The sequence below is a fragment of the Eriocheir sinensis genome, unplaced genomic scaffold (assembly GCF_024679095.1).
Source record: "Eriocheir sinensis breed Jianghai 21 unplaced genomic scaffold, ASM2467909v1 Scaffold72, whole genome shotgun sequence".
Classification (NCBI taxonomy): Eukaryota; Metazoa; Arthropoda; class Malacostraca; order Decapoda; family Varunidae; genus Eriocheir; species Eriocheir sinensis.
This window is the reverse complement of record NW_026112076.1, coordinates 340,893-485,071: the sequence shown is the minus strand read 5'-3', so window position 1 is coordinate 485,071 and position 144,179 is coordinate 340,893. Positions and strand designations below refer to the sequence as shown.

Here is a 144,179-nt window from a genome sequence, read left to right as displayed (position 1 = left end):
ATCCTGTTCTTTCCTCACCTCAAGGCCAACAAAGAAGAGGAAGCAAAGTGATCCAGCTGATGAGATACTGAAAATTGATATGCAGAAACTATATTATCCTCCCAGCCCTAGTGAGAGTAACGCATGTCTGGATTTTGGGAGGGTTGTTGGAAATCAATTGAAGGGCATGAAAGAAATGCAAAGGAACTTGACCAAAAAAATGATAAATGATGCTATCCATTTAGGTAACATGGAAATGCTTACTGTGGACCATCAAGTATTGAGAGTAGTGGGTTCAACTTCTTTATAAATATAATAATGGAAAAGGTTTCTGTGGACCAGCAAGCATTGGAAGTAATGGGTCCAAATTCTCTTGAAATTTAATGTTGGGAAACATTCCAGTATATTTCTTATATGCTTATTTATGTTTACATATTGTACTATACAAACAGCAGAAGTATTAGGAATAAGATAGATTTATTGAGGGGAAAGGCGTGCGTAGAGAAATTTGATATGATAGCTATCACAGAGTCATGGATAAACACTGCAGACAGACACTTTCTCCCAGAATTAGAGATTGAAGGGTAAAAATTATTCCACCAAGATAGAATAGGCAGGAAGGGGGGGGGTCGCACTCTTCGTCAGGGACAATCTTAAGTGTGTCATTAACAACTCAATCAAGGAAGATAGCAATACAGAATCCTTCTGGGTAGAAACAATAGGTAGGAAGGAGAAGCTTGTCATCGGAGTACTTTACAGACCGCCCAACCTTACCAGGGACAGTAGCCAACCCCTTTTACAAGAAATTAGTAGGGCGTCAAGATACAGGAATGTGTGTGTAATTGGGGATTTCAGTTATAGGAACATAGAGTGGGATACTTTATCCGGAGACCAAGAGGCACAGGATTTGTTAGATGTGATACAGGATAGTTTCCTTAAGCAGTTAATTAGAACACCAACGAGGGAAGAAAATATTTTGGATTTGTTGTTAACTAATAGAGAGGACAAAATAACCAACATTGAGGTTGGGGATTCATTAGGTAACAGTGATTATAAGGAAATTAGATTTAATATTAAATGGGAGGATAGAGTAAGCAGTAACAACACATTAATACCTGACTTCAGGAAGGCAGACTATGAGGGGTTAAGAAATCAGCTGCAGAAGCTTAGGGGAGTGAGATCAGAAGCAGGTCAGGACCCAGAGCAGGGAGGGGCGGTGATCTCTGGTGAGGTCACTAGGCAGGTCAGTAGTTTGGAGGATGAGTACAATAGTCTGGTCAATGAGATTAAATTAGGACAGAAACAGTTTATACCTCACAGGGAAGTCAGGTCAACAGGTAATTACCCGAGATGGATGACAGACAGGCTAAAAACTGAAATAGGAAGGAAAAGAGGATTATATGTTAGAATTAAAAGGGGGGAAACTCACCTAAGGGATAGTTACAACGATTTAGCTAGAGCAGTAAAGAAAAACATACGTATGGCAAAACGTAATTATGAGATTAGAATTGCCAGGGAAGCAAAGACCAATCCAAAGGGCTTCTTTCAGCTTTATAAGACCAAGGTTAGGGATAAGATAGGGCCGCTTAAGTCAGGAGAATCGCTGATTGACAGTGATGAGGAAATGAGCGAGGCGTTAAATAGATATTTCTCAACTGTATTTACCAAGGAAAGATTAGATGATATACCTCAGGGAGAACAGATCTACAGAGGAGAAGAGGTAGAAGAATTAACCGACATCAACATAAGTAGGGAGCTCGTGATTAGACAGATAGATAGACTTAAAGTCACTAAGGCGCCAGGGCCAGATGAACTTTTCCCCAGGGTATTAAAGGAATGCGAAACTGAAATAAGTGGGCAGTTAACAGAAGTATTTAGGAAGTCACTAGACACAGGGGTGCTGCCTGTTTCATGGAGGCAGGCACACGTTATTCCAATATTTAAGAAGGGAGACAAATCTTCTATGGAGAACTATAGGCCGATTAGTTTGACGTCAGTTATAGGTAAAATGATTGAGTCAATAATAGCTGATAGTATTAGGGACCATATAGACAGACATAGTTTAATTCACGACTCACAGCATGGGTTTACTAAAGGAAAGTCGTGCCTCACTATTCTTATATCCTTTTACAATAGAGTATACGAGGCAGCTGGCAATGATGAGAGCTATGATGTGGTTTATCTTGATTTTAGTAAGGCCTTCGATAAGGTACCTCACCAGAGACTGTTAAATAAAGTCAGGGCTCATGGGATAAGAGGGAAGGTATTTGATTGGATTAAGGCGTGGATTAGCGACAGGAAACAGAGGGTTACCATTAACGGTAAAAAATCCGAATGGGGTAATGTTACCAGTGAGGTTCCTCAAGGTTCAGTTTTAGGCCCTTCTATTCATTATCTACATCAATGACATAGGACATAGGAAAAGTTGCAGATGACACCAAAATAGGACGCACTATTAGGGCAGGGGAGGATGCTAGAGTACTGCAGGAGGATCTCAACAAACTGTCAGCTTGGTGAGAGAAATGGCAGATGAATTTTAACATCACCAAGTGTAGCGTACTTAGTGTAGGAACACGCAACCCATTACACGGGTATAGTTTAGACTCCACAGCGATAGGCAGGTCTGAGTGTGAAAGGGATTTGGGAGTGTTAGTGAACTCTGATCTAAAACTAAGGAAGCAATGTATTAGTGCGAGGAATAGGGCTAACAGGGTATTAGGCTTTATTAACAGGACGGCAACCAACAGGAGTGCAGAGGTCATCCTCATACTCTATTTAGCGTTAGTTAGGCCACACTTAGATTATGCTGTCCAGTTTTGGTGCCCACACTACAGAATGGACATCAACTTGCTAGAATCAGTTCAGAGGAGGATGACCAAGATGATTCAGGAGCTGAGGAACCTCCCATATCAAAATAGGCTGAAACATCTAAACTTACATTCACTAGAGAGACGAAGAGTGCGGGGAGATCTGATAGAAGTATTCAAATGGGTCAAGGGTTACAACAAAGGCGATACAAGTAAAGTACTGAGAATTAGTCAGCAGGATATAGCTCAAAGTAATGGATTTAAATTAGAAAAGTATAGATTTAGGAGAGATATAGGCAAGCATTAGTTTAGTAATAGGGTGGTGGGGGAATGGAATAGACTCAGCAATCACATAGTTAGTGCAGGGACGATAGCTTGTTTTAAGAGTAGACTGGATAGCTACATGGACGAGGACGACAGGTGGCAGTGAGGTGTGGGTGCAGTAAGGTGACGGGGTGCTGGATGCGTGCCTGGGTACCGCCGGTATAACGAGGATCAAGCCTCTACCTTTAACCCCTGTAACTACACCTCACCCACCGTGAGTAGTGGGGGGGATTCTGGAGCTGCCCTGTGTAGGCCACCCGGCCTCTTGCAGTTTCCCTATGTTCTTATGTTCTTATGTTCTTAAATGGAAGGAACAGCCCGGTGGCAACATTGACCCCGGGTCGTCGCGCGGGGCGGTTGCTATGGCCCAGAACAAGGAGCGACGGGTGGAGTATTCCACAGAATAAAAGGTCACAGCAGGCCAAGTGGGTGACCCCACCGTGTCGGTAAAAGAATAAAAAAATGAAGGTCGGGAGAAGCCCGGCCGTAACAGTGTGTGTGTGTGTGTGTGTGTGTGTGTGTGTGTGTGTGTGTGTGTTTGCACGCGTCAGTGTGTGTGTGTGTGCGTGTGTGTGTGTGTGTGTGTGCACGCGTCAGTGTGTGTGTGTGTGTGTGTGTGTGTGTGCGTGCACGCGTCAGTGTGTGTGTGTGTGTGTGTGTGTGTGTGTGTGTGAGAGAGAGAGAGAGAGAGAGAGAGAGAGAGAATAAATATTTTTTAGTTAAACCGTATAGCTATGTTTTATTAACACAAACTTATTATGTTGCTGAGTTGATAACAAGAACCTCAGAATGAAATCATAGGCTAATAAATCTTGCAATATATTCCTGTGTAGCACCTAAAACTTCTGGCGCTCAAGACGGTTACGCTAACTGTAATTTTTTCAGTCACTGTATACAGATGAGAGAGGGCTTTTTAGGACAAGGAATGGAAAATGTGCGTTGAATGTTTAACTCGATTCCAGAGACAGAGACTGCCTCGAAAAGTCAAAACATTCATCACAATGTGTATTTTAGTCGATGCACGCATGCTGGTGATTACCTAAAGAAAAGTTTGGTGTTTTTTCAAAGACTTGTCGCAAAACAATGATGTCTCTTACCAGCTATTTCCAGCGAGTGCGTCTTTCTGGCCCCGGAGCCTGAAGCAGTTCTTATTTAGGGCACCCCTAAATACAGCCACTATTTCAATTGCTAAAGGCCATGTTTTCAATCCTCGCCATGTCGAGAAGTGGCCATGTCAGCCCCTCACCCCTTCCCTAGAGCGTGACGCCGCAAGAGTCTCGCCTCGCCCTGGGATACACGCCTGGTGCTCAGATGCCACGCACTTATAGCCTTTTCCATTTAGACACAAAACCCGGAATCATGTTCGGGTTAAACCTAGACCTGGGTCTGGGTTCTTGCGCGGTAAATGGAACACAAGTAGCCGGATTCTGAAAAACGGAACCACGAATCCGGCTATGTAAACAAACATTCTTCTTCTTTTGACCTGTAAAGCTGGCATCACACTGGACCCAAATCTGGCGAGCACGAGCTCTTGCTGGCAGCTTTTGCTCGCGAGCAAGTCACTGTTGTCGTCACACTGACGAGCGACGAGGGGCGAGCGGCGAGCAACATTGTAAACAAAGCCTCAACCATGGCGCCTGCTACACCTACTAGTCCGGGAGCTAGCAGGGATTTATATAACATCTCAAGTACAAAAGGTTTGGGTGTTGCAATCATTAGTTTGTAGGAGACCACCGTTTGGTGATTCTTAAGTTCTGATTTTGGTGCGTTTAATAGGGGGCGCTCTTGAAACCCCCCCAAAAAATGAATTTAAATTACACTTTTGAGTACATTGATAAAATTAGTGTCAAAAGTTTCGGTTTTACAGCCTGATTGCAGATAAGGCATTCTTAAATACCTAATTTGGTGCAAAGTCCATTTAAGAACGACCTAAAGATGGCGGTACTGTGACATTTAAATCACATGTTGAGTACATTGCTGAAACTTGGTAGGATTGTTTATCAGGACCTACAGATCAAGAATTAATCATTCTTAAGTGACAAATTTGGTGCAAAGCTCATTTAAGAACGACCTAAAGGTGGCGCTTCATATGACGCGTTGAAGTCACTTCTCAAGTACATGTATGAAACTTGGTTAAATAATATTTTGGACCTTACTTATCAAGGATAGATAGTTCTTATATGATGACTTTGGTGCAAACCTCACTTAAGACTGGATTGAAGGTAAAATCAAGCAGGGTATGCAGGTGGTTAAATTAGTCGTGTAAGAATAAGAAATTTTTTATATCATTCGATATAACCATGGAGGTAGGAGAAAACCCTATTTCAAAATTCCCCTTTATTCCCATTAACATGATTTGGAAAGTGACATAATGATAACTTATGTGTGGACCTAGTTCTTAGGATTACCCCCTTTTATTTCAGACTGGAAATGGAGCCTACACCTTCTATTACTGATGTCGCCCAGGTCAGAGTGTGTATCCTCCACAGATCCAAAGATAAGAAACTCTCCAAGAAACCTCGAACTGACGTTCTGTCGTTTAATGAGAAAACCTGGTCTGTTGTTAAGTCCGCTGCAACAAGCAGGCGTGAGAAACCTCAATTTCGCACATCATTGTACTATGATGTAGTTGTCAGTTTACCAGAGAATCCTGCAGAGACTGATGGATACCATGTGTCATGTTATCAAAGTTTCACTGCAATACAGTCCAAAACACCTTCTGCCGAGAGATGTTCACCACACCTTCGGTCATCCACTCCGACCACAACAGTGAAGGATAATGTATCTGCTCATCTACTACCTCCCCTATGTATATTCTGCAATTCAGAAAGAAAAAAGAAAAAGGACGGGACTTTTGAATACCTCGGTGACAATATGGTATTAACAGTGACAGAAAGGATTCTAGAAGCTGCTAAACTTCTGCAGGATCAGCAGGTTCTATCGAAAGTCATTGGCGGTGACCTCGTATCAAAGGACACAAAGTACCACCATTCTTGCAAGAGCGCTTACCTTCTTAAAGCTGGAAGAATTTCTTCAAAGACTAGTGACAATGAACATAAATCAGCAGTTTCCATTACAAACATCCATTATTATGTTGAGAAAGTTGTTATTGGTGAGAAACGAGCAGAATTAATTACTTCTTTATACGACCGTTATGTAGATTTCTGTGTCAGTGCCGATGAGACACCGATGCAAAAGTCTAGTCTCTCAAGAAACCTAACAGGAAAGTTTGGGTCAAAAATCAAAGTGCAATGTCCAGCAGGTAGGAAGCTGGGTAGTATTCTTTACAATTCTGAGATTGCTGATGATTCTGTTCGAGTAGCCTTTGACTACTCAGAGTCTGAGGAAAGAATCCTGACCAAAGCTGCCCTTCAACTCCGCAAAGACCTGTTGAATGCACCTAGGAAAGATCTTCCTGAGAATCCAACTCTACATGATGTAAAAGATGGCGATACCACAACACCAGAAGCTGTTAAGTTATTTTTCCGTGTGCTATACACTGGAAAAATTGCAGAGGATTGTGGGAAGCGAGTACAGAGGCGGATTGATTCCTCCAGCCAAGATGCCCTTTACATCGTGCAAAGAGGGAGAGCAAAACCACCAAAGCATATTACCCTTGGAATGGCTCTCAAATCTATCACAGGCAGCAAGAAGTTGGTGCAGGTTATGAACAGGTTTGGACACTGTGTTAACTATAGTTGCCTAGAAGAACTGGAAACTGCCACAGCCGAGGCACTGAAGGGCAGAGAAAAAGCTTGTCCTGAGGATACAATACCTGGGCTTCCTATGGGACTGGCTTTCGACAATTTTGATGAGCTGACACAGACACTATCTGGGAGTGACACTCTTCATGACACCATGGGTATACTGTACCAGAATATACCAGTTGAAAATCTTGTTTCTTCTGGTCCTGACCAGAGCATAGTAGCTGCAAGTGATGATGGAATTGGAAAAAGCACAGCAGGTGTGAAGAAGACCAAGAAGAAGCGGTCTCTCACTGTGTCTGATGGATCCATAGAACCATATTTTGGTGTCCCCAAGATGACAAGATTCCATTACGCGAATAGTGATGTATTCGCCTTTCCAGAAGATAAAAGTACAAGACGAGCAAAAGATCTGGATTATGTTTGGATGATGAGCCATGCGCTTGATGCAGATGCTGTTCCTATGTGGGTTGGCTTCAACTCCCTGTTTTACAAGGATAAACTTCCTAAACAAGAGGTCCGCTACATGCCAAACCTGAAAGAACCAATCACCAGTTTGTCAGTTGTTCGTCACACCCTGGTTACAACACAGAAGTGTGCTGAAGAATGCCATCAGGATTATGGAGTTGTGACATATGACCTTAATGCTGCAAAACCAGCTATGCAGATACAGGCCACTGAATCTCCAAGATTTGATACTATCTTCATCATGATGGGTGCCTTCCACATTGAGATGGCATTTTTCAAGGCAATAGGAAAATTGGTGGCAGAATCAGGAGGGATGTCTATATTGACAGAAACTGAGGTGATAGCTCATGGTTCTTTGAATGGCCTGATATCTGGAAAGCACTTCAACAGATGCAAAAGAATCCACCCTCTCCTTGCACTTGGATTTGAAGTATTGCATTTCCAGGCATTTCTCCAGAAAAATTATATTGGGGAAGGAATCCAGACCTTGATGTCAAAGGTGCCAACCAATGAAATCCCTGGAGCAGAGGAAGACCTCAGTCAAGTCATCGGAACATACCTCTTCAGGAATTGTGCCAAGCAATATGATGAGTTCACACAAGCAACCCTCTCTGGTGTTCATGGAGTCACAGCACAGTTCTGGATGATGTACGTCGGCTACATCAACATTTTTCACCGGCTAGAAAGAGCAATACGGACCAATGATCTGGGGTTATTCATCTCCACCCTGACACCAATCATTGATCTGTTCTTCGCCACTGGCCACATCAACTATTCACGGTGGCTGACCAAGTACCAACTGGATTTGCTAAATGTTGATGACACCCATCCTGGGCTGAGGGCCATTCTAAATAGTGGGTGTTTCAGTGTTAGGAGAACAGATAATGATTTCAGTAGGATTCCAGTTGACCTGACTCTGGAACAGACAATCAATGCAGATGCTGCTTCTCGGATGACTGGAATCACAAGCTTTACGAACGATTATTCGGCAAGATTGCGATGGATGGTCACGAAAGCCACAAGAGCCTCATTCATCACAAGTCTACTAGAAATGACTGGACTGATTACAAAAGAAGACATTGCAACTGAACTACACCCAAGAAGAATTGAGAGGGATAATGCGGACCTTCAGAAGATTATCACACAGATTTGCAACACCAATAATCCTTTCCAAGAAAACCTTGCTCCAGAAACTTTGTACAACATCAGCACTGGAAAGGTTGCCAGGGAAGACATCAAGAACAGCCTGCTGGGAGTACCTACCAAAGGGAAACAAAGACACCAGGAATTCATTCAGTCATGTAAAGAGGACCCCAAAAACTTCGAGCGGCCCATCAAGAAGGAGAAATTTATGACTTTTGAAGATGGATGTGGAAAAAATCGCAGAGCGAGGAACAATAAAGTGGCGGCTCTCATAGGTACACGCAATCTGTTTGGTCGGCTCCTTGTTCTTGCTACCAAGAAGCAGCTTGATATGCAGCATGTTCTGCAATATCCACTTACTCCAGTACCACTGACTATGGCCAGTCCAGATGAAGTAATGGCAAAAACAGATAAAAGTGCATTGTTTGGAATCTTGGAAGCCCGAGTAAAGATCATGGCAAACCAACAGCCATCGATGCTTACATAATAGATGGACAGTTTCTTCTGCACAGCATGCCTGGAAACCTGCCGCCAACCTATGGGGACTCGCCAGGAGAATTCTTCTACAATCCCTTCGAACCCCAGCCAAGTCAGTCCACATCCTCTTCGATGACTACCCACAACCATCCATAAAAGACACTGAAAGGAACAGAAGAGGAGCTGACTGCAGAACTTTCGTCATCACTGGGCCTGAGCAGCGACGAGTTCCAAGAGATTTAAATGATGCTCTCAACTCAAGATCATTCAAAAGCAGCTGCCTCAGTTTCTCGCCAAAGAATGGCAAGATCCCTGCTATGTAGACATTCTCGGTCACCATGAAGTCATTCTAGATGTCCCGGGTGAATGCTACCGTTTTAAAGTCCAGGAGGGAGTGATAGAACGCACAGCTGTTCAGAGTTTAATCAATGACCATGAAGAATCCGACACAAAATCTGTCTTCATTCATTATTTTGTGACAATGCCAGCAGCGAAATTGTAGTCAGAGCATCCGACACAGACATAGCTGTGATACTCCTGTACCACTGCAACAAGTTCAAGGGCAAACTTTGGATGGATGTTGGAACAGCAGCAAAGAATAGCCGCCGGTACTTAAGTTTAACTGCTATCCATTCTGAGCTTGGATCAGAGCTTTGTGCAGCTTTACCTGCTTTTCATGCCTTTACTGGATCAGATTACACTTCATCCTTTGTAAAAAAAGGCAAAGTACGACCATTCAAGCTGCTTGAGAAAACACCTGACTACCAGCATGCTTTCACAAATATGACAAGGGAAGCACTTGTTTCTGATGCAGCCAAAGCCACCCTCTTTAGTTTCACTGCAGATATCTATGGTGCAAAAGAACAAAAGCCTTGGCGAGGTCAGGTTTCAGAAGTTCATGAAGGTCTATGGACCAAAGCGAGGAAAATGTCTGTTTTCCAACTTGATCGGCATTGATGCCAGTGGATTCGCACCATGTGAAGATGAAATCAGTGCCCACATAAAGCGTGCATCATTCGTTGCAAAGATGTGGGCGGCTGCAGATCAACAACATCTTGAACAGCATCCAACAGAAGAAGCTGGTTGGGAATTACTTGGCGGCAGTATAAACTGATTTGGTTTTATGGAGAGCAGCTCCCAGACAGTCTGATCCAAAAGAATCAGAACTACAAGAAATCGAGGAAGAGGCAGAAGCTGATATGCAGGTTGCATCATCTGATGAAGAAATTGGTTCTGATGAGGATGACTAGACGTTGACACATTTGGAAGATTCTGAGTATGATAATTTCATTGTTTGTATTAATCGGCAGATTTGATCTTGTTTACATACAGACTCATCAGCATTTTGGAATTCTATAATACCGGTAATTATCTACTATGACAGTCACATGCCTACAATACATAACTAGAGTAAATGTACAATTTTTTTGAGAGGGTAAACAAGCCATCAAATTATAATTTCATAATCACCTGCTGGGAAATGTAGCTTTGCTTTGTCTAGGTGAGTCAGACTTTATATAAGCTAACATCCTGAGTTCCAATGGCAGGGTAGTGCTACTTGTCCAACTGGAAATTGCAATATGGAAAGATGTGTCAAAACCTGGAACTTGTATCCTAATTTCAGATAATCCTACCCTCACACAGTCCAAGGGTAGGCAACAGAATCTTCAAATAAGAAAGTGACTTGGGGTCATATTGTAATTAGTCAAAATTAGTAATTTGAGCAATTCTCAAGTTGAGACAGATTTTTGCCGAAGGCCAGCACATTAGCATGACATACTTTGGTTTAAAATATTCATTATAAATCCTAATTTCATGTAGACATGCTTGTTATTTTTATAGGCCTTTGCCTATGATTAGGAGATATGTAATCCTGTATATTTTGGACTAAACAGGCATGAAGTGCTCATCCTCTTTATTTTACTAAAAATGTTAAATGTTCACATGCTTATCTCATGGTCTGTAATTCTGTGCCCCATCAATTAAATTTACCAAAATCCTCTTTTAGCATCAGAATCATGCAATTGAATGTTTGATATGAAAATAACATTCATTATTTTAATTTCCTTAGAACTTGCAGAATATTTGTCCCATAACTCCAGAGGAAAATATGTTTCATTAAAATGATAACCAGTATCAACGTTCTGTATGTTATGTATTTGCAGTTTTGATTATAATACACTTTATGAAGAAAATCTTTTTTTCTTTTTCTTAGGACTACCCAAAATGGTCAATATTCAATGACATCAGGAGTGCCACCATCAGACCGCTCATAAGCGAGGTTTTCACCAAAGTCATCATATAAGAACTATCTATCCTTGATAAGTAAGGTCCAAAATATTATTTAACCAAGTTTCATACATGTACTTGAGAAGTGACTTCAACGCGTCATATGAAGCGCCACCTTTAGGTCGTTCTTAAATGAGCTTTGCACCAAATTTGTCACTTAAGAATGATTAATTCTTGATCTGTAGGTCCTGATAAACAATTCTACCAAGTTTCAGCAATGTACTCAACATGTGATTTAAATGTCACAGTACCGCCATCTTTAGGTCGTTCTTAAATGGACTTTGCACCAAATTAGGTATTTAAGAATGCCTTATCTGCAATCAGGCTGTAAAACCGAAACTTTTGACACTAATTTTATCAATGTACTCAAAAGTGTAATTTAAATTCATTTTTTGGGGGGGTTTCAAGAGCGCCCCCTATTAAACGCACCAAAATCAGAACTTAAGAATCACCAAACGGTGGTCTCCTAGGGGTATACTAATGATTGCAACACCCAAACCTTTTGTACTTGAGATGTTATATAAATCCCTGCTAGCTCCTGCAATATACGCTTCGCATTACGGCTAAGTGTGCAGCTGTGACGGCATTACTTGCCGTTATTCAACGAGCTCAGAAGAAGAAAAGACGAGTCTGGGTTCGGTCATGGCTGAAGAGAAGGGAGGGAGACCCATGTTGTGTACAACATCATAACTTTCTTCAGCGTAGACTTACAGAAATCTGAATGGCTGTGGTCCCATAACACGGGATGGTCCCTGACTCTTGCTATCAAAGAGTGTACAATGAAGGAGGACAAGTGAACTTTTGAACGAGGATAGGTGGCTATGGCGAGTGTTTATATCAGCTGGCCTGGGCGGTCTTGGTCTTGGAAATCAAAATAAAATCCAACACTGCTTTTCTCAACATTATAAAATATTACAAACACCGTCAAACATAAAAGGAGTATGTCAATAAGTTTTCTAATATCATGGGTATACAGATTCAATACACTAGGTAATATATATTATTCACATATCGGTGCACCAAAGAGCTCATTTGACTGCCTGCTTGCGGCTCGCCGAGCTGCTCCCTGTCCAAGCGGCGAGCTAAACGCAGGAGCAAAAGCTCGAGAGCAAGCCATTCCTCCAGCAAAAGCTGCCAGCAAAAGCTCGTGCTCGCCAGATTTGGTCCAGTGTGACGCCACCTTAACGCGGTATCGCTTCAGGTCCTCCTCCTCTCGGTCCTCTCTTCTGTTTATTCACACTTGGCTTTTCAATGGTACTGTGCAGCTTAATTTTCCTCCTTGCAATACACCATCCCACTTTACTTTTCAGTTTGTTGCCTGAATCACTTATTGAAATTACTTATCCGTGCACTTATTCAAGCAGCTGTGCCCTTTTTTCCTAGCACTGCATCATGAACACTTTTGTTAGCTTCATAATTTTCCTTTATGTTTCCTGTATGCCTCCATACAGTCCTAACACCATGCAGATCGCCCCGTTGTCCTCCTCAAGCCTCTTAGCCCACTCCTCTCTGATACTGATAACTCCCTTCTCAACCTCTCGTAGTTGCTACATTCTGCAATTAGGTGTTCCACCGTTTCTCTCTCCCCAGCCCTGCAGCTACAGTTCTGGTTTCCCCCGTCCCTGTTCCTGCCATTTACCTCCAGGGTTCCTATTCTTGCTTTAACAACAGCTTACTCCCCCAATCTCCTACATGTCAGTCTACTTCCTAGTCTGGCTTCTGTTTCCTACTGTACCATCTTAATGTCGAGTTGCCATTCATTCCCTCTTGCCATTTGATTTGACCATTCCTTTCAACTTTCTTCTTCACATCCCTGATCCCTATATCATTCCAGTCCTCTCTCAGGTGTTCTCGCATTTTCCACCTCTCTAACTCTTTCCCCCAGGTGGACTTGTTTCCATTTTCTTGCATTATTTTATTTGTCCATCTTTCCTCGGTACTCTTTTCAAATTTATTTAAGAAACCCAACTTACCCTTTATAATTCTTCCCTTAAACGGGCTCCATCCCATATTCCCCCTGATGGCCTTTACCGATGCCCTCCTAGGAGCTCCTAATCCCCACCTGCCTACCGTGTTCTGAACTTTTTCCAGCTGTGTAATGTCCCCTTCTCTGTAGTGCGTTATTTATGGTACATAGAGGCAATATGGTAGACCTACTTCTTTCCACAGACTTCGCCCTACGTCATATTTATTTACTACTCTATTGCCTCCTTTATTATCATCCCTGACATCCTCCTTGCCCTCCCTTCATTCATTCATTTTCCTCAGTTTCTCACCTCCTATGCCTTCCTTGCTAACCTCGACCAGGCACGAACCTGTAGGAAACTCGCCTGTTTATAGTGTAGCTCTACTCGCTATAGACACTATGATGAGAAGGCCGAAGCATTGATTCTGGTAAAAAATTATGATATACATAACTGGTAGAAGGACTGAGACAAGACAGGCAGGACAGTAGGCAGGAAGACACCAACCGAAACGAGCGTAAGCCACTCCCATTGAGGTATATATGGGAAGCGAGGAGGGTGCTGAAGCCCTCCAAAGACCCTTCCCATGTCCTCACTTTCCGTTTCCCTATAGTCTCATCAACACCAGAGAGTAGTTCAGCATGCTCTCTAAAGACAGATCCTCTCTCTTTCCACACCACACTACGTTCACACAACATACACACCTTTTCCCAAAATTTAAAATTCAAATTGGCACAATTACGCTCTGCCTAGGAGTCTCCGCCTGGGGGGGGGAGGGACCACAAATACCCCCAGGAAGGACCCCCGTTCTTGCTGCCGACTTGAAAGGTGTCTTGATAACTCCTCGAACCTCTTTCTTCTCAATTTCTGCAACATTCGCGGTCTTCGCTCTAATTTTCATTCTGTGGAACACCATCACTCCTCTTAACTTCAACTTTTCTTCCTCACCGAAACACAGGTTTCTGAGGTTACTAACAGCAATCTCTACTCTGTTCCCTCCTACTATCTCTTTTCTAAATTTCAATCTAAAGGTGGATGTTACGCCAACGTGCGCAATGACATCACTTGCTCTCGTGCCCACGACCTTGACTCTTCAAAATTTTCCACCATCTGGCTAAGACTTCATTATCACTATGACTAAATACATCTGTCTGTTTATCTCTCACTTAACTCTACTAACTATGTAAGATTCTTTGACTACTTGAACTCTAAAGTGGAGCACATCTGGACCCACTCTCCCTTCGATCAAATCTCCATCCTAGGAGATTACAATGTTCACCACCAGCTTTGGCTTTTATCCTCTTTCACTGACCAGCCTGGTGAACAAGCCTACAACTTTGCTTTCTTCAACAATCTAGAGCAGTTGGTTCAGCACCCTACACGTATTTCCGACCATCTTGGAGACATACCCAACATACTAGACCTCTTCCTTACCTCTAACCCTTCTACTCACTCCGTCAGACTGTTATCTCCGTCGGGCTCCTCCGATCACAGCCTTATTTCTGTATCCTGTCCTATCGCTCCTGTGCACCCTATGGACCCACCGAAGAGGCGATGCTTCTGGCATTTTGCTTCATTCGTTGGGACGACCTGTGGATGTACTTTTCCGATTTTCCGTGGAATAATTACTGCTTCCAGGAGAGAGACCCCCCTGTGTGTGCCCAGCGCATCACAGAGGTGATGGTCTCTGGAATGGAGGCATACATTCCACGTACTTTCTGTACTCCTCATGCTAAAAAAGCCTTGGTTTAATCACGCTTGTTCTCGTGCTATCAAAGATAGAGGCAGCTCACAAACGGTACCAGAGCCTTCGCACTCCTGCTAACCATGATCTTTATAGTTCTGCCCGGAATCGTGCCACATCTATTCTTCGAGTTACCAAAACCTCTTTCATGAATACAAAATGTCAAAACCTTGCTCTTTCTAATTCATCCCGTGACTTCTGGCACCTAGCCAAAAACATCTCCAATTTCACTTCTTCATCTTTCCCTCCTCTCCATAATAACCCTGACGGCAGCACCGCCGTCTCATCTATCTCAAAGGCTGAATTATTCTCTTAAACTCTCTGTAAAAACTCCACTCATGACGATTCTGAACATATTCCTCCTATACATTCCCCCTCTGACTCCTTTATGCCTGTTATTAAGATTCTTAAGAACGATGTTTTCTATGCCCTCAACTCTCTGAAGGCTTATGGACCTGGTGGAGTGCCTCCTGTTGTTATTAAAAACTGTGCTTCCGTGCTGACACCCTGCCTGGCCAAACTCTTTCGTCTCTGCCAATCAACATCTACCTTTCCTTCCTGCTGGAAGAACGCCTTTATACAACGTGTGCCTAAGAAGGGTAACCGTTCCAATCTCTCAGATTACCGCCGTATATCTTTACTTTCCTGTTTATCTAAAGCTGGAGTAGGTAGGAAGACACCTACCGAACGGGCGCAAGCCACTCCCGGTGAGGTATATATGGGAGGTGAGAAGGGAGCTGAAGCCCTCCAAAGACCCTTCCCATGTCCTCACTAACCGTTTCCCTATTGTCTCACCAACACCGGAGAGTAGTTCAGCATGCTCTCTAAAGACAGATCCTCTCTTTATCCACACCACACTACATTCTCACAACATATACACCTTTTCCCAAAATTAAAATTTCAAAATGGCGCACATACACCAAGCCTCGGAGTCCCCGCCTGGGGGGGGGGACCACAAATTCCCCCAGGGAGGACTCCCCTTCTGGCTGCCGACCCGAGAGGTGTCTTGATAACTCCTCGAACCTCTTTCTTCTCAATGTCTGCAACATTCGCGGTCTTCGCTCTAATTTTCATTCTGTGGAACATCATCACTCCTCCTCTAAACCTCACCTTCTCTTCCTTACCGAAACACAGGTTTCTGAGGCTACTGACAGCAATCTCTACTCTGTTCCCTCCTACTATCTCTATCCTAAATTTCAATCCAAAGCTGGATGTTGCGCCTACGTGCGCAACGACATCACTTGCTCTCGTGCCCACGACCTTGACTCTTCTGAATTTTCCACCATCTGGTTAAGACTTCACTGTCATTCTATTACTAAATACATCTGTGCTGTTTATCTCTCACCTAACTCTACCAACTATGTAAAATTCTTTGACTATTTGAATTCTAAAGTGGAGCACATCTTGACCCACTCTCCCTTCGCTGAAATCTCCATCCTAGGAGATTTCAATGTTCACCACCAGCTTTGGCTTTCATCCTCTTTCACTGACCATCCTGGTGAACAAGCCTACAACTTTGCTATCCTCAACGACCTAGAGCAGTTGGTCCAGCACCCTACACGTATTCCTGACCGTCTTGGAGATCGGCCCAACATTCTAGACCTCTTCCTTACCTCAAACCCTTCTGCTTATTCTGTCAAACTGTTCTCTCCGTTGGGCTCCTCCGATCACAATCTTATTTCTGCATCCTGTCCTATCGCTCCTGTACACCCTCTGGACCCACCGAAGAGGCGATGCTTCTGGCATTTTGCTTCAGCTCGGTGGGACGACCTGAGGATGTACTTTTCCGATTTCCCGTGGAATGATTATTGCTTCCAGGATAGAGACCCTCTGTGTGTGCTCAGCGCATCACAGAGGTGATTGTCTCTGGAATGGAGGCATACATTCCTCGTTCTTTCTCTACTCACGCTAAAAGCCTTGGTTTTATCAAGCTTGTTCTCTTGATCTCAATGATAGAGAGGTAGCTCAAAATTGATACCAGAGCCTTCAAACTAATGCTAATTATGAACTTTACATTTCTGCCCGAAATCGTGCCAAATCTATTCTCCGACTAACCAAAAATTCTTTCATTAATAGAAAATGTCAAAACTTTGCTTTCTCTAACTCTTCCCGTGACTTCTGGCATCTACCCAAAAACATCTCCTCCAACTTCACTTCTTCATCTTTCCCTCCACTCCTCAGTCCTGACGGCAACACTGCCGTCTCATCTATCTCTAAGGTTGAACTCTTCTCTCAAACTTTTTCTAAAAACTCCACTCTGGACGATTCTGGGCATATTCCTCCTACTCATCCCCCCTCTGACTCCTTTATGCCTGTTATAAAGATTCTTCAAAATGATGTTTTCTATGCTCTCTCTGGCCTCAATCCTCAGAAGGCTTATGGACCTGATGGAGTGCCTCCTATTGTCCTTAAAAACTGTGCCTCCGTGCTGTCACCCTGCCTGGTCAAACTCTTTCGCCTCTGCCTGTCAACATCTACCTTTCCTTCTTGCTGGAAGTATGCCTTCATACAGCCTGTACCTAAGAAGGGTGACCGCTCCAATCCCTCAAACTACCGTCCTATTGCTTTACTTTCTTGTCTATCTAAAGCTTTTGAATCAATCCTTAACCGGAAGATTCAAAAGCACCTTTCCACTTCTAACCTTCTATCTGATCGCCAGTATGGGTTCCGCAAGGGGCGTTCTACTGGTGATCTCCTAGCCTTCTTAACTGACTCTTGGTCATCCTCTCTTAGCCGTTTCGGTGAAACTTTTGCTATTGCGCTGGACATATCAAAAGCTTTTGATAGGGTCTGGCACAAATCTTTGCTTTCTAAACTACCCTCCTACGGTTTCTATCCTTCTCTCTGTACCTTTATCTCCAGTTTCCTTTCTGACCGTTCTATTTCTGCCGTGGTAGACGGTCACTGTTCTTCCCCTAAATCTATTAACAGTGGTGTCCCACAGGGTTCTGTCCTATCCCACTCTTTTCTATTTTTCATTGATGATCTTCTTTCCAAAACGAACTGTCCTATCCATTCCTACGCCGATGATTCCACTCTGCATTATTCAACTTCTTTTAATAGAAGACCCACCCTCAGGAACTTAACGACTCAAGGCTGGAGGCTGCAGAACGCTTAGCCTCAGACCTTACTATTATTTCCGATTGGGGCAAGAAGAACCTGGTGTCCTTCAACGCCTCAAAAACACAGTTTCTCCACCTATCCACTCGATACAATCTTCCAAACAACTATCCCCTATTCTTTGACAACACCCAGCTATCACCTTCCTCGACACTAAACATCCTCGGTCTATCCTTAACTCAAAATCTCAACTGGAAACTTCATATCTCATCTCTTACTAAATCAGCTTCCTCGAGGCTGGGCGTTCTGTACCGTCTCCGCCAGTTCTTCTCCCCTGCACAGTTGCTGTCCATATACAGGGCCTTGTCCGCCCTCGTATGGAGTATGCATCTCATGTGTGGGGGCTCCACTCACACAGCTCTTCTGGACAGAGTGGAGGCAAAGGCTCTTCGTCTCATCAGCTCTCCTCCTCATACTGATAGTCTTCTACCTCTTAAATTCCGCCGCAATGTTGCCTCTCTATCTTCTATCGATATTTCCACGCTGACTGCTCTTCTGAACTTGCTAACTGCATGCCTCCCCCTCCCGGCCCCTGCACTCGACTTTCTACTCATGCTCATCCCTATACTGTCCAAACCCCTTATGCAAGAGTTAACCAGCATCTTCACTCTTTCATCCCTCACGCTGGTAAACTCTGGAACAATCTTCCTTCATCTGTATTTCCTCCTGCCTACGACTTGAACTCTTTCAAGAGGAGGGTATCAGGACACCTCTCTTCCCGAAACTGACCTATCTTTCGGCCACCTCTTTGGATTCTTTTTAGGAGCAGCGAGTAGCGGGCTTTTTTTTATTAATGTTTACTTTTTTGTGCCCTTGAGCTGTCTCCTTTGCTGTAAAAAAAAAAAAAAAAATCCTTAATTAAGATTCAAAATCATTTTTCCACAACTGACCTTCTATCTGATTGCCAGTATAGGTTCCGCAAGGGGCGTTCTACTGGCGATCTTCTTGTTCTCTTAACTGACTTAGCCGTTTCGGTGAAACTTTCTCAGTTGTGCTGAACATATCGAAAGCTTTCGATAAAGTTTGTCACAAGCGATTGCTTTCTAAACTGCCCTCTTTCTGATTCTATTCTTCTCTCTGTTCCTTTCTCTCCGGTTTCCTTTCCGGCCGTTCTATCTCTGCTGTGGTAGACGGTCACTGTTCTTCCCCTAAACCTATCAACAGTGGTGTTCCACAGGGCTCTGTCCTATCACCCACTCTCTTTCTGTTATTCATCAATCATCTTCTTTCCATAACAAACTGTCCTATCCACTCCTACGCCGACGACTCCACTCTGCATTATTCAACTTTTCAATAAAAGACCATCACAGCAGGTAGTACATGACTCCAGACTGGAGGCTGCAGAAAGTTTAACCTCAAACCTTACTATCATTTCCGATTGGGGTAGAAGGAACCTTGTATCCTTCAGTACCTCAAAAACTCACTTTCTCCACCAATCAACTCGACACAATCTTCCAAACACCTATCTACAATTCTTCGACAACACTCAGCTATCACCTTCTTCTACACTAAATATCTATCATTAATTAACTCAAAATCTGAGCTGGAAACTTCACATCTCCTCTCTCACTAAAACAGCTTCCTTGAGGTTGGGCGTTCTGTATCGTCCCCGTCAGTTCTTTTCCCCCGCACAGTTGCTATCCATATACAGGGGCCTTGTCCACTCTCGTATGGAGTATGCATCTCACGTGTGGGTGGGATCCACTCACACAGCTCTTCTGGACAGAGTGGAGTCTAAGGGTCGCTTTCACAGTCACGTTTGTTTGTGTTGATCGTTACCAATGAGCGGCGATCGGCGCTACCAACAAGAAATCCGCTTTCACAGTCGTCTTTCGCGGCGCTGTTTGTTTGCATCAGTAGCAGAGATTGGAACCTCTGGTAACGGAGCTCTGGTAGCCGCGGGGGCTCCCCAATGGAGCTTACCAATGACATTAATTAGTAAATAATACAAATTCTTGCTCTCAAATGGTTATATTATTTCCTTAAATAGATGTGAAAAAAATATTAAACAATACAGCAACACGTTGCACGGCTTCAATGGTAATATAAGAAAAAAAATTAGAAGAATTTGAATGACATGAACTCACTTCACGTGTTGACCAGTAAACGTCCTGCTGATAATTTCAATTTCATTGATTGATGGTTTATTGTTGCAAAATACACAATAAAAGAGAAGGGAGGATAATACTTGTCACCATTATTCACCTGTTATGCCTTCTTTGTCAAACTCGTATTATTCTAGTTACCTAATATATATATATATATATATATATATATATATAGATATATATATATATATATATATATATATATATATATATATATATATATATATATAACGAAATCAGCCCTATAAAGTAAAGAATAAGTGCGGTCTGATAAATAAGTGTGAATAATTAATAAATGTAATTGATATAGGTGAAGAGTGTCTTGCTGACATCTGCTAAAATAAGAAAACTTTAATTAATACTTCTCACCGTTATTTCATCTTTTCCGCCTAGGAAATATAAGGCTATCAGCAGATTTGACCACTCTTTCATCATTCTTTCATCATATCTATTCTTCACAATTACTATTTATATTTATTCTTCACGTTTACTTTTTGTACGTTTATTTTTTCATATTACTCCTTCATAATCCTCCGCTCAGCTGATGTAATGTTGACATTTCCCGCCGCCCCGGCATACCAACACTGCCGAATCAAGCGCCTTCGTCTTGTCATGATTGTCACCACGCTGGTGGTCGCCGATACCACGAAAACAGCGACTGTGAAAGCGGATCGAGGCGATGGTAATGGTTGTTACCAGGATGGTAGGGCCTTTGGTTAGGGTGCGTACCAGACGACTGTGAAAACGGCCCTTAGGCTCTTCGTCCCATCAGCTTTCCTCTTCTTACGGATAGTCTTCTACCTCTTAAATTCCGTTGCGATGTTGCCTCTCTTTCTATCTTTTATCGATATTCTCACGCTGACTGCTCTTCTGAATTTGCTAACTGCATGCCTTCCCCCCTCCTGCGGCCTCGCCTCACACGACTTTCTGATCAAGCTTATCCCTATACTGTCCAAAACCCTTATGCAAGAATTAACCAGCATCTTCACTCTTTCATCCCTCACGCTGGTAAACTCTGGAACGATCTTCCCTCATCTGTATTTCCTCCTGCCTACGACTTCAAGTCTTCCAAGAGGAGGGTTTCAGGACACCGAAACTGATTTATCTTTTTGGCCACTCTATTCAGGAGCAGTGAGTAGCGGACTCTTTTATTTCATTATTGTTCTCTTTTTTTACGCTCATGCACTGTCTCCTCTGCTGTAAAAAAGAAGAAAAAAACTCCAGACGGCACGAGGACGTCAGCAGCGACGCACACGGGACGGGAGCGAGACACGTCCTCCTTCACCCACGGCCGCCAGCAGACTCGATGATGCTTTCGAGGATCCTTCAGAACTGCAGGGTTTACCGGAGTGCTGAGTTATTTGCAACTTACCATGGGCTTGTTGTTGCAACACTCAAGCTTCATGTCAGGACAAGAAGAATCTCGAAATGCAACTCTACTGTGTTCCATCTCGAGAGATTGGAGGACCTGGCATGTGCACAGTAGTATGCAGTGACAGTCTCAAATCGGTTTGAAGTGCTCGGCACCCTGGAGGACCCTGTAGAACGGTGGGATACCTTCAAACGCGAGACTCTGCAAGCTGCCGAGGAGTGCACTGGAGCGCGCGAGATATAGGAGTGGCTTTGCCTCGGTGGAGACGCTAGACTCTAGAGTATATCGAGGGGAATCGCGCTGCCATACTTGCTGGGAACCGGGACCAATACAGGGCTCTGTCACGTAGGACTAGAGCACTCCTGAGGAGTGACAAGGAGAGGTATGCCAGGGGTCTCGCCGAGGAGGTCGAGGGTCATTTAAATGCGAATGACCTCCGACCTGCTTACCGAGCCCTGAAGAAGCTCCGCTCCAAGTCTTCCTCTCAGGTGAGCGCTATCCGAACAGCTGACGGCTGCCTCGTGTCGGACATGGATGGGGAGAGGGCTCGTTGGGCTGAGTACCTTGAGTAGCTGTATATGGCAGACCCTCCACGTGGGCAGTGTCCAGTTGCTGGGTTGCAGGTGGCGGATGTTTACCTACCCATTGACGAAAGCCCACCCTCTTTGGTTGCGGTCAGAGAGGCTGTGGCTAAGTTGAGGGGTGGGAAGGCACCTGGCGCCTGTAACATCAGCGCAGAGCTGCCCAAAGCTGGAGGTGAGGCCATGATCCACGGGTTGCATGCGGTCTTGACTGCCTTATGGCAGTCCGGTACCATTCCTCCTGACTGGAAGAGGGGGTTGGTAGTCCCTATCTGGAAAGGGAAAGGGGGCCGCCAGGACTGCAGCATCCACCCTGGTATTACACTGCTCAGTGTGCCAGGCAAGGTGCTTGCCCACCTATTGCTGATGAAGCTGCAGAGACCTGAACAGTCTGGGTTCACGCCTGGTAAGTCAACAACTGATCGTAACCTAGCGCTTCGCGTACTGGTGGAGCGCCGAGGTGAGTTTCGACAGGGGACGCATGCAGCCTATGTCGATCTCATGAAGGCGTTCGATTCAGTGCAAGGTGAAGCACTCTGGGATCTTCTGCGACTCCTTGGGATTCCTGCGAGGACTATTGGTTTGCTGAGTGGCCTGTATTCTAGGACAGAGAGTGCTGTGAAGTGTGTGTGGGGGGGCTTGCCCAGCTTCTTTCCCGTGAATGCGGGAGTGAAGCAGGGCTGTGTCCTTGCCCCATCGCTTTCAAACACTTGTATGGACTGGGTACTGGGCAGATTGAATGATTGATTATTGGATCGTTATGTCTTGGCGCCGCAACTGCAGAGTTGTGGACCAGAGTCATTGCGGAGCATCCATTGGCAATACCAGGGTCACTGACCTTGTTTTTGCTGATGATGCAGTAATCCTAGCGAAGTCGCTGGAGGTTTTGGTGATGGCTCTCGGGGCACTGCACGAGGAGGCAAGTCCTTAGGACTTCAGGTCTCCTGGGCCAAGACCAAGGTACAGATGTTTGGAGGCTTGCTGGATGACACAGTACAGTCTGTTCATGCGTGTGGCGAGGACGTTGAGATCTCAGAAAGTTTCACGTATCTTGGTAACGTAGTTCATAACAACGGTGAGTCTGGCCAAGAAGTCTTACGGCGGATTGGTCTGGCCCACGATGTTATGGACTCGCTCAACACGTGTATATGGCGTTGTCGATACCTGTGCAGAAGGACAAAGATCCGGATCTTCAAGTCCCTTGTGCTCCATGTCTTACTCTATGGTTGTGAAACATGGAGACTTGGAGAGGCGGATTAATGCCTTTGGTAATAAGTGTCTACGCAGAATCATGGGATATCCCTCGAATGACTGTGTCAAACCGGCGACTACACCGTGAGACTGATTCGACATATATTACCTGCATAGTTCGTCTATGCCAACTCCGGCTATACGGGCACGTGGCACGTTTTCCGGAAGCTGATCCTGCTTCTCGGGTTGTCTCTGTAAGAGACAATCCAATGTGGAGGAGCAGAGGCGTTCCTAGAGTATTTGGTATCCGGGGCGGAATATAATTTTGAACCCCCCTACCCTGGTGTGTGTGTGTGTATATATATATATATATATATATATCTATATAGATATATATATATATATATATATATATATATATATATATATATATATATATATATATATATATATATATATATGTATATATATATATATATATATATCAACACCTTGCTTCTTCTAATTCTTCCCGTGACTTCTGGCATCTAGCCAAAAATATATCCTCCAATTTCACTTCTTCCTCTTTTCCTCCTCTCCTTAACCTTGACGGCAGCATTGCCGTCTCATCTGTCTCTAAAGCTGAACTCTTCGCTCAAACTTTCTGTAAGAACTCCACCCTGGACGATTCTGGGCATATTCCTCCTACTCATCCCCCCTCTGACTCCTTTATGCCGGTTATTAAGATTCTTCCAAACGATGTTTTCTATGCCCTCTCTGGCCTCAACTCTCAGAAGGCTTATGGACCTGATGGAATGCCTCCTATTGTCCTTAAAATCTGTGCTTCCGTGCTGACACCCTGCCTGGTCAAACTCTTTCGTCTCTGCCTATCAACATCTATCTTTCCTGCCTGCTGGAAGTATGCCTTTGTACAGCCTGTGCCTAAGAAGGGTGACCGTTTCAATCCCTCAAACTACCGCCCTATAGCTTTACTTTCCTGTCTATCTAAAGCTTTTGAATCAATCCTTAACCGGAAGATTCAAAAGCACCTTTCCACTTATAACCTTCTATCTGATCGCCAGTATGGATTCCGCAAGGGGCGTTCTACTGGCGATCTTCTTGCTCTCTTAACTGACTCTTCGTCATCCTCTCTTAGCTTTCACCAGTCTTTGCTTTCTAAACTGCCCTCTTTCGGATTATATCCCTCTCTCTGTTCCTTTATCTCCAGTTTCCTTTCCGGCCGTTCTATCTCTGCGGTGGTTGACGGTCAATGTTCTTCCCTAAACCTATCAATAGTGGTGTTCCACAGGGCTCTGTCCTATCACCCACTCTCTTCCTGTTATTCGTCAATGATCTTCTTTCCATAACAAACTGTCCTGTCCACTCATACGCCGACGACTCCACTGTGCATTATTCAGCTTCTTTCAATAGCAGACCATCACAACAGGAAGTACACGACTCCAGACTGGAGGCTGCAGAACGCTTAACCTCAGACCTTGCTATCGTTTCCGATTAGCAGAAGGAATCTTGTGTCCTTCAATGCCTCAAAACTCAATTTCTCCACCTATCAACTCGACACAATCTTCCAAACACCTATCCCTATTCTTCGACAACACTCAGCTGTCACCTTCTTCAACACTAAACATCCTCGGTCTATCCTTAACTCAAAATCTCAACTGGAAACTTCATATCTCCCCTCTCGCTAAATCAACTTCCTCGAGGTTGGGTGTTCTGTATCGTCTCCGCCAGTTCTTTTCCCCTGCGCAGTTGCTATCCATATACAGGGGCCTTGTCCGCCCACGTATGGAGTATACATCTCATGTGTGGGTCGGCTCCACTCACACAGCTCTTCTGGACAGAGTGGAGTCTAAGGCTCTTCGTCTCATCAGCTCTCCTCCTCCTACTGATAGTCTTCTACCTCTTAAATTCCGCCGCGATGTTGCCTCTCTTTCTATCTTCTATCGATATTTCCACGCTGACTGCTCTTCTGAACTTGCTAACTGCATGCCTCCCCCCCTCCCGCGGCTCCGCTGCACACGACTTTCTACTCATACTCATCCCTATACTGTCCAAACCCCTTATGCAAGAGCTAACCAGCATCTTCACTCTTTCATCCCTCACGCTGGTAAACTCTGGAACAATCTTCCTTCATCTGTATTTCTTCCTGCCTACGACTTGAACTCTTTCAAGAGGAGGGTATCAGGACACATCTCCTCCCGAAATTGACCTTCCTTTCGGCCACCTCTTTTGACTCTTTTTTTTGGGGAGCAGCGAGTAGCGGGCTTTTTTTTTATTATTGTTTCCTTTTTTGTGCCTTTGAGCTGTTTCCTTTGTTGTAATATATATATATATATATATATATATATATATATATATATATATATATATATATATATATATATATAGATATATATATATATATTCATGGTTTTGATTGTCCTGCCTTAATTTATTGGGCTATGATTATTATTAAATTATTATCCCCATGCATCGTTTACTATTCTAGGTAGACAAATTCAGAGACAACCACTGAAAAACATAAATAACTGGCTGACTAGCATGATTATTATCATCATTCTTATTATTATAATGATAATTCTTCTTCTTCAGTTATTGTTCTTCTCATCATTATTGTTATTATTATTATTATATATGCATGATACTTCAGTCACTTAAAGGCCGATTTCGGTGCTCTGCATGAAATGAGAATAATACTTAAGATAATAATAATCATAATAATAACAATAATAAATATAATAATAATAATAATAATAATAATAATAATAATAATAATAATAGTAATAATAATAATAATAATAATAATAATAATAATAGTAATTATTATTATTGTTATTATTATTATTATTATTATTATACAAAAGCACGCGACGAAGACGTTTCAATGACGAGCTTGTTTTGTTTCCGTCACACGCTTAGACGTCTCCCCTCTCACCTACCTACGATACCGTTCAGCGAGATTCATGCTACAACAAACACTTAGGCGTCTCCCCTCTCACCTACCTACGATACCGTTCAGCGAGATTCATGCTACAACAAACACTTAGGCGTCTCCCCTCTCACCTACCCACGATACCGTTCAGCGAGATTCATGGTACAACAAACACTTAGGCGTCTCCCCTCTCACCTACCTACGATACCGTTCAGCGAGATTCATGGTACAACAAACACTTAGGCGTCTCCCCTCTCACCTACCCACGATACCGTTCAGCGAGATTCATGCTACAACAAACACTTAGGCGTCTCCCCTCTCACCTACCCACGATACCGTTCAGCGAGATTCATGGTACAACAAACACTTAGGCGTCTCCTCTCACCTACCCACGATACCGTTCTGAGATATTCATGCTACAACAAACACATAAGCTTCTCCCCTCTCACCTACCTACGATACCGTTCAGCGAGATTCATGCTACAACAAACACTTAGGCGTCTCCCCTCTCACCTACCTACGATACCGTTCAGCGAGATTCATGCTACAACAAACATTTACATTCAAGATTTTAACATCACATGATAGAGTACATTTCTTTAGCTTCAACATTATGCAAATATATGTTCTTTATAGTAAATAACATCTCTGCTACAAGCAAAGCAATTCATCTGCTACAGTCATATGAAACACAAGGCGCCGTCACTCACGCGTGGCTGGAGCTGGGTAATCAAAACTCCATCATTATCCACAGCGGCATTATATATGCCGGCATGGCTGGAGATCTGTTGGGCGGGGGCCCGGGGTCTTGTCTCCGTGTGGGGTTCCCCGCACACTTCTACAAAGGAGTATGGCAGCAAATGGGGGCTCCCAAATGAACTATTTGGGGGGCGGCGGGCCCCTTTGTTGGGGCCTGGGGGGGACACTCCTTTAACCTCTGTTTTGGAGCAGTGAGTAGCGGGCCTTTTTTTTTTTTTTTTTTTTTTCCTTACGCCCTTGAGCTGTCTCCTTAGCTGTAAAAAAATAAAAATAAAATGGGGTTCCCATTTTGGGGGCGGCGGGCCCCTTTGTTGGGGCCTGGGGGACGTCTTCTTATATGACCCCAACACCCCTTCCCTTAGCTACGTCACTGAATTTAGCCATTAGACTTGAGCCTGTATCATGGCACCCCCTCCAAGGTGTCACCCGGGGCGGACCCCCCCTTACTACGCCACTGTGGAGGAGGCCAAGGGGATGCCCACGGAGTTCGTGGTTTTAGCAAGTCGATAGATCCTGCCGGGAGGTACTCGGGTTTGGAAGGGGGCCTGCATGGAGACTCGCCCCCCGGCGTATGCCCCCACTGATTGATTGATTGAGTCATCAGAGCTGTGGGGATGAGTGCTAGTTCATAGGCGATAACGTTTTTGAAGTTCACATTTCTAGAACTGTCTTGTAGTCCAATAACTCTTGAGAAGAAGAATTATACATCATACATGACTTTCTGGCCAAGTTTTATTCCCTTTCTTATCACGGACATGGTGGCGACTCTTTTTTCAGTATTGTTCCATATCAATTTGGCAAATATTTATGAACTCAGGAAGCAGCTCCTCATCAATGCTTAGTGCCTTCTCAACATTCACTGATGATATAACAACGTATCCAGTGGCTAAGTTGGCAAGTTGATCTGGGTCTGCATCAGGAATGAGATGGTGGATACACATATCAATTATCATTCTGATTCCATCTCTGTCTTTCTTATCACTCTCCATACGAGCAACTGACTCTTCTTTGTGAGTCCTCTGGAATCTTTCATCAGCTGTCTCACCTCTCATGCCAGCCAACTAGCTGCACACATGACGGCTGAGAGCCCATGTTTTCAAGGTTTCTGGATTGAGTGTGACTCCAACAATTTCAGCTCGCCAGTGCCCATACCTCATGAAGGTTGATTCTATGGACATGTCACTCCAGATGCCATTCCATAACCCCTCCATATGCCGCATGACATGTTTGCCATTCAGGAAATGAGCAAGGATATCTGATGGTAGTCTCCCAATCGTTCTCAAGTAGATCAAAAGTGATCTGGCATTGTTGGAGTGCCCTGCAGCAAAGCCATATACTATCACTGCTTTCACACACTACATGCAGGGACCAATCTGCCTCTTTGCTTTGACATATGCCTTCATGATTAAGACAGGCTTTATAGGTAGTCAGTCCATACCCTACATAATCATGATTCCTCTATTTTCCAAATTCTCCATGAGGTCATCACACTTGACTAAAGTGTCTTGAAGGACTGGTTCAAGGATTACTTCTGCCACCATTCGTCAAGCATGTAAACACTGTGGGAACTCCTTGCCTGTGAACATTTTCTTTAAGTTATATAATTAAGATTTTTTTATTTCCCACTTCTGGATAGCGACACAAGCAACAAAAAACAGTCCAGCAAACGAGGGAGCAAAAAAAAAAAAAAAAGATTATAATCAAATAAAGCTAGTCCTGTACTATAAATTGTTCAACGCTGACTGATGTCCATCAGGTTGATTAATAATGTTGGGTGTGTACACATTGTGGGCCTATAAAAAAAATATATATATATATATATATATATATATATATATATATATATATATATATATATATATATATATATATATATATATATATATATATATACCCATATGCAAGGTTAGGCAAAAAAAGACCCTCCGGCTGCCGGACTAGAGGGCAAAACATAAGAAAACAAACAAAAAATAAAGATAGAATAATAAAAAGCCCGCAAAACGCTACAAATGCAAAAACAAATTGAGTTATGTTGAGATGAGGTAAATTTAGGATGGAGAGGTGTCTTGATACTACCCTAATTGATTGTACATCCAGTTCTCATTATTTTATGCTACCAATTACCCCACCTTTACCTGTACACATATACCTGACTGCCTCACTGCCACCCTCCCGTCCCTTGGTAACAGGTATGGGAAACATGATGGAGACTGCTGCTATTGATGATGTTGTATGTATCGTGGAAAGTGATAGGCTATCCTGTTTGTTGATATTGTTGACATAGTTATTTGCCTGAGGTATCAGTTATTTGTTTCATGAAACAGTGATAGTCTACTGTTTGTTGATAGTGTTATTTGCTCAGTATACTTATTATTTGTTAAATGATACATGTGTTTGTTGCATACTTAGGCCCGTCGTCTCAGATGCTGACGGCTCTCACATTCACTATTTCAAAAGGGCGAAAAAAGAGATGAATCGGGTTCTCATTTTTTTTTCACGTCCATAGTACATATTACATAAGACGAGAATAGTGGACATCACTTTATTGAAGAGGAATAATCTTTGGAATACTTGTCAACAACGAACAGAACAACATGCCAGTGATTCAGTGAACAGAACTTAACCCCTTCGTTACCGACTCCGTGACCCCCGTGCGGCCCAACCCCCAACCCCGAACCGAGTTTTTTCACGCGCTTCTCCAAATTTGGTAGGGGGTGGTTTATACTTTTCTTTACACCCGCATTTAGTCATTTATGTTTTTTTTACACGTGTTCTGATAGATTTTGTTCAGGAGCTGTACACTATTTAAATCAAAAGTTGTTCTATGTTATTTCCTATGCACAGAAGCAGACACAAGATGGTAAGTGTTTCAATAGAATTATGGAAATAAATATATCGAACATGAAAAGAAAGTTTTATTTACCTTCTAATCTGGCAGAAATCCATTGGTGTCCTGTTGGTACTTTGTAGATCCAAGTTTGATGAGAGGGTGAAAGGCAGGGATGGTGCACTCCGAGGCAGGTGCACCTTGACCAGCGTATGTTCTACTGGGAATGCCATGCCCGAAAGTGTTCCTCAGAACACAGTCCAGGCTTGCCAGGGCACACAGGGCAGTATTTGCGTGACATCTTGGTCTTCTTATTCTTGTAGCACACTCTGCACCGTTTCTGTGGTCGGGCTTTCTTTTCAGTGGGAGGTATAGGAATCATTCCATGGCACGTATCACTCCCTTGGTTCTTCAACCATAGCAGACTTCTTCTTTCTCAGGCTCAGGTCTTTCTTCCTTTCCGAACACAACTGCCGGTATCCAGGTGAGCACCGAGTGAGTTGTTGATGGACCACCAGCTTGATAAACTCTCCATACTCCATCCAGTGTCTTTGCTGATGAAGATTACAGTAGATGGTCCGAGCATTGAGCAACATTCTTGAGATCATATGGAGTCCTAGCTTCTTGAACCATGTATATGATTTTCGTGTTGGATCAGGTGGCTCCAACAGCTGATCAACCAAATCCACTGCCCCCATCTGCTCATTATATCTCTGAATTGGTGATGGTTTCTTGATGAACTCCTGCTTTCCTCCCTTCAGGACACGAGTCCTCTCTACAAACCCTGCTTCATACTTTGTTGTGATGACGTGCACACACTTGGTATCTCTGAATTTTACTTGGAGAATTTCATCTTTCCTGGAAAACAGTGCTTGACCTCTGCTTAGAGACTCATTTTTCATAATAGGTGGGACTCCTCTGTTTGGGCGTATAGTTCCTGTGGTTAGTGTGCCCCTCTCCAGCAAAAACTCAGCAAGGTGAAGTGAAGAGTACCAGTTGTCGAGTACTACATGACGTCCTTTATTCAGAAGGTCCAGCATCAAATATACTGGCACTCTTTCAGACTTAGACAAGGCTGATAACTCCGGATTATCCAGCATCTCATCATAGAGACGATGGCTGTACAAACAAAAGTTCCAGGTATAACCTCTGGCCTTGGGGGAGCTGGGGCAGAGGGAGAAAAGCTTGAGGCCAAACCGCTTCCTTTTCGTTTTTATATACTGGCGAAAGCGAAGCCGCCCTTTGTAGAGAATAAGACTCTCATCAACAGCAAAATTCTCCCCAGCGGAGAAGTACTTGGTGGTTTTCTCCCTCAGCATGTTGAAAAATGATGAAAGTCTGGTCATTGGGTCTTCTTTCTTGCTGTCATCAGGATGTGAGTAACGAATGAACCGTTGGATCTGAGAAAACCTATTCCTACTCATTACAGCAGCTGTGAACACAGGGGGGCCCTGGCAGAGCACAGAGAGACTCCAATAGTCTGCTATCTTTGGCAACTTGTTGACTCCCATCAGTAGCTGCAGACATAAGAAGACATTCATCTCATCCTTTGTGACATCAAGCCACTTTTTTCCCATAAACTTGTTGGGATTTATTGTTGGGTTGTCCCTGAAGAACTTGGTTGCACGGACATTCGTCCACAAACACAGCGACTGTATCACCTCGTCTGACATGAATAGCTCGAAGCAGTCCAAAGCACTCATGTCATTCCTTGGTACATCAGGATGAACGCCAGAAAAGTCCTCAGTTAGGACAGGAACAGTGCCAGGACGCTGATCAGCAAAGGGATCAGCCATGAGAGTGAAGGCGTGCAGGGGAGCCGGCAGTGCTGGGCTGCGTGGCCTGTCTGCATCGTCAACACTTCCATCACTCTCTTCCTCGTAACTACTAGCCTCACTGTCATTCTCTGGCAAATATTCCTCATCTGAGTCACTTATGAAGCCTTCTGATTGAGTTTCATTATCGTCTGATCCTTGTAACTCCTCTAAATGAGCCAGGTCACCCTCCGAATCACTCTCAGACGATAATGAGGACGCCATCACGGGTCGCTGGTCAGTCACACACTGGCCGCCACTCCCCCCCAGGCCCCACATTCCACAATCCCCTCCAGTGTACCCAACGTCCTTGAAAACACGAGGTGCCAATTAGTCATTTTGTCACTGGGTCATAAAAAAAACATACAAACCGAATAGATAAAGTCCTTTTGGAGCGATGGCATACGCATGTACCTCAACGGTACAGTAGCCCAACTTTTATGTGAAGTACTATGGTACGCCATCGGTAACGAAGGGGTTAACTTCATGAAAGTCAATTTTCTAAGCTATAACTCTTTAAATGACGTTCATATAGTGCAATACACTTTTTTCGTGTGTGTATTAGTACAATTATTAATGAAATGATTTCGTGAAACAATCCTTAATATTCTTCAACACATACAACATTATTAAGAAAACGTTCATTATGCATCCATATTCACTTAAAAATATACGGTAAACAAGTAGGCTAATCCTTATAGATTCATATTTCGGTGGTGGTGAGGAAAGTGGTGGTGGTGCTGGAAGTAAGGTGGTGGGTAAGATTGCTCCCTTCCTATAAGAGGGAGCACGGGCCTTTGCCAGAGGCAGTGGACTGAGTGGAACGCCAGCACTCTTCGAGCGAGCAACTAACTCTCCTGGGGCCATACTTATAAAGATATTGTGTGTTTGACGTAAGTATCGCCATAACTAGGTGAAAAAGTTGTGGCTCTCACCATTAGATTCAGATTTCATCGCTACCAACCACGGCGAGGCACCTTATCAGCTCAGTTCTTTTATATCAATATTTAGGCTAAATAACACCGAAAAATTATGAAAACTATTTACTAAAAATACACTACATCCGTTATAAAATTGTTTTAGAAGGTAATGATGAAATTTGTAAATATGATGGCATTGCTTATGTCGTCCCCGCCGCGTCTGCTGCTGCTGCTTCACCTTCCCCTCTCTCCGCTGAGTGCGGCGAGCGGAGGAGGAAAGATAACTGGGCTCAGGAGGAAATGCTCCTCCTGGCCCAGTTATTTCAAGAGCGCAAGGCGCTCATCAAAGGAGACTTCACCGTCTGCAATACCGGGGGGAAGGCGGCTGCCTGGAGGGCGATTGTAGATCGCCTTACAGAGGCCTTTCCCCGGGGCAGAACCATCAAGGACTGCCAGAAGAAGTGGCAGTCCCTGTAGTCCACGGCGAAAAAGAACATCTCCGCCCACAAACAAGCGGTCACTGCCACAGGTAAGAAATGTTTCCATGTTTCACGACATAAAATTATTAGTCAAACACTACACTACGGTATAATTCCACTTTAGAGAAAGCAGTGGCAGGTAAAAGGTAAGACGTATTCAACTTTATGTAGCAGACTAACATAATATTAGGCAGGCCCAACAAAACTTACCAGTAACATGATAATCTATATATTAGTAGGTATTTTACAGTTTCCTTACTCATCCTTAGTCATTTTCCTGTCTCAAGTTTACCTTGCAGTATTTCTGAATCAATAGTTTTAGAATACATGATAATTATTTTTATGAGACTCATGGACACTAATGAAAACCAAAAGTGATGGTCAGTATAACACCCATAGGACTCATAAAAACTGAACCTCCACAGTCAGATTACTCTAATAGCATAGACCTTTACAGTACTACTACCTGTAAATCATTATACTTGAAGAGGTTGCATAAGGTTCTTAAGGTAAGGGAAATAAAATTCATATGAATTGTTTTCAAGTAGTATTGTCTGGCACGTGTAGTATTTAAGGTTGTGGCTGCCTGCCTGCTTCTGGTGGAACATGTGGTTGAAGGGAGTAGATAACTTTCACCCACATTTTACTAGAAAATGCTCTTAAATTTGTTCCTGTACAAAATTCTATATTTTTTTTTATAAGAAAATGGATGTTGTTAAGGCATGTAACTTACATATTGCCTCTGAAAAAAGATCCTTAACCTTAAAGAAAAAAAATGAAATCCATTATTAGAAAACAAAAGAAGGAAATTGTACTGTTGTAATCACTTCAGTCCTTGATCATCTACCTTTTTCATCTACCATGCTCAACACTAGTGCAACAAGTATTTGGTATTGTTATGCTGTATTTAATGTGCATCTGTAAAAGTTTCAATGGCAGCATGAACATGCATGTTGATAGACTTGAATTCAAAATGAATGCCAGAGTACAAGTTGTTCTTCTAAAAGTGTACTACAAACTTTTACAGCCATTGTAAAATAATTCATATGCTTGCATTTTCATTGTTGACATTATTACAATGACTTATGTCATATTTTTAATTTAGGTGGTGGTCCAGCTCCTCCTCTCTCGCAGCTGGACGGCCTCGTTGCTGACATCTTGGGGAGCGGCAATCTGGTGTTTGGTGGCTGCCACGATCTGCCAACAGACATCCATGTCGGTGAGCCACCTGCTTCTCCCTCATAACCGTCAGCTTCGAGGATCAAAGGTATGGGCTACTTCACCACTGAGGATGTGATTGTGGATGCTCTGTATCGGGTTACCTGCTTAGTTTATTAGAATAATGAGAAATAAATTAACCACGAGCTTTTACGGAACTCAACAAACTTTTCTGGTACAGTCCGGTGTCTGCGGAATTCACTGATACATTTTGACAGGTGAGGGTTTGGGTCCTTAGTGGCCCGGCAGAAATTATACGCCCTATTGTAAACACTTTCATTCTTGTCCTTTGGTGAATCCCCTTTCATCTGCAGTCATGAATATATATTTTTAGTTACAATAATGAACACCAAAAGATAACTTTAAGCTCGTATACCAAAGTTTGGATATATATGAAAAGTTTGAACCACTCAGACTACTGGATGTTAAGATGCGTCACCTCCTTTCCCCCTTTTAGTTTGTTATAGCGAGGGTTTATCAAATTGCAAAATTGCATGATTACTTAGCATAAGGAAACATATGTCAAACTGGACTGTAATAGATTTGCACACGTCCATGATTGTCCGGGACCCACAGAAGGTATATGTAAGGTGCCATGGAAATAACTTCAAAAATGAGTTTTTTTTATAATTTTTTTACCATGCGTGACTGCACATGCTCTCAGTTCTCTCAGTCACACAGCAAAGTTGTTATAATAAAAGGTTTCAGTAGGAATTCCTGAAGTTAAATTTGCTGCTGTGCATTAGCATATATTTGGACTATTTTAGTTTTATTTAAGTTTCATACTATATCTGGAGATCAATTTGAAATTATTTTCTTCCTCATTTGGAGTTTCCTAATTCAATTTTCAGTGTGCTTACCACAAACTAATTGCATTTATTTGTTGCATAAAAGTATGAATAAAAATTTAGTAAATCAACACTTACCGTGTATTATTTTAAAATTAATTTAATAATTCAGTGGATGTAGTGCCAGCATTAACTAAAAATGGTATACGTTAATATTTATTATGATTCTGAACATATTAATACTTTTTCAACATACATCCTTTTCACTTAACCAGCAGGGTACTTGAGGAGGAGGAGGAGGACGACGACCTCGTGCCTGTGCTGTCTGGCCCCAGAGTTCTCCCCTGTACAAGCCACCACCTTCACTGCTGCTGCTGCTGCATCTTCCTCCACCCCTCAGGCAGTTCCACAGCCAGCTCAAAGCTTCCTTCTTGTTGATAAAGAAGAAGCCCTTCACCTTACTAAGAAGAGGAAGCTTGAACTGGCTATCTTAGAGGAGGAGCTTGCTATCAGAGCAGCAGTTCGGCGGGCAGAAGAGGCCAAGGTAGCCACCGAAGAGGCCAAGGCAGCCACCGAAGAGGCCAAGGCTGCCTATTATGAGGCCCTCACCAAAAAACTTGGCTAATGGGAACAAGTTTGGCTTGGCAGCTTCTGCATCAATTATGATGAGATCAGGTACGCGACGGTTTCTTATTCTAAAATCAGTTAACATTTATTTCATCAATTACCGTGTCATCAGCATTTTTAATTATTGTGTAATTAGTAAAACCACTTCAACAATCGTCTGTTTATAAGCTAACAGCTTCCTTTTCTTTGTATAAGCTAAAAGCTTATACACAAACGATTGTAGAAGTGGTTTTAGTAATTGCACAATAATAAAATATGCCGAAGACACGGTAATTGTTGGTAGAATATTAAATGATGAATGTAATGAGTACTTAGGCCCAGGTTCACCTTTTCACTGACTGGTGCAAATCAAATTTTCTGGAACTTAACGTAAATAACCCAAAGAAATGTTAATTGATTGTAGAATAAGAAACCGTCACGTACCCGATCTCATCATAATTGATGCAGAAGCTGTAGAGAGGGTGAAAGTATAAATATGGAGCTGCCCTGTGTAGGCCACTCGGCCTCTTGCAGTTTCCTTATGTTCTTATGTTCTTATTTGGGTTTAATGATTAACAGTGATTTAAAAGGTAGCAGAAATACAAACATGGGAGTGAATAAATGTGATAGCTTCATTTTGAAAAATTTACACATATGTTAAAAGATAATAAGTAGGTTGAATGCAGAAGCAAATTAAATCAACAAAATTAATCATGGACGAACATTGAATCAGGTGGACATAACCATGGAAGAGGTAACCCATCACCTCCACTCCTGCTGCTACCCCAGCAAACACATGACGTCAAGGTGACGTCACCTCTTGGTCATCTTTAGGTCACGTCTCAGAATGACCATGAACCGACGTCAAGACGACGTCGCAGGAATGACGTTGCCATGACGCGACCATGAACTGACGTCAAACCGACGTCGCAAGAATGACATTGCCATGACGTGACCCTAAACATATTAATAACAGCAGTAATGGGGTAGGAGGGGAAGCAGAAAGACTTCTTATGCGTATATAAAGAAAGACGATTTAATACCATTGAAAAAAATCCCTGAAAATAGGTAATATACAATAAAATAAGCATTATAAAAGTGTTCGAACGCCTTCCAGACTGTAGCCAGTCACAACATATTACAACAACATGAATATCCACGCCAACACCCCATACAGACACTCCAAAAATAGCTGAATAAATCAAATAGACCGATGACAATCCTATTAAAGCTTTGGATACCCTGTTAATTTTAAACTGTGGCGGATATTTGAAGTGAAGCCGGACGAAGGGATTCGGACCCTTCCCGCCACCCTTCGTTTACGTGTACTGTACCGTTTAATGTTTACGTGTGGGTGTCTGGGTGAGCCTGCAGCCACGGACGTCTCCGTTTCTAAGGTAAGTTTTTGCCTCTACCATGTCTTCTACTGACCCCTTCTTCACAGGAATAACACGTAGAGCCATCACACTGATTGTGAACACCCCACAACACCCCCCAAACAGTGCGGGGAGCGGAGAAATAATGCCAGATCTTGGATGATGTTCTGTGTTAGTGTTAGCTGGCAAAGGAGTAATAGTTTTCATGTGTTTTATTAGAATGGCTTCATCCTGGGTGTACTTACGGGACATGGAATGGGTGCCAAGGAGACTCAGGGGGATAATATTCAGGAGGTATGGGCTCTCTACCGCCGTTAATACTCACGTTTTCTGCATTATTTCTGTATCAGTATATAGTGTAGACCCTGTTCACTTCCGGAAACCATAAAAAAAAAAAAAATACATAAAAAAAAAATTATTCCTGGACCCCGAGAGACATACACCCTCCCTTTATCACATACCGCGCATGACTGATTGTCGCAGAAGCAGTGCCACGGCCTCGGGCTGGTTTGCCGTTAAGCAGTACGTAAGTAGTGTTCAACGTACACCAGTCGGGACAATTTTGAAACGACACGAAAACAATAGAAACGATGAGCGACCAATATTTGTATCCTCCAATGATGCGTGACATTTCTATTCTCAGTGTCACGGACCAATGACAGGGCTTTTTTCTCAAGACCGCAAGGAGCGGGATGGATTTGAAATCACAGATCAACAGTTGAGCGTGAGCCATGGATTGTGCTGGTTGTCCTGCTACAGAGTACGAAGTGATTCAGAACTACCTTAACAAAGACAAGGAGGCTTTGAAAGTGTTTGAAAGCCACGTTATCATACCAACGAAGAGGAGGTGTGAGAGGTGCAATACCGAACTAGAAGTGAATAGTGAGGAGCGACATTTTCGGTGCTATAAGCGTTTTAAGCGTGACCCCAAGAGCAAGAAAAGGACGCGGTGTAATTATTTTGCAGCACAGAACGCAGACACTTGGCTCGATAAGGCGAAACTGCAACCTAGCAAAAACCTCCTCTTCATAAACGCCTTTCTACGCAAATCTTTTACGCAAGCTTTGTGTGAAAAAAACATAGGCCTAAGACCAGCAACGATCGTTGACTGGAAAAGCTTTTGCTCTGAGGTGTGCGTTAACTGGCTTGAAAATCAGGAGCCGATTGGTGGCCCGGGGAAAGTGGTGGAAATAGACGAAAGCAAGTTTGGCAAACGCAAGTATAACGTTGGGCGGCTCGTGGACGGAGTGTGGGTGTTTGGCGGCGTCGAAAGAGGCACAAAGCGGCGCTTTGTTCTACCTGTCGAGCAACGCAACGCCGCCACCCTCATCCCACTGTGCAAAAAGTACATTTTGCCAGGCACTACTGTTTATAGTGACTCTTGGAGGGCGTACAGTTCCCTGAAGGACGAGGGATACACGCACTTCGTGGTAAACCACTCGAAGCACTTTGTTGACCCAGTGACAGGCATACATACAAACAACATCGAACGAGTCTGGAAAGACATCAAGAGCTGGGTTCTTCGATCTGGCAACAAAAAGAGTCACTATAAACAGTACTTTGCAAGATACTTGTTTGCCCACGAACATCCGGACCACAAGACCATCTTGCACCACTTTCTCCAGGAGATAGCACGCTTATATCCACCACCACAATAGGTAAGTTGCATTCTACGTAGTTAGGTTAGATTTGAATATTTATGAAACAAAGGTGATGAAGTGTACCGGCACGTGCGCGGCGATGTAGGGAACAGGTTGACTGGCTAGAGCCCCGCAGGGCTAGGTAGCGCCCCGCAGGGCTAGGTAGCGCCCCGCAGGGCTAGGTAGAGCCCCGCAGGGCTAGGTAGAGCCCCGCAGGGCTAGTGGTACTTAAGGTTAGGTTAGGTTAGGTTAGGATAGGTTAGGTTAGGTTAGGTTAGGTTAGGTTAGGTTAGGTTAGGTTAGGTTAGGTTAGGTTAGGTTAGGTTAGGTTAGGTTAGGTTAGGTTAGGTTAGGTTAGGTTAGGTTAGGTTAGGTTAGGTTAGGATAGGTTAGGTTAGGTTAGGTTAGGATAGGTTAGGTTAGGATAGGTTAGGTTAGGTTAGGATAGGTTAGGTTAGGTTAGGATAGGTTAGGTTAGGTTAGGTTAGGCACAAACTATTTTTTTCTGGGTAATTTGTGGTGTTTTTTTCATGTGGATATGGTTTTTTTCCGGAAATATTAGGATTGTGACTTGATGAAGAAAATTGAAATAGCCCCTTTCCTAATAGTTTCCGGAAAAAAAGACTATCTCCACTTGAAAAAGCACCACATTTTACCTAGAAAAAAATAGTTTGTGCCTGGAAATTCGAGAGCCCACATCTCCTGAATTATTACCACTCAGGGTATTAGGGATGAGTAAGGCCATAGCAGAGAGAGAGAGAGAGAGAGAGAGAGAGTGTGTGTGTGTGTGTGTGTGTGTGTGTGTGTGTGTGTGTGTGTTTAACCTTGCCATGATCTGCGTGTAGGCCACAAGTATTTCACATAGAAGGGGTTTCGACCCCGAGTTCACGCTAGTGGCGGTGCATCTTTGCATAGTTAGGGGAAGAGGCTTGTTGATAATATTTATTTTCCTAGGCACCCCAGTGTGAAATACAGGATGCATTGTTGGGCCTACCACGCCCTTACCAGCAGCAGCAGACCGTGTGAGAGGGCGTGGACGTAACAATAGTAATAAACAATAATAATATTATTCTTATTACTTATTATTATAATAATAATTATTATATTATTATTATTATTATAATTATTATTATTATTACCATATTGGCGGTAATATTGATTAAGAATGAAAAATGTACAATTACAAAATCTATTCAAATTTTCTTCAAGACAGTTATGGTCCATCTTAGTTTAGTTTCTAAATAAAAACAAAAACAAAAACACGAAAACTGCTTCAAAGCCATTCCTGAGTGAATAGTCTTTAAAAATAATGGACATAATTAAAACCAAAAAAAAAATAAAAATATTTCTTTGTGGTTAGGTAATTATTACAAAATTGCATCAAGGCTATGCAATGTATTTTGTCTTCCAAATATTATTGATGTTTAACTGTGACACATAACCTAAGGTTACTGCCAAATCCCACATAGGAATTGTTGTAACCCATCATCAGTTGGCAATCTAATAAACTAAAAGGCAGTATATCTCCTACTCTTAAATAGCTACCTATGGAGTCCCAAGCTTCATATATTTACTTGTATTAAATTTCTGTTTTCAGTGGAAATGGATGAGTAAAAAAAAGGGCACGTAAGGAGTATAAGAGGAAATGGATAGCTGCCAAGCGCAAACTTAATAAAGAGGTCAGCAAATCACCACCACAGATCTGAGTAGTAGTAGTGATGATGATTTAATTATCCCCACCTTAAGTCTGAAAATGGACATACCAACCGATAATGACAGCAGTTCTGATATTCCAAAGCAAAACGCTTGTCAAGAATACGCATCGGAGCCATTATGTGGTGCTACAGATGAGCCTGTACTTGTATGGAGCTGGGAGGAGATTGATGCCCATATGATTGAATCATCAGAGTCTGATGATGATAACACTCAATATTTAGCCACCAAGCAATTAAAAGAAGAACTGAGTAAATGGGCATCTTTCCATAATGTCACACACAATGCTGTAGATGACCTCCTTAAACTACTGATTAAAACTGGTCATAAGGATTTGCCCAAAACTGCTAGGTCATTGAAAAATACACCTCGAGATATTATCACACATATGAAATCAGGAATGGATTATGTGTACCTTGGGTTGAAGGAAGAATTACTGAACCATCTAAACAGTTACACAGCAGAAAGCAAAATGCATTTAACTGAACTTAAATAAGAAAAGCAGCACTTGCTTTGTAACCTGTCTGTTACTGCTGACGCGTCTCACGCGTTCAAAGCTAAACCACTCCTATATACCGCTGACGCGTCAGAAAATTATCGTAATAAATCGCAATAGAAAGAATGCTTTCATGCGCATTTCGGCGTTCACTTGAGTGCAGCACTTCTAGGGACGGTGAGTGGAATGAACAACTTTTCGTATTGGTTTTGGCTATATTAAGTAATTTTAGCCCCCCAAAAAGAAAAAAAAATTGGCCAATGGGCGGTATAGAGCGCATCTTTTATTTCCCACAGGGCGGTAGCAGATGGGTTAAATTAGTATACTGTTGACCCATGCTAACTCCAGACTAATAGGGAAAGGTTGGTCTGACAAATGCAAATGTCCGACAGATGAATTTACCCTCCAAAGGAGAAGAAAAAAAAAGAGGTACTTACACTTGGACTTTAGTCCCTGGGTCGGTCAGAGTCCAAGTTAGTGAGGAGTCTGAGTTAGCGAGGTCAACAGTATTTGCATCTTGCCTACGTACCACGCATATCCTGGCTACTGACAAAGCCATCTGGAAGGATCTTCTTAGGACGTTTTCTCTTGATCCTTGATACACCATTACTATCACCATCAGAGTCAGCACTGCTCAGAGTATCCTCAACTGTAGATGTGTGCAGGTAATCTTCACAGTCTTGGTAACTATCTGAAATATGAACAGAAATCAATAAATTATTTTACCATACATGCAGAACTCTACCAAACATGTGGGGTGGCACTTGAAAAGCAGAAATGCATGACACGAACTCCAAATTTACTTAAACTACTTTCACATACATGCTCCATACAAAAGTTGGTAATATGATTCCTTCAAACATTTGAATTTTTGCCACACAGCCAGGTCCTCTTGAATGTTTAAAGGTTGCCAATGAGTGGCAGAGCAAAGGGACAGTGCACAAACAGTGTGAATGCACACTGTAACAACCACTACATATATGGTGGATTGCCCAGGGCCCTCTTCACCCACTGAGACCCAAGCCAGCCTTGGCTATGGCTGCTGACACTGGGAGGCCATATCGGATGACTCAAAACCCCCCACACCTTGCTCACAGGGGGGTAATCTCTAGTTGTCAGCGATATTTTTTATCGGTCTGAGCAGGACTCGATCATACTACACGCTCGTACCAAAATGGCAGGCACATGCTACCACTGAGCTAGCCAGTGGCTAGGAGCCCTGGACATGGGTCACAACCCCCTATTAATACATGGTACTCACTCACTGCTTGTGGACAGGGGCGTGGGGTATCAGAAAAAATGCACAAATTTTTCCTCTACGCCCGGGGAATCGAAACCGGGCTCTCTCGGTTGTAAGCCAAGTGTGCTATGATTACACCAAATGCCCCTCAGTGCTCCCAAAACAATAGCTCCCAGCCTATGACTTATCTCTACCTCCATACGGTTCCCCCAGGTTCAATGTCCACATCCAAGTACCTAAACTTCTCCACCTGCATTGAGATTAATATATAATAACAGAGTCTATGCACTCTCAGCTGTAGCTATACATGAAAAGCAGAAAAATATAAGAAGATTAACACCTACCTGATGATATTTTCACTTTAACTAAACGGAATTTCCTCCAAGATTTTAAGTCCGGGTGTTGTTGAGACCTCAATGCCTTCTCTGCATTTACACCTTGAGGCCAATATAAGACTTGCTCTTCGTCATCGATCCAGCTACATGGTACAGTATGCTCCTCTTCTCGTTTTCCCTCAAGCCAGACTGCTCGTTTCCACATCCTGACAATTTATACCAGAGTTAGTAATTCAGAACCTATTGTAATAAGATGTTTTTTATTTCATTTGAAGACATAACATGTATATATATATATATATATATATATATATATATATATATATATATATATATATATATATATATATATATATATATATATATATATATATATATATATATATATATATATATATATATATATATATATATATATATATATATATATATATATATATATATATATATATATATTACATACCATCACAGAGGTAAAACAACCCTGCAGAATCAAATGGTGGGAGATTAGGTTCAAACAATCTTATGTCAAAAATAGATGTGTAAATAGAAATATGACAATGCTGGCAAACATATTTACCTCAATTCTAAATAAGCTATTATATCTTTAACAAAATCAGTAATTTATAAATGCTACAAAATGAAACTTGTCACACCCTGTCAAAAGTAAATAGTCTCACCATTGATGATTATCTTCTCGTATAAAGACTTCCACTAGGTGTTACAGCCATCTTTAGATGTGAAATGAGAACAGGAGGAATAAAGATGTGAAATGAGAACAGGAGGGAGTAGATGTAGCACACATGAAAAAAAAAAATTGAGGCCAGAATATCCAGAATATAAGACTCAAAAGTTCAGTATGAAAAGGAGACATTAGAGATACTGTATTCATATTATCAAAATATTTTTTAAGCAGATGACAAGACAGCAAAGGCAAAAATAATTTAAATATCTTACATACTTTATTCAGTTTTGTCATGCAAAATGGTATCAATACTACTCCGTCTTTGTAGGGTAATTTCACAACTTTTCTGAACAATTGCTTGGAATGAATAACTTTAATTTTTGTCCTCGAAGTATTTTTCATGAACACAATATTGATGAGTTTTGAATCACAAGGTTCAGTGAAAAAATTTTCAGTAAGGCTTTGGCTTAAAACATCACATGTATAGTATCCATTGTCCTTTACCTCTTTCAGGAAAACAAAGTCCTCACTTTCCAACAGGAAATAATTATCCTTGTACTTTGTGGAAATGCATGTTTCTAGAGAAGTGTCTTTGGTTGCACTGTATCTTTCCTTTTCAGCAAGCCTTTTGAATACTTGTGAGATGGGGTTATTTGTTGACCGCACTAACTTTTTATTTTATATAAATGATTCTCAAAGGGGAATGCACTTAAAGAATTCAGTGAGCACTGATAGCTTTCCACATCATCAGCTAAATGGATGACATTATGTACATTATATACAACAAAATGAGGACCAAATACATCATGACATTGTTGCACAAAATACTCCAGTAGTTCTCGGGCATATGACAAGTAGCCATTCCTTATATAGTTATTTGAATTCAATAAGATACTAAGAGCTACAGTTAGTGACAGGCTTGTTTTGTAGATTTCAGCTGAAACAATATCTTTCATTGCAATGATACTTGTATACAAGATGAATTGCCTGAATTCAGTAGCCTTCCAGCGATCAATAAGGCAAGAGATCTTGGCTGCCTTGCAAACTCACTTGGGAGTCTATTTGACATGCCCTTTAAAGCAGCAGACACCAAGCTTAACTGATGCTGGGAGAGTTTACACACTCTCGGACCTCTCATAAGAAAAAGTAACATTCTTCTTGTTACACCAAGGCAAATTAGATGCATGTAATAAAGAGTGAATACATTAAAACAGGATATTCCATACTGAATGAGAGGACGTATTCCCCGTTGATGATTTCCTTCATAATGACCAAGATTAAATTTTCATCAGTTCTTTCTCTACATTTATCTTTGGAGTCTAGTATGACAACATTAGAGTCCCAGGTTCCTTTAATCTCACACCTTTCACAAGCATAATACCCGGTGTGGCCTTTAATGCATTTCAGAAAGGCTCGTGCAGGAGCGTCACATATGAACGAAATAATCTCCACTCCTAATCTTTTCCCATCCACAAATAAACCATCTTTTGAAAGTTTCATGTATTCTCCTAAAAAATCTTCTAGAAAACTTTCTACCGGTTCTGGCTTTGTCTTCCCACAATACAGAGCTACTAATGCTGGCCTGAAATTGCTAAACTTTATCAGTATTGGCCAGAACTGTTCATTACTTGACTTATACAATGGAATTCCATCTACATTTACACTTAATTTAATGAAATCATTGTTTTCAGAAATCTTTGTTGCGATTCAATATAATTTGTAAACATGAGGCCATTCCAAAATAAGAATAGCGTCCGCCACATTTTTCAACTGTTGTTACGTGCCTTGGCGTTTGCAGTAATGTCCGTGCATCTTTAGGAAGATTAAGCCCTCTTTTGTTAAGTATTTCTAAAAGCTGACCAATTGCTTGATGTTTTATATTATTCTCAGAGGCCCACTTAGCTAATTCCTCCAGAACAGAATCATCATTGATGCTATCTTTAAGTTCAGGTTGACTATCACTGTCGGTGCCAGATTCTTCTTCTGAAGAGCATATTATATTGTCATCAATCAATTGTTGATAAGGTAAAGTGTAAGGCATATCAGTATTCTCCTTAGCATCATGAAGTTTACTGACTTTAGAAGAAGTATAGTTTTCTTCATCTTCACTACTAGAAAAGAGCTCTTGCAGTTGACGCTGTAATTTCCGGTACCTTTTATAGTAAGCCATGACTTTACTACAGAGCTTTTATATTGAATTATGAGGGATAGTTAACTAAGAATGAATACAGTATCATATATAAAGACTGTTTTAAAGTGAAAGAAACTGAAATGGCAGGACAGAATGCTAGAGAGAGAGAGAGAGAGAGAGAGAGAGAGAGAGAGAGAGAGAGAGAGAGAGAGAGAGAGGATTAGAGAATGCAAGGAGAGAATGAGAGAATTAGAGCATGCAAGGATAGGAATAAGCGGAGACTGCTGATGTGGCCATCCCCTAATGAGGGGAGTTCTTAGTGACAGGCATCACATATAGGTAGAAAAGGAACTGAAGCAATGTTATCTGAAATTAAGACAAAACAATATTATTAGGTACCAACATTGAGAACACATAACAAGTATGCACACATACAAACATGTAAGCCATCTGCAGATATACAAGGATAGATAGTGGTGAATGATTGGAACAGACATCACAGCCATGTTGTGAGTGCCAATACCATAGAGACATTCAGGAAGAGGTTGGATAAATTCATGGAAAGCGAGGTTAGGTGGGGTCAGGCTTACAGGAGCTGCTTTGTATAGGCCAACTGGCCACTTGTAGACTCCTTACTTTCATATGCAAACAGACCAAGAAAAATATGCATGAGTAAAGTTAAGAAATACCTAGATAGATTATTTTCAAGTTAGGCTAGGTAGGTTTAGCTTGTTCACTTGCACGGGCTATAAATTCATATATAGGCTATTTACTTCACCTAACACAACAAGAAGCTTGTGGTAGGTACAGACTAGATGATTTTATCGTAAATCTAAAAAACGGGACCACACACGTTTAAATGTACTAGTCCAAAACTATACTGTTAAACGAAATTAGGTACCTACTTCTGCAATGATTGTGAAAAAATACTAGATAATTAATTTACTAACCTTGTAATAAGTTGGGCAGGAAGAAGACAAAACAAAGCCTGTGTTGACACTGTATATAGGCTTCAAGAGTTGCAGCCTTTCAGCCCAGTTATCACAAGCTAGTGACAAGTTAGTGACGCTCAACTTCATGAGACTTCAAGTTTTCTTCAACTGAAAATAATAAGAATACTGTAATTACCACAACAAAATACACGACAGTATTCATAGCTTTGCAGAGTTTGGGTAAAATATTTCATATTACTTGAATACTATTACATCCATAGCCCTAAGCATTAAAGCAAGCTGGCGTTTTCTAAATGTTTACCCCTAAAGAACCGAAATTAGGTTAAGATTCGTATTATGCACCCTTGCCTAGTAACTGACGTGTCTCTATACATGCAAACTTTAAAATAAATAAGTAAATATGAATCTAACTTTAATCTAACCTTATATCGAATCTACAATAACCAACCTAACGTAACCTAACCTACCTTAATCTAGTCTAACCAACCTGTCTGTCTATCCAAACTAACTTAACCAACCCCTTTTCATTTTATATGTAACTTTATGTCTGTGATTATAATGAAAATAGCAGGTTTGCAGGAGCTTGTGAAGTGAGTTAAAGATATAGGCTACACATTAAAGAATTAGTATTTGATGAGACTGGAGACAAGATGTGGAGGGGTGCATAATACGAATCTTAACCCTAAATTAACTTACCCTAACCTAAATCAAGGGGTAGGCAAAAACAATTTTCGAGGCAAAAATGTCCCCACATCCCCTAACCTAACTAAAACTAACCAAACCTAAACAAACCTAGCCTAACGCATCTAACCTAACCTAAAGTATGAGGTGGTGGGGAAAAAATAAAAAAAATAATTAATTAATAAATATTTTGATGAAAAAAACTGCCAGGTTTACAATCAGCACATCGAAATCTATCGGGAAAAAAAGTAGTTTCAACCCCAAAATCCATTCTGACCTCTGCAATAATAATACCGAGTTGGACCTGTTTCTGCCGGAGATCACTGACGAGCCTGTTCACTCCCCATGCAACTCTTATAGGAGCAAAATCGAGGCTGACTCCATCAAGCGCCCATGAGTACTGTGTAACAGTCAGGGCGCCTTGGGAGTCCAGGCGCCCTGCTGTGAGCCCTGATGTGACTAAGCTTGTATGTACGTTATGGAGTTATTTCCTCGATTTTGCCCCTTATAAGAGTTGCATGGGAGTGTAGGACAGGGCCTGTGCATCAGCGGCCTGGGTCCGCCCTGGCTGGCACGCTTCTACCTCTCATTGTACAGATCTTATCATCGTCAACGATTCCTCAAGTGTCCAGCACATCCACAAGCCCTTCCTAACACATACAGCACATGCCCTCATCATGAAGAAAACAATATATCAACTCTAAAAGGCCTGGTCTACATACCTTGTTTACGCTGTACTGGAGTTTTGGCGCGCTCTCTGGGGCCCACCCTCAGCTGCAGCGTCTGACAGCACAGCAACACGTAGAAATCCACACTCGAGCCGATATGTATATATAATGAAGACTAAAATTTCTCATCTAGACCTTCTCACCGCAAATATTCATTCTGATAAAATAACACTTTCCAACCTGCAAGTTCAGCTAACATATACGTGCTGCAGCCGTAATTTTACAACTATCGACCGGACATTTCAGATTCAAATTTTCGTCACCATTAATAACCATATTTCGCCAGGCGGTATTTATTTTTAATATTCAGTATCACTGTTGACTAGATAATTAATGCCAGAGAAGAGACATATAGGGCATGTGTACGTACGTTATATGTACCTGATAAAAAAATAAAAATAATGACGTAGATCTGGCAAAAATTGAAAATTACAAAATTTACCAAATTTCACCTTGTCATTTCTTTTCATCAACATATATGTCTGCGGAGGAAGGAGAATTTTTTTTCTGAAAAAAAAAAAAAATATATATATATATATATAGAGAGAGAGAGAGAGAGAGAGAGAGAGAGAGAGAGAGAGAGAGAGAGAGAGAGAGAGAGAGAGAGAGAGATCTTGCACGACTTTTTTTTTTTGCAATATCTATTCTTATACATCAAACTACATTAGAATAGGTACCTTTTTATGAAGGGACGCGTCGTAGTTCTCAAGTTAATTGAATTGAAATATAATGTGTGGTGTACTAGTATAGCTTTTCATAATTAACTCGTGAATTCCACGAGAATTTCTTACCCCAGTTTTATGCACGGCTGTAGACACGTCATTTCTTAAGAATTACACGTGCATTCATTCACGTGAATTTGTCGGCTAAATACTCACGTGGTAAAGACGTGGATTTCTGGTGAATTCACGTGTTCACGAGTTTTCACCAGATATCCACATCTAAAAGATGTGAAATTCTGCACGTGTGCTGCCTGGGAGACACCTCATTCCGCAACCAGCAAAATCCTGAACATCATAATGGGATAACACCATTTTGTGACACACCTCTCGACATGGTCACAGGATTTCCAGCTGATTACATGCACCAGGTGTGCTTAGGGGTACAGAAGCGTATGTTGCTGGCTTGGATGAGGGGAAGAAAAGAAACTAGGTTATCAGCGCGCCACATGAAAGAAATTAGTGATCGACTTAGAAGCATGCAGCGATTTATCCCCAAGATATTTGCTCGAAAGCCACGAGGACTAGATGAAATTGATCGGTGGAAGGCTACAGAATACCGCCAGTTCCTCCTGTATACAGGAAAAATTGTTTTGCAGGGCATCATTCCAGAAAATTTGTACAATCATTTTCTTGTTCTAAGCGTAGCCATGTGCATTCTTGTGTCTGAAGACTTGACCAGCCAACACAGTGACTATGCCAGGGCACTGCTTAAATACTTTGTACAAAAGAGCCAGGATCTATATGGCAGAGAATTTCAGGTGTACAATGTGCACAGTCTTCTCCACCTGACTGATGATGCAGTTGAATATGGATGCCTTGACACATGTTCAGCATTTCCCTTTGAAAACTATATGCAGAAAATTTTAAAAATGGTGCGATCCCCAAAGAAACCGCTGGTCCAGATTTTTAAGAGGTATAGAGAGTCCCATCCAGTCATCAATGACCTTACCAGCAAAGTGATTTCTTGCAAAAGGCCAAATAATTATTTTGTCATTAATGACCAGTCATGTTGCGAAGTCAGAAGTGTCAGCCACCAGACAAACAACACTGGGGACCAGATGTATATATGCCGTGTCTATGGTCATGCACAATCCTTGTTCCAACATCCTTGTGACTCTATGCTGATAGGAGCTATGACTGTCCGGCAACAAGACTACCAAATACAAGAATTACCAGAGAGCCAATTGAACTCTCAGGCTATAATGATAGAAAGGAGCGATGGGAAACTGGTATTCCTGGCAGTTCTCCATGGTTTCTAAGTTTGGTTTTTGAGGGGTGGTGGATGGGGTTTTACTTCACTTTACTTCTGACTTATCGGAGACAGGCCTGCTTGTGACAGATTGAGTGCTTTGTTCACTAGAATCAAGCTCAAACAAATGCGAATAGCCCTAAACAATCACTTGATGTAGGGATCAGCCAAGGGGATCCCAACAAAACTGTGCATAATTGGTTATTAAGGTGAGAGGCAGCTATTTCCATCCATCCATCCATATCCCGACGCCCACTCCCACATGGAAGCTCCTCATGGCTGAGAATAGCAGACGACCACCCCCCGAACTATGAGGGCGACTCCACAATCCTGGACCAAGACACAAGAAGGAGGTGGCCGTGGCATATACTCGCATACTTGTGGCACATGCCCATGACAATGACAATGCTGGACATATATGCCGTGGCAAGAATTTCTGCTCTGGTAAATGTATTTTGCTGTGTCATGGATGCTATACATGGGTGATATGTAATTAATAACTTATAATGTAGACCCATTTTTGTTTAAAACCGTAAATTATAATATACATTATTTCTTTGCCTTTCTTGTGAAGCACATAGCGTCATTCCAATTAATGAAATTTGACTATCTATGCAAATACATATAAGAAACTCAACCTCTATCAGAGTATGACCCTAGGACAAGGGTTCCCAAAGGGGTCAGTATTGACATCTGGGGGTTTATTGTGATAGCCAAGGGGTCGACAAGGATTTATTTATTTATTCATTTCTGTATTATACATCATTTCAGATGAGTGCTTGTGCGTATGCAGTGGTGTTGTTTGAAGGAGAAGGCTGTGTGGGAATTGCCTACAAGACCTGGATTGAAAGCCGGGAGGATGTAAGTATTATCAAGAATGTACTGGCTTCAGTAGTACACTGAACAATTGATTTTTTTGTTTATCAGTACTGTAATTACTTTTTTGTGGTTTTACCAGCAACTTTGTTGAACAGTATCCTTTAACAATATCCTAAAAGTGTCATTCATTAATTTTTAACATTTTATACCATTTGATTAATTATGCATATATATATGTTTATGGAATACATTTACTTTTTGTATCATGTATGGATTTTTATGTATGTTTCTAGGCTCTCTTTTGCTACTGGCCAAAAGATAGTGTAAGTGCTCTCAAGAGAGCAAAGAGAAAGGAAATGCCAGATAAGGATATGTGGACAAGACACAAAGTCATGGTTGTTTCATATACTGGTGAGAATGATTTTATCATGTAAAATGTTTACATTTTGAGCTATATGATCCTGACAGCTATTGAATGTTTTGATTTTTGTAGTCATACAGAATATGACAGCAAAAGTAAAAACCACACAAAAAACATCCATATGACCTCTTATGATAATTAATTGATTCTATTCAGTTTATTTTCATGAATAAAAGTTAAATTTCTAATGTATCTTAAATTTCTAGATGTGCTATGTATTTTTTTTCCCACAGATGATTTTGATAAAGCACAGCGTCACGCACGAAAGGCCGAGGACACTGACAATGTGGCCACTGAGGACGAAATGGAGAGGAGGAGGAAAGTGCCCAAGCGATATGAAGCAACAACAGACACTGGTACGTAAAAATATTGGCTGTTATCCTGTTGGCTGATACAAGAAATATGCACTGCAGCATTCATGCCCATTAGGCTAGATGCCCTCATTAATTCTTTTTAATGCCTCTTTAAAATATTTTATTTATATGTTACTCTCTGTAGGATGATTTTGCTTGTGTTGTAGATAATACAGTAGAATGTTTAATAAATTTTAATTGCATTTCTTTCAGAAGAAAGTGATGATGGTCTCCAAATATCAGCAAGTTATACAACTAAAGACCCTATGCTCCCTGCCCAACCAACAAAATTTAGAAAAAGCACCAACACGGATGAGTCCCTGAATGTTATGCAGTCTACCAGTCCATCAAGTAATAGCAATCAGAGGACACCAACCCCAACAAACACCCAACCATCTGTTTCACAGCCCTGCAGCCAAAGTGCAAGTTTGCTTGAAGCTGCTAATGAGTCAACATCTATTGCATCTAGTGCATTCACTGATGATGGTATGTCTACATTTTGATAATAGCTTATTGTAGAAGGCAAAATGTGTACATATTGACACTTCACAAATCAGAATAACCTACCGTATTTTCTTTTATAGATTATGTGGGATAGTATGATTTACTTTTTTAATTCAAACATATTTAAAAAGATAAATAATCTATAACTATTTATGTGGAAGTATGTGACTCTGTGCAATTTTTCAGACTTTAAAACAGAGATCAGAGAGAAGTTGGACATTGTGCTGCGAAACCAACAAAAAATTATGGACATGTTAAACAACGGGAAGAAGAGGAGCCACTGGTAGTTGAAGATGTCGTCCCCACACCGATGGAGACAAACCATCAGCTGCTGGAATTCAATGCTAAACTGGATGAAGATCAGAAGCTTAGAAAGAAACTGGTAATTTTATAGCATTATCACGCCTATATTTTTTTTATCAGTCATAGAAGAAGATTGATGTACTCAAATATCATATTTAAATACAGTATATGTTGATTCACTATTATGAAAAAGGCTAGCCTTCTTTAATAAAAACCTTTATTTTCAGATTACTGTCTTCATGTCTCTGAGTGGTGGCTCCTGGCAGAATATTTACGTAGAGTCATGTTCAAGATCGCCACCCTGCTGTATGGTCGACATACAACATGAAGGGACATGGACAAAACAGGCTTTTGTGAACTACGCCTCTACAGAATTCTGCTAAGTATGTTTGCTTTCTAACACTCTTAGTGTATACCTAAAATTGAATTTTTTCACTCTGACAAACCTTAACCATGTTTCAGTTGAATCTGTTGGTAACGGAAACAAGTGCTTGAAGTCAGTAGTTTATTCCTGACTAGTTTCGGCTACTGCCTTCTTCAGAGGAATAATGAAGACAGTAGCTGAAACTAGTCAAGAATATACTTCATGTCCATGCAAGCCCTTGTTTTCGTCACCATTGGATTATACATGTCCTAAAATGTGTCTCAAGACATGTTTCAGTTTTCAAATCTTACAATGTTTCCATGACATTTTTTTAATACATGAATGTAATACTGTTATATATGGATTAATAGATTGAATTGGTACAGACACTTCAGTTCCATTCATTTTATAAACTAAACTGCTTGTTGTTATAATTAATTTTGAACTGAAAAGAATTACACAACCAAAACTATCATGTATAAGTTCTGCATTTTAAACTTCGCATAAATAATTGCTGATGCATATTAATTTCATGGCATGCTTGTTTCTAATTGTTAAAGGAACGAGTCGCAAAATTGACCCAAGAATAAGTCAAATAGAATTTGATGAAGTGGTGGGTAAATTGTTGAAACATGCACCTAGTAAACAAGGTGGATATCGATTCAAGGTAAGGGCTCAATTTAAATTGTTTATATTTTCTCTATATATATATATATATATATATATATATATATATATATATATATATATATATATATATATATATATATATATATATATATATATATATATAATGTCATTAATTTCATTGTTATCATTGTTTGCATTTCTGATTGTGATGTTTATTAATTTTTATTCCTTAAAGACATCAGAGTTGACGAAATCTCACAATTATTAAAGACACAGAATTATTGTATTTGAGATATTTTGAATAGTGAATAATCTTTCTTTGCTCACAGGACCGCAGCAAGCCCTCCGCACAGACTCCAAGGATAGCAGTGTGACCAGCGTGGATTCAGACTGATGAATTGTATATATAAGGTAGGGATTTGAAACTTATTTTGGTAATTTTCTATGTATAGTCTATGGCAGTAATTTGACCTGCAATATACTGTAGAGCACATCGGCATATAACAAATTTCCATATGCTTTGAGTCAGACAAGTCTTTCTCTTGTTCTACATCTCTGCTGTTGAAGGTGGCGCTAGCTGGGACCTGCCCATTCTCCTCTAACGTTTATAGTCCCACTTGTGGCACAGGCTCAATGATAATGCTGAGCACCGTACCATGACTACCCCCCCTTATGGTGTCATGGCCCAGAATGGGAAGTGGTCGCCCACACAGTTCGTGTGGTTGTCTGCTACTCTGGGCCATGGCGTGGGGAGCTCCAATTTGGGAACAGATGTCAGGCTATGGATGGATGGATGGAAGGTTTTGTAAGAATGTGAGATCAGTGACACAAAAGTAAAACTTCTAGGCAGTCTCAACTGCAGCCGTCATTGTTTGAAGGTTGGTTAGCACGCTGTGCCAGCCATTTTATCCTTTTCATGAGTATTAAGTTATGTGTAACAATATTCACCTCATTAAATAGTAAGGAATGCCTAATTTTCATGTCTTATATTACTCAGCAAAATAGTGACATAACAATACATAAGACATAAATATAGGCCATTTCTTTACTACTATATGATAGGCATGCCCCAGTAAGGCCTGGATGCAAATAGGTAGGCCACCTAAGGTTAATTATGAAATCATTAATGATGGAATTTTGACGACCCCATATGTGGTTGGGACTAATAATAGGTCCACTGTCCCCACAAGTATGCCTAAATGATGCTATAACGAGGACCACTTCTGTGGCTCAGTGACTTAATGCAGTATTATCTAGTATGTAATTGCGTGATATTACCCATGTGTATTTTGTATTCAATTTGTTTGAATTAGTGAATAATTTTTTCCCTCTTTCTTTCCATAGAAATGTCATAGATCCTAGATATGAAGTTGCTCCTCACAGGACTCACAACAGTCATTGTAGTGACAGTGTGTGACAAGTTAGTTGTATGATGGTGCAGGGAAACCCAAGATTGGGCAGGGAGTAATTTGTTCTTTATATTTTGACTTGCAGTCGTCCTCAGAATGAGCAGGTACAAGTTGTTGTTGTTGTTACATTTGCCTCTGCGGTGGGGGACAGGACTATGGTAGAGCCTGGCACAGGTACGGCTGGTGTGCGCTGGCAATAGTCAAGTGGCCTTCTGTATGGCTGGGGAGGCGGAGAAGTGGATCTGACCAACCCTCCGTGTCAATGAGCAGGTAGAAGCGACTGAATGTGCAGCTGCTTATATCCCCACATTGGATCATCTTGCGGTGGCCTGGGAAACTGGAGGCTTGCCATTAGTCCATCGTTGCCATCGACCCATGAACTGTTTGTGACAATGTTAATGGCTGTCCTGAGTCCTACTCATAGTGACAATGACTAGTCTTCAGCAGTCCCTCCTAGTGATTAGTGTTTCATTCTATGGAAAATGTGCCACTTTCACCGTCTTCCTCCCCAGCAAACACACTACGTAATTTTCACGTGACGTAATGGTGAAAATAAGGTGAATTTTTTATTTCACGTAAGGGCCACGTAGTATCCACGTCGCGAATTCCATCCACCTAACAAAGTTTAAGGCATGTCTTGTGTTTTCAATGTTAATATTTTGTTTTCCCGTGATGTATGACCTAACTAAATATACTGTAATGAAATAAGGTGAATTTTTTTTTTTCACGTAAGAGCCACGTAGTATCCACGTTGCGAAGGCCATCCACCTAAAACAGTTTAATGCACTTTTTGTGCTTTGAATGTTAATACTTTCCACGTTAAATACAATTCCGGAAAACAAATCAGTGTAATTTAAAACGTGATAAACACTAAGAATAACAGTAATATATATAAATATGACGAAATAAACATTAATAGTTTGTAAAGTGTTCGATCAGCGGCAACTCTCCCGCACGTTCCTCCGCCGCCTTGCTGCATGTGCTTACCCGCCACGGATAATGTGGTGAGTTTTTATCTTTTTTACGTCATTTACACCTTTCCCTCACCTTTGTTACACCTACACACATGACATTAAGTGCTCAGGGATTAGGTAGAGCGGCAGATCATCCCTGTAAATTGTGTTGAAGGTGAAATGTGATGAAAAATGTAGTGGCGAGGGACAGCGTGGGTTAACAATGCACGCCGTGTATCACAATTTTTACACTTTCCATGTCATTATTCACCATTCTAACTTAGTCTGGAGTGTCCAAGGCTTAAGTAGACGTGCAAGTTACATATAAGAGGTGAAATTAACGTGCGTAGGATATATTTTAACGCAAGCCCCATATTCTAGTACATGATTGGTACCTGTTTGTCTGTCCTTGCGCAAACTTATACCATGGCTGATGAGGTAATCTAACGTAGTTTTGGTGGTGTAGTAGTGGTTTTGTATGTGTGATTTACAGGAGTGTTAAACCTTTTTAACTTAGATTACTTATACAATGGTACTTTACGTTGCCTGGTTGTAATCTGACGTAATTTTGGTGGTATAATTGGTTTTCATGCGTGATTTAGAGGAGTGTAATACTTTTTAAAGCGTTCTCTGGAGCTGCAGAATACAATTTCCACCATAATTAACTACATATCCCAAGGGTGTGAATGCCATAATGATTTTTTAAGTGCGTGCATGTTTTGTAAGCATTTACTATAGTAAGTGTGTAGAGGCGTCACGTACGTGGTCTGGCTAGCTGTTATCTAACATAATTTTGGTGTAATCACATGTGGTTTTTATGTGATTTAGTGTTACATTGTCACTTAGTTTACTTATATTCTGGTGTTTTAAGTGCGCGGTTGGAATTATATAAGTGTATAGCTGTCACGTAGTCTGTGTGTGGCCTGGTAACATCGCGGCTGAGGTGTAATTATGTAATTTTTATATATTGGAGGTTTTTAGGCCTGACAGACAGTAAGTAGCTTTATCTATAATAAGAGGATGGCATTATAAAGTAAGAATCCAGGAACTTGTAAGTCTTTTTTTTTCCACTGACAGAATGACAAAGACAACAGCTTCAAACAGTGGGATCCCTGCAATGGACATTAGTGTATCATTTGATGGCACATACGTCATTCTACGCATCAGCTGTTCTCTGGAGCTGCAGAATACAATTTCCACCATAATTAACTACATATCCCAAGGGTGTGAATGCCATAATCCTTGGTGTAACTGTACTTGCCCTTGCTTCTGTACCTGCCTGCCATTCTGGTTTCAAGTAAACGAGTTTTTTTTAAGGTAATGTTTTGTATTTAAGCACTATGAACACACACACACACACACACACACACACACACACACACACACACACACATACACACATGCATGGGCATTACAATTAAAGTAGTTAACATGTAGACTAACATCTATAATTTTTTTACTTACTTTGCCTTCAGTTAACCCAGTGTTATCCCAATGAACACCAATGATGTTCAAAGATACTTCAATGACACCCCAATGAATTTTATCGATATCCAAAAGATTCTTCGGCCACTAGCTGACCCTAAATCTGTACAGCAATCAATGCGTCTTCCGTCATTAATGTTTTTTAAGTCATAAAAGATATTTGTTTTTATCTCACCCAACTTTTTTTCAGTGTAACTAATATCTGTAGTATGAAACTAGTGCATTTCTTTGATTTCCAGGTTTTAAATGGATCGAAAGGAAAAACGAAAGCAATATCAGAGAAGTTGGATAGCTAGAAAAAGATTTGCAAAAAAAATTGCAACATGTTCAACAAAAGACCGTAGCAGTGACAGTAACGATTCTGTTGATTTATGTGCTGATATAATTCACTCTTCAGAAAATGCGAAGGACTTGTCTGTGGAAGATGTAGCACCACATAGTACAGAAAGTAGTGAGGATGGTGATGAAACATGGTGTTTGATTGAAGAAAATCCTTTTTATTCATCTGATTCATTGTCATCAGATGAAGGAAGAAATATTTCAAGTGACCTAATATCTTGGATAAATAAACACCAAATAAAACACAATGCCGCTGATGATTTGCTAAAGCTATTAAGATCAAATGGCCATAATTCTCTACCCTTATCTGCTCGCACCTTATTGAAAACTGAAAGAAATGTGAAGATTGAAGACAAATCTGGAATGAGCTACATTTATTTGGGACTCAAAGAATCATTACTAAAAATTTTTGAAAAATATCCTCGACAAACAAAACAAAATACACAAAATCTGGAAGTGTCCCTCAATATTGATGGCCTTCCACTATTTAAAAGCTCAAACACATGCATGTGGCCAGTGCTGTGTGCTATCATAATTCAGCCAGTAACTGTCTTTCCTGTCGCTTTAACGTGTGGATCGTCAAAGCCATGCAATTTAGATTTCTTGAATGACACGATCAGAGAGCTGAATGACATACTGCAGCATGGCATTCAGTATGAGGAGTTTAAAATACATGTAACACTGAAAAGCATCGTTTGTGATGCCCCTGCAAGAGCAGTGGTTAAAGCCACTAAACAATATTCAGGTTACTATGGATGCGATAAGTGTACACAAAAAGGAGTTTGGTATGGAAGGCTTACCTATCAGGAAATTGATAATATTGTCTTGCGCACTAATGAGTCATTTAGAGACCAGATTCAAGAAGAGCACCATTGTGGGGTTTCCCCTTTTACAGCTCTTCCTGTGGATCTAATAAAATCATTTCCAATAGATTACATGCATCAAGCCTGCCTTGGTGTGATGAGGCGCTTACTCCTGATATGGATAAAAGGAAAAAAAGAAACTAGGATTACGCAGAGGCATGTTGAATAAATCAACAAGAAACTCTTAGAAATGCAACAGTTTGTCCTCAGCAACTTTGCACGAAAACCTAGAAGCCCTCTGGAAATTGACAGATGGAAGGCAACCGAATTCAGACAGTTTTTGTTGTATACTGTCAAACTTGTTCTTAAAGGCAGCCTAAGAGGTGACCTTTATGCTCATTTTATGACTCTTTCTGTTGCTCTGTGCATTCTTGTGTCACCAAGACTTATTCAGATGCATAAGGGCTATGCTCACCAACTACTGGTGTATTTTGTTAAACGAGGTCGGGAACTCTATGGCAATGAGTTCTTAGTGTACAATGTCCATAGCATGCTTAACCTTGCAGAAGATGCTGGTTGGTTTGGAAGCTTGGATGTCTGTGCAGCATTTCCATTTGAGAACTATCTGTATAAACTGAAGAAAATGGTTAGATCAGGAAAAAATGCTTTATCACAAGTTGTAAAAAGAATTCATGAACTGGAGAATGACCCAGGTGAAATGAAACCTGCAAAGTTTAAGAAAATCATCTGCACTAACAAACCTGACAATACATATATTTTGGATGATTCATCTTGTTGTGAAGCAGTGGCCTTATCACACCAAAGAGATGATGAAGGAAACCAGAAAATACTGTGCAGAGTGTACAACAGAACAGAATCAGCATTTAATGACCCATGTGATTCCAAGATTATTGGAGTTTATCAGATAAATACAGCAAAAAGTTATATGAAATTTATTAAAAAAAGCGACCTAAAAACAAAGGCAATTATGGTACATAGTAGAAGTGGAAGACACACAAAAATCCTAGCAATACTGCATGAATTCTGAAAACTATCAGGTGAGGAAACTTTTAAGTAGAAAAGTTTGAATGTTAAATGGTTACAGTGTAGAATTTGCTGCCTGTGATCATGGAAATGTATCATTAATTTTAAATATATTTTAACAGATGTCATTTGTAGTTGTGGAGTTTCTGGATGAAAAAGCAGTTGAAGTTGTTCCAAGTCATGGATAATGCATAAAGAAAAAGTGAGTTTCCCTTTAAAGATGTTGATGGTGCATGCTAACGGGTTTAAGGAGTAACAGACAGATGATCTTGCTCGTTATACAAATACTCTCTGACAGTTAAGATATAAGTACTTGAAATATAAATCTTGGTTTTGTATATGCATCGTTGATATTAACAGTGTGCTAATCTTTTAATTTCAGGGTCTGTTTTGTTACTGGCCTCCAGGGGCAGGTGCTGCAGCCAAGGTGAAAAAGGAAGAAATCCCAGATAAAGAAAAATGGAATTCATACGAGATAAGGATTTTTTCATCTGCAGGTATGACAGGTGTAAATTATTATTAACATCTGAATAATTTTATGCTTGTAATGCCATGTATGAAAATTTAAACTACATACGTAAATTTTTTTTGCGCCACAGAAACCTACAGCAAGGCCCAGGAACTGTCCAGGAGAGCAGAGGTTACGTCAAATGTTGAAACAGAACCTGAAGGTCCAAAAAGCAGAGCTACCAAAAAGCCTGCTAGATATGACTTCTCAGATGAAGCTGATGGTAAGATTTTTCTTATACGTTATTATATTCTTTGGTTTGTAATAGCTTATGCTGGCAATTGAACAGAATGGTTTGTTCATATATGTGTCCTTAATTAATTCATTATGACAACAAGACAAACTCAAAATGACTAGTATGCTCGTAAACTTATACAGATGAAGGCGATAATCCTGAGTTCTCCCACACTCCATCTGTAGCTGTTCTGCCACAATCTCCTCACCTAAATGGTAAGCATGTTTTTTTTTTCTATATTGCACGAAACATTTGCCAGTATGTGTGCGAATATGTTCACAATTCCATGAGTTAAGAACCACAACATACAGTGAATTTGTACCCAATTACCTTTCAGTTGGACTTTCCAAAACAAGCTCGCATCATACCAAACACTCAGTTGTTCATGAAAGATTTTCCTCCCCAGGTATGTATGACAACAAAGCTTGTATTTACAAATTTCTGTCTTTGGGGAAACTTTCACCATAGTAGTTATATAAGTTCCACTATTATTTTTATTACCATTTTCCCTACAGAATGGTCTGATGCATCCTTCAAAACCAGATCCTCATCACGGTCCTCAGAAATAATACATGTTAACGCACAAGATTTGAAAAAAATACATCAGGCAATTTTAATTTGTATGATATGTAAACGAAATCCATATCCTTATGATTATACAAAGTGATTTATTTTCATTCACCTCATCTCAGGGTAGACCTAAACTGCAATGCTGATATATGAAATTAACAGAAACACACACACACACACACACACACACACACACACACACACACACACACAAGGTGCTTATACACATTAAATTTCTGACAGCTTCATCAGACCGAGGTGCAACAGAACTTGTACCTGTTTCACAGACAGAGTTTGCAGGTAGAGCATGCCTTCATTGTTTACGTATTAAGTGTATTTAAAAATTAAAACTTGCATTTTTTTTCATAGTCTGCCAGTGACAGTAACAATCAACCTTCTAGAAATATTACTTTGTGACTGAAAATCTTTCTTCCTGATGCAGAGTTCAAGAGCGCTGTAATGGCAAACTTCAAGACAATCCAGGAAAACCAGCGGCTGATGTTAAGCTGCCTACAGTCTTCTTCCAGTGGGCTAGGGGATGATGTGGAGGATGTACTGCCAGCTCTAGTAAGCAGCTTGGAGGAACTGGATGACCTAAACTCTAAATTGGCTGATCAATCTTTCAAAAGGAATTTGGTAAAATAAAAATGTATAAATTTGAATATGAGAAAGTTTCATGATATTTTGAATATTGATATAAGATTATTTTTGTCTTGAAGAATCATATCTTCTTGTATTTATGGTCCTACTATTATTTGTTGCAGACACTGTATTTGTCATCTTTTGGAGGTCACAGCCTTGGCGATGCTGTCCGGAGGATTTTTAAAAAGCTTGGAACTAATTCCGTGTGGTCGTTTTACAGCCTCAAAGGAAAGAAAGGGAAGCTACCATTTAGTGATCTTCCCATCTGCAAAGTTATCATCAGTAAGTGTGCAGAATTGCTTGTTTTCATCTGACTCAAAGCAGTATATGTAGTAATGTTATGAAAATAGTGTGTCCTATGCTTGACACTAAAACAAAAATTTGTCTGACATTCATATGCTTTGGTTTCTTTACCCAAAGGAGCATGCATGAGAACCTACAAAGAAGCAAAAACCTCTGCAGTGGAGCATCAAATTAGTGAGGCCCTGAAGCATGCTCCTAAGAGGAAAGGTGGCCCAAAATACAAGGTGAGTTCTGATCCTCATTTCTCCAGTTTTGCTATTCCCTCTCAACTTAGTAAGAAGTCTTTATTTTTAAAATTAGTGAACACACACACACACAACCGCAGCTTCTTATATATATATATATATATATATATATATATATATATATATATATATATATATATATATATATATATATATATATATATATATATATATATATATATATATATATATATATATATATATATATATATATATATATATATATATATATATATATATATATATATATATATATATATATATATATATATATATATATATATATATATATATATATATATATATATATATATATATATATATATATATATATATATATATATATATATATATATATATATATATATATATATATATATATATAGATAGATAGATAGATATGTCTCACAAATCTTGTGGCTGCAGTGTCGCGTGTGCTGAGTAAACTGCTTCTTCCCGCAGGAACCTGAGCAAAAGAGACGTGAGCATTTTGTAGAAGAGTCATCAAATTCCTCTGACTAGCCGCAGTTGAAACGAGAAGATGCCATGGCTGCAGTCTTCTTCTTCCTCTGTTGACATTTCCGGTCCACCACCATCTCCTCCTCCAGCTGCCTCTCCCTGATGCCCCCCTTCACTTCGTCCTGCCAGCGCAGCAGGGTCTCCCTCACCGGTGCCTGCCCTGCAACTCCATGTCCATCATTCTCCTTCCCATGTAGTCTTCATCTCCTGAATGGTACTTTTTTTGCTAAAATAAATTTCTCATTTCAAGTATAGACTTTTTATTTCCATGACAATTTTATATATATATATATATATATATATATATATATATATATATATATATATATATATATATATATATATATATATATATATATATATATATATATATATATATATATATATATATATATATATATATATATATATATATATATATATATATATATATATATATATATATATATATATATATATATATATATATATATATATATATATATATATATATATATATATATATATATATATATATATATATATATATATATATATATATATATATATATATATATATATATATATATATATATATATATATATATATATATATATATATATATATATATATATATATATATATATATATATATATATATATATATATATATATATATATATATATATATATATATGGGGAGAATAAAGTAAAGTGCTCCACAAGTGGAATTCAAGGGACTTTTTCACGTGCATTTCGACGTTCTTTCCACGTCGATTCGTGTCGACACATCTACGTGAAATTCACGTAGAAATATAACGTCCCTACAACAACAGCGCCACGTGACCGTCACGTGGTGACGACGTAGATTTGTTTGCTGGGTCGTTCTTTACTCTAACCCCGAGAGCAGGATCTCCACTGCGTTCCACTCTGGCAGGTGGCCATATTCTTCAGCATGCCCCACCATCGAGTTGTTTGTCCTGTGGTTCTGCATGTCATTCTGTGTTCAGTAATCCTCCTCCTTATCCCTCATGCAGTCTTGCCACAGTATACTAACCCAATGGGCACGGCACGTGAATTCGATGTGGATTATTCATGGATTTCTGGTGAAATCTTGAGTACGCAAGTATTCACTAAATTTCCACGTCTTTTCCACATGGATAACTGGTTACCAGATTCACGTGAATAGCTGGAAAAAGAAATCACGTGATTTCTTTAGTAATTTTATACACGCATAAATCTGGTACTTGAATTCACGTGATAATACATTACTAAAAATGGCATTCTGGGCGTTAATTATATACTTTTGTTAACATTAAATTTAAAATAAAATAGTAAAAATAAGGTCAGTCCAGAACATTATACATCCACCTTGATTAATTTTAGTTATTATATTTCATCTGTAGCCTACTAATGATAATCCATATATTCGCAACCTTCATACATATATATAGGCTACAAAATTTTGAGCTGCCCGCTAAATCAAATAGTCTACCCGGCCGCCAGGCAATGCACCATGCAGTCACTGAAACACGGAGATTAAATTGAGTATTCATCTTATCCTACTCATTGCTACAACAGATTTGCCATACTGGAGGAGGAGGACGAGGAACAGAGCACCTTCTTGGTCGGTGACTCTATGATTCGCCATCAGGTGGTTGAATTCTGTGGCAGAGTCCCCCGTCGTAGGCGTAACTACTGTTATCCTGGAGCTGGTGTTGACGACATCACAGCTGCACTGGACGAGGTCTCCGCTGAGGCCTCTAATGACTCACTCTTTGTTCTCCACACAGGTACAAACGACGTCACCACGACCCGGTCTGAGGAACTGCTGGACAAGTACCGTAGGCTCATCCAGCAGTATAAGACTAAATCCCCTAATATTTTGATTTCAGGAATTCTACCACGGACATGGGATGAGGGCGACTTCTACAGTAAGGCCTTCAGCCTCAACAACCGCCTGCAGACTCTCTGCGGAGAGCTTGACGTCGAATTCTTTAACCCTTTCGGCTGGAGTGGTTAGAATATTAACCACTTGTTCTAACGAATCCCCTAGACTATTGTAGCAGTGCGCTTCAAAACTGACCACCCTCGTGCGTCAGTGACCGTCTCTTCTTCACGTTCCCTGCTTCTGCCCAGAGCATGCATTCAGACTATTATCAGACTACAAGAGGTGAAGAGAGGTGGCGCCTGCTGTTTTGGTTTGTGTTTTTTTTTTTTTTTTTTGTTTTGATGTCATTGTGTTTTTATTTTTTATATTATTATTATTATTGAAATTATACCATAATTTTGTAATAAAAATGTGTATTATGACATCAACCTCATGTCATATTATATAGCCAATTGGTTAATATAATGACCACTACACTACCACCATGCCCCAGAGGGACTAATACTTTCAGAATAAAACACCATTAACCATTACAACTAAGAAAATAGGCCACTGCATCGTATTTTTATTAGGTCTAAGGTCTAAAGACAATAATTTTTTTGTTTTGTTATAATAAATAAATATATAAATAAATAAATAAATATTTATATAGAATCACTGCCGCCATTCCTCACTGAATTATGGGGATACATATTTTTATAAAACAATAGTCAATATTTTACGAAACAAACTGAAAGAAAGCCCTACTATATCATACGATGTTGTATCGTTGTTTTCTTATTAGGCTTACTTTATTTTATTAATAATATATATAATATATATATATATATATATATATATATATATATATATATATATATATATATATATATATATATATATATATATATATATATATATATATATATATATATATATTTTTAAATTATTTATGTGAAAAAAACAATAAAAAAAAACTGTTTGATGCTTACAGTAAGAAATTAAAAAAAAAAAAAGAAAAAAAAATTTTAAAAGCCTATTTTTGTATTTTTTTTTGTTTCCAGAAGAACACCGACTGAAGAACGATGAAGACAGGATATCAGGTCGATGATGATGTTGCAGATGTTGTCACTGATTTTCCTATTGCGATTTAGGATTTTGTTCTGAGTTTTTTTTTTTTGATTTTTTGAGGAACTTTTTTTGAACGTTTAGATCTTCCAGATCATTCCTGTTTCAAATGATGACTTCATGCAAGCTTCTTTGAACATGTGAACCACGCCGATTAATACTTTGTCGTGTGAATATGACACTGACTGGTGTATATTTTTTTCGAGGATAATGACTATTCCGGATCCTTTTCACTGAATACTTCAGGTCACTGAATATTTTCTAGTATCTTCAGTACAAAAAGATGCGATGGAACAAAGTCAAATGAATCAGCAAAGAAGTAGTCATCAATATATGTGATTCACAGGAAGCAGTCGGATCATAGAGGTTGGGGCGCAGAGGACAGAACATCAGGAAATCTTCATCGGAATCTAGGTAAATCAAGAAAAAGTCAGAAAAGAAAATAGATCAAAAAAAAAAAAACAAAATAATAAAGTTCAAAAGGTAAAAAGAATAAAAAAAAAAATACCATACAATTATCGATTAATCTACATACATGATAATTACCAAATAAAATTAAAACGATGTACATCGGAAATAACAAAAACTAAATCTGATGCATCACAGTTTTTGCTGAAGAAACATACTAACGCCTATTAACCAAATACAAAATGAAATAAAAAAAAAGGCAAAATTGATAAAAAAAATAAAATAGATAAGTAAGTCAAAAATAAAACTCAACATTACAGAATTTGTAAATTTGAAAAATTAAGTTTTCTAATTTTTATGATTAAAATGTGAATATAATAATATGTTTTATTATTATAAATACTTAATAATTAATTTTTTTAAGTTTATGAATTACATTATACTAAATATTTATTATTATTTTTTACTTAAATAACTAATGGAGTGCATTTTTTTTATATACCTATAACTGTATACTAAATATTTAAAGTATTTTAAACTGGTCAACTGTGTTTTTTTATTAAATTATTAATTTTTTAAGCCTAATAAGCGAAAATTTTAGTTAATAAAAAAAATGATCAAAGGGTTAACGCCTGGAACGATTTCTACGGCCAGAGTAGACTTTTCCAAAGGGACGGCATACACCTGTCCCCCATCGGGGCAGCCAGATTTGGAAGGCTCCTCAACAACGCCGTACGTAACGCCCGAACAACAAAAACGACTCTCAGCCACGTCCTTCCATCCCGCCCGTGTAAATAGACACCTCACACCGCAACAGACTCGTAACATTGAACCCTCCAGTACCTCTATTACCAAGCTTCAAGATAACCTAAGAGTCCTTAGTTTCAATGCGCGTAGCCTAAGAAACAAATTTGATGAACTGCGATGTCTTGCTCTGACAGAAAACTTTGACGTAATTGCTATAACCGAAACATTTATCGACACCACTAATATTGATTTAAGTTCCGAATATAACATAGATGGCTACAGATTCTTCAACAATGATCGTGTAAACCGTAGAGGGGTGGTGTCGCCCTTTTGTCAAAAGCTACTTGCAACCTACTGACAAAACACCAAGAAACAGTAACGTTGAACATTTGTGCGTGCGAGTAAACATTGCAAAAGTCAATTTAAATATATCTGTCACTTACAGGCCTCCGGGGCAATCACTTGATGGCGATCTTGAAATGTACAGCGTCTTAAGGCAGTCACTTAATAACAGCGACTCACTGATACTAGGAGACTTTAACCTCCCCATATCGACTGGGCGACACTGTCGGGTACAGAAGGTGAGTCCCATAGAATGATCGAATTTCTAGAGGAAAATTATCTAAGCCAAATGGTTTCTGAACCAACTCGACAAAATAACATACTTGACCTTGTTATAGCGACCCAAGATAACCTAGTCAGTAATGTCACGGTAGGAGAACACCTCGGTTCCTGCGATCATAAACTAGTGCGCGCTGACATTAGAGCTCAAACATCGGTGACTGAAAATAAAGTTAAGGTGCCCAATTTCAAAAGAGCCAACTTCGTAGAAATCCGACGAAAACTAATAGATATGCAACTATCAGATGACGGCAATGCAGAGGACGCCTGGCTAAACTTTAAAATCACTTACTCACTCAGCAGGACACATTTGTCCCCTTGTGCGAGAAGCGATTTAACACTAATAAAAGTCCACCTTGGTTTAATAGCGAAATTAAACACTCAGTCAAGGAGAGAAAATTGTCTTACAGGTTAAAGAAAGACCAAAGCACGCCCGAAAACATTAGACTTTACAATGATGCAAGGCGACGAGTAAAAAGATTAGTGCATCAGGCAAAGCGTAGATATGAAGTAAATATTGCAGCCAACTGTAAAAATAATCCGAAATCCTTCTTCAGTTACATAAACAACAGAAAGGCGATCAGAAGTGGAATTGGACCTTTAATAAACAGCGACGGTGCACTAGTGATTGACAGCCAACACGTTGCAAACCTATTAAATAATTACTTTTCCTCGGTGTTTAATAATAACAGTCCTCCCACCACCACCACCAACACCAGTACTAATGTAAATCCCGAGCATGCATTGTCTAACTTTGAAATAAAACCCGATGAAGTCCTTAAAGCCCTCAAATCACTTAAAACAAATAAAAGTCCTGGACCTGATAAAGTATATCCAACTCTGCTGAAAGAAACAAAGAGCGAAATACTCTCCTCCCTCACAACCGTATTCAATATGTCCTTGCGACAAGGCATTGTCCCTTCAGATTGGAAAAAGGCTAACGTGACACCGATTTTTAAGAAAGGAGACAAAAAGTACCAGGTAATTACAGGCCCATTAGTCTAACTTCGGTTGTAGGTAAGCTACTTGAGGGCATAATTAGAGACAAAATTGTGAGTTACCTTGAAAGCCACTCATTAATTGGGGACTCACAACATGGCTTCCGAAACAAAAGATCCTGCCTATCAAATCTATTAACCTTGTATAACGACCTCTTCACTGTTTATGACGTAACCAAATCACTGGACGTAGTCTATCTTGATTTCCAGAAAGCGTTTGATAAAGTCCCGCATCATAAATTACTTTACAAATTAAAACAAATAGGTATTGACGGTCAGGTAAACCAATGGATCGCGAATTGGTTGAGCAACAGACAACAAAGAGTAGTGATTGACGGATTTAACTCAGAGTGGGCGCCTGTCACTAGTGGCGTCCTCAGGGCTCGGTTCTTGGCCCAGTGCTCTTCATTATTTACATCAACGACGTGGATGTTGGACTCAATAACCGCATTAGTAAATTTGCAGACGACACAAAGATTGGTAACTCGGTTCTCACTGACGAAGACAGGCAAAGCCTCCAAGAGGATTTGCACAAAATTTCAGCTTGGTCGGATAGATGGGAGATGCCCTTTAACGTAGACAAGTGCCAGGTCCTTCAAGTTGGAACGAGGAATAAAAAGTTTGATTACGAAATGCGCGGCGTTAAACTCAAAAGCGTTCAATGCGTCAAGGACTTGGGGGTCAAAATCGCGTCAAACCTCAAATTCTCACAGCAATGCATCGATGCAGCAAATAAAGCGAACAGAATGTTGGGCTTCATTAAAAGAAACTTTTTTATTTAAGAATAAAGATGTAATACTCCTCTACAACAGTTTAGTCAGACCCCACTTGGAATATGCGGTACAGTTTTGGTCTCCCCACCATGCAAAGGATATTGCTAAATTAGAAGGTGTTCAGCGTCGGGCAACGAAAATTATCCCTTCCTTGCGCAACAAATCCTACGAAGAAAGGCTTTCTACCCTTAACATGTTCTCTCTTGAGAAACGTCGCCTCCGAGGAAAACTGATCGAATGTTTTAAAATACTTAATGGTTTCACGAATGTAGACAGATCAACATTGTTTATGATCGATGACACTTTGCGCACGAGGAACAATGGCGTAAAACTCAGATGTAGACAAGTAAATTCAGACTGCACCAAATTTTTCTTCACCAACGTTGTAGTGCGAGAATGGAATAAGCTCCCATCATCAGTGGTCCAGTGTAACACGATTGACTCCTTCAAAAATAAGCTCGACCGTCACTTCCTTCAACTTAATATCAACTAGAGTAGAAATGCAACGTTTTGGAGTCTTCTGATTAATGTAAAATCACTTAGGTTTAAGGACAGACCACCAAGTCTGGACCATGGGGTCTGTGTGGTCTGATTTTCTATGTAAATCTATGTAAATCTCTCTCTCTCTCTCTCTCTCTCTCTGATGTATTTATTTTCTTTACATCAATACATTATTTTAATTTGAATTTGAATTTTTCTCTATTGTTGTCCGTAAATGCTGGCAAACCACAAAGTAATCATATTATGTATTATGAAATAGATTTCAGGGTAGCATTGTTGGAATATATTAAGGAATTATCACCATAGTAAGCTAAAATAATAGGGCGAGGGAGTTTGCGCAACGCGCTGCTCGGATGGTCTGCCATGTACGTGCCAGCTTCGGCCGTTGGCGCGAAAACTGTGGGAAAGACAGGGACACTTCAGGAAGTCTCAGGCTGTTTTGGAGCCTTTCGTGGCTGTGCTAGCAAATAGCAGGTATGTAGTGATGTATTCAAGTGTGAGGATTACCTGTGGGCAAAGTGTAGGATGTCAGTGGAGTGTACAAGGAAAGGAAGAGCGTGATTGGAGAGAGTGTTGGACAAGAATTTTTAGGCGGCAGTGAATCTAGTCCTAGATCGAGTGTTTCTTCATCTGCTCTAGGGGCTATGTGAGTTGCAGCGGCTGTGCGAGAAAGACGCCTGTCTGCACTACGGTAGTGATAGGTGTGCTCGTCACCTCTTATCCAGAGATGACCCTACCGGGGTGGAGTGGAGTGGGGTGGGGCCTGAGTGGAGTGGTTCTTACCTGGTTGGGCTCCCGAGGGAACCCCACAATGGCTAGCACGCCAGCCCGGAAATTTTTTAAAAGAACAGAGGACTATAAACTGAAGAAATGGCTGGAAAGTGTGCTATACACCCAAAGTATGTACAAACATTTGTAGTACCAATACGAACACTCAAACACTGGTGGTCTGTGTTTGTAAAAAAATCTCAATGATTTGGTAAAAAATCTAAGCCCTTTTTTTAAAAAAAAAGTTCCCAGGTGGGTAGGTATCAGAGCCGGCGTGTGCCCCAACTCTATGCCTCAAAATGCCTTAACAATTTATAAAATAAAAATTCCGGAGGGGGCTCACAGCGCCCAATTCTCAATCAGCTGGTAAAAAAATTAAGGAGACTTTTTTTCAAGGCAAGGAGGGCCCAGTCAGGGAAGGATCAGGGAGCCGTGCATGGGCTTCCTGCGTTCACTTTTGTCCACGCAGGTTCCCCCCCTCCCACACACACACACACACACACACACACACACACACACACACAACTTCAGGCTTCAGTTTTCTGGATCCGTCTCTGGTTTGTATTGTGTCAATCATCTAGTGGCTTAAAATTACCTAGATGTCACCATGATACCTAACTAGTTGCACATGAAACAAAAATTCAAAAGATGCCACTATAAAAAAAAAAAAAAAAAAAAAATGGGGCTATGAAAACCCCCCCGCTGAGGGGAGTTCCTTGCCGTGGTAGCGGGGCTTGAAGCCTGGTCGGCAGCACCACCTACTTAGGTGGTCCGTCCACCTCTGTAGGGCTTGCTGTTTGTCGGCCAGAGTGGACTAAACACTCCCCCGTCACTACTGGTAATGGAGGCTTACCAGTGGTGACGTATGTGCCTGCCCGACTACCATCAAGGGCATGGCTGAGCCTCCCCACGTGTTTGCCGTGCGTGGCGTCCCGTACACTCCCCGCGCCCTCTCGTCTGGGAGTTGAGTCCACCGCGGGGCAGGGTGTAGTTCCCTTCGGTGGACAACACGCTCCTTTGGCGGGAGGGTTGGGGTAAGACGGGTGGTCTTGTGTGGCCCCGCTCTATCAATCGGCTGGTCATGCGTTGGCTAGGGTCAAGTGGCTGTTGTCTGGTGGGCACCGCAATGGTCCCGCGGCTGCCGCCTCACACCAGGCAGCTGCCATATACTTCCCCACTACCCCTGAGGCTGCTGTGAGCTGTTGCTCCAGCATTAGCCTCCCATGTTGGGCTCCGTGGTGGGTGGGGGGGAAGTGAAATAATTGTCACCTTTATGGCATCTAAATCCCTGAATTTACCTCGGCCTACATCCCTACCTGACCTCCGACCGTCCCCGGAAACCTCTTCTCGGCCTTCCTCATCGCCACCCTGGAGCCGTTTCAGGCTCCGAGTGGCACTAAAGGCATCTGCCTCTTCTTTCTTAATCCCCAGATTCGGTGGCTCCCGGACCAAGAGCCGGAAGCAGGGACCAAAGAATGTGCCAGTCTCGCAGAGTTCTCAAGTTGAGGTCCTGCCCGGTCTATTTGAATCTGTATCCTATGACAAATACATCACCGTAAAGTCCCTAGATGGTCGATCTGTTAATGATCTCGACATTTTCGAAGTCCACCGTGAACTTGTCAAGACTTGCGGCAGAGAGCCGAAGATGCTTCCGCAGGAGATGGCAGCCTTCTTGTGGAAGTCTCTTCTCCTGAAGAGAGTGAAAGACTCCGTGCCCTCACCTCAGTTCCCGGGGCTGCAGTATCATGTGCCCCCCATGCTACCATGAACCAATCGCGCGGCGTGGTATTTTCAAGAGACCTCCTTCGTTACTCGGAGGAGCGCCTGGTTAAGGAACTCGAGGAGTATGACGTTGTTGCGGTGAGGCGTGTCCACAAGAAAGAAGAAGGAGCACTGACACCCACACCCACACTATTCATAACTTTTAATCGGCTAGAGCTCCCTAGAACTGTAAAATTGGCATGGTTAAACCTTCACGTGAAACCATATGTCCCAAACCCCAGACGTTGTTTCCATTGCCAGTTATATGGACATGTGACTCGGACATGCCGCCGCCTGCAGAATGGTCTCCCTAAAGTATGCGTCACCTGCGGTAGGGATGACCATGGTGAGGAGTGCCTGGCCCTGTTCGGTGCTACCACTGTGCCGAGCCCCATCCAGCTTCATCGAAAGAGTGTGATCGCCTTAGATTTGAGAGAGAGGTGCTTACCATTCGAAATAAAGAGAAATTGTCTTTGTAGAGGCAAAGCGACTCGCCCTTACCAGGCTGTCTAGTCCTGGTAGAACCTATGCCTCAGTTCTCCAGTCACACGCTCAACGCCGTCTCAAAACCTCCCAGGATATGTCGTGCCCTGCAGCTCCCGTCGTTTCTGTGTCGACGCCTTTACCTGAAATCACACCAAATCGTGTCCCGCTCCGAACAGAGCCACAACAACAGAAACGTTCACGCAGTGAGGAGTCTCTCGATGAGACTCCCCCTACCAAGCTGCAAACTCCGGCGCCAGTTGTAGGATCGCCGGAGGTACAACTGGCGTCGGATGCTGCCTCAGCCCCTGCGCCAGCTGCTCCGGCTGTCTGTGGGCCGGAGTCTGCTGGTGCTCAGGCTTGCGGTGCGTCGCTGCCGGCGCCCGTGGCCTCAACCTCCGGAGAGTCTTCTCCGGGGACCTCCTCTGCTTCCTCCTCCTCTGCTGCTACCTCAGAGTGGAGGACGGTTGGGAGAGGCGGGAGAGGGAAGACGCCGGCAGCAGTCGCGGGCAGGAGGGTAGTTGAATGCCCCCAGCCTGCCAATCGGTCTGCGGTACATATGGTATCGCAACCAGCTACAGCTCGGACCAAGGGTCCTTTAATGAAGGGTGATGGCCCCTTTAAAGGAACCCAGTAGGTGCAGGGCGATTCCTCTCCGGAAGAGCCCCAAAGCACCTCACTAAGTAATCATCTTCAATATCGTGCAGTGGAACTGCCGTGGTCTGCGTGCCAATTGGGAAGAGTTGCTCAGTCTTATAGCCCGTTATTCCCCGGTATGCATTTGCATTCAGGAGACCATGGTAGGAGAAAGTACTCCTTTTGGGCCTCCTGGTTACCATATTTTATATTCTTATCCTCTACAAGACCAAGGGAATCGTGGCGGCAGTGCCATACTGGTCCGCCGTGATATCCCTTTCTCACGCGTAAGGTTGTCAGCTCCCTTCCAGGCGGTCAGCATCCAGCTCTTTCTCCCACGACAGTACACAGTTTGCAGCTTATACCTTCCTCCAAGCGCTCATGTAGAGAGGAGGATCTTGATAACTTGATCGCTGATCTTCCTGCCCCTTTCCTCTTACTAGGCGATGTGAATGGCCGTCATCCACTGTGGGGAGACTGCACCACTAACCCTCGAGGCGTGATGCTGGCATCTGTGGTAGAAGATGAGGAACTGGGAGTTCTTAATTCTGGAGATATGACGCACTTCCATAGCCAAACGGGTATTTTTACGGCTATCGATGTGTCTTTGTGTTCTTTTAATATTATTTTAGATTTCAACTGGAAGGTTTTACCGAACTTGCATGGAAGTGACCACTTCCCTATTGTTTTATAGTCAGCCAAGGGCGAACCACGCACTCGCCTCCCACGCTGGCGTATAGATAAAGCAGACTGGCAACTCTTCAAACAGCTAAGTTCCACTGCACGGTCTTTAGATGACTTCAGCAGCACTGGCGAAGCGGTGGCATATTTTACTACCTTACTACACTCGGCAGCCATATTAGCAGTTCCAAAGACGTCTGGTCACTTTCCCAGACGTCCCATGCCTTGGTGGACCCCTGAGTGCGCCGCTTCTGTGAAGGCAAAACGAGCCGCTTTCTCACGCCTCTGCCGACATCGTGGAGATCCACATTACTTAGAAGCCTTCAAACGGGCGCGTGCCCATGCCCGACGGGTCCTTAAAGAGGCCCGTCGTGCTTCGTGGAAGGCATACGTATCCACCCTAAACAAGGAGACGTCCCTAGCGCAGGTATGGAAACGAGTGAGGAAAATCTCTGGGAAATATACCGTCCCTTCCCCTCCTGTCCTGTCAGAAGCAGGCAGGAACGTGGCCGAACCTATTGCAGTTGCTCAAGTCCTTGCCCAACATTTTACAAATGTATCTAGGAAAGACACTACATCTCCTTCGGGACGCCATCGTCGGCGCTTGGAGTCTGCTGGCCTCAGTTTTGCTTCTAATAACGGCGAGTCGTATAATGCCCCTTTTTCTAGTCTTGAACTCCGTTCAGCTCTAAACCAGTGCCATGACTCGTCACCAGGTCCCGATGACATCCCATACTCCTTTTTACGTCATATTCCTGACGAATCACTTATGTTTTTATTGTCTCTTTTTAATAGAATTTGGTATACCGGTGATTATCCGTCTTCCTGGAGCGTTGCCGTTATTACTGCAATCCCTAAGCCTGGAAAGGACCACCGGCAGGCAACAAATTACCGTCCCATATCACTCACTTCATGCCTTTGCAAGGTTATGGAGAAGATGGTGAATGGGCGGCTCATGTGGTACTTAGAGAAAGGGAATATTTTATCACAAGTACAATATGGTTTTCGCAAAATGCGATCCACCTCAGACGCCCTTCTATCTTTGGAGTCATCTATATGTGAGGCCTTCGCCTCCAACCAACACCAAGTTACAGTGTTCTTTGATTTGGAAAAAGCGTATGACACTGCCTGGCGTCATGGCATCTTACTTTCCCTCCATGAGTTTGGTCTTCGTGGCCGGCTCCCGATTTTTATCAAACAGTTTTTATCGAATCGTTTCTTGAGGGTGAGGGTTGGAGACATGCACTCTGATGCTCTTCTTTTAGAAGATGGTGTGCCGCAAGGGAGTATTCTCAGTGTTACTCTCTTCGCCGTGGCCATCAACAGCGTTATTAGTGTACTACCAGAAGGAGTCCGAGGGAGTTTGTATGTCGATGACCTGTCCATCTCAGTCTCTGGATCCAGGATGTCACTGATAGAACGAAAATTACAGTTGGCACTTAACAGGATATCCACGTGGGCTGAAACTCAAGGTTTTCGGTTCTCCCAAACTAAGACTGTGGCCATGCACTTCTGCCGTATTCATGGAGTCCACCCGGACCCAGACCTATACTTCTACGGTCGCAGAATCTCATGTGTGGAGGAGACCCGATTTCTTGGGCTGATATTCGATGCAAGGCTGACCTGGGTCCCTCACCTCCGGTATATCAAGGCAACTTGTTTGAAGGCAATTAACCTCCTTAGAGTTTTAGCCCATACCTCTTGGGGTGCGGATCGCCAGACCCTCCTCATATTGCACAGATCACTTATACTTCCGAAACTGGAGTATGGGTGCCAGATATATTCATCTGCGTCGGATGCTCGTCTCCGTATGTTGGACTCTGTGCATCATGCTGGGGTCCGTCTTGCAACAGGAGCCTTTAGGTCATGTCCGATTGCTAGTATGTTAGTGGATGCCGGCATGCATTCCTTGGACCTGCGCCGGAGGTCTTTAATGCTGAGATGCTGGTATCGGACTCACCGCCTTCCAGATTCTGTGCCTTGTGTTACCGCCTCCCAAGATTCTCGCTCTCGCGTGTATGACGCTCGGCCGAGTTTCCCTAAACCTTTTGGATATAGGGTGCAGTCACTTATGGCAGCCTGGGCAGTTCCTCCATTCACTGTTTGTCCCCACCGCATCCCGAGGGTGGGCTATTGGCAGTTTCCCAGCGTAGAAGTGTGTAGACCTATAACGGACCAAAAGAGCTCCCTCCCCTGTTACACAGCACAGTCCTTATTTTTAGAGCACTTCTCTTCTCACGAGGGCTCTGTTCCCGTCTATACGGATGGGTCTAAGTCGGACACTGGAGCAGGCTTCAGTGTCGTCTTTCCCACCTTCTGCCGGGGCGTTAGCCTTCCTAGAGTGGCGTCAGTCTTTACGGCTGAAACTTCCGCTATCTTACTAGCTCTCAAAATTATGTTTAGTCTCCCCCAGAACTCCTTTACTGTTTATAGCGACTCTCGTAGCGCACTGGCTGCTATAGCGGCCCGTGATTACTGTCATCCCCTTATTTTATCGATTTTAGAATGGCTTTACTTATTAAACCGTCGAGGTAGTCGGGTGGCCTTTTGCTGGGTCCCGGCCCATGTAGGGGTTCAGGGGAACGAGCAGGCCGATCGGCTGGCCAAGGCGGCGGCTACCCGGCCTGTCCCTGCTGCTGCACCTCACCTTCGCCCACTTCCCTGCAAAGACTTGTACCCTAACATCCGAGCCACCGCTGATAGCGTGTGCCAGGCCAGATGGGAGGATATGACTGCCACCACCAAGATGGGGGAAGTCACGACCAGGGCAAGACGTCCGTGGTCTTACTCCCACATAAAGTGTCGCAAAACGGAAACCGTTCTGGCCCGCCTGAGGACGGGTCACACACGCTACACACAAGGCTTCCTCATGTCTCGGGGTGTGCAGCCTTACTGCGACGACTGCTTGGTCCCCATGACTGTCCGGCACTTGCTGGTCGAGTGCCCCAGTCTGCAGGACCTGCGTGAGCAGTACCTCCCCCGGTGTCATGTAGATGGAAATTTTTCCCTCTCCCTAATGCTGGGGGAAAAGGTGCTCACCCCGGGATATGACGTCATGGGGTATTTGCGGGAGGTGGGCGTTCTCCATCTCCTGTAGTCTTTTAAACGCTGAAGTTATTCTAATGGACCATTTTAGAACACTTTTTAATACCCCTCAACATACTTTGGTCCATGGATAGATTTTTCTAAACTAAGATTATTTTACTAATTTGCTTTCCATTTTATTACGCACTCCGGCGCCATATGACCCAAGATGTTGCGGCGCCACGAAGGAAATCCCAAATCAATCAATCAATCAATCTATGAAAACCCTGCCCGCACCACAAACGGGCAGCTATTTTCATCAGATATTGATGTGCATTTTTTCATAAATTTGGCCATTTTTTCCATCGCAATTATTTTCATTTTCCTCCCTCCTAACCTAACTAAAACGGTAATTTTTTACTTTAGCTACACCAGCAGAATAAACTATTTACGGCTTCATATTATAGTTGAGGGAGGTCTATAAATGTCCCTCAACTATAATATGAACCCGCAGATAGGAAAACGTAGGTATTTTTTTTTTTTTTTGTAAAGGTCCAGTATAACTCCGGCGCCTTAATTTTGGTCTATTTTCTTCCAAAACCTCACATAAGCCATGTATTCAAATATAAATAAGCGTTGTTCATTACCCCAAAACCGTGGTAAGACGCCCATATGTGGCGTTAGGTTATGTGCACCCGACTACCCCTTGATGTTAGTTTAGCGTTCCTAATGCTCCCCCGACATGCTCTTTTTTAATACTTTAGCTGGCGGCCTTGTGCCTCGCATGTCGGGGGGGGGGGGGGGGTCAAAAGGAACGCTAAACTAACATCAAGGGATAGTCGGGTGCACATAACCTAACGCCACATATCACTCGCCTACCTGGCCGTCTTGCCACGGTTTTGGGGTAATGAACAACGCTTATTTATATTTGAATACATGGCCGAAGCTCTTTTGTCATTAAGACACCCATTTATTAAACAGGTCTAACACCTCTACACTCGAGAACCCCGTAAAGTAAGATAAATATTAATTCAATTAATGCAATATCTTACCTTGTAATGGGGATAGAGACCCGGCGGGGACACTTATAGAAACCTTAACCATAATGTAAGACTCCAGTAAGGCAAACAAGGCCGTAGGTAAGGTAATCTTTTGGTGTAGCTAAAGTAAAATATTACCACTAAAACTAATGAATCCTAATCTAAAACAATCTAAAATAACCTATCCTACCTAACTTAACCTAAATTACAGGGCGAAGGCAATTTTTTTTTCATTTCCCCACCTAACCTAACCTAAAATAACCTAACAAAACCAAACCAAACCTAACCCACTAACCTAACCTGATTCGAAGTATTGGGGTGGTGGTGAGGGGCAAGTATTTTTTTTACGAACCAAAAAATTGCCAATTTATAAATAGCACATCGAAATCTATAAAAAGAAAGTAGTTTCAACCCGAAAATCCTAATCTGACCTCTGCTATAATAATTCTGCAAAATATTTTAGGCCAAGTATATACAAAGTTTAGATGATTGCCTTAATTATTGTTCACTAACCAAACCCAAGATTTCCTAAGCTAACCTAACCTAACCTTTCCAGAAATTACCTGCCAAAATGGAAGGAAGGGTTTGCCACCCCCTTCCTTGTTCAAGTAGTCATTATGGGTAAAAGTGTAGAGTCCTTTCTCGGCGTTATTACTGGTTTGTTTTTTTCCTCGTTTTCCCAGCACCAACAAACTTTAAGACGTGGCGGGAAGGCGATGTTTTAGGGTGGAGGAAGCCACATAGGGCAAATTTGGCAAGACCCAAAAAGTCTACTGTGAAAACTATAACATTTTTAGAGAAATTCCCCAAACAAGGAAAATCCCTATCTAGGGAAAATCCTCGATCATACAATGGTGGCAACGCTATGAGCCTAGAGTACCCCATGAGGGGACTGCGCTCCCAGCGACCCACCCTACCTAACGGAGGGGCTGTGCCCCCCTCGATCCACCCTACCTATTGGGGGGCTGCGCTCCCATCGACCCACCCTACTTTTGTTTTGTAAAGTAAACATGGAATTCAAAACATATCCGGAGCTACGCCCCCTTCCCCCCGAACCCCCTTGCCTATCTGGGGTACTGCGCCCCCTCGACCCCCTACCATTTGGTGGCTTCACGCCCCCTCGTCCCCCCTCTACCTAACCTAACCGATAGTCGTTTGGCCATGCAACTTAAGGACTTGGGTTTAACTTGACCTAACTGAGTCATTTTGGTGCGTAACCTAGGGACTCTCAAGTTAAACTTAACGTAACATTAACTGATACCTTGCCTTAACCTACCATCACCAAGTACATGTAATGCATGGTAATGTTGTGATATATATAGCTAAAGTAGAATATAACCGTAATTATGAAATAGAGTACTCCAAGATGTTAGAATAGGCAACGTTAAGTAAAAAAAAAGGTAAAGTGGGTGTATTCGCAGTGGCTGCGCGTGGCTGCGGCACTCATCTCCATCCCATTAGCCCTTGGAGCCTGTGGTGGGTAAGAACCCGTTATCTCGGGACACATGGCTGCAGGGAATGACATCCGGGTTTCCACAGTTTACCTTCCCCAGGTTTCCCCAGGTACCCGTTTATCGACCAACCCGAAAGGGATGGATGAACAGCTGGGTGGGCTGTACGCCGACTGCCCAGGCCGGGATCGAACCCGAAAACTGGGCCCGCAGATTTGTAGCCAGGCATGCTGACCACTGCACCACGGAGGCACTACATTATTGGGAAACTTCCATAGATGATGGTTTTCCTTTTGGGGAGCCTTTAAAAAAAAGTTTTTTTTTTATTTACCATAGACTTTTTGAGTCTTGCCAAATTTGCCCTTTTTGGCTTCCCACACCCTAAAACCTCACTTTCCTGCCAGGTCCCCAAGTTTGCTGGTGCTGGCAAAAACAGAATCAATGAAGCATGGCAGACGCAGAAGCGGCACAATAAGGCGAAAGGTATTTCACTTTATGTTAGAGGGTACCTAGGTGGCACTTCTCCCCACTTTCTGTTTCTGTTTTACGGGTGTGTGAAGGCTTGTGCCCGATTAGGCGGTGGGCCAGAATAGGCGCTCGTGCACCCCCCCCACAACTTGACTTCACTATGTTTTTCTGAAGCCTTATCATGTCCTGAACACAAAATCGAGACTTAACAGGAAAAAAGTTGGGATCCACTGTGTGTGGTGGGCCGATATGTGAGGGTACCCAAAATCGGGCAAATTGCGTCAGTTCCGCGACTCGATATTATTCTATATTTTCTCTTTGCTGTTACTCCACTTGTATTTATTGTATAAACATGGTTATGGTGTCAAATTAAAGAGAATTGAGTACTCCTTACAATGATGTATGATATTTAGAGGTTGTAAACATTTGTTGTAACTGCAAGATCATTTGTGTGCGGGTACCCGCCATTTCGAAACAAATTCCCCGGATTTGTTAAATTATCTTTTGATTGACAATAAAATCACTGGTGTTCACAAATGTGTTTAAATCGAATGTTCTTCTATTTGCAGAATCTCCTGAACAAGTGATGCTACATACTAAGAATACTGGGAATCACTCCAAGTAGACTCACTACGATTGACTACTATCCCGTCATTCCCAAACCCATCATCGAGTACAAAACAGTAGCAGAGTGCTTGAAGTGCGCAGAAAAGGCAACAAGTGAGGTCAACCAAATGTATGTGATAACCACATTTGATCTAGGAGTCTGTATGAAGGCTTATCCACTGATTTGGAGAGAGGTACGACAAACACATTATTCTGATCGGCAGTTTTCATCTCATCGGTGCTTACTTCAAAATGATTGGGAAGAAGCTGAGAGGCTCCGGGTTTTCTGATGTCCTCATTGAAGCAGGTCTTATTGCGTCTGGTTCACTGGAAGGGGTCTTGACTGGCAAACACTACGAGAGAGCGCTTCATTGCCACAAAGTAATAAAAGAGGCACTTGAACGACTACTCCTGGAAAAGTTCCACAAACAGAGACAAGAAGGTTCCTGTTTCGCTTCGTTGACGCCGGATGCACTTCAGAAGCTCGACTCGTTTTTGAAATGTCCTAATCCAGACACAATCGGAGCAATTTTGGAGGAGGAGAGTCTTGATCAGTACATCAAGGACTACATGGATTTTCGTGCGGAAGTTCGGGATGGAAGCCTTGGGAAAACTGCATCCTTCTGGATGTCCTACATGGACCATGTCTCCCTGGTGCAGTCCTTGCTGGAGGCCGTGCAGCAGAACAATTTCCATCTCTATGCGCATACTATGCACATGATGGCAGATTTGTTCTTTTCATTCGGAGGACATAACTATGCAAGGTACCTGACCTTCTTCTCTCTATATCTCGCAAACATAGAGAATTCCCACCCAGGAGCAACTCACTTGTTGAAATTGGGTGCCATCAGTGTCGCACGATCCTTCATACCAGGGAACCGCGCCCCAGTTGACAAGACTATGGAGGAAACGTTTATGCGTCACGCGAAGTCAAGGTCTGGTGGAGTTGGCGTAACTGGTCTTCTGACCAATTACAATGCCTATCAGAGATGGGTGAGGACAACGCACGCAAGATCTCAGTATGCCGACGTGACCTTTCAGATGGCAGGTTTGAAGAAGGAGGACTTGAGCAAACCAAACCCCGGGACCTGACTGATGCAGAAATAAGGAAAAGTGAGAAGACTGTGCAACAAGCTCTTGCTGCTTTTCGCTGCTTCACGAATCCCTTCGATGTGGAAATGAAAGAGCTATTGGTTGTTCTGTCGTCGGGTGCCGTAGTCCCTGAGAATATAGCCAGTGATATTTTGCACGCGGAGAAAGCTGGACAGAAAGCACGTGAAGAATTTGTGGCTCGCTTGGAAACTGGGAAAGACTTCTTCCAACCTGTGAAGTCCCTGAAATTGAAGTCATTCGAGGACATCAACAAGAAGGTCAAACTAAACGCAGCACAGAATCGGATGATGCAATACAAGGAACAATCGAACAGCGCCTTCTACTTCTTGGTCCAATCCCAGCAACAGGGAATACAGTTGGATTTGAAAGATCTCATGGCTTACCCTCTGACAACGATACCCTATAGCATCGGACTCCAGGGCACTTTCTGGTCAAGACTGACAAGTCTAAGGCATTGCACAAACTTTGTGAGAACAAAGAAAGCTTCCGCTTCCTCCAATCACAGAGACGCTGACCATAGTGGATGGTAATGTGCTGTTCTATTGCCTCACTGAAGTCCCCGGGAATTTCCGACAGATCTGTAGAAAGATATTCAATATGCTGCCAGATGGAGACTGTGTATTCAGCACAGACACATACAAAGAAGTATCCGTCAAGTCAACTGAACGGCGAAGAAGAGGCGTCTCTGAAAAGCTGATCATAGGAGGTCCTTCAACCAAGAAACCAGCCGACTGGAAAGCATTTCTTGCTAACGATGAGAACAAAAACCAACTGATAGATCTACTACTTGCACAGTGGAGCACTGAGGAGTATGCAGCAGACATGAGCGGGAAAGAACTGACGTTCTTTGCCCATGGTAAAGCTTACCTTCTCTCCTCCACAGACGGAAAGAATGTCACCATAACAGAAATAGTCGACTTGCACTCAGAACAAGAAGAAACCGACACGAGGATCATTCTGTACATCGAGTACGCGGAAAGACAAGGACACAAATATGCCAGAGTCAAGAGCCCAGACAGTGATATTCTTTTCCTGCTACTCCACTATGCAAGGAGTTTCCAGGATATCGTGGTTCTATTCGACACTGGCACTGGAAACAAACGGCAGATAGTGAACATCACGGACATGGCGCAGGAGTACACACAGACACACTGTACAGCACTGCTCGCATTGCATGCTTTCACTGGCTGTGACACCACAAGTGCACTGAAAGGTCATGGAAAAGTGAAGCCACTCAAAATCATCCAGAAATCACCAGAATATGAACACTCGCTGAGCCAACTTGGGGTTGATTGGTCTGTGTCGGAACAGCTGCATCAAAAACTGGAAGAGTTCACCTGTGCTGTCTACGGAAAACCACGCCTTAGGGATGTGAACGTTGTCCGGTACACAAAAATCAATGACGTCTGCTCTAAAGGAGGGGTAGAATCTTTGAAAAATGTAGATATGTCATCACTCCCTCCTTGTAAGAAAACACTCAGAGAACATGTCAACCGAGTAAACTACCAAGTCGCAATATGGCGGTCGGCACATCAACCAAACCCAGACATCCCAGATCCAGAACAACATGGATGGAGATTGGTACATGGGCATCTGCAACCAGTTTGATTCCAAGGAGAGGATATTCCTGCTCAGCTGGCTGATGTTCGTCTACAAACTGGGGATGATAGTGAAGATGATGATGACAACGTTGAAGACGTCGATGACGTGAACTCGGACCTTGATGTGTCGGACAATGACGAAGACTAAATGCAATTGGACATACATGGCTAGTGTCATATCACAAAATCTTGAAAAGTGTTTAAAGTTGAAAATACCATTACTCTTAACTTCATTAAGAACCACTGTCAATTGCAAAAAATTGTGTCGAAACGGAGTGTTCACTTCTTGTTTTTGTAATCGGGTGTACGAGTGTTTTTTTTTTTTTTGTGATGAGTATTGTATACGAGTTATACATGTGATACAGCATTTTAAAGGGCAGTTCTTCTTCTTTAAGTTTTAAAATTAAAAACAAATGATGTTTCTTTGTCCAATTCAAGCATTGTAATGTCATATAGAATATGGTGGGAAAATTTAACACAGATCTGGAGAAATTGTTTCAAAATGGCGGGTACCCGCACACAAATGATCTTGCAGTTACAATAAATGTTTACAACCTTTAAATATCATACATCATTGTAAGGAGTACTCAATTCTCTTTAATTTGACACCATAACCATGTTTATACAATAAATACAAGTGGAGTAATAGCAAAGAGAAAATATAGAAAATATCGAGTCGCGGAACTGACGCAATTTGCCCGATTTTGGGTACCCTCACATATCGGCCCACCACACACAGTGGATCCCAACTTTTTTCCTGTTAAGTCTCGATTTTGTGTTCAGGACATGATAAGGCTTCAGAAAAACAAAGTGAAGTCAAGTTGTGGGGGGGGTGCACGAGCGCCTATTCTGGCCCACCGCCTAGATCGGTTAGAAAAACAAACCAGTAAATACGTCGGGAGAGAACTCGGCACAATTACCATGAGGGTTTTGATCCCTTCACTTCTCACTTGTGTGGTTATTAGTGATCTATGATGCGTTATTAATAATAAAATACAGAAATACACCTTATAGTACTACTAACATGCAATACTGTTATGAATTTAGTGACAACGAAAATGTATATAGCTATGTATTTTTCTTTAACTGGGATGCATTCTGCTAAAAATGCAGTGTTTGCAATTTCTTTATGGCATTTCTGCCAGAAACATCACTGGTATTATTTCTACTTCCCCATATGCATACTAAGCCTGTTAATATAGCTGCAGTAGTTTTCATGTGTGTAGTGGTAAAACCACTTTTGTCTGTAAATTATCAGTTACTGAATAGTAACTAGTTTTGAAGAGGTCAGATAGAATGTTTTCAAACTTAGGAAATTAATGTTACTAGGATGTGATGTGAAATTTGCACAGACAGACCATTAGTAACAATTAATTTCAGGAAGAGCGTATCCTGCTACTGTATGGGCTGGATCAACCTCAACTTGTAACTGGTGGTAGCTACTCCATCCATTAATTCTTTCCCTCTGTTGAGACAACTTAAAGTGAGTATGTATATATAATGTCTTATTGAATGTTCTATCTATGCATGATGTACTGCTTCAAATTTACTTTACAGACCTTTAAAGTCTGACTGATCACCTATATCACTGTCATACTGAAACTCTCTTCAGAAGGCAATTTTTTGCTACTTTGTGTTGTGTGTAATCATTGAGCTCGTTTGTGTTGTAGTATGTAATCTTTAAGCTACTCTGTGTTTTGTGTAAACTGCAGAACTACTTTAATTTGTTTTGTGTACTCTAAACTAATATATTTCATTTGTTATCTTTCAGAGTACTAAACCACTACTCTAACTCTCCTATTTTTCCCTGACTTTTGATCACAGTCTCTTCTCAATTAATTATGTCTTACCATAAAAGATACAGGCAGATACAACGTGAGCTCAAGGAACTGTTGGTTAGTAGTAGTGAAGAGGAAGCTGACTGGGTTCATCAAAACACCAAAATTCCCAAACTTTACCATAATAACTCTGACCCATCTTTAAGCTTTTCTGACCAGGACAGTTGTGAAAGTACATCCTTATCCCCCTTGATAGTAACTGCACCAGAAGAATTAAGCACAGATGATGAGAGTCACCACCATATATCTGATTTGGCACTTGAAGAAGGATTAGCTTTATGGGCATCAAAAAATAACATTACACGCCAGGCAGCAAATGAATTATTGGAGCTGTTGAGGAATAATGGGCATAATCTACCTAAGATTCACGCACTTTGATGGAAACTCCAAGGTATGTAGAGGTATTAGAAAAATGTGGAGGACACTATTATTATTTTGGGATTGGTTCATGTTTGCAAAATATATTGAAGACTCATCCAGCATTTGTAAAAGAAAATGATTCGGTTAAACTCAGTGTAAACATAGATGGTATTCCTTTACATAAATCAAGCAATGAACAGTTCTGGCCTATACTGATAAAGTTCAGCTGCTTTAAGCCAGCATTAGTTGCTCTGTATTGTGGAAAGACTAAACCAGATTCTATTGACAGTTTTTTGGAAGATTTTCTTCAAGAATATAAGCAACTTTCTGAAAATGGTTTAGTTTTGAAGGAAAAGACTGGCAGTAAGAATAGTTGCATTTATTTGTGATGCACCTGCACGCTCATTTATCAAATGCATAAAAGGGCACAATGGGTATTACTCATGTGAGAGATGTGAAATTAAAGGAACCTGGCAATCACATGTTCTTGTATTAGACTCTGCACAACCCTGTAATGAAAGATCTGATGAGAAATTCAATCAGGAACAGTACAGGAATTCTCATCAGTTAGGAAAAAGTCCTTTGATTCAGTATGGAATATCTTGCGTGAAAGGGTTTCCACTGGATTACATGCATATGATTTGCCTTGGTGTTACCAGAAGAATGCTACTTTTCCTCATAAGAGGTTCTAAGAAATGCAAACTCTCTCAGCTTCAAATAAGTTTAATTTCTTCTTCTTTAGAGAGTCTTTCCAACTAACTACCAAGTGAATTTGCTAGACAGCCACGATCACTATACTTTAAAAAAGCCTTTCTGGTCTCTCCGGCGCGGCTGAGGAACTCCTCCAGCGTTGCTGCTCAGGTGCCCACCACGGTGATGGCTATGTGTCTCGCTTTGTTAAGCATCAATGAAGTATGTAGTAAATACTAAATGCAACAACAAAGCTGTATACGTTTGTAATCGTCAAGGTGTTTGTTCTAAAAGCAAATGACCATTATGTTTTTTTATTGGATGTGACACCTCAGCTCTGCGACGCTGCCGGCCCACGCAGCACATGGGTCACCTGGCTGGCGGGTCAAGGAGGGGGAAGAAGGGAGGAGACGAGGGGATTATCCCATTGTGAAGGACAGGCCGAACTGTCAGGGAAAGAAGGAGGAGAAAGGTGGGAAGAGAAGGAAGGAGATGGGAAAGAAAACAAGAATAGAAACAGAGAGGAAAAAAGAGGAATGTGATAAAGGGAAGATACAAGTTAACAAAAAAAAAACAGTAAAAAACAAAGGAAAAAACAAAGAATTGACGAAAATGGGGAGGAAGAAAGGAAGAGAATAGAAGAAAAAAAAAGAAACGAAAGAGAAAAGAGGATAAAAATGAGGAATAAATTTAATGAGAAAGAAGAAATAAGAAGATAAAGAAAGAAAGAAAAAGAAAGAAAGAAAGACACATGAAAGAGACAAAACAAATCAAATAAAAAGCAAAGGACAGAAGATAATCATTAAGGGAAAAAAAAGAAAAAAATAGATTAAATAAGAAAAAACACAAAATAAAAAAATTAAGTGTGTGTGTGTGTGTGTGTGTGTGTGTGTGTGTGTGTGTGTGTGTGTCCTTGTCCATTAACATTCCAATTGACAAAATACATAAAGTGCAGATAGGGCAACATTCTCTCTCTCTCTCTTTGTGCGGGGGTGACCACACCCCACTTGGAGTCCTCTTCGCACCTGGTGCCTGCCACACCTTTTAATCCCCTGCCTGAAACAAGGTGTGGAATGAGATTAGAGCTGGATGTGAGGGAATGGGTGGAGTCGGATTAATGCCCTGCTTCCTCCACTCTTCCTATCCACATGAATCGGTCATTCCTGATTGTTCCTGCATCATGGAGAGACCTGCCGCCACCCTCAGAGTGCTCGTCTTCGCAGCCAAGAAAGGAAGTGATTTACAACGTAAATCGATATTTCTTGGATGAGAAAGCCAACTGAGGACCTTTACTGCCAGTCACGCAAGCTCTTGCTCGACAGCCAGTGCCACTAAAGTAAGCCAAAGTACAGTTAAAAGAATTTGCTCAAAACTAAACCAGCAATGGGAGACAGAAGATGAACATCAAAAGCCTGTGTTCCATTCACCGAAAAAACTCAGCCGGCAACAGTGACAAATTTCGATGATTTTGATCAGTGTGTCCTGAGAAGAACTGTTTTGGAGTTATATGAAAGGAAGGAAATCCCTACAGTTTCCAAAATCACGGAGATTCTCCGGGAAAAAATATCCTACAAAGGCAGCGTCGAGTCCCTTCGAAAAGTATTATTGAAAATAGGATTTAAATTTTCGAAGATTGATGGCCGCAAGTTCCTTATGGAGCGAAGTGATGTGGCACTGACTCGCACCAGATTTTTAAGACAAATGCGGCAGTGCAAACAGTCATTTGAAAACTATGTTTACCTTGATGAAACATGGGTAAATCAAAACTACACTGTCGGAAAATGTTGGATTGACACCTCTTCTGACAAAGCAACAGGAGTGAACCCGCCTACTGGTAAAGGAAGCAGATTGATTATTGTCCATGCAGGAACCAAAGAAGGGTTTGTTCCGAATGCAAGGCACATTTTCCAGGCGAAAATGACGGCGACTACCACAAGCAGATGAATGCTACAGTGTTTCAAGAATGGTTTGAGACTGCTGCTCCCAAATATCCCCAGAACTCAGTCATTGTAATGGACAATGCATCCTATCATTCTGTTCATCTAGAAAGAAACCCAACTACAGCATGGAGAAAAGAAGCCATTAAGGAGTGGCTGATAGCGAAGGGAGCACAACCACGGGACGACATGCTGAAGGTGGAGCTCTATGACCTTGCAAAGAAACTCTGCAATGGCAAGAAAACTTATGTCATCGATGCTATTGCTGCAGAGGCAGGACATAAGGTTGTACGGCTGCCCCCATACCACTGTCAGTATAACCCGATTGAGCTCATCTGGGCTCAGGTCAAGTGTTACGTTGCAAAGAAAAACACTTTCAAATCTGCTGAACTGAAGCCTTTGGTTGAAGAAGCTGTCGACAGTATAACACCAGAAAACTGGAAGCAGGCAGTGAGGCATGCAGAAGAGCTTCAAGAACAAGATGCAAGACAAGACATAGCGGTTGAGAGATTTGTGAAGTCATTCGTTGTCAACATCGAAGAGAGCTCAGACGACGAGTTATCTGAGTAAGCACCAGAGAGGATTAGGCCTACAGGGGATACCTCTATAAAAAAAAACGCGCCTATGACTTTTACCCCAGAGGTGGTGTGGAAAAAAAGTCAAAATGATTATCATAATTATCAATATTATTATTATTATTATCATTATTATTATTATTTTAATTATTATTATAATTAATAATTATTACCATTATTATTTTTATGATCATTATTACAATTATTATTATTATTATTATTATTATTATTATTATTATTATTATCGTTATTATTACTATCATCATTACGATAAACGTGCATCCATCCATCAGAGAGAGAGAGAGAGAGAGAGAGAGAGAGAGAGAGAGAGAGAGAGAGAGAGAGAGAGAGAGAGAGAGAGAGAGAGAGAGAGAGAGGGGGGGAGGGCGGAGCTCTAGAGCAATTAGGGCGAGGGAAAGCTCTCTAGGGATCGTCAAGCTATTTTTAGGACAGCTATGGGTGGACGAAACGTAGAAGTGGCAACGCTCAGACGGGCTCCACCTCAGGTCGGACCACAGCCTCCCAGACCACAAAGGCTTTGGGAGAGTATAGCTGTAATTGATCGCTGGAAGGCCACCGAATTTAGACAGTATATATTATACACAAGTATTGTTGTCCTGAAAGATGTTGTTCCTGATATTATATACAAAAACAGTCTTTTGCTTACTGTGTCCTTATCAGTTTTATTGAATTCCAATGATGAAATACGAAATTCTTACTTACCATATGCAAGAGAATTACTTAAGTGTTTTGTACAACAGTGTCGAGATATATATGGTCAAAGTTTTATTGTATATAATGTTCATAATCTTCTTCACTTGGTAGATGATGTAGAGAATTACCAGTGTTCCCTTAATGACATTTGTGCTTTCCCATACGAGAATGAACTTCACAAAATAAAGCAGTTAGTGAGGTCATCAAACAATCCAGTTTCTCAAGTTTTCAAAAGACTTGCAGAAAAGAAAATGTTTAATGAATCAAAAGTGACAGAAGCTAATCACAGAATATATATATCTACAAAATACAAAAATAATTGTTTCATGTTAAAAAATGAAGATTTTGTGTTCCTTAGGAAACTAAAAAATTATGTCTACTATGAATGTGATGTTCTTCGTCAAAGCCAAACTGAATTTTTTTTTACTGAACCATGCAATTCTAAACTCATTAACATTGTGTTTATGAAAAATAAGAGTAATTTAAAAAAGAAAGTAATTCACTTAGAGCAGCTGCATAGAAAGGTGATAAAATTGCCATACAAAGATGGTGTTGTTTTAGTACCAGTTGTACATGACATTTTCAGTTAGGTGGGCAGTTGTACATGGTGTATTCTCATGACTGATATGTGTTTACTAAAGAGAAGTTAAGCAAAACGTTTCAGATCTGCAGGATTTTAGTCTTCATACACAAGTTGTATTTGTTATGTATCTCTCTTATGGCCATTGTTCTTTATCTCAAAACTGTTCATCTGCATCTTCACTCTCCTATTCGTATCCCTTATGCCTTGTGTGCCAGTACAGCCCGGAGTGCTGCTCTTCGGCTTATGAAGAGGATTTTGTCAGGTTGAGACATGGGTAATTGTTTCTATACTACATTTAAAATATAGAAACTAAGTTGTTATTCTTGTCATATACCTATCTGAAGAGGTAAAACTGCCAACATGCCTAGCTTTTAAATATTGTATTATTCGTACTTGAATATCTTACTGCTGATGTTATTAATGAAACAAAATATGCAAAGCATGAACATAGCCCATTGATTAATTATATTTTATATTTAGAATGTGGAAACGAGCAGTTTGGTTGGAGGGTAAGAAAGAAGAAGAGGGTGTGGTGCCATCCAGCTGGGTATTAGAAGAGAACCAAACCTTGTTTTGGCCACAAGGAGTTAATGCTGAGAATGCCCTTCAAAATCAGCAAGAACCAGACCCTGCATCATGGAGAAAGTTTATGTTGAAAAAGTGAAGATCACTTCTGGTTGGTTTTTTACTATTATCTTGCTGTTATTGGATGACGTTCACTTTCATGATTATTCACCTCAGAAATGCTCATTTTTGTTGCCTTTTAGCTGTACCTGATTGAGATAAATGTCACAAAAATTTAGGGCTGGTAATGAAATGTTTATGCCTGAGATGGGCAGTGGTCGAGGTATGCATATATATATATATATATATATATATATATATATATATATATATATATATATATATATATATATATATATATATATATATATATATATATATATATATATATATATGGGTTATGAACAAGATGTACTAGTACTGTAACTTTATTTTGCGCTACGTTTCGCCACTCAGACTTGATGGCATCTTCAGGCTAATAGAAGAGGTATTGGTGTGGAATCTTATATTATAATATTTTAAGTATTTTGGTGTAATTGTAAATTTAATATGTATTTTATTCTATTAGACTGAAGATGCCAGCAGTCTGAGTGGCGAAACTTAGTGCAAAATAAAGTTATGGTACTGAGTACGTCTTGTTCATAACCCAAGTATTTCAAGAAACTTCATCAACGCTATATATATATATATATATATATATATATATATATATATATATATATATATATATATATATATATATATATATATATATGTATATATATATATATATATATATATATATATATATATATATATATTTATTTATTTATTTATTTATTTATTTATTTTTTTTCCCCTCAGATAGTTTTCAAGAATGCGATACCTACCATCTGACATCTACGGTGGAGAGTTCTGAGAGCAACAGTGATCCTGATGAAGGTCTTCTCATGAGAAAAAGGAGAAAACGTTGTAAGAAAAATCTGCCTGATGACTTTGTCAGCAGTGAAAACTTACATGGTAGGCATGCCTGGTCATATTTGAAAACAATTTATGAAAGAAGAAAATCATAACAGTGAATACAACAGCAATACTATTGTTCATTAATAATTAGATTGACAAACTGAGAGAACTGAGAGGTGGGGGATATCTGGGAAAACACAAATTGGTATGTTTAGCAAATTTCTTCAATCTCATTTTGTTATACAAAGTGTCTGACTGTAAACATTTACAGGTGAAGGGTTTCCCCGGACTATTCACTGTCTCCTTTTATTTGTCTTTGACAGCCCCCAACACCAAGCCCTTTCACAGTTTTTTTTTTTTTTTCGTGTCTTTGTAATATGTAATGATTTTTCCACAGAAGCTGTCCACATGAAGCCAGCCTCACAGAAGCCACAGGTCACAACCTCTCAAGATAAGGTAGCTTCTGCTCCTTCACAGGTTGTACTTCCAACACCTCCTCCTAAGGTGTCTTTGGATATGCGGTCCACCAGAACCCATGGGATGATGGAGTGCAGTGCAACAAAATATTCGGTATCCAGCAAGACATCCAAGTCATCTGACAACAGTGATGGCAGTGGCCAGCATGACAGGAGACATCATGACACGCCTTACCAAAAAAGAAACCATGATCGAGGTGACAATCTTGACCACCATGACAGGAGACACCATGACACACCTCACCGAAGAAGAAGCCATGACCAAGGTGACAGTCCCGACCACCATGACAGGAGACACCATGACACACCTCACTGAAGAGGAAGCCATGACCAAGGTGACAGGAGACACCATGACACACCTCACCGAAGAGGAAGCCATGACCAAGGTGACAGGAGACACCATGACACACCTCACCGAAGAAGAAGCCATGACCAAGGTGACAGGAGACACCATGACACACCTCACCGAAGAGGAAGCCATGACCAAGGTGACAGGAGACACCATGACACACCTCACCGAAGAAGAAGCCATGACCAAGGTGACAGGAGACATCATGACACACCTTACTGAAGAAGAAGCCATGACCAAGGTGACAGTCCCAACCACCTATCTTACTATAGTGACAGTCCTGACCAGCATGACAAGAGGCACCATGACACATCTTATCGAAGAAGAAGCCATGACCAAGGTGACAGTCCTGACCACCTATCTTACTATAGTGACAGTCCTGACCAGCATGACAGGAGACACCATGACACACCTCACCGAAGAAGAAGCCATGACCAAGGTGACAGGAGACAGCTTGACACACCTGAACGAAGTGATAGCCCTGGCCAGCAGGAGAGGAGATATGAAAAACACTATCAAAATAGAAGTCATGACCACTATGACTGGGACAATTGACGTGATAGACACAACCAGAGAGACAACAAGAGCAGGTGTGACCCTTGTAATGACAATCAAAAGAATCACAAAGGTAGCCAGGAAGATGCTGAATCCAGCTTCCTCTAACTAGTAAGTTCTAATCCTTATCACTATGAGGAATTGTATGTAGTGATTAGTACCCAAAATGACAAAGTTGAACATAACAATATTAAGTACGTAGACCTAGTTGATATACCCTGGAACATTATCGCACTGTTATATTCATTACGTATTAGGCTCCGTCCACACTAGCGGGTAAATCCCTCCGGGCACACAGAAGCTTACGTCCACGTGGCAATGCCTGCCTGCCTAGGCCCCTTGAGCCCCAGTCAAGAGACGAGCACCCGTGCAGTCAGGCAGAGGATCTCTTTAATCTGATGAAGACTGCGGTACGACAACATGAGACCACTGATTCTAGCCGGATGGAGGGGTAGACATGACCATCTGGTGTAGCCGTATGTACTTCCCTGGCAAACTGACAGCCATGGATCCAAAGCTCCCATTGTACCTTGTATGTCTGGCAGTGGTGTACTGCCAGGTGCAACGGGCTATGCCCGATGAAATTCCTCATCTTCTGTCACAGGCAGTTTACTCGTCTTTTGCAAATGTGGAGAAAATGTCAGCGGGCAGCGGGCAAACAACTCGCTTCTGCCCGCTAGAGTGGATGGAGCCTTATATTGCATGGCATAGTAGGTAGTTTCCCACAACCATTTTCAGTTTCTCAATTTTCTAAATATTTAACCCAACTGTCCTTTATATATATATGGGTTTTTTTTTTTTCACATCTTGGCCACTACGCTTGTTAATGACACTGGCCTATAGTTTAACAGATCCTCTTTACTGCCACCTTTAAAATTGGTTTGATGGTTGCCCTCTTCCAATCCACTGGTATTTTCCCGGCCCTGTGCCAGTGAGACATATCAAGTTACTCAATTTACCCGCTAATTGTTGTATGCACTCTTTTAGCACCCAATTTGATACCCCATTTGGCCCTCCTCACTTTCTTGCATCCAGTTCCTCCAATAGTTTTATAATTTTTTCTGTTAATGTTTGTACCCTTTCCAGTGCCCTTCCAGCCACTGACACTGTATCTATCTCAGCAAACTCCCTCTCCCTTGTGAACACACTTTGGAAACATTTATTTAATACTTCTACTACCTCATTAATATTACCAAACATTTCACCATTCACTTTAACTTTCAGAATCTCATCTTTATTTTTCAGTTTCTTATTTAAAAACTCATAATCACTTATCTACAATATTTTTCTCAAACTTCTTTTTTTCCTGCCTTCTTATTTTGACATATTAATCTCTCTTCCTTTGTACTCATTCCATAAATCTCCACTACTGTTCCTTGTCCATTTATGCTATGCCCACTCCTTAACTTGCATGGCTTCTGCACACTTTGTTATACCACTCTTCTCTTGATGTGTGTGTGTGTGTATTTTATTTTTCTTGTAATTGGGAAGTTATTTAGCATCCTCAGTTATGTATTATTTTTTCTTATAGGATTTCAGAAGCGAGTGTTACAACTTCTGCTGGACATCAGGAAAACTGTTTCGGATACGAGCACATGTGGTGGTAAACCAGCTGACACAGCTTGTACTCTTACAATCAAACGGAATAATTCCCTGAAGAAGTGCAGAATCTAGAGGATGAATTGGTTAATCCCAGTTATTTCATGGAAGTGTGCAACCAGTGCGTCCGCATAGGTGGCTATAATAAGAGATATGGTCTCTTATTTGATGTGCAGGTTTATGACCAAAACCTCATGTGTCAGTATAACATGCTTGGGCAGAGAGGCAAGTTGTCTTTAGAAAAACAAAGTTATACAATGTGATTCAGGAGAGCGTGCTTAAAAGTTCTCAGATTCAAATGTGACAGAAATACAAATGATAGTTGCAGCAAAATTGCGTAATGCTCCAAAATTGAAAAATGAAAATTAGCTGATGTAAAATGGTACTTACAATCAGTTAAGATCTGCAAGAATGTTAAAACAAACCAATCTTTGTCTCATGCATGACCTTGGTGAAGTAAAGTATTTTCATACCAAGACGAACTGCAATAGCGCAGTGAAAAATCTAGTCATACTCACTGCCACCAGGAGTCTAACCCGGGTCTCTTGAGTGAGAGCCAGACAGCAAGACCACTACACCACTGTGGTGTAGGGGTCTTGCTGCCTGGCTCTCACTCAAGAGACCCGGGTTCGACTTCTGGTGGCAGTGGGTATGACTAGATAAAGTATTTTCATTTTGTATGTTACTAAAAAAATGCTGGTAAATTTATCTCATGACTGATTGTACACAGATGACCTCATATATTGTAACTATGTGTACATTTCCCTTCCTCCCCTCTCTCTCTCTTAAAGAAGCTCTTTTTCTATCAGAATGACAAAATTTATTGATGTGTAAACAGTATAAGGGGGGATGTTAGAGAAGCTTCAGAATGAACGAACCAGGACCGCCGAGAACCGAACCTCAGACAAGCTGTTCCCGCCACCACGCTAACCTGGTCCTGGTTCTTTCACCTTGTCGTTATGGGATTCAAGCTTAAGAATGGATTTAAGATGTGGAGAGACTGACTGCTGTAAAATTTGAACCGATTGGGATATTACCTCATGATATTTATGTGAGATGATATTAATGATCTCAGATTATAAAAGCAAACTAGTATTATTAACAATGATTTATTATGTAATTTAGTAATAGATATAACATTTTAATTTATAATTTTGCTTTTGCCTACCACTTAGGTTCCCATGTATTTTTACGTAAATGAAAAAGTATGGAGCTACACAAGTATCAATTCACAAAATGCTTAATTTCATTGACAACTGTGGTCTGTATTGTTTTAAGCATATTGTGTACTTGTGGCAGGCCTGGTATTCTTTGCATATATTCCCCCTGGGGCTACATAGATGCTAGAATGTAGCCCTCTCCATGTCGGCTGTGTGCCGTAAGAGGCGACTGATTCTGGCCCTGGGTGGGGATCTCTTTACTAGCCCATAGCAGGTCTTTTACCGCTTGACATATTTTCCCTTCTCATTTCCCTTTGCTTTCTGTCCATTTTCTTTTACGTTCTCTTACTTTTCCGAGTGGTGGGCTGACTCTTTGTCAGAGTGAGGGTTGGTGTCCTTTACTTCCCATAGCCATTTCTGTCTTTCTCTTGTTCTATATACCTCTACTGTTTAGGGTGACACTAGGCTGGGGATCTGCCCATTCTTCTCTACCTTTTATAGTCCCACTTGTGGCACATGCACAGGATAATGCTAGGCACAAGTGCCATGGGAACCCATTTATTGAGTCGTGGCCTGGATGGCGGATGGTCACCCTCACAGTTCAAGGGTGGTTTCTGGTGCTCTGGACCATGGCATGGGAGGTAATGCATAGGAGCAGGTGTCAGGCTATGGATGGATTGTGTATAAACAAATTTTTAATTTTTTGTATTACTGGTATCATCCATTTATATATTGCAGTTATTCTTCATTCAAGTCAGATATCTTGAAAGCCTTTATATATAAAAATGCAAGCACTAACTTTTTTTTTTCATAAAATATGGAAATTATTTTGGTTTTGATATTTTACAAGGATGAAGATTATTAAATTTATGAAAAGTGTAAGACTGAAGAATATATATATACACACTTTCTGTATTACTTGTATTTTTACATGCCTACCTTGTATTCTGAAATTGCACAGTACTATGGTTGTATTCCACAAGTGTGAAGGCTGCATTATCGTGCTCTACCAGCCTGCCTGTCAACAATGTGCGGTCTCGTAAAGGATATGTTTCTGTTTATAATAGCCTATTCGACTATAGCTTACGTAAATGATACAGAAACATATACTGAGAGACTGGATGCACTGATGACATGCAGATTACCAGAGCACGATAATGCAGCCTTCAAACTTGTTGGAATCAACTACAAAAGCTCAGATAATTCACGGATAAATAAACACATGGATTATTCCACCAGATATTACCGTGTATTACACGTGAATTTGTACACGTGTATTCCACGTGTTCATTTTCACGTGAATTCGATTTTGCATTTTCCATCAAATATCCATGAGTAATCCACGTGCAGGATCCACGTGTATTCCACGTGAATTACGTGACATTTGCCCACTGGGAAGGAGCATCCCCTACACATAATTTTGTACACGGTGCTGTTCTCACTCTTTGCACTGCCCTGATCACTTCTTGCTATACAGTATATGATCTTTAGCCCTGCCAAGTTTAATATTCTCACGCCATTCATGGCAAGGAATTTGGTGATGGGCTCAGTAACCTTGGCACAGGGCACTATTATTTAGCCCTCTGCTTTTCTTTCCTCATTGTGCAATGTGTCTGTACTCCTAGCCCATACCAGTGTCGCCATAAGCCTTGGGCTTCCGGGGCTTGAGCACCGAATGCTTTTACACTAGCCCCGAACCTTTCTTCACCCCCGTGGCATAAAGATTACATTTTGAATCCATATACCAGTAGTCTGAGCAGTTTCTAGTTTACTGTGCAAACTTCAACCCCTGATGTTTTTCTCTTAGCCCCGAATATTTTTGATCCGTAGAATCGCCCCTGGCCCATACAGAATTCCGTGTTGGGGATGCCCCCTTTCGTACTATGGTGAAACTGCATATGGATAAGGAGGAGGATTAGCGAGCGCAGAAACGACGTGCAGAACCACAGGACAACCAACTCGGTGGTGGTGCATGCTGAAGAACACAGCCACCTGCCAGAGTGGAACACAGTGGAGATCCTGCGCTTGGGGCTAGAGAAAAGGACAAGGAAGAGGGTGAAAGCTGCATACATTTCCACAGAAAGAAACACTGATCACTGGGAGGGACTGCTGAAGACTAGTCATTGTCACTACGTGTAGGACTCGGGACAGCTGATCAGTGACGGAAGGGACGTGGAGAGGCCAAACATTGTCGTAGACAGTTCATGGGTCGATGGTAATGATGGACTAATGGCAGACCTCAGTTCCCAGGTCACCCGCAAGATGACCCAATGTAGATATAAATAAGCAGCTGCACACTTCTACCTGCTCTGTCTGAGGAAGACTAAGTCAAAACGTAAGAGAAAGTACTTCTGCTCAAACCAGGGTATCAATGCACAATAAAACCACTAACCAGTCATTGCAGTGCAGCAAGACCACTACAGCACATACATGGGAAACAGGCAATTCATGTGCTAGACACAACTGTTGGATGGATATACACATTTGATAATGCGGGATGTGGGTGGCTGCTATTATTATACCCATGGTACAGGATATAATGGTGAGGTGCAATGGTTCAGTTATCTTTACCACATTGCATGCAGCACCAAGATTATGCCTAGATTGTGCCTGGAGTCCCTTGTAGTCACAGTTATGTAGTCAGTGTTCAGTTATTTGGTGGTATGTTGGCCAAATATATGGAAGGCATGGGCTACCCTCACCTCTAGACATGGCTGCCTAGATGTTTATTAGTCTTTATTTGCTTCTGTATTTTTCAGTTGTTTTTGCCTTATATATTTCTGATACCTGAATGTTTGTTGCCCAATAGTGAGGATGGATAAAGTAGAGTTTGTGAGGCCTAGTTTTAAGGATGGATAAAGTATATAGAGTTTGTGTGGCCCATTTGTGAGGATGGATTAAGTAGATTTCGTGTGGCCTGATTGTTATAACGGTTTAAGTAGAGTTTGTGTATCCCTTTTGTGGTAATGGATTAAGTAGAGTTTGTGAGGATGGGTTCAGCGGTTTGTCTCTGTCCCAGTCGTGGGAATGGATTAAGTACAGTTTGTCTCTGACCTAGTTTTGAGAATGGATCAAGTAGAGTTTATCTTGTCTAAGCTGTGAGAATGGATGAAGTACTACTGCAATGGTTCCCAACCTGTATACTTGGTGGGTGCCATATGCCCTTGAACTATATTATGCCGCCCCCATATATATATATATATATATATATATATATATATATATATATATATATATATATATATATATATATATATATATATATATATATATATATATATATATATATATATATATATATATATATATATATATATATATATATATATATATATATATATATATATATATATATATATATATATATATATATATATATATATATATATATATATATATTTTGTTTATTTATTTATTTATTTATATTTTTTTTTATTCAGAAAAGAACAATTTAGGAAATATGTAATATTACAATTTCATTTGTATTCAGACACTAAAAATCAAGAAAATAAAAATTAATCAATAATAATTAATTACAATAATTAATAATATAAATTTAGGAATCTTACTTGTAAACAAGGAGGCTTGGGTAACAGTAGCCATGTGGTTTGACAGTTAGCTGTGTGATATAAAAACTTACCATGGGTGATATGTATAACGGCTTAAAGTATTGTTATTAGCTTTACTAGTTCTAATATTCAGTGTGATATTTATCATAAATTTCTTTTGATAGCGCATCATGGTTAAGTGGATTTATCATTATTTTTTTGTGATAGTTCATGGTTTGTTGAGTCTGTGAGGCTTAGTTTTGTGCTATGCTTTATGTACGAATATGTTACTGCCTCCCTTTGTACATATGTGAATATTAATAAATACGTCAAGATGTATGTAAACTTTGTTTCCAATTATTGTAAATACACACAAATAGGAATCATATACATTGCCCTTGGAAATGAAACAAATATGTTATTACAAACCCACTAATGTTGAAAACTCTTGCCTATTTTTTACATAATTTTGTGCTGAAATCACCCTTAGGTCACTTTATGATCACTGTTAAAATCCTTTTACTTACAGCATTGGTGTGATCTTCACTGACAATTTTGGCTGCAGATCCTTTATTGTAAAACATATCTATTTTATTCTATAGTGAAATGCAAAACAGATGCTCTGAGAATATTCTGGTAGCCTGAGTCCATACACTTTGCAGATAGTTTAACACATGTGCCCTGTCCCAATCCAACCCCGTCATGGCACATGTGTGCAGCAGGCTGCAATTTGTATGGACTCAGACTACCAGATTGTTCTCAAAGCATCATTTTATTGCATTACACTGTAGAAGAAAAAGATTTGTCTTATGATGGAGGCTCTATTCCCAAAGTTTGTTGGTGAAATTATGCCCATGCTGTATAATGCTTGCATTATGGTCACCCTAAGGTCACATTATGGTCACCCTAGGTCGCCCTAAGGTCACATTATGGTCACCTATAGGTTGCCCTGAAGTCATATTATGGTCACATTATGGTCACCCCAAGGTCATATTTAGGTTGCGTTTTGGTCATTCCTAAGTCATATTTTGGTCATTCAAAGGTCATCTGGCGACGTCGCCACACGACGTCAGAATGACGTCACTGGGAGTCTACAGGTCGACGTCACTTTGACGTCATCCTCTGACGTCATACAGACCAAATGGCGACGTCACCGTGACGTCAGGGTGACGTCGCCTTGTTTGCTGGGACAGTAGTTCTAGGAGAAACTGGCAGGTGGGAGAGGGCCAGGGGTTCAGCCAAGGTCAGTACCGCCCCGCATCTTGCCACACACACTCCAAAACGTCTCGCTTCCTCTCATAGGTCAGCTATTTACTAACTTAAAATTAATTTATTTAGATAATTTGATAATTCAATAAGGTCATAGTGTCATGATTGTTTAGTTTGTAAAATAATAACAAAGCTTTTGCATACATATCACAACACTTGACAAATTTGGAATACGACATTGTCAAGTGTCATCATGATGATCTTACTGGAGAAGTAATGCAAGACGTGCCAGGATCTCTTGAGCTCCACATTGAAAGTAAAACCAGTACAGCAGAAGACTCTACGTCCAAAAATCTTCCAGATCCAGGAAAAGGAAGCTATGTGAATCGCAGCCAAACTGGAGATATAAACAACTACAATACTACAAGGTGAAGCAACGAGGAAGAACTTACGAGGACATGAAGGAAGAAATGGAGCATCTCACCCCTCTGGAACTGTTCGAGTCAATAATGTCTCCAAATATTTATGATCATATTATAAAAGAGACAGTGCACTATGCAACTGCATGCAAAAACAAAGGTGACTTTGTGTTTACTGTAGAAGAGCTAAAGTGTTTCATAGCAATCTTGCTTTTTTTATCATATCACAAACTACCAGCAGAGAGAGACTATTGGTCAAAAGAAGAGGATCTGGGAGTGTCTTTGGTGAAAAAAACAATGTCTCGCAATATATTTCAGATTATAAAAGGCGTTGTCCACTTTTGTGACAATGCAGAGGCTGAAAGCAATAAATCAGATAAGGGGTTCACAGTAAGGAATCTTATTACATTACTTGAAGAAGCATTCATATAATTTGTAGTTTTTGAGCCTTGTATCTCTGTTGATTAAATGATGGTAAAGTACTATGGGTACAATAGTTTAAAACAATTTATTTAGGTAAAACCTGTTAGATTTGGCTACAAACTATGGGCACTTTGTGGAACCTCAGGGTATTGCTACAACTTTGACCTTTATTGTGGTAAGAACTTGATGGGAATGAGGACTTACTATTAGGTTCAAAGGTAGTACTGCGAATGTTACAGGCCGTAGCTGATCCAGAATCTCATTCATTATTTATTGATAACTATTTTACTACCTATGACTTATTAGTACACCTAAGAAATCTTGGATATCAGGTGACAAGAACATTGAGGGGGAATCGTTTGAAACAGTGTCCCCTGGAGTCCTCATGTGCTATGGAAAAGAAACCATGAGGGTATATGACTACAGGTTCGACACAAATGAGGAAATTCTTATGATAAAGTGGTTTGATAACAAATGTGTGACAATTGGAACTAATTATGATACAGTAGAGCCTCTTGCAAAAGTTCAGCGTTAGCTGAAACATACAAAGACAAAGGGAAGTGTTCCACAGCCAAATGCAATGTTCAGTTATACCAAACACATGGGCGGGGTTTATCACCACGACTGGTTAGTAGGTAAATATTCTGTGTCAATTGAGAAAAGAAATGGTACTGGCCCTTATTCACGCGATTCATAGATATGGCAGTGGTGAGTTCATGGGTCATTTACAGGATGTTACATCAAGGAGACAACAATGCACAGCTGAGTGTTTTAGACTTCAAACGAGCTATCTGTCATATATGAAATTAAGCTGCATGGAAGTGACAATGGGACGACCCTGTAGTGCTTTGACATCTTGCACAACTGTTACTGATGTTCGGTATGATGGCAAAGACCATATAATTGGGAAGAGGCAAAAGCAGCAACGATGTCAAAACAAACCATGTACAGCTAAGCCAAGAACATATTGTTATAAATGCAATGCTACTCTATGTGTAGAGTGCTTCGGCTCATATCATCAGAGAAGATAAACTCTTCATAGAATAAAAGCAATTTTTAGTTCATGCTACTGTTTGAAATATCATCACGGCCTGGAAAGATGTTGTGAATTTCAATTATCATACCATACTATTACCAAGATGTTATAATTGCTCCAGTCATATAACTTTGTCTTCAAATCAGGATACTTTTCTGTAAGCTTTGTAATCTCACTTGTAGTCTTATTATCCCAGTGTCCTCATTTGAGGACAGCTTATTGTAAGCTTACTATTAGATTTTTTTTTTTTGAGCATTTATTATTATTCTTAACCCATCATTTTACAGTATTCTACAAACAAACTCAGTTTATTTCAAAAATAAAAAAAGTTGGGATGTAATGGGTTAAACACATACATCATTATATAGAGAGCGTTCATTATACATCCATATTCATCAATCATACACTACATTAATAAAAAATAGGCTATTTCTGTTAAATTGATACTGTTTAAAACACGTAAAGCATTATTAAGGAAGCATTCATTGTGTAATTCCACATTCATTAATCATATACAGCACTTATAAAAAGTAGGCTATTCCTAATAAATTTATCTCTTCAATGCATACACCATTATAAAAAAAAAAAGCATTTATATCACATTCATAGTCACTTCATATTAAACTCCACATAAGTATACAATCCAACACACAAGCAATTATTATACAATGAACACTCGTATTATACACCTCTCAACTTCTTATGGCCACTCACAGTTTACAATGAACACTTTAAATTTCTCTTACAACTTTTTCCATTTCTCTCGACCACTAAAAGACTTAAAATGGCTTCTTACATCCTGCTCATTTTATTAAAATTTTTTACGACAAATTCACAACTTACAATAACGCTCTTAAACATCTCGTAACTTCTTGCATCTTTTACGACCACCTCTCGCTTGGGAATGTCATGCAATGACGTCATCGACCATGCCAGCCGGTGCATTTAGGAAACTAGTAGGTTATTATGCTTTGAATTGAATTACAAAGCAATTATTTTGCATTTACGAATACTACTAAGTTATTATTATGCATTTAAGAAAACTAGGCTATTATTTGCAGCAAATTTGCAGAGAGAAATTAATTCTCTCTCTCTCTCTCTCTCTCTCTCTCTCTCTCTCTCTCTCTCTCTCTCTCTCTCTCTCTCCAGAATGCACACTGACGACCAAAGCCAAACAAGTATTTAGCTTATGGAATGCAGAAAATCTTATTACAGAGCGTGGACAAGTGGAAACAAGAGCATTCATAACATTTTTTTTTTTAACCCGTGGGCTTCGGCTATGAGAAAGCCGAGAAGTGGCCAGGAAAAGACAAAATTACACTGCATTTTGAAACTAAGAAAAGAACAGGGAATGTACATTAAAGTACTCCTCTCATAACCAAAAAGACGTTAAAAATATTTACTTTTACTCAAACTCCATTATTTTTGGGTGGTGTTTGTCACAAAATAAACAGTCTCGTGACGTGTGGCATCTAGCCAATAGTCGCTTGATGTCTACTATTAAGAATTTGACGAGTGATTACTGTATGGATAGCTAAGTCAGCCTGCCATAACCCTACAGCACCACCTTTGACAAAAAAGCCCACCTCAAGATCACTCACCCACCACAATGACCTCGGACATTCATGGTGGGTTGCGCTATGCCACCACCGACTACAAATAGCTCGAATTAGGTGTTTTATGGAGAGCCCTTTTTAGGGTCCACCGTACCACAGCCCCGACTTGTGAAAGCCCTGAAAAGGGTCTCTCAACGTTCTCGGGTTAAAGAAACATAATCGTCGTGCAGTTGATGCTCACAGTTTCGTAATAAAAATCCTGTCTGTCCTATGTCTTTGAAATTTTAATATGTTGTTTGTTGTTGTAAATGTATGACATTCTGTGAATTTCGTGAAATTTGGGTGAATGTGTAGGGGAAACTCAAACAGCATAAAATCTTCTATTTGTTTCACAGACTTTAGTTTTTAGATAATTCCTTTGAAAAAAAAATACCATAGAACATTTGTGTATATATGTACATTTCTCATTTTTGTAAATTTTTTGATTGTTTGTTTAGGCTTCGAAAAAATAATTTCACTAATAATGTTCTCCACTTTTTCTCCCGTTTTCTTTTTACCTTTTTTAAAATGTACAAAATGAGAAAAATTGCCATTTAGTTGTAGTTTATATTGATACCTTAGAAAAGACTATCAGACTGTTGATTTTCTGAATTTTTTTGAAGTGTAAAAAACACACTTTCGAGATTTTGGCTCCTACATTTTTTTTTTTTTTCCATTTCATGTGTTTTGCTATTTTTATTCACTTGACTGGCATGAAATCTTCACATATGATTATTTATACCTTGTTCACTTACTGGAGAAGGATAAGGCATCTGGTCCCCCTTTATATATATAAAAAAAAAAAAAAGTCATCACTCAAAGGTGGTGGTGGTGGTGGTGGTCGGGGTGCGGTTGGTGTGAAGATAAGAGTCGTGACTTGCTTTTTTGCGTTGCTTTCTTGCGTGTTTCCTGGGTCTTCATTTTGTTCCAGAAGCCTTCTTTATGTTCATAACTCTGCTCATCGTTGCTTTGCGCTTGTACGTCTTTATAAAGACGTTTTTGGGTTATAGCGCAGCGAAAATGTTCAACGTCCTCCCCAGTCAACGTCTGTGGGAGAACTGAGCAGCAGAGTACACATTTCACATTCGGCAGCTGTCACGAGTGGATAGAGGGAACTAATTATGATACAGTAGAGCCTCTTGCAAAAGTTCAGCGTTAGCTGAAACATACAAAGACAAAGGGAAGTGTTCCACAGCCAAATGCAATGTTCAGTTATACCAAACACATGGGCGGGGTTTATCACCACGACTGGTTAGTAGGTAAATATTCTGTGTCAATTCGAGAAAAGAAATGGTACTGGCCCTTATTCACGCGATTCATAGATATGGCAGTGGTGAGTTCATGGGTCATTTACAGGATGTTACATCAAGGAGACAACAATGCACAGCTGAGTGTTTTAGACTTCAAACGAGCTATCTGTGTACCATATATGAAATTAAGATGCATGGAAGTGACAATGGGACGACCCTGTAGTGCTTTGACATCTTGCACAACTGTTACTGATGTTCGGTATGATGCCGCGAGTCAGTATTTCCTCAAGTCCGTACAGCCAAGCTAAGATGGGGAAGACTAGTGAGTATTGGCCGGAGAGGAGGTTACCGTGCTGGAAATAACGACGGTCAAGATTTTAGAAGTGGGGCAGTTGTCAGGCGCGGCAAAAAGGTGTGGGTTAGAGGTGAACAACGTATGCTATGTGTGTGGGTACGAGAGGAAGTTAGAGGCTCAGAAAGGCATAATACGTGCATTGAGGAGTGAGATGAGGGAACTAAGGAAGAGGTTTGACAGTGCTCAGAAGAGGCAAGTCCTGGGGGCCGGCCTGGCAAGGGCGATGGACAAGGGAGAGGCAGGTGGGAGCATGGGTGCCTGACGGGGGGAAGCAAGGTATGATATTCATGTATGTGTGAAAGAGGGGTGACGATATGATTGAGCACATGCTACTTGAGTGATGTATGTATATATATGTGTGTGTTGTGTGTGTGTGTGCTGCCATACAGAATCTTTCATACCTCAGAACTGCTTTCATCACTTTAATCTATATATCTAGTATCATTCCTTCAATGAGGTGACATATGCCGTTTTCCAACCAGCGGGACACTGGCTTTGACGGAAGGAAGCGTTAAGTATAGAGGCGAGGGGGGTGGCCAGCTCGGGGGCAAACTCCTGATCAGTGATAGATCAGTGGGCGTGGTGGACCGCTTGGTCTTAAGTTGGCTTAGTGACCTGGCGACCTTATAGGCCTCAACCGCGGGAGTGCTGATGGGGCGGGCTGGTGCTGGGGTGAGGTCAGGTCCAGGCCGGGTAAGGACTGGCAGATGGCCGAGAAGTGGAGATGCTGGCCCTGGCTGCTTCAGGTAGGGAGGTGAGATACGCCCGGGATGGAAGGGGCGTTGTTGTTGAGGCCACACAAGGCTTTAATTTTTTAAACCAATTTCCCTCCCCTGGATCCGCCACTGATTGATGTAGATAATAAATAAAAGCGGGCCTAAAACTGAACCTTGAGGAACCCCACTGGTAACATTACCCCATTTGGATTTTTTTTCCGTTAATGGTAACCCCAACAACAACAACAACGCCCCTTCCATCCCGGGCTTCACCTTAACCTGGTCTCCTGGCTGGCTGATTTCCTGCACCAGCGAATACAGGTGGTGAGATTCCAGGGAGTGGCCTATACCTCCTATACACCTTACTTGCGGGGTACCTCAGGGGTCCAAAATGGGCCCTTTGTGCTTTATACTAATTAATGACGCCCTGACCCACACACCCCACTGCTGGAAGTACACAAAGGAAGAACACAAAGGAACACAATGGAAGAACAAACAACAGCAGACCTGCTGGTCCTTGAGGTTGTTTGTGGTCGAAACCACAGTGGGAGTAACAGTCGAAAACAGCAACCCAGATTATTCCAACCTCCAGTAAACACTAAACACCCTACACACATGGACAACAAAAAACATGGTCACCATCAACGACACCCTGATAAAATCATACTACTTTTTGCATTTGTCTCATTCATTTCATTTCATCTTCCATCGATGTATATTTTCAGCCCTTGGTTGCCTAGTACTTCATGCAATAAACCTTTTATTATTATATATATATATATATATATATATATATATATATATATATATATATATATATATATATATATATATATATATATATATATATATATATATATATACACAGCCAGAGAGCACCTAATTGAAGGAATGATACTAGATATATAGATTAAAAGTGATGAAAGCAGTTCTGTATGAAAGATTATGTATAATGGCACACACACACAACACACACACACATATATATATATATATACATATATATACATATATATACATATATATATATATACATATATATATATATATATATATATATGTATATATATATATATGTATATATATGTATATACATACATCACTCAAGTAGCATGTGCTCAATAATATCGTCACCCCTCTTTCACACATACATGAATGTCATACCTTGCTTCCCCCCATCAGGCACCCATGCTCCCACCTGCCTCTCCCTTGTCCATCGCCCTTGCCAGGCCGGCCCCCAGGACTTGCCTCTCCTGAGCACTGTCAAACCTCTTCCTTAGCTTCCTCATCTCACTCCTCAATGCACGTATTATGCCTTCCTGAGCCTCTAACTTCCTCTCGTACCCACACACATAGCATACGTTGTTCACCTCTAACCCACACCTCTTTGCCGCGCCTGACAACTGCCCCACTTCTAAAATCTTGACCGTCGTTATTTCCAGCACGGTAACCTCCTCCGGCCAATACTCACTAGTCTTCCCCATCTTAGCTTGGATGTATGGACTTGAGTAAATACTGACTCGCGGTAGTTTTCGTCGCTGGCGCCGTTTTTTTGCAATCACCTTCCTTGATCCTGATTGGCTGTCTTTTTTGTTTCAATGATTTACTTACTTGTGAATCATAGGGCTAACCCTTAGGACCCCGCGGTAACCGCGCTGTGCATCACTGCGGAGGACGATCCTAGCGCGGAGCAAACTCACGACGTGACCAGTGACTTACAACCGTCACCTGGGCTAAGTTACCACCACCTTTGAGCATCCGGCCACTGTATCAGTGCTATTGTGAAGCACAAGGTGTAAATGCCCTCTTTTTTCCATATTATAAGTAAGCACAGTGATTCGGTCCTGCTTCGACATCACATGAGAGCCTAGGAAGAGGAAAGCAGTGTCACTTAGCAGAAAGAGGTGTTTCTTCTGTCCAGCAAAAGGAGCCAGCCAGACCAGGACTTACTGCATTCACTGCGGTAGGCCTGTGTCCAAAGCACTCCAGTGTGCTGTGTGATGAATGCCATGGATTGGAATGATAGGTAACTAAATCAAATTTACAGTATGTTGCTGCATATATTCACATTGATATATCAGTACCGCCAAATCTGTGCACGTAAAATGTGTGTTTTACATTTGTTCCCAGTGACATGTTTCCTGCAACATTGAGGACTCACTGGCTACCAAAGTGAAATTAAGGAATACACGCTATTTTCTTATGATAATAAAACTCATCTCTCGGAACGCTTTTTTTTATCTTTACATAAATTCCAAAGTGGTACACTGAGATTTGAGGGGATACAAGACACATGTAAATGCAACCTGTTATAATTCTGATTGGGAAAAGAGAGGGGATGGGGGGGAGGGGGAGCAGGGTGGTAGAACACCCAAGAGAAGTAGGGGAGGGAAGAATGAGAAGACGGGAGTGTATGGAGAGAATAGATAACTCGCCTTTGCATTACCAAACTTCACCCTTATTCCTTTCTCCCGTTTCCGTTATTTCTCTCATCCCTCAAAGGAAGTGGTGACACTGCTGTTGTGCCCCCCACCCAACCCCCCCCAAAAGGCTGCCGTGGTATTTGACTTGCTTGTTAAGATGAGACATCACAAGGTTGGAAACAGGAAAGTGACAACACCATAAGACCTCAGTTACCCCTCCCAACTGCCAGTTTGGTGTGGTTTGTCTACAGTGCTGTCATCCTGCCCACCCTGCTGCCGGGAAAGGCCTGCTCTGCTTTGGTGACTGCTGTGTTGGAGCCTTGTCATATAAGTGGAGCACAATGTACACCACCCCCGCCAAGGCTGTGCCCTTGTCTCCCCAGCCACCCCCCTCTCTTGTCCCACCAGCCCAGGGTATGGCACAAGTGTTCAGTCTGTGGCCTGAGTTAACTCCCACTGCTCTGCCTGAATCCCGCCATCAGCGTCTGACCTAAGGATGACCTGGGACTAACACCTTGCTACCATCTGGAAGAGGGTGTCCACCCCCTCCCCGGCACCACCACTATCATTCCAACCTCCCACTGATGTGTTAGATCCCTGAACCCCTACCTACTGTTCTTTACAATGTGTTTATAATGTGTACATTTTTAGCTTAGCGGCTGGTAAGACCAAATACACTATATTATTACTATTAACACACACACACTTGACCAATAAGCCCAGGCCACAACAACCAGCCCAGCACAGTCACCAAAAAGATCAGACCTTTCACAGGACCCACCAACCACATGAAGCCTGGGGTGGAAAGTGAATAAAAGATCATGCCGTCACAGTCACCATTTGTTCCAATAGATGAATATTTTCTGTTCTCCGTGCTACACACAGCCCTGTAACACCACCACAACACACACTTGCACTCACACACACAGTAGAACTGAATAGCACAGCACCTCAGGAGAAATGGACCTTCATGTGCCTGACAATCTCACCCTTAGTAATGAAACGTTTCCCACAAACATCGCACTTGAACCCTTTATGACCAGAGTGTCTGAAGAGGTGCCTGTCCAATATACTCTTCAGTTTGAATCTTTTCCCACAAACTTCACACTCATGACTTCTTGCATCAGTGTGTGTAACAAGGTGTAATTTGAGGGTACCCTTCCGACTGAAACATTTCCCACAAACTTCACACTCATGATTTCTTTCACCAGTGTGTGTAAGAGTGTGTAATTTGAGGGTACCCTTCTGATGGAAACATTTCCCACAAACTTCACACTCATGATTTCTTTCGCCAGTGTATGTAAGGGTGCGTTCCCACCAAACCATTCAATTCAATTCCATTCCATTCAATTCATTGTCATTCATGAGTGGCTATGATGGATCACGTTAATTCCTATGTAAGCGTTCCCACCGGGTCATTCAATTCAATTCCATTCCATTCAATTCCTGGCCATTCTCATTCAATGATGCATCTGGTTCCATTTTTCTCTTGAGTGACAATCATTCGACTATAATATATAATAATTTTGCAGGTAGCGCCATGTATATTGTCTAATATTTATATTTTTCTGCTAATTTTCATAACTTAATATTCGTGTAATAAACAATCTGCAATTATCTATATTAATTACAGGTCTATTACGTGTTTGGTTCTCGTATTGAACGTGTTCAGTTGTCGTTGCCATCACAGAGCAACCGCTTCAGTTGTGCTTGTGCTGTCGTCATCGAAGCATGGACGTGGAACAATTAATAAGTTTAGTGCAAGACCGGCGGCCCATATTCGATCCCAGCGATCCTTTGCACCGCAATAGGGATGCTATTTCCGCCTTATGGAAGGAGATTGCAGAAGAAATGAAATGCAAAGGTAAGTTTTATTACAGGTTTACTTATCTAACTGAGTATGGAATATTCTTGACTGTTACAATAGATGAAATAGAAAACGTTATACCTAAAAATATAAACAATACAGCATAATAAACAACAACTCAATGTGTAGTGTGTTCATTAGTGAATGCTTCTGTCCTGCCACTCAACAGCTCCACCTGGTGAGACAAAATAATGTTTTAGGGCGTCGCGAATGGACAAGGCCTCTACTGTAGGTCGTGTTCTTGTTGGTGACATGCTCCTAATGTTCTCGTGGTTGTCATCAATCGCATCATTAGTATTACTGTAAAGGGTCAGGTTATCGTCATAGTGGACGAAATTATGAAGCACACAGATACTTTTAACTACTGCTTGCGATACCTCAACGCTTGTTTCCATTGATGTTTTTAGTACACCAAATTTCTGTGTTAACATGCCGAAAGCACATTCGACGGTTCTCCTGGCTCTACTAATCCTATAATTGTATACTTTTTGAGGGTAATCTAGGTCTTTTCTGGGATAGGGTCTCATTAAATTGGGCTTCAAAGGGAAAGCTTCATCACCAATGAGGTAGAAAGGTGTTTTGATGTTTGTACCAGCTATTTCAGTAGGCTGAGGGATATTTAACTGCCCAGAGAAAAAGGACTTACCAATATTAGAGTTACTGAAAACTGCACTATCACTATTTCGACCATATGCGCCAACATCAATGAGAGTAAAACAACACTTTGAATCAGCAATAGCCATTAGTACAATAGAGTGATACTGCTTGTAATTATGAAAGAGTGGGCCTGCATTTGGTGGGCATTTCATTCGACAATGCTTTCCGTCCACACTTCCGATACAGTTTGGGACATTGCACTTTTCGAAGAAATGTCTTGCAATTTCTTCCACTGATGGTCCGGTACTGGCATGTAGAGCGGCTGCAACACCTCCCATACGGCATCACTGGTGTCTTTGATAATTCTCTGCACTGAACTCTTCCCAACACGAAATTGGAACGCAAGGGAAGCGAAGGACTCACCGGTAGCAACATATCTGAAATAGAGATGAGACATAATACACTGTTAATAATGATACAACATATTATACCTAATATAATAGACTACACAGGTAGTTATGTTGTTCCAACTATAAAATTCAATAGTGTAATAAATGTGAATGTGGCGAAGAGAAACGTATTGGAATGATAGGCTAACAGTCACATTTATTTTCCGAGTCGACGGGGGGGGGGGGGGGGATGTGAGTATATATAGAGGTCACTTCACTATTCATACCTACAAGTTATAGATAATAATATTTTGATCAGATGTATATAATCAAATCGTCAGTGAAAATGGAAGAAAGTGGTAGCCTAGCAGTGCAGCGCTGACCAAGCATCGTCTCCACCCAGGCAATAGGCTATATCGCGTCGTCTGTCGTGTTTCGTGCAACTTTGAATTATGTTTGGGCACTTGTCGATATTTTTCTTTGGATTTTACCGTTAAATATAAACATAAACAATTGATTTTGTGATTTGTTTTTCAGAATATCACTGATTTCACACACAATGTTTACATAGTCATGCATGAATGTCGTTCCCGATGACGTCATCATCAAATGCGAGTTTATTATGTAGTATTTTTTTCGCATTTTATCAAATGAAGAGCAGCTAATTATTTTCTTCCTATTATTTTATAATATAGGGATTAATACTATATTGAAAAAAAGAGCAATATATTTGTGCAGTTATATATATACTTAGTTTCAACATAGAACTCATTTGACTCTTTTAATGTCTTGAACGAAAACTGTATCAAAATGTTTCGGCAGAGGCTGCTTAATATAACGTTATAAGGTAAAAATTTCCACTCTATTGAATTTATTTACTTTCTCTACATCATATTTGGTGTATCTATAACAAAATCACTCCCATACATCCCTTCTCTTCAAATAATATTATGTAATATTTGAACGAAAGTCATTGCAAACTGTGTCAACACTTCGTAGCGCGATTGTACCATAATTCCGGCGTTTGTTTGTGTGTCTGTCTATTTGTCTGTCTGTCTGTCTTTTCCTATTCACTAATATTATTCTTCTCTTCTTTGCAGATAGTGACTGCAAGGAGAAATGGCAACAGTTGCGGAGCAATTTCATGCGAGAAAAGAAGAAATTTGATGCTCTGCCATCTGGTTCGGCCACTGTCAAAGCACGGAAATGGGTATTCTATGATGCAATGACTTTCCTCACACCTTGTGTAACACCACGTGCCACTTCCAGCAATGTATCGTCACCCCTTGAAGAAATGAATACTGAACTTGATGCTGAAGGTGAGGGTGCTACACTAGATGATACTGACAACAAGGGCTCAGCATTGTAGCAGTCACCGCTCAAATTCCGTGTTCCTTCCCCTCAGTGACAAGAAAATGGGGTGCTGCAAAGAGAGACTAAGATTCTCAGTGTTTTCATGTAATGTCCATCGTCACTGTGTCTGCCAGTCTGTCTTGTCGCGTCTTCATCGTTAACTTTCCTTGTATTCGTTTACCTTTGACTGTCCGTCCACGTTCTCTTGTCGTCCACCGTTACACATTGTTCCACACATACACCAACACTTAAATGTTAACCTACACAAACAACATTCACACAAACGCATACACAAACAAACACCTATCATATGTGTTGTCCTTGTCGTGATGAGCTCTGTAAGTTTTGTCCAATAAAGTAACCCTGGCGGATATGACTTTCTCTATCCGTGAACCGATTAGCACTTAGAACACTCGCTACCACCAACAATTGGTGACCCCGGAGTGTTGCTATGGTTCAAGGTGGCTTATAGCCGGTGCCGTTTTAAGGGCACTCTCTCCTAGAGTGGAGGACCTGGGCAGGTTAACTTGTCCATTCGTCCGCCCTCTCCTGGGGCAAAAATCCTCACCTCCATTCGGGGTTCGTGGGGCTGAGCACTCAGGTCGGGAGAAACATTACGCCATAGGCGTAGTTGCCACCTTCAGGGTTTTCCCCCGCCCTCCCCTAGGCGCCTTCTGCGCCTTCCCCAGGCACCCTCTGTGCCTTCCCCAGGCACCCTCTGTGCGCCTCTTCCAGGCTCCCTCTGTGCGCCTCTTCCAGGCTCCCTCTGTGCGCCTCTTCTAGGCTCCCTGTGTGCGCCTCCTCCAGGCATCTTCAGCGCCCTTCAGGCATCTTTTGTGCCCCATGGTGCTTCTCCAGCGCTCACCCACCCACCCCTCCTCCATCCTGCCGTTCCGCTGGTACGGCGACTGAGACACGCACACCGTGTGACACACTACACAGACTCAGTAAACACTCAAACACAGTGCGACACATTACTGAGACACAGTGCCACACACTCAGTGCATACGCCACTCACAGACTCAGTGTACACGCCATACAGACTCAGTGTATACACCACCACACACCACACAGACTCAGAAAGACACGCAAACACAGTGTGACACCCCACTGGGATTACTAGCTGCCCCCTGGATTAACCACCGCCTCCTGGACCTACCACCGCCCACTTGGATTACCTTACTCTCCTGTGGATCCTCATATATAGTGCAGTGTGTCCAGCAACAGTTCAGTGCAGCATGTCCCCAGCAACAGTTAGTGTCACAGTGTCACCTACTAAGCGTACAGTTTTGTGTTACAGTGCCTCTTTGAACACTGGTTCACTCCCCGAGCCACAGAGGCCCCTGGCACGTGCCAGCGCCTACAGTACACGCAGTTCGTTTTACTCTCACGGACTGCCGCGGCTCCTGGCACATGCTAGCGCCCCTAACTTTTCAACTCGCTGTGGCCCCCGGCTCGCTGGCATCTAGCGCCTTCCCACGCAGTCGTTCGACGCACTCACGACTGCCGCGGCTCCTGGCATATGCTTGCGCCTCTCAATTCTCAACCGGCTGTGGTCTCTGGCACGCTGGCATCTAGCGCCTTACCACGCAGTCATTCGACGCCCTCACGGACTGCCGAGGCCCCTGACACGCTGGCAGCTGGCGCCTTTAATACACGCAGTCGTTCTACTCTCACCGACTGCCGAGGCCCCTGACACGCTGTCAGCTAGCGCCTTCACACGCAGTTCCCTCGACGCACTCTATGACTGCCGTGGCCCCCGGCGCGTTTACGCCAGTGCCTATTGCCCATCTCCACGCCGCTCGACTTCACCATACCTGACGACGACATGCAACTCTTCCTCTACTACGGCGGTGTCCTTCAGAGCACCACTCTTCTGCTCAGGACCCGTCTACGTGGTTCGCGATTCGGGAGTGCGGATTCAAGCCTTCCAGGATCTATTAAACAGCCAACCACTCAACTTACCGCAGCCCACCTCACGCAGCCCACCTCACGCAGCCCACCTCACGCAGCCCACCTTACGCAGCCCACCTCATGCAGCCCACCTCATGCAGCCCACCTCACGCTGCTCAACTCCTCGCTGCTCAACCCTTCAGCTCGACTCACCGTAGCTGTCTCCTACGCGCTACTCACTCCAGCTCGACTCACCGTAGCTGTTGTCACCGCATTACTCACTCCAGCTCGACTCACCGTAGCTGTTGTCACTGCATTACTCACTCCAGCTCGACTCACCGTAGCTGTTGTCACTGCATTACTCACTCCAGCTCGACTCACCGTAGCTGTTGTCACTGCATTACTCACTCCAGCTCGACTCACCGTAGCTGTTGTCACTGCATTACTCACTCCAGCTCGACTCACCGTAGCTGTTGTCACTGCATTACTCACTCCAGCTCGACTCACCGTAGCTGTTGTCACTGCACTACTCACTCCAGCTCGACTCACCGTAGCTGTTGTCACTGCACTACTCACTCCAGCTCGACTCACCGTAGCTGTTGTCACTGCACTACTCACTCCAGCTCGACTCACCGTAGCTGTTGTCACTGCACTACTCACCCAGCTCGACTCACCGTAGCTGTTGTCACTGCATTACTCACTCCAGCTCGACTCACCGTAGCTGTTGTCACTGCACTACTCGCCCCAGCTCGACTCACCGTAGCTGAACTACTCAACGCAACTCTACTCAGCGCAACTTACCGCGCACCTCAACGCACCTCCTCAGCGCAACTTACCGCGCATCTCGACACAACTCTACACAACGCTACTCATCGCAACGCATCACCGTCTGCCACAGCGCCCCAGCACCAGGGAAGATTTCGTTCCTCCTTCCTCGTCACTTGGGGGGAGTAATCTGTAGCAGTCACCGCTCAAATTCCGTGTTCCTTCCCCTCAGTGACAAGAAAATGGGGTGCTGCAAAGAGACTAAGATTCTCAGTGTTTTCATGTAATGTCCATCGTCACTGTGTCTGCCAGTCTGTCTTGTCGCGTCTTCATCGTTAACTCTCCTTGTATTCGTTTACCTTTGACTGTCCGTCCACGTTCTCTTGTCGTCCACCGTTACACATTGTTCCACACATACACCAACACTTAAATGTTAACCTACACAAACAACATTCACACAAACGCATACACAAACAAACACCTATCATATGTGTTGTCCTTGTCGTGATGAGCTCTGTAAGTTTTGTCCAATAAAGTAACCCTGGCGGATATGACTTTCTCTATCCGTGAACCGATTAGCACTTAGAACACTCGCTACCACCAACAGCATCAACTGCATCTAATGTGAATGCCAATGAAAAACAAACTAGCTCATCTGCTATCAAGCAGCCATCATCTACACCAAAGAACAAAGGTGCCTACAAGAAGCGTCGCGGCAATCTTGAACATGATGACGTGGATGAGCAACTGATGGGGGAGCTACGGAAGATGCGAGAACAAGCAGTTAGTAAGGAAAAAGAAGAATCTGACTCAGATCGTCTTTTTCTGCTGAGTCTTCTCCCTCTCATGAAACAACTGTCACCTATGGACAACCTTGATGCTAAAATTGAAATCCAGCAGATCTTTCGAAGAAAACTTGCAGCGAATAAGAAGTCTAGCTACGGTTACAGTACTGCCTCTCAACCAGCAACATCTGCTCGAGAAACACCATCACGACATGCATATGCACAACCAGCACCATATGCATATGAAACACAAGCACCATATGCATATGAAACAACATCACCATACGCTAGTCAGAGGACATCACCAATATGTCATGAAACGTCATTACTCCATGACCTTGATACACCAGCATTTGATTAAGCAACAGCGTCAGCATGTAATCATAAAACGCTGTATTTAGACACTAGTAAGGTGTTGTTGAAGCATTAACTTGCTTTTAATTGTTAAGTGAAAGTCTGTAATTTTCATTTCATTATTTTTATTTTTCATTATGTAGCTAATGAATGGTGTAATATTTCCCTTAATAGGTTTTTAGTTCAATATTACTTATGTACTTATTTATTTTGAATATTAACACCATATATAAATATTGGAACAATATACATTTCAAATCAAGTTTAGCTCATTTGCAATTTAAATAAACGCTCAACAAATTATTGAAGAGTTTTATAAGTTATTGCCTTACCTTAGATAAATGGCCAGTCTTTCTTCTGCTTCAATAGCACGACGGTAATTAGTATTTTGCTTCTGAATGGAGAGCCTCAGTAACTCGACCAACTGCTTAAATTTCTCCTTGTCAATCCTGAAGAAATCATGAAATTTATCTGGATTATTGAGCAAATCTGGGAACAAATGTGCAAATGTCCCAAATTGTGCTCTCCTGCTATTAATGGGATGCATCCACATATTCCTTTGTTTCCTACGCCTTCTACGCCGCTGCAACAACAACAATGTTATTCTTGCTAGGTCACTGACGTCCATCTCGCACGAAGGCTTATTGCATACTAGATGACCTGAATGAAAAGTAAGCTGATGGCGTTGGTTGGAACGGTGTTCATTCAAAAAGAATTGAATGACGTGAATTGAATGGAATTGAATTGAATGTTTTGGTGGGACCGAACCCTTCGGGTGCGTACCCACCAAACCATTCAATTCAATTTGAAGGCACCCTTCTGACTGAAACATTTCCCACAAACTTCACACTCATGACTTTTTGCATCAGTGTGTGTAACAAGGTGTAATTTGAGGTAGCCTTCCGACTGAAATATTTCCCACAAACTTCACACTCATGATTTCTTTCACCAGTGTGTGTAAGAATGTGTAATTTGAGGGTACCCTTCTGACTGAAACATTTCCCACAAACTTGACACTCATGATTTCTTTCACCAGTGTGTGTGTAAGAGTGTGTAATTTGAGGGTACCCTTCTGACTGAAACATTTTCCACAAACTTCACACTCATGATTTCTTTCACCAGTGTGTGTAAGAGTGTGTAATTTGAGGGTACCCTTCCGACTGAAACATTTTCCACAAACTTCACACTCATGATTTCTTTCACCAGTGTGTATAAGGGTGTGTAATTTGAGGGGACCCTTCTGAATGAAACATTTTCCACAAACTTCACACTCATGATTTCTTTCACCAGTGTGTGTAAGTGTGTAATTTGAGGGTATCCTTCCGGCTGAAACATTTTCCACAAACTTCACACTCATGATTTCTTTCACCACTGTGTGTAAGGGTGTGTTTCTTGAGGGTACCCTTCTGACTGAAACATTTCCCACAAACTTCACACTCATGATTTCTTGCACTGGTGTGTGTAAGGGTGTGTGTGTTGAGGTGGCCCTTCTGATTGAAACATTTCACAAACTTCACACTCATGGTTTCTTGCACGAGTGTGTTTAAGGGTGTGATGTTTGGGGTTACTACTATTACTAAACCTTATGCCACACTCCCGACTTTCATGAGGTCTTACACCAGAGTGTGTGGGTGTATTTGTTGAGGTCATCCTTCCCTGCATGTCTTTTCTCACACTCTTGGCTTTGGTCAGTAAACTTGCTCTCGTTCTCAGATATTCTCACTTCTGAAATTCAAACTTCCCCCTTTGTGGATGAAGAGGCCAGCAGTTGTTGTTGTTGGTGGTGGTTGTGTTGGTGTTTTTTTTTTATCACTCCTGAACCTCACACCAGTAGCAGTCTGCTCCTGCTGATCCCAGCCACTCCAGCTGCTGTCCCGCCTTGCAGCCTCCACTGCAACACTACTCTGGATGTGAGGAGTTGGGTGGGCTTGAGGAACCTCAGGGATGCTGGAGAAGGCGGCGAGGTTGCTTCAAAGCCACACTCAGTGACCAACTGAGCAGGCAAGGCGAGGGATGCACCAAGGAGTCCTGAAGTCAGCGGCAGCAGGGACGGAACAAATACTGACCACAGCAACTGTCTCGATGCCTCACTTCAACACTAACACCAGTGGTGGACATTGGGACACAAAGTCATGTGCTGAAAAAAGAAAAAAAAAAGACTGGTAAGGAAACTGAGGTTGGTGGGAGGGATCAGGGCGGTGGTGGGTGCACCGAAGGCAAGGCACAGGCCACTGGGTCAGGCAAATAGTGCGTGTACTGATAATAAACTAATGCAATAATATATTCATTGATAAATATGTCTTTTGAACTAACCTAAATAAATCTGAAGTGATATTCGTAACAATACTAAGTCAGAACTACACGTAAATGGACAATATCCAGCGACGAAAGCTGCAAGCTTGATAGTTTTAAGGTCTGTTAACACATTAATCGCGTTTGGCAACTCAGCGCTCTTGCCTGCTCCGCGGAACTTTCACGGCGCCCACCACGCCAGTGTCCGTTGGACTTTTGCAGAGAAAGGAGTTATGTATCCTTATGAGAGGATAGCCTGTAGTATAGTGTAAAAATCCACGGTACAAATATATACCAAATCGCGGACCACTAATATTTTTTCCCTCTGCCGCATATTGGTGCACCAATGTACCAGGCATGGGTTTGCGCATATATGTACCAGTTCGCGAAGCACTGACGATATAGTCTTGTTCTGCTATTCGGTGTAGTTTTTATGATTATTATACGAGTTAGTGTCGATACAATATCTTACATTTTGATGAGCTGTACATAAAAAAACAATTAATAATGTTTTTTTACCCTCCTTTTCAACAGAAATGAACCCGACCGTATTTTAAGGAGGGCAATCGGATACCTCACCTGGTGATTCAGATGATTCAAATTTTTTGTCACTTCAGATGACCCAGATGATGAGCTCTCCGAGGAAAGTGACGGGTTAGAAACAGATGAAGAGCAGGATGGGGAACATTATTCTCTTCTCTGTTATGAGCAAAATTTTAATTTATTAGGAATTTTTTTTTACGTTATTTGTGGAGTGGTATTTCCCTCTACAGTTCTGTAAAATACACTTCAAACATTGGGATAATCTAATATTCCAAGTACTAGTAAGTAGTGATCTGGAGCATTATTTTTTGTTATGAAAGCAAAATTTTCATTTTTTAGGATTTTTTTTTTTTTTTACGTTGTTTGATATGAGGGGCATTTGCCTCTATAGTTGATTACTGTAACATAATGAAATGCTTATATTTGGAAGCAAATTGTCACCAAACTTTAAATGTATTTTGGATGCCTTTACATAGCTATATATTTATTACCTTATCATTTTGAACTTATTACCTGGTACCATTGCAACACATCTGCAGTCATAATAAATACAAATTTACCCATAAATTGTTTATATACTCATGTTTGTAAAAGTTTATAGAAAGGGCTATTCGGGCCACAGATGTACCAATATGCAACAAGTGAAATATCTGCTCAGCACAATGGCGGCCCAGTAAGTGAACAAGGTATAAACAATCATATGTGAAGATTTCATGACAATCAAATGAATACAAATGGCAAGACACATGAAATGGAAAAAAATCTTAAGGAGCCAAAATCTTGAGAATTTGTTTTTTACAGTTAAAAAAATTTCACATAATCGACAAAACGTCTGACAGTCTTTTGTAAGGTATCAATATAATATCCGAATAAACGGAAATTTTTCTCATTTTGTACATTTTTTAAAAATGTAAACAGATAACGGGAGAAAAAGTGGAGAAAATTATTAGTGAAAATAAATTTCAATTTTTTAAAGCCAGAACAAAAAATGAAAAAAATTACAAAACGAGAAATGTAGATATATACATAAAGTTTCTATGGTATATTTTTTTCAACTAAAGTCTGAAACAAAAATAAGATGTTATGCTTTGTTTGAGTCTCCTCTACACATTCACCCAAATTTCACAAAATTCACAGAATGTCATACACTTACACCAACAAACAACATACTAAAATTTCAAAGCCATAGGACATACTGTGTGCCCAGGAGGGACCCCCCCGGGCGCCCTCCTTAACCCGAGAACGTTGGCAGACCCTTTTTTAGGCTTTCACGAGTCGTGGCTGTGGTACGGTGGACCCTAAAAAGGGCTCGCCATAAAACGCCTAATTTGAGCTAATTGTAGGCGGTGGTGGCATAGCGCAACCCACCATGAATGCCCTAGTTCATTGTGGTGGGTGGGTGATCTTGAGGTTGGCTTTTTTTGTCATAGGTGGTGCTGTAAGGTTATGGCATACTGAATTAGCTATCCATACAGTGATCACTTGGCAAATTCTCTATAGTACACAACAAGCGACTCTCGGCTAGATGCCACGCATCACGAGACTGTTTATTTTGTAAAAAACATCACCCAAAAGTATGGATTTTGAGTAAAATTAAATATTTTGAACGGTTTTATGGTTATGAGAGGAGTACTTTGATGTACGTTTCATGCTCTTTTCTTAGTCTCAAAACGCAGAGTAGTTTTGTCGTTTTTCGGGGAAGTATCGGCGTTCCCATAGCCGAAGCCTACGGGTTAATAAGGCAGTGAGGCCGCTGATTGGGTGAGCGCTGGCGATGACGTCATTGGACTCCCAGCGAATCACAAGCGTGTTTTCAGAGCTCAGCCAATCGTAACGCTTCATCTGTGGCTTTAAATGACCCGCTCTCTCTTTTGTTTCTTTCTTTTCCAAGGTACGTATTTTGAGCTAACAAGGAGTAAAGGAGGAAAAAAGTGAGCTCCAGGGCAGCATGACCCAACTATAATGGCACCACTATAAACAGTTGCCTGCGCAATGACAGGCTCGGGGCCGACCATTAGGCTCAGATGGATAGTTTATCGGCGCCATAAACCACATAAAAAAAAAAATCTCCACGGATCGGAACAAATAAGCGCTTCTTCAGTGTTTTCAATACCTCGAGTTTCGACTCTCGAGTTTTGCGCTATACCTTCGGAATGAGGGGAGCACGAAACTCGAGAGGGTACTGTAGTCATAACATAAATACTGGCCTAAGGCAAAACCTTCTCTTTCATCGTACTTTATTTATCCTTAAATATACACATTTTTTTGTGGGTAATAAATAGCCATAGGAAGAGTGGTGGTTGGCCCAAGCCCGACGTGGTGCAGGCAAGTGTTTATACTGGCGCCGTCTATTCTTGGCTCATGCTGCGCCCGGAAGCTCATTCTTGATTTCCCTTTGACAGTTCCTTTAGAGTCCACGTTGATGGGTGGTCTTCAGGACAGCATGTGGGTGGTCTTGGGCCACTCGGCGGTGACTGAAAAATCCCAGGTGGTAGCGGCGGATTCGAACCCAAATCATCCACGACGCAGTGAATACTGGACCGGCACGCTAACCACTCAGCCACCGCCTTGGATACCAACAGAAAAATGATGTATTTGTTATGTGTTGTCTTAAAATAAGTCTGTAAAGAAGGCGACGCAATGTCCCTCCCCCTTCCTCCACCAGCAGTGGGCAGCGGCTGTCAGTCATGGCAGGCCACATAAATTTTAGGGCTGGGTTAGGCTAGGTTAGGACAACAACAGGTCTTTGAACAAAAATAAATTTGAATTAATAAGATATGGGGAAAATGGCCACCTCAAGATCACAGTGCCAGGTGAAAGGTCAAGAAATTGCAGATAAGAGCTCCGTGCATGACCTGGGGGTACTAGTTAGTAATGACTTTTCACCCACTGAGCACATTGACATCACAAGGACGGCCAGCAGGATGACAGGACTCTGCACCTTCAAGACGAGGGAACCCGAACACCTCCTCCCGCTCTGTAAGTCCCTGGTGTTGTCGAAAATGGAATACCTGTGCCATCTGTGGTCCCACACAAAATGTACAATATCAAGCGACTGGAACAGACACAAAGGGTCTTCACAAGGAAGCTGAACTCGATGAATAATCTGAGCAACTGGGACAGACTCAAGATTCTGCAACTCTACTCCTCCAAGGACGAAGAGATAGTACTACATAATTAACACTGAAGAAGCAAGTGCCTAACCCATCACCACAAACTGAAGGAGGGATAACACGCCAGACACCCCCCTAATTTGGCCGCACCTGCTCCAGAACATCCATTGAAACAGTCAGTCAATGTCTTAGGTCCATACATGCTGCCAGCTTTAGCAACGAGGGACCAAGACTATTCAACTGCCTGCCCAGGGGCATCAGGGACACCTCAAACTGCAGCATGGAGACCTTCATAAGAAAATTTGACCTGTTTCTGCAGGGGATCCCTGATGAGCTCCCTTTCCTACACGCGACTACTCCAAGGGTGGCAGAGAGTAGCTCCCTCCCTGACCAGCTGAGGCACATTAGGGACCGCTTTCACAGTCATTTTGTTTGTTTTTATCGTTACAAATGGCGGTGATTGCCGCTATAGTATTTCCACGTAAAACTGGCCTATGGGGTTGTGGCGGCTGCGGGGTGAGCCCAGCCCCGCACCTTACCACATACTCTCAACACCTCTCACCTCTACCACTACCCCATAGGCCAGTTTCACGTGGAAAAATATGCGTTGATCACCGCCATTGGTAACGATCAAAACAAATAAAGTGAAAGCGGCCCTAGGAGTAGGGAACAGTGTTGGGGCGGTGGACTCCCAAGTCGCCCAAAGTGAACATCACCTACACTGCAACAAGACAAGACCCATAACTTAAAATAAAGTTAGTTCCGTATTGGACACTCACCCTGGGGGGCGGCCTGCACGCCGAGGGGGAGCTCCTCCTCCACGAGAAACACTGCCAGGGCACTTAAGGGCACGCGGCGGACCTCGACCTTGATCTTGATGTCACAGGGGACTTGTTTGCTTCCTCCTCCTCTTCTTCTTCTCCTTCCTTTATAGCTTCTTGGGTCCTTCTTGATTGTTTGACTTTTCTGTCTCCCTATATTCAGACTTACCTATTTTCTCCTTTCCGATTGACCTATTTTTTAACTTTTTTTATTTTATTTCCCTGTTTTCCTCTTTTCCCTTCTCCTCTTGTTTATCTGCAACAATAAACTATCAATCAATCAAATATCCTCTTTGTACATCTTCTTAGGTCCTTCTTGAGTCTTTATTTTTTTCTTTGTACCTATATTCAGATTTTCCTGTTTTTTTCTTCTAATTTAGTACATATTTTTTCCCCATTTTTCTTTTATTTCCGTATTTTCTTCTTCTTTTGATCTGATCTGCTTCTTTTTTCTCTTCTTCACACTATATTCAGGTTTTCCTATTTTCCGATTTGCCTATTTTTCCTATTTTTTCTTCTTTTCTTTCTAACTGGAGACTTTTTATGCCCTAAGTTGTTGTCTTTTTATGCATTTTATTTATGGTCTTTTATTTCTTGTATTTTCTTTTCCGCTTAGTTTTATCCTTGGAGGAATAATACATGGAGTGGCCCTCAGCGGGTCGCTCTCTTGGAGGAAGATTCTTCCTCCTCTTGAGCATGCATTGCCTAACTTTGTAATAAACTACCGATGAAGTCCTTAAAGCCCCGGACCTGACAACGTATATCCTATACTGCTTAACCCTAGAATGGAAACCGTTTGCCGTTTGGCACAAAAATTAAGGTGTTTTTGAAACTCGCGCTCACTGTGGTTAACCTTGGCCGAATTTTTCAACTCATTCACGGGCATGTATTAGTGCGTCGGGTGCCCTGTTGAGGAGAGGGTATCACAGTCCTCTGCTCCTCTCACTTCTCTAGTATGAGTGCCCCGTGTGCCATTCGGCACCGTGTTTCCAGTAACGTTATTTTTGTTGTCAAATAAAGTTTTGGAAGTGGCCATTTTGACCCAGGTGTGACGACATGTAGGAATTTTTTTTTGGGGGGGTGAGTATACATTAGCCTTTGTACTTCACAAAAACACTACAGAAGTTTTTTATTTTTTATTCGGTGATGCGTGATAACGTCCATGTTACGAGACAGATCGTTCAATGAGTATGACTTGGCAGCATTTATTTGGTGTGAGGACGTACTTTCATCACGTTGCAAGCAGGAGAATCGCCATTTTCCTTTGTCATTCGGTACATGGTTTCCTGGCGCCGTATGATCAACCATTCGTATCTCACCATTTGGTCCTAATTCCTCCATTGTGGTCGCAAGTGCTGCTCCGTACGTGCGATGTTCAAACAAAGATTACATATAAAAGAAAGACAGGAAAGCTGAACGAAACTCTGTGAGCAGCAGGCGTCGGCTCGTTAGATGGCCTTGGTGTAATACCGACACCCAGGACCAAGACCAAGACCCCAAGACATGAAAACATTGAGGCAGAGAATGAGTATCAGAATACATGGTCAGATTATGTAAGGCAACAGAGGGTCACTAAACGGAAGATTAGGGAGACATTTTTTCTCAAGGTAAATATTTAACGTGAAAGGGCTATATATAAGAGTGTGATTGAGGCTCTGAAAGAAAAAGGCCTAGAAGGTGGGCGTGGATGGTATAAATTCTTGAGGGGTGAGAGAGTGACTGATAGTGAAACCGTGGAATGCTTGAAAGTAAATGGTGAGGATATCAGGGACACAGATAGAAAGAAAGAGTGTATAAAAGGTTTCTGGGAAGAGATTGGAGGGTTGGGTGAAGTTTTTGAGTGTGAGAGAGGGATGTGTAACGCTTGAGAGGAAGGATGCGGATGAGCTGAATGAGAGAATTAGCAGAGAGGAAGTCGAGGTATGTTTGAAGAAGCAGAAGAATTGCAAGGCAGCAGGACTGGATGAGATCCCGTATGAATTGTATAAGAATGGAGGTGAGGTGGTGATAGACAGGATGACTGTGCTGTTCAACTGTGTATGGGAGAATGAGAGAGTGGCTCGGGAATGGAACGAATGCAGAGTGACTCTGATACAGAAGGGAGGACATAGGAGTAAGAAAGAGCTGAAGAATTATAGACCGATAGCCCTGTTTATGTACAGTATATATTCTAAGTAATTATTTTCAGTATGGTGAATATAGTTGTATATATGGCTCATATCATAAATAAATGTTCTCTGGTGTGTGTGTGTGTGCGCCATAATTCCCTGTGGCATTTTTTCCGGTGCCATTTCTTCCTGTATTCCAGGCAACCAGACGTTATACTACGAAATGTGGTCAAACCTCTTTGTGTGTGTGTGTGAGAGAGAGAGAGAGAGAGAGAGAGAGAGAGAGAGAGAGAGAGAGAGAGAGAGAGAGAGAGAGAGAGAGAGAGAGAGAGAGAGAGAGAGAGAGAGAGAGAGAGAGAGAGAGAGAGAGAGAGAGACAGACAGACAGACAGACAGACAGACAGACACACACACACACACACACACACACACACCTCGGATCTGCTGCACCCTTTGGCTGTCTCGACAGACAGACAGACAGACAGACAGACAGACACACACACACACACACACACACACACACACACACACCTCGGATCTGCTGCACCCTTTGGCGGTCTCGACAGACAGACAGACAGACAGACACACACACACCCACAAACACAGAGAGAGAGAGAGAGAGAGAGAGAGAGAGAGAGAGCAGGAGGTGGTTTGAAACACACACACACACACACACACACACACACACACACACACACACACACACACACACACACACACACACAGAGAGAGAGAGAGAGAGAGAGAGAGAGAGAGAGAGAGAGAGAGAGAGAGAGAGAGAGAGAGAGAGAGAGAGAGAGAGAGAGAGATGCACTCAGATTTGATCATATGTGCTGGACTCGCGACCGCTAAATGCATCACCCTTTACAACAGTAGTTCTTAATTAACGAAACATGCTGGAAAACTTTTAAATAGCATCTGACATCTCTCCTAGGCAAACGTGTACATTACTTATAGCAATGGCAGTGTACCCCTCCCTTCTTTCTCTCCACTGAGTGCGTACACTCAGTAGTGTTAAATATCCTGGAGTACACCTATAACATATTCATATTGTTAACCTTTTAATCCCATACACTGATGTTATTTCCGTACCACTACACTACATTGTTTTCTGTTTGGTGTCCTCACTCCAAAGTCTGTTGTTTCTTTTCATAACTTAACGTTTACTTTTCTCACCGTTGAATGGAGCTGGTTTTGTTATTGTCATGTTGGGACATTATGAAAAAGAATGGGCTTAGTAGCAAAACCTGGATTTAGATTAAGGGAAATCTAGTATTTTTTGTAAGTTGGATTTCTTTCAGTAACAATGCCTAGATTTTGATTCAAGGAAATATATTTTTTTCTGAAAGTTGGATTTCTTTCACTGGTGAGTCTCACTCCTGTTAGTCTGAAAGAGGGTACGAAAAATGCTATCAGACCCCGAGAGGGTACCAGCACTAAAGGTTATATATCACTATTACGGAATGTGTGTGTGTGTGTGTGTAATTCACCGTTGTCTGCTGCAGCCTCTGACGAGACAGCCAAACATTACTCTACAGAACGAGCTCAGAGCTCATTATTTCCGATCTTTGGATAAGTCTGAGACCACCACACCACCACACACCCCATCCCCTTACCCAAGGGGGACAGTAACCCCTCGCATTGTCAGCGAAAAATCCCACCTGGGTCATGCGGGTTTTGAACACGGCTCAGCGAGACGCGAAGCCGATGCTCTCCCACTGAACTATCGAGAGGTGTGTGTGTGTGTGTGTGTGTGTGTGTGTGTGGGTGGGTGTAAGTGTGTCGGATCCAAGTACTAAATTCGTCTGTAGTCGTAAGTGTAGCATTGGAGAGAAGGGGGACAGCTCACAGTTCCAGTCACGAATGCTTCTTCTAGATAGAAAACATGATTCTAAACGCGATTTCTCCCTATAATAGCCTTGATATTTATTATACGTAATTACAGGTGTCCTGTGACTTTGAATGTCTACATCCGGCTGACGACGAAAGACAAAGTGAAAAAAGACAGACTGATGGAAAAGTATCCATGCTTTGTAACGCTAAAGGGTCTTCACAACCACTCTCTTCAGTCTGCAGAAGCCCTCAACCAACTTAGGATTCTTCCCGAAACAAAAGAAACTTTCATCAAGTATTTTGAGCAAGGTAATTGTGTTATTATATAACTGTAGTAATATATATATATATATATATATATATATATATATATATATATATATATATATATATATATATATATATATATATATATATATATATATATATATATATATACACACACACACACACACACATACGAGTATATAGATATATATATATATATATATATATATATATATATATATATATATATATATATATATATATATATATATATATATATATATATATATATAGTGTGTGTTATTCATTTGTCGGCTGCAGCCTCTGACGAGACAGCCAGACGTTACCCTACAGATACGAGCTCAGAGCTCATTATTTCCGATCTTTGGATAAGTCTGAGACCACCACACACCCCATCCCCTTACCCAAGGGGGACAGTAACCCCTCGCATTGTCAGCGAAAAATCCCACTTGGGTTTGCGGGAATTGAACACGGCTCTGCGAGACGCAAGGCCGATCCGCTTCCACTGAGCTATCGAGAGGTGTCTGAACTATCGAGAGGTGTGTGTGTGTGTGTGTGTGTGTGTGCGCCAGTGCATAATATTGACATTTCCCTTGTACAATTTGCAGGAATGTCAGTACCTCAAGCATCAAGACATCATGTACTAAAGTTGGGGCTGTGTGATGATCTATATGGCCAGGCAAATCATGCAATCAACCCATCGGTCCGAGCTCTACATCACATGAGGCAACGATGGATCAATGAACAACATGGGGGACTTGATAACTTATCCATGGCAGATTGCATTAGCAAATATGCCGCAAACAACCCAGAAGTGACAATAATACAGGACATAGAAGAAAGTCGCTTTTCTGTGGTGCTGGTAACTCCTTTCATGAGGAGAGTGCACACTCAGTTCAGAGAGGCTGGAGAAATCGTCTTCGTGGATGGCACAGGATGTGTTGATCAGCTCAATACATCTGTGATACCCTTCCTCTGCGCTGGACCAGCAGGAGCTGCTCCTCTTGCTCTGCTGTTTACATCTTCCCTAGATGCAGCAATGCTTACGAAAGGTGAGAGCATGTTTATCAAATGTATAGCGTGATGTTTCCTTGTCTATTGTTCAGCCTAACACAATTACCGAGCACCTGTATTATCCCGTTGTGTGTGTGTGTGTGTGTGTGTGTGTGTGTTTTGAGAGAGAGAGAGAGAGAGAGAGAGAGAGAGAGAGAGAGAGAGAGAGAGAGAGAGAGAGAGAGAGAGAGAGAGAGAGAGAGAGAGAGAGAGAGAGAGAGAGAGAGAGAGATTCGTATACTTCTGTAACCGCTTTTTTTTCTCATTACAGGCTTTCGTATGGTAAAACTAGCTGTCGGAGAAAATGCGTTCTATGGGACACAGTCACCAGAAACGTTCATGACCGACAACTGCAGCGCTATGAAAGGAGCCTTGGCAGCAACCTGGCCTGCAGCTCGACAGTTTTTGTGTTTTCACGTACTCCAGCAAGTGTGGCGATGGCTACTAGACTCCAAACATGCCATAAAAAAGGAGGATCGCCAGGAGATGATGGCTACCGTGAAGTCACTGGTATATGCATCATCGAAGGGTGATTTCTTCAAAGCTTGGCAAGAGTTCAAAGCTAATCCTCTTTCACAGAGGTACACCAACTTCAGCAGGTATTGTTAAATTCTATCAATCTCATTCGCTACAAAAGTTTTTTTTTAAAAGAAAAGCACATGAGCATATCATCATACCTCTCAACGTCATTATATTACTAATACTAATATTACTAATAAGTAGTAGTAGTAGTAGTAGTAGTAGTAGTAGTAGTAGCAGTAGTAGCGTATACTATACTATAGTAGCAGCAGGCGTCTCATTAATAACACTAACAACAACTATAATAATAATTATTATAGATACCACAAGCATCACTATCTATTCAGAAAACTATGCAGTAGCAATTGTTACCTACAATGAACTTATACATTTTGGTGTATTGGTGTATTAAGCTATTGATATTATTCTTTCTTCGCTTTTCAGCTATCTACAATCATTAATGGATAGGAGGGAAGAGTGGGCCATTGCGTTCAGGGAAGGTGCAATGCTACGGGGTCACCATACGAACAATTTCTGCGAGGCAACCATGTGCATCATAAAGGAAGTTGTTCTTAACAGGTAAGCATTTAAGGGAGACAATTATTTTCAATATTGCATTTTGTATACGTGGGGTTTTACAATTTATCCCCAGGTCAAATGACTGCTGGAAAAGCATGCACATAGCTTAAATGCAATTATTGATTTCCTAAAACAAATACATTAGTTTCATTTATGTAAGACTATCATTGAAGGAAGTATTAATGAATACATGTCGACTGTGGTTTATGAATTAGTTTGCAATGTGTGTGTGTGTGTGTGTGTGTGTGTGTGTATCATATTTTGTTTCATTATTTCAGATGCAAGGCATACAACCCTGTGCAACTTATTGTTTTCATGGCCGAAATATTCAACGGCTACATGAAAAAAAAGACTGGTAGACGTTGCACTAGGGAGACGGAAAGTGAAGAACATCAGTATGGGCACACTTTCCCTGGATGCAGTAACCCCCCTAGGAGGAGGAAAATTTCAAGTAGCAAGTCAGTCTAAGGCTTCAGTTCAATACAAAGTGGACATGCAAACTAGCTTTTGCGAGTGCGTTGTGGGACAGACTGGCTCGCTCTGCAAACATCAAGCCGCGTGTGCAGAGCACAGCATGGTAGTTCTGCCCCAAGTTTTCACTGCCACAAGTGAAAACAGGCGATGGCTGGCGTCTGTGGCAGTGGGCGAGGAAAAAACCCCTCCAGCAAGTTTTTTCGAGGGATTGCTGGAAAAACCAAAAAAAGTGCATAAAGAAAATTACTCCACCTCTGCAGCTGCAGAATGTATGTATGACCAACCACTGTTGGAAAATGACTCCATTTCTACAGCTGCAGAGCTTAGTGCTATGCACGACCAGCCAATGTTGGATCGTAAAGTGAAGAGTTCTAATAATCGGAGTGGAGAATTGAATGAATTCATGGCAACTCTTCAAACTCTAAATGATAAATACGGGGATGAAAACACTGGCTCAGCCCTCAAAACAGCCATAAAGAGACTGAACATGGTAAAGAGTACAAACATGCTCAATAGCATACTGTACAGTGTAGGTAGCGGTCTATGCACTAATGGAGCTGGCCGAGGAAAAATTCCGTGCCAGCCAAGCTCGGTTTCACGGCGAGGGCCAGGCAAACCAAGAGGAGCAGCACCTCTTGGAAAAGGACGCCGAGCCAGTGGTGTTGCAAAAGACCGCAAAACCAAACGGCCACGAAATTTGTCAGCTAACATTGCCGACAACGTAGCCAATGCAAAGTCGCATGGAACTGGCCACTGAGACAATAGTACGTATTCTTTTGACCATAAGTAAGTTACTGTGTGTGAAATAATATATGTTCAACTGGTTTAAGAAATATTCATTAATTCCACCCCCATTATATATATATATATATAGATATATATATATATATATATATATATATATATATATATATATATATATTTATATTTATATTTATATATAATGAGTGAAGAAACTAATGCAGTAGTTCGCAGAAGAGAGAGAGAGAGAGAGAGAGAGAGAGAGAGAGAGAGAGAGAGAGAGAGAGAGAAGAGGGGGTCATATACTTACCATGAATAAGAAAAATAAACATGATGAGTGCATATATAAAGCCCTTTCACATTATATTATATCTACCTTGAGAAAAAATTACTACACGATCAGACAGAGACGCAGAGTCAGACAGACACATAGATATACCTATTCTTAGCATGATAAAGAAATAAAACATGATAAATTCTTATATATAGCCCTTTCACGTTAAATATTTACCTTGAGAAAAAATAACTACACTATACAGCATGACACAACGCACACGACGGATACGTGCATTCACACACAAATAACGGCGAGCGCACACACACACACAGGTGATATGTCTAAGAACGCCGAAAATCACAGCGCGCAGCAAGTTTGTTGGAGTCACCCCTTAACCTCTAAGAACGGCGAGAATCACAGCGCGCAGCAAGTTTGTTGGAGTCACCCCTTACCTAAAGCCGTCTGCCTACCGTTCTCGCAGGAGTGCGAGTGGAGTATACAGAGTGAATATATGCCTCCGGGAGAAGCGAGCAGGGGGGCGGGGAGCAAAGCGAGCCGTCCACGCCCCGTGGGGCGCGGCCAGACGCCAAGCGGGAAGTGTTGCCAACTCGCATATATTTTTGCTACATGTTCTTGTATGATCTAAAATATACTGTAACATTCTAGACTGTACTGTTCTGGATATATATATAGGAGAAGAGGGCGAGAGAGTCCAGTCCCAGTGTAAACATGTAAATATTAATCCTAAATATCTATCCGTTTCCACTTCTTCTCCCTCTATCTGTATAAATCCTCTTAGACTAGACAACCTCATGAACGAACGATGACTCACATAGCTTGTGCGGCTGCCGAGGGCAGTCATCATTTCGTCTCGATAGAGTTCGCATCACACGCTCCGTGTAAGCCACAAAACCAGTAAAAAGACAATTTAAGCAAAGACTTTAACTCCAAACCTGCTAAACTTATATTGGTGGCAGCGGTTACAACGCGATTACAAAGCGATTACAAAGGATTTATCATAAAATAATACTGGCCTACACAAAGTGCCTCAAATTCCGTGGTGACTCCGTTGGCAACGACTCAGTGAACCAGTCTTTCCTCAAGCGACCTCACAACTGCTTCACACCCAAGGTATCTTACCATTTCCTTACGGATTACCTACGAATCTTCCTATAAAATTACCTTTAATCTTGCTTAAATTTTCCCTTCCTATAATTTTCCTTATATACGTCCTAATATCTCCCCTACATTACAGCTTGTGCCGGAGAGCAGAGAGAAGTGAGTTAAACCACATCTCCTGCGACCCAGTCTCCCCCCTCACCATACATCAGCCATTCCATCATGCTCTGGTCTCCTTACAAATGCATCGGACACAGCTAAGTGACTCCCCCGTCTAACTCCCCATGTCCCAGGATCGAAAATTGGAAGAGGCTCTATCCTCTGCCTTCAGCGGTTTAACGATTGATACTCCCCATCACACAGTCCTCCGTTCAGGAGCTGCTTATCAAAACCTATTCCCCCAGCACCCCCATTACCTCCTGCAAAGACGCTCCCCTCAGACTTTTCACCAGAGCCTTCCCAGACTACTTCCTCTTCCCAGACAGAACAGCACCAAAGTGACACAACCATGAGTGACAAACCTCAAACGTCATTTTAAGGGCGAGGATAAAATCCAAAATATACGGGCTCAGAGGAGACCGGCCCGACCTCCTAACTCACCTGCAGAGGGTAGAGGATGCTTTACCAAATTCCAATATACAAATGAAAAGGAGAAATTGGCCCACATTTACGACAGCATCCACGGGCCCTTGTCGGCTCAATCCATTATAAAAGTGACGCATTCAAGAAAGCCAAAACATATGATGAAGCGAAAGCAAATCTCATCAGCCATTTCGGCTCCACATGCAAACAGGGTGCCCTGTCAGTCTTGTTCCGCCTAGCGGCTACCTACCGTCCCAAAATAAAGGCTAATATTGCAGTGGATGACTGTTTAGGCGTCGCGGGTGGAGCCTTCACAGAGTTTGAAACCCAATTCCGTCACTCCCCGTGGACTACCGATGAGAAAATGAACCTTGAGGATGTGTGCCGCCTTTTCTCATACTTTATCTTTCTCCTCAATTGCACGGAGACACTCTTCAAAGAGTTACAAAAGGAAGAACCCCTACCAAAAGGTAGAACCCTTTTCAACCACATCAGTCCCTGTCGGGACGAGAGCCACCAACAGAACCCACATCCTCAGCGGTGAGGGTGTCAGACTTCAGAGGGGCGTCCCCAAAGTCGCTCCCCGACCGGAGCTCAGACCCCTAGGAACCGCTCTGCCACACCCGCGGCCGCCGCCCTTACACTAGAGGCAGGGGTCGCGGGCGTGGCTATAACACTCAATATTGTTACAACTGCAGAATCACAGGACACCATACACGTAATTGCTGGTACGGCAGCAACACCCAACAGTCAAATCAATATTGTTCCTACCATAAGACATCAGGCCATAACACCAAGGATTGCCGCGCGAGGCCCCGGGGAGGTACCTCGTCGGGGGAAGCCTCGCGCGCCACGTCTCCCGCAATAACATAGGCTCAGGTACAAAATCACACCAGGTGTGTGGTATTCATACAACCTTTAAACAAACCAAGTACATCCACAGCTCATTTTGACATTGAAACCCAACCTACGGATGTTGAAACCACTACCATGAAACACCATCGCATCGCTCTTTATCCCCAATCCTCCCTTGCCATGACTGTCCCTGCTCAGTGTAATGGTCACCAAATTAGTGTTTTCATGGACACAGGGGCATGTCCCAATATCATAAACATCGGAACATTGCGTGCCTTACATGACGCAAAGACAACCTTGGTATTGGAACCTCCCTGCCTAAAATTAAGTGGACTAGATGACACATCATTTAAAGTAGTTGGACACACCCCCTTGTCTATCCAGTTGGCTAACTCCCCGTCCCCGATTACAGCCACCTTTCATGTGTGTCATGGTTTGAATATCCCAGGTGATATTCTTTTGGGTCTTCAATCTATGCGGGAACACTGCTTATCCCTAGCTCCAGCAGAAGATTGTGTTTACCAACATGAAACACCAATTAGGACACTCACGGTCCCAAAGCCATTATTGTGCACTTCTCCCTCCGCCGATGGAGAATATACTCATCTTTCTAGCGTGGCCCAGCGGTCACTGGTTGATAATTCATCTCCAGCAGTGCATGTTATTAAGGAACAAAGTGCATCATCCTCCAATTCATTACCTCCCTCTCCCTCTTCTTCCTCTTCGCAAGAGCATTTGAGGGTCCACGGCGTTCTGGGGACTGACGTCACGTTAGAAGGACGTGGATCAGCTATGCTTCAAATGCGTCTTGCTGGTATAAGTGATGAATGTGAGGCTATCTGTATGAGTGAGAGCTTGAAGATGAAAGCCATGACTATGGAGGATGCACTTTGCAAAGTAGATAAAAATGGTCAAACCTTCCTAATAATGCACAACTCATCCCCATACGTACGCAAGTTCCGTCAAGGGACATGCGTCGTTGACTTTGAAGTTCTACCTGAACGCATAGGTAGCGTACAGGAAACAGAGATCATCTCCCCCTCTGAAATCTTGCGGAGTGATCATCATAAACAAAAAGTAAATGATTACCTAGCTACTCATCTCGAAGATCTAGGTTTTCCAGAAGCAAGGGAGAAATTGCACAACCTACTAGATACATACCACTCCATTGTCAGTCTGCCGGATGATCCTATTGGATCCACAAATGTTTTAACACATACAATACCGGTTGATCCCAATACCAACCCCATCTATGTGCCTGCATACAGAACACCACACTCTCAAAGAGCTATCCTAGATACTGCAGTTAAAAACATGTTAGCATCAGGTATCATAGAACACACTACTTCTCCCTGGAACTTTCCCATTTTCCTTGTGAAGAAGAAAAACGGCCAATTTCGGCCAGTTGTAGACTACAGGAAACTAAATGCTGTTTCGCACCCTCAAAGATACCCCTTACCTCACTTGCAGGATATTTTAAGCAGCATGGGCACCAACAACAAGGTTTTCACGACCTTAGATTTAGCAAGTGGCTATTGGCAGGTAGACCTCGATGAGCATAGTAAACCGCTTACAGCCCTCTCTACCCCTTCGGGTCACTGGCAGTTTCGTAAACTCCCCTTTGGAGTTAGTGGTGCGCCACTAACGTTCCAAAGGCTAGTCCTCAAAGTCTTGCATGGCCTCCTTGGCAAACAGGTTTTCGCCTTTATAGATGACATCATCATAGTGTCACAGGATGTCGACTCACACATTACCTTACTACAAGAAGTATTTAATCGCCTTTACCAGGCAGGTCTAACTGTGTTTCCCAAAATGTCATTTTTTGCGTCCAAGCATCACATACTTAGGCCATGTACTAGATCAGAATGGTGTACATACGACTCCTGACAAGGTCAAGGCTATTTTTAACTATCCTGTGCCAACAGACGTGAAATCTGTCCGCTCCTTCCTAGGACTGTCCGGGTACTATCGATCCTTTATCAAGGACTATTCACGCATTGCAAGACCCCTCACTCAACTTTTGCGCAAAGACTCCACATTTACATGGGGGGCGGAACATCAGGAAGCTTTTGATTACCTTAGAACAACACTAACATCCCCGCCTGTCCTGGCCTACCCAGACCACACAAAAGACTTTTTCCTGTACACAGACGCTTGTGGCAAGGGCCTAGGAGCCGCTCTCATGCAATATGATGTTAGAAATAAATTACAACCTCTAGCATATGCAAGTCGCACGCTCAACAAAGCAGAATCAAACTACAGTACTACCCACCTTGAGGCCCTTGCGGTCGTGTGGGCATTACGTCATTTTCGTGACATCATTTATGGCTACAATATCCATGTCAGAACCGACCACGCAGCCGTGGTGGAATTATTCAATACTAAAACCCTCACGGGGAAATTGGCCCGATGGAGCCTCATTGTCCAAGACTTTAATCCCTCATTTGCTCATGTCCCTGGAGCAGTAAATCAGGTAGCGGACGCCCTATCCAGAAATATCGGCGCGATAATGGACATGAATGTAGATCATTTTGATGACCCAAGTCGAACTCATGACCCAACTTTGAATGATTCCATACGCGCAGCGCAACAAACAGATAACTTCTGTCAACCCATCCTATACTATCTGCAGAGTGGCGACCCCAATTCCTTGCCAACGCTTCCTGTCCGCTTAACTGACTTTGTTATCAACGACGGCATCCTAGTCAGAATACATACATCACAACTAAATACGGTCCGCATAGGGAAGTTACACAAATCGTCGTACCAGAAAGCCTAGTCTCTATGATCTTGCATAACATACATTCTTCCCCTCATGCAGGCCATCCTGGAAAAGGTAGAGCTTTGATGCAAGCCCGTTTGTTATATTATTGGCCACGTATGCGGCTCGACATCATTGATTACATCAACAACTGCCACACTTGTGCAGAAAATTATGGATCCATTACTCAGCAAGTCCCCATCAAAAGCTATCCCATACCTTTAGAGCCATGGGATACCATTGCTATTGACCTATTGAAATTACCCCAAACTACTGAAGGCCACAAATACCTATTGGTTGCCATTGATCATTTCAGTCGTTTCTCGGTTCTAGTTCCCATAGTGGACATTAAAGCAACTACTGTGGATAAAGCTCTCATTGATGAAGTCTTTTGTAAATATAACACCCCTAAAGTCCTCATCTCAGATAATGGCACAGAATTTAACAATAAAATCTTGGAGGCAATCTGCAGGGAATACCAAGTTGATAAGGTAAATACCATGGCTTATCATCTAGCTTCCAATGGCATGGTCGAGCGACACAATCGAAAAATCATTCAGACACTTCGCTCTCTGGTCGGTGATGTCTCAGTAACTTGGCACGAATGGATGCCTCAGGTAATGGCTTCTCTTAACTCATCTCTCCATAAATCAATAGGTGACACACCTCATTTTGTCATTTTTGGCCAGGACCATCGATTGCCATACTCATTCCTCCTCAAAGAGGACACATCCATCTATAATTTTGATGACTACGTTCGAGTCAGAGGGACAGACTTCCAGAAGATCTATAAACGGGTTACCTCCAACATCGAGGATAGCAAGGCTGCCATGAATGCGTCACAATGGAAATCAGCAACCGACAAATTATTGGTCACAGGGGACATTGTCTATTTAAAAATTCAGGAACCCAAAAACAAACTAGCACCTCGCTTTGAGGGACCATACCGCGTACTGTCCTACGACAAGGGGAATAAGGTCAAGATCCGCCACCTGACTACCTTGGAAACAAAGCTTGCACACCTAGACCACCTAAAACGCACTAACCGACCTTCTTCCTCAACCTGTGAGGAGTCGACCCCTGCGCCTGACGACCCTCTAACGACACCGACAAATACTCCAGGCCCAGCTGAGGTGGACACTACCAACGACTACAGGAAGAAACTAAGATCATACACATCTGCAAACTGATGCATTTGTACGGAGAACCATCTTCATCCCTTAGTGTCCCTTCTCTTCTCACATTTTTTTTACCTTATCCATCCACTAACCACTTTCTATTATCTCACCCAATTGCGATGCTACTCCCTTGCCTATGTGTCTTGGGAGGTGTTCTCTGGTCCTCCCCACAAATGCCACGAAGCAGCCCTCCTATGAACAACACCTACGTGTGGGGGCAATCGTGGAGCCAGACGGCCCGTGATGGTGGTGGAGGACGTGGTCGATGTCCGCATTACCCTCTGCGATTTTCAAAAGCTGGAGAGACTCCATATACCCCAGTTCCGGCGCCAGATCCAGCAAGCGGAAGCGGTTCTCCAGCAGACCTCGGACACAGTTCATAAACTAAACCATCCACTCACGCTGACATATTTCTCTACTCTCATGCTATCTTTCCTAAATATCCAACAATCCTTTGATAGTCTGCTAGAATGGACCCCTTTTTCAACTTACCTTAAAACACCAGTAGCCCACGCCAGGTCCAAGCGTGGTCTCATCGACATTGGTGGGAGATTGTTAAAAGGCCTCATTGGTACAGCTACAGAAGCCGATGTTGCTGAAGTTCACGATCAGTTAGACAAATGGGGTACTATTTTGAATAACCAGGCCATTGTTCTCAGTTCCCAAAACAAAGCTATTGAGAAGGTTGTTAGGACTCAAAAAGTTATCATAGACCGCCTCAACAACTTCACATCCCTCATAACCCAGCTTCAGCAGGTCCAACACCAGTACTTATTGGCTCACCATTTGGCTTTAATGGCTGCAAACCTCAGAACTGTCTACCTTGCAATCACAAATTTTAAATTAGCACTGCAGGACACATTTACACTGCTCAGAGACGTGTTAGATGGTGTTGTAACCCCCTCCCTTCTCACCCCTGCCGAACTTATGCATGTCATTGATTGGGCCAGAACAGAAAAAGGCCTAACTCCTGTTTTCAGTGAGACCCAGGTTCAATATTATTATCCCTTCATGGAGGCAACATTGACTACTGATGGTATCTTGGTGCATATACCCTTTAGGTCGCCAGATATGTTCACTATCTATCACATTCATCCATTCCCTACGGTTGTCAATTCTTCCATCTACCAACTATCTACATCTCATACCACTCTCTTGGTTTCATCAGATTTCATGCACATTGCTTTTCCAGCTGACTTTCATGATTGCCATATCACCCGATTCCAGATGTACCTTTGCCCTGCTTACCAGTACGTCTTTTTGCCTACCAGTAATTATCCTTGTGAGATGGGTCTAGTTAGGAACTCCCCAATTGAATCTCTGTGTGTTTTCACCCCAGTCGAGGATACCACCATCTTCCACCTTAGAGTGAAACCCTGGCGGTACTTCTATTTCCATCATTCAATTGCTCTTACAGTCATTTGCCCTGGATCCCGACCTAGCAACACCGCTGTCCACGGCTCCTTTGTCATCTTAGAGGCCTGCAGTCTCACATCCCACAACCTGACAACTAAACAATCTAACCATCTATTGCTCAACCAAACCTTTCATACCTACAACCTCAAACCCTTCAACTTGCCGGTACCTACAACTCCCCTACAACTCAAACCCTTACACCCACTAGGAGACACCTTACCCAAACTCATTGCACCAAACATCACCCTACAACCCATTTCCTCTCTCACCATATGGCCAGAACTTCGCCCCGACACTGTATACCCCATCCTCGCGTCACTGACTACGGTACTCACGCTCACTGTGATCCTAGCTACCCTACTCATCTGTGTCTTCCACCGCCGCTACGCCTTCCTGCGTCGAGCCATCCTCCAGCGCACCTTACAGCCAGCAACGGCATAGACCATGTTCCCATTGTCCAATAATATATTTTTCTCATTGAGCATAATTGTCTTCATATGCCATTTATCTCTAACCAGAGGACAGGATAATTTCTTTACAATAACTAAATAACATGCAAGTCCTCTGTGATATGTATCTATTTGCCATTTATATATACACCTATATATCCATATACAACCAATTTTTTTTGTTTCCATATTTTCACTTAACTAAACCATGTATATATAACCATACCATTTCCTACATGATCATGATAATATTTTCCATTATATATTATTTCTCATATTACATTTAGTTAATAGCTCATTCTCCCGGGAGTTTAGATATTAGGAATTTTTTTTGTGCACTTGTCTTTATTTGTTTATACACCATTACTCTAGGTAATGTAACCATGTGCCAATTGTTTAACTTACATTTAACTGCTATTTGTCCCTTATGGGCTTATAATCCTGTAACCCATTCATTATTTTTTTTTCCATTCCCTTATACTGTGTACTTCCTTTCTCATCTGCATACTTTCTATACCTCATTTGGCCCGGCCATCCTTGTACATAGAGTTTTACTTTCATCGTGGCGTGGGCGCCACGCTAGCCTGACCGAGCATTGTAAACATGTAAATATTAATCCTAAATATCTATCCGTTTCCACTTCTTCTCCCTCTATCTGTATAAATCCTCTTAGACTAGGCAACCTCATGAACGAACGATGACGCACATAGCTTCAGTGGTGCAGTCATCATTTCGTCTCGATAGAGTTCACATCACACGCTCCGTGTAAGCCACAAAACCAGTAAAAAGACAATTTAAGCAAAGACTTTAACTCCAAACCTGCTAAACTTATACCAGTCATAGTAAGCTAGTGGTCAGTGAAGAGTCAGAGTGAAGTGTACTACTAAGGAAGAATATTAAATTATAGAAGTTGTGCAAAGTGTTTACATATCTCCCCACTTAGTCTTGTGACAGCGACACGGAACCCAAGTAACACGTCCGGCATAACAATACTGAGGAGTTGGCAGCCAGGATGAGGAGAAAGAATGCAGGAGTAAAAGTGGGAGAAGACAGGGTAAGTGTGCTTCGGTATCCAGATGATGTGGTAGTCATGAGTGAGTCAGCGGAGGAACTGCCCCTGGTGCAGGACCGTCGAGGAGACCAATGAGCACCGCCTGCTGCACTGTGTACTTCAGATAATCTATAAGTTCTGCTTGTCATACATGTTTGCTTTACTCTTCTTCTTTAAGTTATGTCCTTGGGTAAGAAAGGTATAAACCAATTTATATGGCCTGGTATTATGTAAATTTTCTAAGTGACTGTACTTGTCTATTTGTTATACGTGTAATTTTCTTTATTATTCTTATTCCTATATTCTTGAGATTATTCCATTGCATTACTGCCCTATTATCTTTCTTTACTTTGTGTATAATTATAAAACCAATATTTCTTTCTCATATTTTATTTTGCTTGTGTGTCTGTGTTCATGCATTTTCTATAATGCACAATGCGTGCCATATAACTACATGCCAGCATATATTTGTTGTATATAATTTTCTAGACAAATACAACTGAACTTTACCGGTATATCATTGTTTCTTTGTCCAAAATACACTAATTAGTTAAGTAAATAGGTGTGTGTGTGTGTGTGTGTGTGTGTGTGTGTGTGTGTGTGTGTGTGTAAAAATTGCATACCAACCACCACTGATGAAAGATAGTATATAATAATCATATAATACATAATGAATGATGAAAAAATAAATATTGTTTATACATAATGTCAAAAATAAGATTACGCATATGATACAAACTACAAAGCGATAAGGTCACGAGAAGATGAAGAGGAGACCGTACACCCGCAGACGACGTACTTGATATAGTTTGGCGTCGGCTCAACAGATGGCGCTGCTGGTCTATATCTGCCTCATTTTCTTTATCGCTTTTAGATAGCAGCTTTCCCATCTTTCTTTTTATAGTCTTTGGCCCTCCCGGAGCTCATCTTGAATCCTAGAATCTAGAGTCCGAGTAGATAGGTGGTCTTCTGGACAGCATGTGGGTAGTTTTGAGCTACTCGGCGGCGGCTGAAAAATCCCAGCTTGGTGGCACCGGACGGGGATTGAACTCGCGTCCTCCTTCACTCTATCGACTCAGCCACCGCCTCGTTAACACTCGTGGAAACACTTGTACAAAATGCCAATCAGATGAATTGCTGTGGCAACGCGTAGAGTGTGGGCCAATCAGAGCCTCGGGCGATGATGCCGCCCCAAATCAAAGCAGTGAAGCCGAAGGACGCAGGAGTCGGCCAATGGGAGACGAGAATTTTCTCGCGCGCCTTTCCAACTTGTCTGGCAAGAAGGGACGCCATGTTCGCCGTGCTAATGCGAATAAAATAACCCATCAGGGCACACACAGAAATCACGACCCCTTCGAAACGGTAAAGCACTGCAATGGGCGCTTGAAGTCCCAAAACAAGTTTAAATTAGTACGTAAAACATCAGGGCGGCGAGCTAACAGGAGCACAAACTTGCTGGGGTCACAACGGGATGCCTGTAGAGCCTGTTGACCGTGGCAGGTGCCTCGTCAGCAATAAAGTTGCACATCACATAACAGGCTCTTGAAAGCACAGGCTGATGTGGCGCGGGGGTAAAGCCGTGGGCCAGGAGAACACGAGGGAGGCTTGACTAGCAAAGGCAGGGGAATGGTGTAACGGTGTCGAGCCGGTATGGCGTGTTGGGGCTGTAGACGGACATTTCGGCCACGGATGTTTCGTCCTAGGACATTTCGGCCTAGGACGTTTCGGCCATAAAAATATCATACAGTGGACATTTCGGCCAAATTTTTTTTTCCCATGTTTCAAGGAATAAATTAGTATACCAAATATATATATAAAAAAAAAACATACAATAACATACATATATTAGTCAATCACGTATTTTTTAGATGAATTGTTGATCAATAAAAGTGTTTAATAAAACGATTGCAAATGCACTTGTGATTACCCCTATATATATATTATTCGAGAAGTACATGAATAAGATTTGGTAAATTTTTATTTGCCTAAAGTAAATATTATTTAAAATGTAACCTTACACATTACTAAAAAGGAAGGCTTACACATTACTAAATAAAATCTTACACATATTTATTTATATAGTTTATATAGTTTATAGATTCATAGATTGGGCTGCCCACCACGTAGATTGTGGCTGACACTTCTCAGGAACTCGGGAATAGTTTTGCGGCCAGAAACTCTATCTTCACAAAGATTATGAAGGCGTTATTGTAGATCAGTATAAATCTTCTTACACCTTTTCTTAGGACGAACACCAAGCTCATACTGTAGGAGCACACCAGTTACATGTGCACATTCTGCTTGTAGACAATCTATCAATTTCCAAATACTTGGATGATGGTGACCAACAAGAGAAGAGAACCTGTTCTTCCATCCTTCACAGATCTTGTTGGTGCGTGGTTCCCCAGCAAGCGTCACTTGGTGCAAGTTCCAGTTGTGAAGTGGGAAGATTGGTGGAATTCAACGTATACGAATAGGTGCAACAATCTCTCCATCTTGTTGTTGTGTTTGTCTCTGTCTAAGCTGGCCTGATACATGATTCTGGTCAAAATATTCAACCAGTGGTATGGCAGCATGTGGCATAGTGTCCAAGTGTTGCATGCCCTCCATGACTTCATCTGGTGGTAAGAAGGCAAGGGCATCAAGCTGATCACAGAAAAGTCTGAATTCATCGTCATTTTGGTACTGGTTTGCAAGTCCTAAGGCTTGAATTTTCCTCCATGTTGATTGTGTAAGATGATAGAAACCAGGGAAGGATCACGACCATTTGCCTCTAGTATACGAAACATTGCCTCATAGCTTGTCTGAGTTTTCCTTTGCAGCAGGATGTACGTTATAGGTAGGAATACATTTGATACTCTAGCTTGAATAACATACAATTGCATGAATATATGTGGAGCCATAGCAAAATTGCCATCCATACACCATGTATCCGATGCTGCAAGCTGAGCGAGATGAGATTCAGAGGCAAAGATGATAATGTGTTCATCAGAAGCTGTACCATTATCATAAAAAAAGAAAACGGGTTGGATTGCCACCTTGTGTCATTTCCCATTCACCATCCATATTAAGATCGTGCAACGACTGGGGTTTTGAGGGACAGTGAAGAGCCCGTGACCTTCTTAATACACGTTTGCAGATGTCTGCCCTTGGTAAATGGGCTTTGACATCATCTGGAGCTTGTGCAGTTGCAAAAGTAAATATCTGATTTGGCTTATCCCGAGTGGTTTCAGCTTTTGCTTTCATATCACTACGGCATTTTGTGACCCTTACACTGTCTCATCTGGTGGGTGATTATGAGCTATCTTGATCTCAGGATTTTCATTGTTCTTAGTGTTATGCAGTATCGATGAGCACCTCAATGGTGGATCACGCTTAACACAACGCCATGTAATTTGATTAATTTCCTTTGCATCACCTTTCTTAGTGTACATATATCCTTCTAAACAAAGCTTCTGTTCACCTCTCTTTGTAATTGTAAATTCCATGTCGGTTCAATGAATTTGTTTCCTTAACTAAAGTTCTTGTAATGGGAGAACACTGTATATAGCTCGGCACACCGCGCTCACTGCTCGGACGAGACTCGATACACCGTTGTACCGAGTAGCTCGGTACAGTTCGGTACAGCGGTGTATCAATTCTCGTATAAAATAGTCAAGGTTCAAAAGGAAGATATATATATATATATATATATATATATATATATATATATATATATATATATATATATATATATATATATATATATATATATATATATATATATATATATATGTGATTTTTCCATAAATAATTAAAGTTTCCCGTGGCCGAAATGTCCGTGGCCGAAACGTCCTAGGCCGAAACGTTCACGAGCGAAACGTCCAAGACCGAAACATCCTAGGCCGAAACGTCCTACATTCTTTACACCTTCTCTCATTCTCACACCTTCACCCACACCCACATTCTTCATCATTGCTCTCATCTCGTTATTAGTGTTTAGTGCGATGTGCCCTACTGTGAGATCTAACACTACGTATCTACAGTGGCGTAGCCAGGGGTGCACTGTAAAAAAAAATCTGTAAATTTTCCAGAAAATTCACTGGTAATGTGGCTGCCAAACTTTATCCGTAAAATTTACAATTTTCTGTAATTTTATTTT

At 41.7% G+C, this 144,179-nt stretch overlaps 2 protein-coding genes and 3 long non-coding RNA genes across 5 annotated transcripts; 4 read left to right on the top strand and 1 right to left on the bottom strand.

Annotated features, from left to right (window-relative positions):
- Nucleotides 1–30,181: 30,181 nt before the first annotated feature.
- On the bottom strand, nt 30,182–31,825 carry LOC126994096 (piggyBac transposable element-derived protein 4-like). The gene has a single exon (XM_050853344.1). The coding sequence runs from the start codon at nt 31,823–31,825 to the stop codon at nt 30,182–30,184; it is 1,644 nt and encodes a 547-aa protein (XP_050709301.1).
- An 18,508-nt stretch (nt 31,826–50,333) lies between these two features.
- On the top strand, nt 50,334–51,191 carry LOC126994091 (uncharacterized). Its single transcript, XR_007748795.1, has 3 exons — nt 50,334–50,421; nt 50,673–50,790; nt 51,034–51,191. It is a non-coding gene; the product is annotated as an uncharacterized LOC126994091 (long non-coding RNA).
- Nucleotides 51,192–59,394: 8,203 nt separating this feature from the next.
- LOC126994088 (uncharacterized) lies at nt 59,395–62,255 on the top strand. The gene is made up of 7 exons (XR_007748793.1): nt 59,395–59,484; nt 59,587–59,718; nt 59,874–59,945; nt 60,068–60,136; nt 60,246–61,224; nt 61,363–61,469; nt 61,953–62,255. It is a non-coding gene; the product is annotated as an uncharacterized LOC126994088 (long non-coding RNA).
- Nucleotides 62,256–69,273: 7,018 nt separating this feature from the next.
- Nucleotides 69,274–84,848, top strand: LOC126994089 (uncharacterized). The gene is made up of 4 exons (XR_007748794.1): nt 69,274–69,509; nt 79,284–79,362; nt 84,048–84,150; nt 84,439–84,848. It is a non-coding gene; the product is annotated as an uncharacterized LOC126994089 (long non-coding RNA).
- Nucleotides 84,849–127,463: 42,615 nt separating this feature from the next.
- Nucleotides 127,464–129,153, top strand: LOC126994099 (uncharacterized). Its single transcript, XM_050853346.1, has 3 exons — nt 127,464–128,036; nt 128,309–128,636; nt 129,001–129,153. The coding sequence occupies exons 1-3, from the start codon at nt 127,595–127,597 to the stop codon at nt 129,137–129,139; spliced, it is 909 nt and encodes a 302-aa protein (XP_050709303.1). The 5' UTR covers nt 127,464–127,594; the 3' UTR covers nt 129,140–129,153.
- The last annotated feature ends 15,026 nt before the right edge of the window (nt 129,154–144,179 follow it).

Bases quoted from the DNA above. Each gene is read 5' to 3' on its own strand.
- LOC126994096 (XM_050853344.1), bottom strand. From the start codon at position 31,825: ATGGCGTCCTCATTATCGTCTGAGAGTGATTCGGAGGGTGACCTGGCT.
- LOC126994099 (XM_050853346.1), top strand. From the start codon at position 127,595: ATGTCAGTACCTCAAGCATCAAGACATCATGTACTAAAGTTGGGGCTG. The intron at 128,037-128,308 runs GTGAGAGCATGT...TTCTCATTACAG, and splicing joins TGCAGCAATGCTTACGAAAG to GCTTTCGTATGGTAAAACTA. The intron at 128,637-129,000 runs GTATTGTTAAAT...TTCGCTTTTCAG, and splicing joins AGGTACACCAACTTCAGCAG to CTATCTACAATCATTAATGG.